The sequence below is a fragment of the Microcaecilia unicolor genome, chromosome 12 (assembly GCF_901765095.1).
Source record: "Microcaecilia unicolor chromosome 12, aMicUni1.1, whole genome shotgun sequence".
Classification (NCBI taxonomy): Eukaryota; Metazoa; Chordata; class Amphibia; order Gymnophiona; family Siphonopidae; genus Microcaecilia; species Microcaecilia unicolor.
The window spans coordinates 50,992,977-51,123,008 of record NC_044042.1 but is presented as its reverse complement, the minus strand read 5'-3'; the positions used below and the strand labels follow the sequence as shown (position 1 = coordinate 51,123,008).

Here is a 130,032-nt window from a genome sequence, read left to right as displayed (position 1 = left end):
CAGATCCCAAAATTTACTGTAGGAATATTTAAAGTAAATAGAAAATTAAATAATGAAAATTTATGACCTCTGCTCCAGTTGTTTCTTTAGAGCACAGGTCTAGCAATCTGTTAAATCAATGTGCACATTTGAAAAGTGGAACAATATAGTAAAAGCAAAGTGCATAAAGGTGACTTCACCTAAAAGGCAGAATAAACTTTCTGTGAACCAAGATGAAAATCCAAACCCAGGCAGTACAGAATGTGCCTAATAAATAATCCGCAAACTGCAAACAAGTTAGTGCTTGTCTCATTAATGGATACATTGTTCTGCTTCTAAAATGACAAATGTAAAGTGAGAAGTCTGTAAGGAAATATACTGACACCAAATACCTGCTGTAGTGAGTGGCCTAGTGGTTAGGGTGGTGGACTTTGGTCCTGAGGAACTGAGTTTGATTCCCACTTCAGGCACAGGTAGCTCCTTGTGACTCTGGGCAAGTCACTTAACCCTCCATTGCCCCATGTAAGCTGCATTGAGCCTGCCATGAGTGGGAAAGTGCAGCGTACAAATGTAACAAAAATAAAAAATATATATATTATATGATTGTCCTGTCCTGGGGACCCCACTTAAGGAAGAAGCGTTGTTAGTTGCTGTGGAGGTAAGAGGGCACCATAAAAGGGAGGATCTGTGTTAGGGGAAATCCCCCTGTTGATTTTTGATTTTAGAAGGGAACCATCTCCCCCCTCCCCTTTGCCTATGGGAACCTACAGCTTAAAACCATCCCTGCTCTTTGCCTATAAAATATAGTCCAGTCTAGGACTCAGGAGTTATTAGGCAGTGTTATGCACTGATGGTCCTGAGGGCCGCAAACTAGTCGGGTTTTCAGGATATCCCTTAAGAATATGCATTTTATTTATTTATTTATGTTAATTTATATACCGTGTCTTATTGCAACTGCAAAACAGAACGGTTTACATGTATAAAAACAATTAGTGTATACAAATAAACAAACATAGGAATTCCATTCATGACAGGAAAGCACAGCAAACCAGAATAAACTACATAATAAAATCGGTACAAATTAAAAATCTAATATACAGTTAAGCTACCCCTTTTTTTTCTTTTTCTTTTCGACCTTATCTCATTATGCTAAGTTCTGTTCTACATAGTTTATAAAGAAAAAGGTTTTCAAAAGTTTTCGGAAATGGAGATAAGATTTCTCTGCATGACATAGATCTGCATGCATACTACCTCCATTGTATGCAAATCAGTCTCATGTATATTCATTAATATAAATGAACCTCTGAGCTAAACACTCTCTTCTATTGCCATCAAATAAACAAACATACAATCTTCACAGTATATAATGACTAAATACTTTCAAATTTACTGCAAATTTTATTAGATATTAAATATAATAGAAATATATCTTAACACATATGAAATCCTCACCACAATACACATACTATTTAACAAACAAATATTCCCACAAATCATTTATCATGAACATGTACTCTGAAGGGTTACTCTGGTAGTTGATGAATGCCACATATCAATGTTCCTTCGACAAGCAATCATCGTTCAAATTTGCAAGCAGGAAAAGTCTCAAAAACAGGATATACATGTGTCCACACACAATAAAATTCCAAATGCAAATCGCTGTTGTCCTTGTTGTTAATAAGACCAATGACCCTGTTTACTAAGTCGCGTTATAGGTGCGTTAACATTTTTAATGAGCGTTAACCATGGACGTGCGTTAACTGTGTACGTGCCAACAATATCCCTATAGGCGTCTACATGGTTAGCGCGTGTGCTAATTGTAGGCACGTTAAAAATTATAACGCACCTTAGTAAACGGGGCCCCAAGTCTTGAATATCACTGGAGATTATCATTCCATACTCCCCTTGCAATCAGCTCTCCATTCAGAGATCCCTACTGAAAATCTTAACAAGTGTGCAGTCTTAATAGTGTATATTTATTTATTTAGTTATTTGTATCCCACATTTTCCTACCTATTTGTAGGCTCAATGTGGCTTACATAGTACCGGAGAGGTGTTTGCAGACTCCGGTGTTAACAAATACAAAGTGATGTTGTGGTAAGATAAAGTTCATGTGGCACAGCCACATTAGGGAATCGAACAGTGGAAGAGTTGTGTTATGTCCATTACGCACTTTAGTTTTGTTGTGTTGCCGAGATCAGGCATTTAAGTTGGATCGGTAGGGTATGCCTTTTTAAACAGGTTGGATTTTAGTGTTTTCTGGACGTTTAGGTGGTCGTACATTGTTTTCAAGGCTTTTCGTAATGCATTCCACAGTTGTGTGCTTATGTAGGAGAAACTGGATGCGTAGGTTGATTTGTATATGCAGTGACTACACGGTCTCTACAGGAGACCATGCTAAAATTAACAAAACATTTACATCACAATGCTGTTATTCATTCCATCATGCAAAATTCAAAAGCATACTGATCTAAAATAACACACAACTGGCTTACTTGCTGGAGACAGTGCACTTATTGAGATTCTCAGTTGGGATCTCTCGATAAACAGTTGATTGCAAGGAGAGTATTTTTTTTTTTGTTACATTTGTACCCCATGCTTTCCCACTCATGGCAGGCTCAATGCAGCTTACATGGGACAATGGAGGATTAAGTGACTTGCCCAGAGTCACAAGGAGCTGCCCGTGCCGGAAGTGGGAATCAAACTCAATTTCTCAGCTCCCCAGAACCAAAGTCCACCACCCTAACCACTAGGCCACATATGGAATGATGACCTACAGTGATATTCAAGACTGGTTAAAAACCAGCACATAACAAAACATAGTAGATGACAGCAGATAAAGACCTGTACGATCCATCCAGTCTGCAAACATGTTTGTGCTACCACATACTCATTTATCTTTGCCACTGAAGAAAAATAAACATGTATTTTCCCAGTGCAGTCATAGAATCCAGTTCCCCCTAGCCAGTTTGGCATTTGGGGAGGGACAAATACCACTGGGGGATTAAGGGGGCAACCTCCCCTAATCCCTCCAGTGGAATGCTGCTCAATAATAGCTGTTTAACAAATCCTAAACATGCTTGATAGTAGGTGTAACACTGATCTTTTAGGACACAAACATGTGGCACAGAATTTTAGCAAGGACGTCCAACTCAGAATATGGACATCCAAGTCAGAATGTCACAACTGAACATGCATCTCACAAATATTTTAGAACAGGATACAACCTGTTCTAAAATACATTTAAGATGGATGTCCATATGCTGGAAATGTCCAGCATGAACATCCGTTTTACAAACTGAAGCGTCCAAATTATGAACCGTGGGGGAGGGGGGCAGGGACATCTGTGTGGCAGCAGTGTTACACCTGCTATCAAGCGGATGCACCACGGAGTGTCTTTGTATCGCTCCATGGTGCGTCCACACCTTAAGTATTGCGTCCAGTTCTGGTCGCCATATCTCAAAAAACACACAGCAGAATTAGAAAAGGCTCAAAGAAGAGAGACCAAAATGATAAAGGGGATGGAACTCCTCTCGTATGAGGAAAGGCTAAAGAGGTTAGGGCTTTTCAGCTTGGAAAAGAGACAGATGAGGAAAGATATGATTGAGGTCTACAAAATCCTAAGTGGTGTAGAATGAGTAGAAGTAAATTGATTTCTTACCATTCCAAAAGTACAAAGACTAGGGGATACTCAAGGAAGTTAGATGGAAGTACTTTTAAAACAAATAGGAGGAAATAGTTTTTCACTCAACGAATAGTTAAGCTCTGGAATTCTTTGCCAGAGATGTAGTAACAGCGGTTAGTGTATCTGGGTTTAAAAAAAAAGGTTTGGACAAATTCCTGGAGGAAAAGTCCATAGTCTGCTATTGAGATAGACATAGGAAGCAACTGCTTGCCCTGGGATTGGTAGTATGGAGTGTTGCCATGATTTGGGTTTCTACCAGGTACTTGTGACCTGGCTCGGACACAGTTTGGAAAAAAGGTACTGGGCTAGATGGACCATTGGTCTGACCCAGTATGGCTACTCTTAAGTTCTTATAGTAACATCCATCTTATATAATGACCACACAGCAATCTATGCAGAGCAGAGGGCTAGTCTAATGGTTAGAGCAGTGGGCTGAGAATCAAGAGACCCAGGTTCAAATTCCACTTCTGCTGTTTGTGATTTTTATTTTTAACTGTGAGCCCTCCAGGAACAGAAAAATACCTGCTGTACCTGACTGTAGCCTTCAATAGCCTTGAGGCTTGCAGGTGACATATATACTGAGATATAGTAAGTATTTTTTTGTGCCTAGAAGGCTCACAATTAAAAATATTTTAACCTTGGACCCTTGGCTTTCAGTCCACTGTACTAACCAATAGGCTACTCCTCAGATCTGTAAACTGCTCTGTTAAGAATGTCCATAATACTTGAAGCTGTCATACAGCCTGGTATCCCTTGCCAGGTTCATATTCAGGGGACAGGAAGGGACACAGCAACCACTGGTGGATTAAAGTGGTGTTGTGCCTTAACCCCTCCAGTGGACAGCTGCTCAATCAGAGCACCTGTGTGTAAACTGGATATGACAAGCTATCAGGTCTAACTAACAACATCCATCTTTTTAGACATGGGCATTATTTCCCCTTCTGTAATCGGGGTTGGACAGCCATATTTTGGTTCTTCCCTAATCCCACCCACAACATACACAGACCATGCCCCCTTACCATATGGATGTACTGCAGTGTTGAATGTCCATATCCTGCCTTTCTAAAATTGGGATTTGGACATCCATGCAATATGGATGTCTAAATGCCAGTTTTCAGACACCAAAACAAGAATAGAACTTCTCAAATAACCACCTTAGTCTCCTGGCCATGCCCAAAACACATCCAGACCACACCCACTTGTCATTTGCACACCCTTAGGTTTGTTGCACATGTCCCAGATTTATGCATGGTAACTGTTTTAAGTGCCAGTTTATGCATATCTTAAATGCAAATAGGGCTTGTAAAATGAGGGCCATAGGATATATTTGAAGTGGGTAATAGTAATAGGTTTGTTCTACAGGATATGGGATCTGAGCATGGAGTTTTAAAAGCCAAATACAATAAATATCTCTGTTTTTTTTTATAGCAAACTTTTTTCAGATTTCCTTTTGATGGCATATGATAGAGTAAAATGTCAGGAGTTGTTTCCAATGTTTCCTATTGTTGTAGTAAAATGGGAGAAACTTTTCAAAGTAATTCCTGCATTGGGTACAGTGGAACACCCTTCTTGGCTAAACTAACCTTCACTCCTGCCCTCCAAACTCCTTAGTCATTGAAGTCATGCAGGGCAAGAAGTGCACCCAATTTAACTGCCTGTGGGAGCTACAGCTAGAAAACTGAGACAAAATATCTTAGAGCTATTCCAACTGGAGGCAGGCGTCAATAAACCATGTCTCAGGACTGTGGGAGAATAAGAGGCATCTATGTGTGTGAGTGAACAACCTTTTCTAAGTGGTGCAGTGGGTGTTCATAAGAGCATTTTTAGTGACTCTGCCCACATGGATTTATAGTCGTTTTACTTAAAGAAAGCAATAAGAGCTCCTCAACTACAAATCCATACAAGCAGTGAGGTAAAACCAGGACTGAATCAACTTGTTTGTCAAAATATAGAATCAGCTACCAAACCTATTTTAGGCATTGTTTCTTCTTGTAATCCCCCTGGGAAGGCCCTGAGTATGGGGGAAGGCACAGGCTGCGGTATGGGGTGGGTCACTAGAGGGATGGCCCTACTAATATTTTACGGAACACAACATCAGCAACTAGAGAGCTTAGGGGCAGGGCTGAAGATTGATTTGTTTGGTCCCTCCAACCAAAGAAATTTCCTACTGCTTCTAGGGGCTGGCTTATAAGGCAGACTGGGTAGCCACTGACAGTAGCAAAGAGCAGCTATTGACAAAGCAAAGCAATAGGTCCTTACAGCCACAGACATGCAAAGAAGAAATCAGTATATATTATAGTATATGTAAGTGTATATATATGTCATAATAGCACTCTGTAAGCCACATTGAGCCTGCAAATAGGTGGGATAATGTGGGGTACAAATGTAATTAAAAAAAAATATATATATATAGGTAAAAAATGCCCATTTCTGAAGGGTAGGAAACGGGCGCTAGCAAGGCCATCCCCCACCGTCCCTCGTGTTGCAGACTCTGCCCTCCCTCCGTTTTCACACCCCCCCCCCCCCCCCCCCGTCCTCCTCCGCCTAATGTATCTGGGACCGTGCCTCCCTCAGAGGTGGTCTGCTAGGCAGGCACGCACTGACGTCAGTGACAGCTGATTCCAAAGCAAGGGGAAGAGTAGGTCCACCTGCCTGGGAATCAGCTGTCAGTGCGCCGCTTCCTGCCACTTTGGAGCAAGTGGCAGAGAGCGGGGCAACACAGACCTCCCCTCGCCCCATCACCAACCCGCCCCCCACCCGACGAGCATGACCACCCCGTCTCCCCTCACGCACCTCCCACCCAGATCCACAATCCGCCGTCCCTCCGATTTCAACCCCCCCCCCGCGTTACGGCCCCCTGTACCCCCTTTCGCGACCCTGTCGACCCCCCTTCTCGGCGAAAACCGTTCCCCTGCCGCCGTGGAGTACCTGTGCTGACGGGGGACCCCAACCCCCGTCAGCCGAAGTCCTGTGCAAGACTTAACCGAAATCACAAATAAAATCACACACAGCCTCCAGACAATGAACTCATGGGCAGACGCATTCCAACTGAAGCTGAACACAGAAAAAACACAATGTCTCATCCTATCCTCACAATACAACACAAACAAACCCAACACCATAAACACCCCAGACTACAGCCTACCAGTCTCAGACAGCCTGAAGATTTTGGGAGTCACAATAGACCGAAACCTCACACTCGAAGACCATGTGAAAAACACAGCAAAGAAAATGTTTTACGCAACGTGGAAACTTAAAAGAATCAAACCTTTCTTCCCAAGGGAAGTATTCCGCAGCCTAGTACAATCAATGGTGTTAAGTCATCTACACTACTGTAATGCCATCTATGCCGGATGCAAAGAGCAAATCATTAAGAAGCTTCAAACAGCTCAAAACACAGCACCCAGACTCATATTTGGGAAAACGAAATACGAAAGCGCCAAACCCCTAAGAGAAAAACTGCACTGGCTCCCACTAAAAGAACAAATTGCTTTCAAGGTTTGCACCATGGTCCACAAAATCATTTACAAAGAAGCCCTGAACTATATGTCAGACCTCATAGACTTGCCCAGGAGAAACGCAAAGAGATCATCACGCACATACCTCAATCTCCACTATCCTAGCTGCAAAGGGCTGAAATATAAATCCACATACACGACCAGCTTCTCATACATCAGCACGCAGCTATGGAACGCACTACCGAAGGCCATAAAAACAACGCAAGACCTAACCATCTTCCGAAGACTAATGAAAACAGAGCTCTTCAAGAAGACATACCATAAACATCCATCTTAAATACCAAATAATAACACTACACATGAACCATACAAAACCGAACTCTTATCACATGACAGACACCACCACCCTAAACCTTATGCAAAACAAGATCTCTCTACAGTCGATGACCTAATGTAGATTATAATGCAATGTATCACCCTGAAACCTTCAGGCAATACCATATTTATTCTTCTCTACCATGTATGTACGCACATGGTATACATATATATCATGATCTATTCCATATAAGTTATGTTCCATGTATGTTATCATGTATGTAGGCACCATACACAATAACCTTTGCAATTCTACCCGAAATGGCATTCGCCATTACGGCAAATGTAAGCCACATTGAGCCTGCAAATTGGTGGGAAAATGTGAGATACAAATGCTACAAATAAATAAATAAGCCCAAAAACTATGGTGCTGTTGGTCACCTGTTTTAAATATTAAGTTTCAACAGCATCTCTGAGTAGAGAGATGTGGTAGCCGTGTTAGTCCACTTTTAAAGGTAATCAATAGAAATAGAACAAAATAAAACATGGAAAAGAAAATAAGATGATACCTTTTTTATTGGACATAACAATACATTTTTTGATTGGCTTTCGAAGGTAGCCCTTCTTCGTCAGATCGGAAATAAGCAAATGTTGGTAGATGACAGTATATATAAGTAAAACATCAAAGCATTTCAGTGACAGTCTAACAGGATGAGGGTGGGTTAAGTGAGAGACTGGGAGAGCCAGGTGGATGAGGGTCAGGGAGATATGCATGGAGATAAGAGGGTGACAAAGCAGTGCAAGTACAATTTTATGGTTTATAATGGGCTAGAAAACCCAGGTCTTTGTTAAGTTCTGTCTGGTGGGTGTCAAAATATTTAATCATTCTGACTTCAAAGGTTTTACGTTCCTGTATTGTTTTAACGTTCCCTTTCAGTATTCTTACCATAAAATCACTGGTACAGTGTTCTGGTTTTGTAAAGTGGTGCCCCACAGAGGTGACATGGTTGGTATTGGCATTTTTCATATGATGTCTAAGTAAATTAAATCTCTAGCATCTGACTTGTTTCTCCAATGTAGCTCCCTTCATTGCATTTTTTTACACTGAATGATATACACCACATTGAAAGATGAGCATGTAAAGGCTTCCTTAATGTTTAATATTTTTCCTTTGTGAATGACCATGGAGGTCCTGTGAAATGTTTTGGCATAGTTTGCAGCTGGATATATTGCAAGGATGCGTGTCACTCTCTTCTTTTTGAGTCTGTGTTGGGAGCTTACTTCTAAGCCACATTGAGCCTGCAAATAGGTGGGAAAATGTGGGATACAAGTGCAATCAATAATAATATATTATTATTATTATAATTAACATGTGTGTTAAGAAGGGTGGACAAACAGCATCTCTGGATCTCCTGCTGCAGGGTATATGCAGTAAGCTGAAAACCAAAACTAATAACGGGCATAACCTAACACATAAAAGCGACACCCAAGAAAAAACAAAACAAAAAACTATCCTTTCTGCTGTATCCGGAGACGCAAAAGCATTAACTCTTAAGCAGAAATAAACATCACAACACCAGCCATCATCCATCCTCCGTCCGAGCGCGGTATCCAAGGCAACCGCCGTAACCTCACCCTCCCGGCGTAGCCCCGCCTCTCCCGCCTAGTCGCGTACGGCTGCCCCCAGTCGCCGCCGCTGAGCATTGTGGGACACAAACAAAAAAAAAATTGGGGGAAAAAAATACACACAGCTTTATTAGTGGATTGGTGCGATCCGTATGTCCCGTATAAGGAGCGGGGAAGAAGGGAAGAGATACGATTAGTGACCTTTCGACCGGCTACCTTTCTTGGGGAAGAAACTCCGTCGCCATGTCCGAGCAGCTGCGGGGACGCGGTCCCCCGCTTTGAGGGCCTGTAGTCTTTCACCTCACAGAGTAGCCCGAGGTGTGGGGGAAGCGTGTGACAAGCGACTGGGGATAGCGCGAAACGAGCGGTTGCAGGCCTTCACTGCCATAGGAAGGCTGCGTGCTGGACTGCAGGCCCCAAGATACTGACGAGCAGGTAAAATTAAAAATATATACACAAGTACAAAAGAGTCTACGGTCTGTACTGTTCACGGCCTCGGCCTGCCGCTTGTTTGTTCATCTGCAACAGCAAAGAAGTTAGCTTTCCTGAGATTCATATTATTGTCCTTTAGCGTTCACTTGTGATTTTTGGCAATCGAGGATGCTGCATTTCTAAATTTGAAGGCAATTTTAGACCCTAGAATGTGCATAATTTTGTGTTGAAAGGTGATAGCTTTGGGAGGAAGATGGATGGTTCTCAGCTCATGCCTTCATTATTTTGAAAACTTTTTTCTTTCTTTTTTTAGTAAGCTACGTTGTACTTATGCTTTTAGTGTTTTGTTTCCCAATTAGTATCAGAATGGCATGTAGTTGACTACAGAAAGTATTTATTTATGGCATTGGTTTTGAGTTGTTCTAGTTGTGTGTGTTGGTAAATTTCCATTTTAATTTATAGAAAAGTTAACAAAAGTGGTATTTGATTTGTGGATGGGAGACATGTTCTCTTTATAATCTACAATGAACATTTCTATTAAAGCTGTATCCCAAAGAGTTTTATAGAGACACACACATGCACACGCCAGCGCAAAAAAGCTTTTATGTGATGATAGGTAAGTGCACTGCTTTTAGCATAAAGATAATGTTTTGTTCTGCAATGTGGTAAACTAGGCACATAGAACTTGTGCACTAATCAGGGCATGCATACAGGATGCATGCACAAGTTTCTGTGCCAAGACAGTATTCTGCCTATGTTTGAGCAAAAGGAAAGTGTATATGCTGGGATAGAAACATGGTGGCCGATTAAGGCCAAATGGCCCATTTCAGTCTGTCCATCCACAGCATCCTCTGTCTCGCCTCACAAAGAAATCCCATGTGCCTGTCCCACACTTTCTTGTATTCAGTCTTTGTCACCACCATCTCCACCAGGAGGCTGTTCTCCGCATTTACCACGCTTTCTGTAAAAAAGTATTTCCTTCAGGTTGCTACAGAGTCTATAACCTCTTAACTTCATCCTATGTCCTCTTATTCTGGAGTCTTCCTTCATTTGAAAAAGGCTCCCTTCATGTACCTTTTTCCATGGAGAAATGTAAATGTGTCTGCCATATCCCCTCTCTCCTACCTTTCTTCCAAATTATACATATTGATGACTATGAATGTGTCCCTATACACTTTATCCACCGTAAATCCCCACACCCAGCAACACAGCATAACCAATGATCATACTGGACAATATACAGTCATTCCCTCGACCCTCATGATGCCTGATACACACACACCTACCTCATTTGACCACAATATAACCTTGTATTTCTTATCAACCGATTTGGCGAACGCCATTACGGAACTATGTAAGCCACATTGAGCCTGCAAAAGGTGGGAAAATGTGGGGTACAAATGTAACAAATAAATAACAGAACCCACTGACAAGTTTTGTAGCTGCCCTTTGGACCATCTCCATCCTATTTATATCTTTTTGATATAAATAACAGTTTAGAATACTGTGTACAATTCTCCAGAATTGCACACAGTATTCTAAATGGGGCCTCACCACAGACTTATCCAAGGGCACTATCACCTCTTTTTTTCCTGTTCGCCATTCCTCTACCTATGCACCTGAGCATCCTGGCTTTGACCTTCGCCTTTTCTACCTGTTTGGCCACATTAAGATAATTGGATACAATTACCCCCCAAGTTCCCTCTTCGTATAGAATGTTATTCTGTGGATAAACACTGGGATCACAAAAATTTCTTGCACATAAAATTGGTGCAATGCTGATATTTACATGCAGAACAACATTCCAGTATCCATGCAAATACAGATTTTTCTGGGCAGACTTGTCACCTTCCGTTCTGCTTACAAAAAAAATGGCAAGTACTGTTATTCTTGCAGCAAAAAGAAGAAACGGGCATTAAATCCTTAGTTACTACTGCAGAAGAATGAACTAACCCTTCTGTGCTCTTCAGGCCTAGCATTCAAGTTCTTGCATTGTGCTCACCTTAGTTCTCCGTGTGTTTCTCTGCATTGAGGTGGAATAATTAATAGCCTTATTACTCTTCATTTTAATATATAGTATGCTGTTATCTGATACAAGGTTTTGTGCACCCAGAAATTTGCTTAAGTTTGTGCTAGCTTTCTGCATCAGCCACACAGTACACATATCTTTGCAGTAAAGTCAATGACATTTATTTTACATCTTTGATTTTGATTGTGGAATGGTGACAGTGATGGGATTTAAACTAGTGGTGTTGCTAGGTACTTGAACTGAATTGGCTACTGTTGAAAACATGAGCTGCTTGTGTTTGGGAAAATGTGGAAGAGGGGTTGGTGGTTGAGAGGCTAGGATAGGGGAGGGCAGACTTATACGGGGTCTGTGCCAGAGCCGGTGATGGGAGGCGGGACTGGTGGTTGGGAGGCGGGAAATACTGCTGGACAGACTTATACGGTCTGTGCCCTGAAAAAGACAGGTACAAATCAAGGTAAGGTATACACATATGAGTTGATCGTGGGCAGACTAGATGAACCGTGCAGGTCTTTTTCTGCCGTCATCTACTATGTTACTATGAGCCTGCTTGTGTTTGGGAAAATGTGGGATACAAATACTGCAAATAAATAAATACAGGGCTTTATAGACCTTCAGTCTGTCCCAGTATGGCAACTCTTATGTACGTCTATGTATGTTGACAGTACTTTATACATTGGATTCTGTTATTCTAACAGTTGTTATCAGGTTTAGATGGCTCTGATTTGAATCTGTTAAAAATCCTTAGCAAAAATAAATTTTAAAAAACCTTAAACCTTAAGATGTTTGCTAGGGACATATAGCAGGTAATTTTATAAAAGGGCATCTAGATTATTGGACAGGAAAGCACCTTTTTTTTTAGCAGACACATAGGTGCTCAAAGGCAGATGTAAATGTCCATGTGTATTTTATAAAATATGCACCTAAATCACAATTTCTCTCACTCTTTGACTCTTCACCTGTGCATGCTTACTGTACAAGTAAGTACATGCTATCTTGCACCATGCATATGTTTAGGCTTGCCCTAATTTAATAAGAACCCGTTTATATGTGGAAATGATTTAGAACATTAGTCTTTGAAGGGTCCATTTACTAAGTTGTGGTAAAAGTGGCCTTAGTGCACCCTTCTTCGGATGTTTCCCATGCGCTAAAGACATTTTTTACCTCGGCCAGAAAATGACCGATTTTTTTCCTATTTTTTAAAAAATGAATGGTCGTGCACTAATTTTGCCATTGGTGCACAGCTATTATCTTGCTTACAACTAGGCTGGTAACAAGGAACATACATAAAATAATCAACATAAAACAGTACAATAAATATCAAGCCAATTATCAAACCGCAAACCTCTCTAGCCATCTATCTTTAGATAACCTGTCCAGACACTCCCAGAAACATAAAATATTTTTTAGTGTGTGGTTTGCATTCGCAGATTCAAAACTTACAACAGGATGCCTGAGTGCGTCAAGTGGTAAGCACATGATACCGCAGCTTACTAAAAGGACCCCGAGTGGATTTTTTAAAAATTTGTCTTTGGTACTATAAATATCTAATAGAAAATAAACTGAGGAATCAAACAAGGAGTAAATATCATTTGCCAAAAAAACTACTTTGTATAAAATTACATTACTAAAAGCAACTCCTCTGTTGCTGATATATAAATGAATAAGGCAGAGAAAAAGGTCTCAATTCATATCACCTTTTTTGTGCAGCTACACTTTCTCTAGATCTAGACTTATTCCTTGGTCTTAATAATACTGCACCCAGTGAAAGTATATGAAGTCAATATATGAACTACAATCCTAATTGTAAAAAAAAGGTCAAGTCAATGATAAGCAATTATTTTGTATATCTTCAAAGTCCAATGTAATATACGTCCAAAAAATCCAGGCGGTACTTAATTTCCATTGACTTAATCAACAGTGGACAGGCTGCTTTAGGTAATGTAGGGTTTTTTTTTTCTTTTCCCCTGAATGTAGACATTTAGCTGTATTGGTCCTGGGGCCAACAAGGATTTGAAGATTTTACAGGCTTCTACAAATGAGAAGGTTCTTAGAAATCAGACTACTTCTTAAGATAATTTAAGGTTGCTAGAGGGAGGGGCGAATCAACTTGGGGGTAATGTCAGGAAGTACTTTTTCACTGAGAGGTTGATGCCTGTAGTGCCCTCCCATGGGAGGTGGTGGAAGCAAAAAATGGTAATGGAATTCAAGAATGTGTAGGATAAATTCAAAGGACTCCTATATGAACAGAAAATGGAATCAATAAAACTTAGTGGTGTTTAGATAGCAAATTCAGTAGTTGAAATTTAAGGCAGTGACATGTAGATTGCTATGGTCTGTGGCCTGAAAATGGCAAGGACAGTTCAAGAACAAGCATGCATATCTTAGACCACATCATATCATATGCTATAAATTATCTTATAGTTCTGGAACTCTTTGCCGGAGGATGTGGTAACAGTGGTTAGCGTATCTGGGTTTAAAAAAGGTTTTGACAAGTTCCTGGAGGAAAGGTCCGTAGTTTGCTATTGAGACAGACATGGGGAAGCATCTGCTTGCCAGGATTGGTAGCATGGGATGTTGTTACTAACTGGGTTTCTGCCAGGTACTTGTGACCTAGTTTGGCCACTGTTCGGAAATACAGGGTACTCTGCTAGATGGACCGTTGGTCTGACCCAGTATGTCTACTCTTGTGTTCTATTTTGTTGGCAGACTCAAAAGGACCATGTGGGACTTCTGTGCCATCATCTACTGTATTACTATGGTGATTATTTTAGAAGCTCTATTCATGTTTTAGACATCTGTATTGCATGGAGGTCCAAATCCCTATTTTATAAAGCCAGGCTATGGGCATCCAAAACTGTAGTACATCCATATGGCAAGGTGGTATGTTTTGGGCCAGACTAGATAGAGAAGGGCCAGATATGGACCATCCAACTTTGACTGTAAAAGGGAAAGGGACATCCCTGTCCAAAAAGATGGGTGCTTGTATTTTAGACCTGGAATTTTGCACATCCAGTTACAGGAAGGTTCTCTGATAGGTTGAGCAATTCTCCAGTAAATGGAGTAAGGAAAGTAACAGTAGGTAACTCTTGACCCTGGAGTTACTATATGGAGTGGCTACCCCCCCCCCCCCCCCCCAAAAAAAAAAAAACATTAAAAACTCTACAGTAGATTTTGAAGAGGCAACCTCTGGTTCTCTGCCCTGGAATTAATAGCATGGATGTTCCTTTGTTGCCACAAAGACGTTCACATCACTTGTTTTACCTTGTTCATAGTTTGGACATTTCAACTTATAAAATAGATGTTCATGCTGCACATAGTCAGTGCTTGGACGTCCATTTTTCATATATTTTAGTAGGCAATAGGTGGGCAGATCCATATGTGACGTATAGATTTTGGATGTCCATATTTTGAGTTGGATGTCCTTTCTAAAGTGCCCTTGCGTGTTACTACATTAAGATATAAACTCTGAAAAGCGTGAGAACTTCCTTTTTGGGGGGGGGGGGGGGGGGAGGTTGATCCGTTTATTTCAATTAGTATAGTACCTAAATTAAAACTTTGTTGTAGCCTGCGTAAAACAAATAGCATCCAAAGACTCAATTTTTTCATTTGAGATTCCTAAAATTAGCATTTCAGCAATGTTGTGTATAAATGGAGTGACTTACTGAAAAATTAGCTTTAAAAAACATTTGATCCCTCTGATTTCCCCTGTTAGCCTAAACTGGCCATTGTGTCCTTGGCTGAGCAGAATACTATACAGAGTGTACAATGTTTGAATTCCACGGTAGAAGATTGGGCAAAATCTATGGACCCTGTTTACTAAGCCACTTCATAGGCGTGTTAGCGTCTTTAATGCGCGTTATCCATGTTCATGCGTTCACCGTGTATTCGCCTGCAATATCCCTATATGCGCCTACATGGTTAGCGCACATGCTAATTGTAGGTGCGTTAAAAACGCTAACACGCATTAGTAAACAGGGCCCAGGGTTATGTTTTGGTGATCAAAAACAAGCCTTGATGGCTAATATAGTTTTAAACTCTGCAGTTACCTTTGAAAATAAATCAAGGGTTCTTGGAATTATTTTTGACTCCAATTTAACATTTGAGCATCAGATAAACTCTTTCTTTAGTCAAAAGATTCTTCTGTGTACCCCTGCAAGTGCATAATACGGCTTAGGGAGAAGAAATACGTATTTACAGAACCTGTACATGTATCAACACTTATAACCTCAGTAAAAAGCGAGAAGCACTAAATATAGGAACTTCTCCACTTAACAGAGTATAGAATCCTGTATGTTTTCCTTATTTCTCTCCCTTAGATTTACTGAAGTCTTGGATCTCAATTTATGGACTTGAGTGTCATTTATCCTTTTGAGAATGTAATTTTATTTTCTCCTTTTTCCTTTGATCATTGTATCAAATTTAGTTTGATGTTAACACTTTTCCAACACAAGAAGTTTCTTGTATATATTGTTTAATTAATAAATATAAAAAAAAAAATAAAAAAAAAAAAAAAAAAAAAAAAGATTCTTCTGTGTATTATGTTAACTTAGATTTTCTTTACATTCTATTAATTTTAGAATAATTGTATAGGTGGCTTTACTTCCTTATCTAGATTATTGTAATTCTTTGCATTCTCTTACTTTGAAGCATTCTCTTACATTAAAGCATAGAAAGGGCTTTAACTTCTTCAACACACGTTCAGTTGATCTTTGGTGTGGGAAAATATTTGGAAGTTGCCCCATTATTAAATGAGTTACATTGGTTAAAGATTGAATGTCAAATTTATTTTAAACTTGCCAGTTTGTTTTTTAAGAGTTTATGTGAGCTAATTCAGATAGCGTTAGTCAGCTCTTGATTATTTTAAGCAGTAGATCTTATTCAAGAAGCAGGAAATGATTAATGTTAGAGTTTCCATCTTTGAAGAAAGTTGATCGTAAACTTATTAGAGAACGCTCCATTGATTTCCAAAGCATTATGTTTTGGAACGGTATTCCAGCTAATCTGTGTCAGATTAATTTGCATATTTTATGTAGAAAGTTTTTGAAAACGTATTTCCTTTTCGCCAGCAGCAGATGAATCCAGGAACCGGTTGGTTATATCCGCCTGCCAGCAGGTGGAGATAGAGAACACTGAAGGACGTAGTGACTCTGGACATCCAGCTCCTTCTCTCTTCAGTATATCTCTATCTCCAGCAGGTGGTGGACGGATTTCTTCCAGCTCCTGGATTCTGTGCTTTGGGAGGCTTCTGGGCTTTGGCCAGTTGAGCAGGGGGTGTGAGACTGAAGGTGCCCGCTTTAAAGGCATACTTGTTTTCAGGTCCCTGCCTTACCCCATCTCTCCCCGTCTCCTAGTTGTCCTGAGGTGTGCTGTGCCTTGCCTCCTTTCCTCACAGAAAAAAAAATAGCTCTGCGGTTCTTTTTTTTGGAGGGGACACGGGAGATTAGACCCGAGCTTTGCCCGCCTGGGTGTGTGAATGTTTGACCTGCATCTGGAGTGACTCCTGGGAGTTCCCGCGGCTGACTCTGTTTTTAGGCAGGGATGAGTTGTCCGAGCGAACAGCAGCATTTCCTTTGCCCCTGCCCTTCCGGTATGTCGATGGAAGTGGTTAAGTGCTGCTCCCGCTGCGGCAAGAGGCGTTCAGCCTCAGGGCTGTGCAGTGCGAATTGTACAGAGAGAGTTCAGTTTTGGGGAGTTTGGCAGTGTTGGCCGATGCTGATTTTTTCCACTCGCTGAGTCTTAGTGCCGGCACCATTTAGGATTTTGCGGAGACCGCGGAGCTCTCGGCGCCACAGACCGGAAAACTCTGCAGGTCAGCAGGGACAGTTCCTGAAGGGGTGTGCTCGCTGAGGGACACTCGGGGGCCGGTTTCTGATAGTGTTTTGGGCTCTGACTGCCAGAGTAATCTTTTCTCCCCCGACTTCGTTCTCCTCTTGCACCGTGCCTTTTTGTTGAAAAGGTCTCTCCCGGCAGTGTGTGACCTGTCCTTGCCGGCTTCCATTCCCATGGCCAATGAGGTTTCAGTCCCTGCAAGAGAGCCCAGGCCATCTTTATGTAAGCTCCTGACCTTAAACGCAGGAGGCTGGCTTCTGTGTCCGATGTTGACTCTGTTGATCCTCATTCCCCTACCCAGTCAATTTGCGCGGGTTTGGCTGAGTCCTTTAAACCTTCGAGAATAGAAGACCTGGAAGAAGGGGATGTTCCCCAGGGAGAACAGGATGATCCGAAAACAGTTCGTATATTTCATCATGACGAGCTCCCTACGTTGATTTCTGATGCGCTTCAGTCTCTTAACATTCAAGACCTGGAGGAGACAGCTGCCTCTTCGGTTAAACTCAAAATGGCCAGTACTAGAAAGCCTACTCGAGCCTTTCCGGTGCATGAGGCCATACAGGAACTTATTACAGCTCAGTGGACTGATCCAGATGGGAGTCTAAAAGTGGCCCGAGCTATGGCTCACCTTTACCTGGTAGTGGAGTCTCATCTGGAGCTTTTTGCTCTTCTGAAGGTGGACGCTTTGGTCACAGCGGTGACCAAAAAGACCACTCTCCTGGTTGAAGGGGGAGTGACGTTGAAAGATATGCAAGACTGTCGGCTGGAAGCTGTTCTTAAGTTTTCCTTCAAAGTCTCGACCCTTACGCTGCAAGCCTCCATTTGTAGTTCATATGCTGCCAGAGCTTGTCTCTCTTGGCTTCAACAGGCTGTGGAGCATTCCGTCGAGGGTCCCTCTGCCCTGTCGGATCTGGCTCCTTGCATGGAGTTGGGTCTAGCCTATTTAGCTGATGCCCTTTATGATGGTCTTAGGGCATTGGCCAAGCAGATAGCTTTGTCGGTAACGGCTAAGCGGTTTCTGTGGCTTCACCATTGGTCAGCAGATATGGCCTCCAAACAGCACCCGACAAAGTTACCCTTCCAGGGAAGCTGCTGTTTGGGAAAGAACAGGAAAAGATTAACGATCTGGGAGATTCCAAATCGCAGCGTCTCCCGGAGGACAAGCAAAGGTCTTCGGCTAAGACCTCCTCCTCTAATCCTCAGTTTAGGGAGGCTCACTGGTATCGGCTGGGTCGAGTTTTGGGTTCCTTTCAGCGTTCCAAGTTTCAGCAGCAGTCTTCCTTTTGCTCGGACAAGCGTTCCGGGAGAACCATCCCAAAGACAAGGAACCCAGGGCTGTTCTGAGCAGTGATGGGCACCGGTCCACTCTTCCGTGCCCAGCATAGGGGGTCGTTTGTCCCTGTTTTACGAGGAGTGGACTAAAGTAATGTCAAACCAGTGAATTCTGGATTTAGTCAGAGACGGTTATCACTTAGAATTTGCTGCGCCCGTAGGAGACGCCTTTTTAGAGTCACGTTGTGCCACTGTTGTCAAGCAGGCGGCGATGAGCAACACATTGCAGGGGTTGCTGGATTTAGGGGCCGTGGTGCCCTTTCCGCAGGCCGAGCTGCATTTAGATTGGTATTTGATCTATTTCATCGTACCTTGGAAGAGAGGAACTTCAGACCAGTTCTCGATTTGCACAGAATGAACCAGTCGCTGAGAGTGCGGCAGTTCAGCCGGGGGAGTTCCTCATGTCACTAGATCTCAAGGAAGCGTATTTGCATATCTCAATTTGGCCTTCTCATCAGCATTTCTTACGCTTCGCAGTTCTGGGTCGGCATTTTCATTTCCGGGCCTTACCATTTGGCCTTGCCACAGCGCCTCGCACTTTCTCCAAGGTAATGGTGGTAGTGGCTGCTTTTTTGCAGAGAGAAAGAGTCAGTTCATCTGTATCTGGACGACTGGCTGATTCATGCGGATTCAGAGCAGGAGAGTCAGCGAGCCACGGCCCGGGTGATCGAAATTGTGCAGTCTCTGGGATGAGTCGTGAATTTTCCAAAAAGTCACCAGATCCCCTCGCAGTCTCTCAAATATTTTGGAGTTTGCTTCAACACGGCCTTGGGCTGCCTCTTCCCTCCCTACAGCAGACACCTCAAGCTTCAGAATCAGGTGCGTCTGTTGTTGCGCGTTCCTCGACCCCGAGCTTGGGATTATGTTCAAGTGCTGGGGTTGATGGCGGCCACCCTGTAGGTGGTGCCGTGGGTGAGGGCACTCATGCGACTGCTCCAACTGGCCTTACTGACTCGCTGGTCCCCGATGTCACTGGAATATCAACGCCAACTACCCTGGGTGTTGGTGGCGAGAAACAGTATGAGTTGGTGGTTGTCCGTCGACAACCTATGGTGTGGAATGTCCCTAGTGGCCCCTCGGCTCCTGGTCATCACGGATGTCAGTCTTTTGGGGTGGGGGGGCTCTGCCTCAGCCACTATGCTCAAGGCCAGTGGACAGTTGTGGAGGCAGGATGGCCCATCAATTGGCTGGAACTCAGGGCCATTCTCCAAGCATTCTTGGCCTTCCAGAAGATCCTGGGAGGGCGAGCGGTCCGAGTTCTATCCAACAATACAACAGTGGTGGCCTACATCAACTGCCAGGGCGGCACCCAGAGCAGAGCCCTGTTGGCAGAGGCGGCTACAATCCTCAGTTGGGCAGAGCAGCACCTCCTTTTATTGTCAGCAGCTCACATTTCAGGTCAAAACAACGTTCAGGACGATTTCCTAAGCAGACATTGCCTCAATTCGGAGGAGTGGGAGCTGGCGGCGGAGGTGTTTCGACAGTACAAACTCCAAGGTCCCACGCTTCTTCAGCAGAGGAAAGAACCCGGGTCCGAGGGCTTGGATGCACTGTCTCAACCTTGGCCCTCGTCGGCTCTCCTGTACGTATTCCCTCCATGGCCCTTGATAGGGTGGGTGCTTCAGCGAATTCACCTACATCAGAGTGTCATTGTTCTGATAACTCCAGATTGGCCGCGTCATCCGTGGTATGCGGATCTCATGAGGTTGCTGGTGGAAGCTTCGTTTCGGCTACCTCTGTTACCGTACCTTCTACATCAGGGTCCTGTGACTATGGTAGATCCATGCCACTTTGGTCTTACAGCTTGGCTCTTGAAAGGTCGAAGTTGAGGAAGAAGGGTTACTTGGACGAGGTCATTGCTACTTTGTTGAGGACTTGGAAATATTCCACCTCTTCAGTTTACGCTCGAGTTTAGCGTACCTTTGAGTCGTGGTGCTCTGTACAGGGTGCCTCGGTTTCGCAGATGTTGTCCTTCTTGCAGGAAGGATTGCAGAAAGGCTTGGCCTACAATTCACTTCAGGTCCAGATTGCGGCACCGGCTTGTTTTTGCGGGCGTGTGACCGGCTTTTCTCTGGCAGCTCGTCCGTCGTTATTTTTTTTGGGAGGGGCATTGCATCTGTGTCCTCCGTTGCATACGCTGCGCCCATCTTGGAGTTTGGGGATGGTGCTGAAGGCGTTACAGTCTGTGCGTTTTGAGCCACACCAGCAGGCTTCGGAGAAAATCTTACTCTCAAGGCTCTTTTTTTTGGTGGCAGTTGATTCGGCACGTGCTCTGTCTTGTCGAGATCCTTTCCTGCAGTTCCTGGAGTCAGCAGTGACAATCAGACCAGTTCCCTCTTTTCTCCCTAAGGTGGTTTCGGCTTTTCACATCAATCAGCTGCTTTTCTTGCCTTCCTTTCGAAAGGAGGACTTCCTGGATTCTTTCAGGATGCTCCGCTTGTTGGATGTCTGTGGAGTGCTACTGCAGTATTTGCAGGTGTCTAATAAGTTCCGGTACACTGATCATCTCTTCATTTTGTAGTCAGGACCGCGTCTGGGTTTTCCGGCGTCTAAGCCATGATCGCTCATTGGCTCAAGGAGTCGATTGCGTCGGCTTACATATTGGCTGGTAGGTTGCCGCTTGACCTGCTCAAAGCACATTCCACATAGGCGCTAGCAGCTTCGTGGGCGGAGTCCAGCATTTTTTCTATTCAAGAGATCTGTCGGACAGTTACTTGGGCGTCCCATCGCTTGTTTCTTCGGCACTATAGGTTGAACATGGCAGCGAGAGATGATGCACATTTTGGAGCAGCTGTTCTCTCTCGAGGGATGGCGGCTTCCCACCCGGTTTAGGGACTGCTTGGGTACTCTGCAAGGACAGCCAAAAGGAAAAACAGGGAGGGATCCTGGATTCATCTGCTGCTGGCGAAAAGGAAGGGAAAATTAGGACTTACTTGATAATTTTCTTTCCTTTAGTCGCAGCAGATGAATCCAGAATCCCTCCCTGTTTTTCCTTTTGGCTGTCCTTGCAGAGTTCTCATCGCTGTGTTGTGGAAGATATAAAGAAGCAATGATATTGCATAGCGGGTGTTTGAGGTTTCCCTCATTTGGTAATGTTGTTCACTCCGTTTGGGGGAGTACTTTTTTCCTGTGAGGAAAGTTGGGGTTAGGTTGCATATTGTTTCTGCTTTGGAATAAGACATAAACTGAAGAAGGAAGGAGCTGGATGTCCAGAGTCACTACCTTCTTCAGTGTTCTCTATCTCCACCTGCTGGTAGGCAGATATAACCCACCAGTTCCTGGATTCATCTGCTGCAGCTAAAGGAAAGAAAATTATCAGATGTCCTAATTTTCCCTTGTTTTGTAAACAGAATTTATAATTTTCTAGTTGAATAGAAGTTTTGTTTTTAATAGATTTTAACATTAATTATGTAAATTGTATTTAAATTCCTTCCAAATGTTAAAGTTTTCTTATTGTAATCTGCTTTGTAACGTGTCGGATGGTAGTACAGCCCTTCCAGTATACGCTTTCCCTTCACACATGGAATTTCTATTCTCGTCCTGGGTGTGAGCAGGAAAGGTTGGCACCAACCAGGACAACAGGTCCTGCTGTAGAGGGCGCATGTGTTCCCTCGCCCACGGCACCACCTCCAGAGTTGCTGCAAATAATCCCGGATCACACAACTGGCACCTCTGCTACCTAAGCTTCTGTCCCCGTTCCTTCAGAAGGAAAACTATCTCCAGGCTCATGTCAAAGCAGACTCCCAGGTACTTCAGAACCTGAGACAAAGTGAGGTGGCTCTTGGATCACGTCACAACCCAGCCCAGAAACTCATAGAGAGATGACCTGAGTGACTTGACTGGTCTCCACCACCGAATCCGCTTGAATCAGCCAGTCGTTCAGGTATGGGAGAACTCAAACTCCCTGGTGCCGAAGATGCGCAGCCACCACCACCATCATTTTGGAGAACGCGTACAGTGCAGTGGCCAGACCAGAAGGCAAGGCCCGAAATTGAAAATGCTGCCCCAGCATACAGAAACGCATATATCTCCTGTGATGAACCACAGTAGACATGGGGAGGTAAGCCTCTGTGAGATCCAGGGAAGTCAAAAACTCCCCTGGCTGCACCGACCCAATGATTGAGCACAGAACCTCCGTCCTAAGCAAGCGTTGACTCTTTTGAGGTCCAAGATGAGCCGGAAGGAGCCACCCTACTTCGGGACCATGAAATAGATGGAGTACTAGTCCAGGCCGTGCTTTACTGGCAGAACAGATTTCTCCACTTCCATATCACAAAGATACTGAAGGGTAATAACAAAATTCTAGCGCTTTAGAGCTGAGCTCAGGGAGAGGTCCAGGGTGGGGTTTGGGCTGAGCCATTACTTAGTTGGTTAGAGGCAATATTCAGTCCGCTAACCAGCTCAGTGTGCAGATAAAGGTAGGACAGCCAAAAGGTTATCTTAACTTTATGTACCAAATTTACCGAACACCAGTGGGAATATCAGCCAGTTCTAGGTTAATTTCTGGCTTGCCACACTAACCTAGATATTCAGTGTCAGAGGCTAGACCTGTCCTGACTTTGAATATCCAGGGTTAATTCGACCCATGACTGTGGGCTGCTTATTGCCAAGGGCTGAGTATGAGCACTTAACCTTTTAGGTTATAATTTCTGCAAGATGTTTAATATTAACCCAATATGATGCTTTAGACTGCATGTGTAACTTATGTCAACTTATATGAAGGGACCAACAAAAATCTGTAAGTAAACACAGCACGTCTCAAAATGTGAAGGAAAAAAAACTCATGAAATGAATGCCCCTTCTTACAGTAAACATAAGCTTATGAACTGATAGCTTTTTCTTAGATCTTAAATCAATTTATCCCAAAAATGTGTATGAGGACCTTCAAATGGCAAAACTATCACACAAGCAAAGCGCTGAACAAGTCACGCAAATATCATCATTGGTCTGTGATCCTTTCAAATCCATCTGTTAAGCCAACAAGGAAAAATATAGCATAAGAATAACTTAGAAACGTTTTGAAAGGGGAGCAAAAAGAGCACCAATGCGATCACATTTTGAGCACTAGCTCTGTTTCAGGGTGCAGCTTCAAAATAGTGCCTGACAATCATTTTTCTGTACCTTGAGAAACAGTTATAATAAAAAAAAATGATAAAGTATGTTCTTTTTTATCCATATTTTGTTACCCTGTTTATGTATAGATCATTGTTTGCAAACTTCTCTTTGTTTTGTCTGGCACTGCATTTTGATAGCAATAACTAGAACCTATTTACAAGAAAAAGTAACAACTTTTACCTTAGCAATCTGTTTCTTAAAGTGAAAACATGTTTTGCTGTTAGGTACAAATTCTGATAGACTCTGATGGATAAAAATATCAGGAAAAATTTCCCATGATGAATTTTATGTATTTGAGAATAAAATACACGGATAGCATGCCAATATCTTAAAAGAGCATTGTGCAAAGTAAAATAAATTTGTTTCTGATGCCAGAATTTCCAACTCAACGGATGTTGAAAAGAAATTATACTCAAGAGATTGAGAATGTCTGCTACCTCTGTTTGAGCACAAAATAACTGTCCAAAACTTTACCAAAATGAGACCGATTTTGGTGTGGTAGTAAAAACTGGTGAAAAGACCTATTGAGTTTGAAAATGTACGAAATTGGATCAGGGGTCCCAGATATGTAAACTCCCAAGAAATATGATCCAGTGCTTTTTCTATGGGAGAAGTATAGAAACTGATACACAGAAACATTGCAGTTAGGGAACTGCTACCCAAAGTGGTGAACTGGATTAGGAATTGGTTGACGGACAGGCGCCAGAGGGTGGTGGTGAATGGAGTTCGCTCGGAGGAGGGAAAGGTGAGTAGTGGAGTGCCTCAGGGATCGGTGCTGGGGCCGATTCTGTTCAATATATTTGTGAGTGACATTGCCGAAGGGTTAGAAGGTAAAGTTTGCCTATTTGCAGATGATACTAAGATTTGTAACACAGTGGACACCCCGGAGGGAGTGGAAAACATGAAAAAGGATCTGAAAAAGCTAGAAGAATGGTCTAAGGTTTGGCAATTAAAATTCAATGCGAAGAAATGCAAAGTGATGCACTTAGGGAGTAGAAATCCAAGAGAGGCGTATGTGTTAGGCGGTGAGAGTCTGCTAGGTACGGATGGGGAGAGGGCTCTTGGGGTGATAGTATCTGAGGATCTGAAGGCGATGAAACAGTGTGACAAGGCGGTGGCCGTAGCTAGAAGGTTACCAGGCTGTATAGGGAGAGGTGTGACCAGCAGAAGAAAAGAGGTGTTGATGCCCCTGTACAAGTCGTTGGTGAGGCCCCACCTGGAGTATTTGTGTTCAGTTTTGGAGGCCGTATCTTGCTAAGGATGTAAAAAGAATTGAAGCGGTGCAAAGAAAAGCTACGAGGATGGTATGGGATTTGCATTACAAGACGTATGAGGAGAGACTTGCGGACCTGAACATGTATACCCTGGAGGAAAGGAGGAACAGGGGTGATATGATACAGATGTTCAAATATTTGAAAGGTATTAATCCGCAAACGAACCTTTTCCGGAGATGGGAAGGCGGTAGAACGAGAGGGCATGAAATGAGATTGAAGGGGGGCAGACTCAAGAAGAATGTCAGGAAGTATTTTTTCACGGAGAGGGTGGTGGATGCATGGAACGCCCTCCCGCGGGAGGTGGTGGAGATGAAAACGGTAACGGAATTCAAACATGCGTGGGATAAACATAAAGGAATCCTGTGCAGAAGAAAGGGATCCTCAGGAGCTTAGCCTAGAATGGGTGGCAGAGCTGGTGGTTGGGAGGCGGGGCTAGTGTGGGCAGACATATACGGTCTGTGCTGGGGCTGGTGGTTGGGAGGCGGGACTAGTGCTGAGCAGACTTATACGGTCTGTGCCGGGGCTGGTGGTTGGGCAGCTTGGATAGTGCTGGGCAGACTTATACGGTCTGTGCCAGAGCCGGTGGTGGGTGGCAGGGATAGTGCTGGGCAGACTTATACGGTCTGTGCCAGAGCTGGTGGTTGGGAGGCGGGGTTGGTGGTTGGGAGGCGGGGCTAGTGCTGGGCAGACTTATACGGTTTGTGCCAGAGCCGGTGGTGGGTGGCAGGGATAGTGCTGGGCAGACTTATACGGTCTGTGCCAGAGCTGGTGGTTGGGAGGCGGGGATAGGGCTGGCCAGACTTATACGGTCTGTGCACTGAAGAGGACAGTACAAATAAAAAAAGTAGCACATATGAATTTATCTTCTTGGGCAGACTGGATGGACCGTGCAGGTCTTTTTTCTGCCGTCATCTACTATGTTGTTATGTATTTTTCAGACTGTCTTCCCCTTCTCTGTACTCCCAGTCACAGGCACATACAGTCTTAACGCATGTTCGCACACACACACGCACCCATTACTCCAGTATTAGCATACTCTTTATGTGTACCAGGCTAGCTCTTAGTAATTGAACCATTAAGTAATATGGTTCAGTAAACTAGGTTTCATACCAAAAAGTAATTTAGGGTGCCAGCCTGGTGGGGTCATGGAATAAATGGTGCAAAAAGTACGCAGAGCTTGCTTCATAGAGTTATTTCTAGTGTCTTTTGTATGTATCTTTGTTTAGATGTATCTGTGTTGGCTGTCTGTGTGTCTGTGATTGGGAAAGAAGGTGAGTGAGAGTGGAGAGTAGTTTGAAAAGTGCAGTTTCCTTAGCAAGCTAGCTGCATCATCCCGTCATGTTGGTTGTTATCCCCCTACCAGCAGATGGAGGTAAAGAAACTGACTTTTCCCAGTGATTACATCACTATAATAATTTGTGCTCTGTGGGGAGCTCTGGTATTTTCTCTGCCATCAGCAAATAGGTTTTCAGGCTGGTGTTCCTACTCCATGGCCTAGCTCCTAGCATTGCAGGCTATGGTCGCACCACTTGATTGATCCTAACGACCTTACTGCAGGCCAGTTGTATTCTCACAGTTGAGAATCCCTAGCTACCAGGCTTGAGAAGTTGAGGCCTTGAAGTCAATCACCCTGAAAACTATATACATTCTAGTTGTGGATGTTCAGCCTGGAACAAAACAAAAATGGGCCTAGGAGGGGTGATATTGGATTCTAGATACTGAACAAATTCTGTAGAACTGTCTGACTGAACCGGGTACTACTCAATTTAGTAATGAGACATGAATGTGTGGACAGAAAACCACATCATAGCTTTCCAGAACTCCTCTATGAAAGTTGACCTCTAGTGGGCTACCGATCTCGGCGTGGCTCTGACATTATGTGCCTTGACATGACCCTCTAGAGTCAGCCCAGCCTAGGCATAAGAAAAGGAGATGCAATCAGATAGCCGATCAGAAATTGTGAGTTTGCCAATGGCTACCCCCATCCAGTTTGGGTCAAAAGAAACAAAAAGCTGGATGGACTGTCTATGATCTTTAGTCCACTCCAGATAGAAGGCTAAGACTTACTTGCAGTCTAAGGTATGCAGTACACTTTTGCAAGGGACATGTGGTTTCAGGAAATATTTTGGTAGAATGATTGACTGAACTCAGAGAAAGTGAAGTTACTCACCTGTAGCAGGTGTTCTCCAAGGACAGCAGGCCAGCTATCTCACAAACCCTCATCTCCCCTTGAAGTTGAATTCTTTAACTGTATTATATGACTGAGAGACCCGTGCTTGCTCATCGGGCAGGAAGGCACTAGTGCATGTGCGGTGGGATGCTGCTAGAAACGTCTACAATCTTCTCATTAGCGTTTTCACTGAGCTCCATCAGATGACACCACTCAACTATCAGAATACCTGGCCTGCTGTCCTCGGAGAACAGCTGCTACAGGTGAGTAACTTTGCTTTAGCCCAGGAAAGACCAGCTTAAGGGCACGTTGAGGCCAAGTCTTACAGCAGCTTTGTTAAAGGAAGCTTTATAGTGCTACTGGACTTAATACAGCACTGTACAGTGCTGACAGGTATTTAGATACATTGTGCCCCTGCCCAAAAGAGCTTACAGTATAAATGGGTACCTGAAACTGGTGGAGAGGGGGTTGCTCATGGTTCCAAGGACTGTTGGTGACAGAAGCAGTTTTTGAGCACTGACTTCCTGGTTCTCGGCTCATCAGCCACTGGGGCACTTCCTCTCCTTTTGGTCCCTTTATGTAATAAACTTCTTTCCAAATTCTGTTGAGTTAGAAAAAATATGCTGTACATTTAGGTTTAATTAGTTTTACTGAAAGGTGGTGTATTAAAACTAATCAAAGCAATTTACAAATTCATATAAAAAAATTATATCATTTTTGTCTTATTTTGTTTCTTGAGTTAAGATAATTCAAAGGCCTCATGCCTCCAAAACTTCATTAGAAATTTGTAGTATTTATCATATTTACGTAATCCTTTGGTTTCTTATTGTTTGTATATAACATTTTCTTAATAAAATTAATTGAACATTTTATTTGCAGTCTATACATTAAGTTGCAAAATGATAATTAATTGCAAACAAATCTACATCGCTTATTCGTTTCTTTAAAATGTATGGTATAATGGTATCTGGATGTTGAGATTTGTAGAATTGCACTTCTAATGCTAACTATACAGTGTTTCCTTCAGTAATTTAATTGTTCCATTGTTAATTTATTGCCATAGTATATTCATGCATCACATCAAGAAGACACAGTTGTCCATTCTATTCCAACAAAGTGCAACATATTGGCTAAATAGCTATAAAGTTCCCCCACTTGCAGTGTCTAAAAATATCTCTGTCATTCTTAAATAGTTAAAAGCTGTCTCAGTTTTGTATACATTTTGAATCAGAAACATCAAATTCTTCCAGGACTCCTGAGACAAAATGTTCCTTGTGTGAGCCTTTAGCTAATGGTTTGCATTTTCTTATTCTTTTTTTTTTTTTTTTTTTTCTTTTTACTGGCATCAGTTTGTACAGCATGACAGTTGTCCATAAAGTTCTAAGCTAATAAGTTTTGCCTGTTGTTTAAATGGCCAGCAGTCAAACTTCTGTTACAGCTTTCTGGTAGAAGACAGTAGTTTTGGTCCATATAAGAAGACAAAGGCAGCAAGAGTCATTCGGGACAGTTAAGTTGTGTTTTTCATTTTGACATGCAAAGACTATATAGATCTTAGACAATAAATTATTGTATAGGAGTAGGCTAGTGTTTTAGCATCAGGCTGACAAGAAGGGAAGCCCGTTCAAATCCCACTGCTGTTCCTTGTGGTCTTAGGCAGTTTTCTCTGTTTCCTCAGGTACATGGCACTTAACGCACACTAATTTGTTAGCATGCACTAAAGCTGTTAGTACACCTTAGTAACAGGAGCGCTTAGATTGTAAGCCCTCCTTGGACACAATGTACCTAGTGTACCTGACTATAACTCGTCTTGAGCTGCTACTTAAAAGGTGTGAGCTAAATAAATATAAATATAGATTGAGCTAAGAAAGCATTCTATAATAAAAGAAAATAGCTAGAATAGAGATAAGAGAAATGCTACATTTACAAAGTACTTGAAGCTACCAGCAGAAAGGAAAATATCACAAAATGATTTGAGATATTTTAAGATCTCAATAAATAGTATACTAAGAATAGGTATTGTAATTATAGGGAATATGATACAATAGCAAAACACCCCAGGGTTTGAAGTGAAAAATCTTATAAACTTAATAGGATTTTCATCACACCTAGGGGTTTGTTTATGAATCAGCACTAGCGGCTGTACATGCACTGTCGGCTAGCTCATGGACAGCCGCTAGCGCTGCTTAGTAAACTGGAACGCTAAAGAAATAACTGCCAAGTTTGCTTTATGGTCATACATTTTAGTGAGTGATTTTTTTATTATGGTGCTAAGCCTTCAGGTTATATACAATGTGCTCTGTGTACAATTGAACATTTTTTTTTTTAGTTTTCTTTAGAACAGGGGTAACTAATCTGGGTCCTCAAGGGACACAATCCAGTCAGATGTTCAGGATTTCCCCAGTGAATATGCATGAGATCTGTTTGCATGCACTGCCTCCATTGTATGCAAATAAGCTTCATGGTATTTTAATTTGCTGTTCTCAAATTTACCTCTTTTATTGTGTTTGTTTATATTTGGCCATTTTTACTATTATGCTGTTAACAAAACTGTCAGTTTTATATTAAACTGTACCTCCTGTACACCACCTTGGGTGAATCTCTTCATAAAGGTGGTTAATATATACTAATAAATAAATTGGATGCATATTCATTGGGGAAATCCTGAAAATCCAACCTCATGAGGGCCAAGGTTGAGACACATCTACTTTAGAGCATCACCAATTGAGTACATGAATTGCTGAAATTCTCTGTTCAAGGACTTGGGGGCTGATGCACAGCAGCACCCATTAAATACGGGTGCTGTGGGAAAATTTAGTGGGTCTCAAACAGCACTGTCCTTTGTTCTACAGTTTCTGAAGTTAACGTCGAAGCCCCTGAAAGGCTACACTCCAGCCCATCCAAATCTATTCAGCCATGATCAGGGTACAGCCTGTAGAAGTCTGTCCAACACTGGCTTTGCTTCCCAATTATCGGTGTTGCCACCCAATTTCCACTAAGCTTCAGTAGATCCATTCCTTCTAAACAGGATTCCTTTGTGTTTATCTCACACATGTTTGAATTCCAGTACTGTTTTCAGAAATATGTCGTCAGCATATGACATAATATACCTAAAGAAGTTAACAGATCACCTAGCGGCCTCATATACATATTGAATAGAAGGGGGTGAGAGCGGTGACCCCTGAGGGACACCACAGCCTGGTTGCCCAGATGTTGAGATATACCCATTCTTCTGTACCTTATAAGATCTTTTTCTCAGAAATTCCTCAAATCATTTAAGCACTTTGCCCGTAATCCCCAACTCACTCAACTTATAAAGCATCAATGAGTGATCTATGGCATCAAAGGTTGCCGATATGTTGAACTGAAGGAGCATTGCCTGCCCACATCTATTCAAAATGTCTCTAATCTCTATCCATAAGCAATAATGGACAAATGTTGAGAAGGGTGTAGTGAGTCATTTGGAAAATATAAAATCTTGTAGCTATTGGTAAACTATAAACTCCATCAATTTTGCTAACCAAGGGATGCCTGCTACCGGTCTGTAGTTATCTGCTATTGTCAAATCCGCACCAAATAATTTAGGTATAGAGGTAAGAACTATTTCTGAAACTGAGTCAGGATAACATCCTTCCTCCAATAATAGCTTAATCAGTTCTGCCGACCATAGAACTATCGGTGCAGAGAATGTTCAGCCTTTGGCAGAACGGTGATTCATGGGGGTTTGTCTTCCCCTCCCAGTAAGATTCTGCTTAGGTACATCCCTCTTGTTCAGACTGGTGTGGCTTCAGCAATAAGGAAGGTGAAATTTAGGTATACCTGTTAGTTTCCTTTCCTTGAGTCCAGCCACTCCAATATGAGACTTGCCCTGGAAGATTGCAGCTTGGGGACTTTCCGGGCTCTCTGCTTCTCTCTCAGTGGTTGTATATAGTTCCTTGAATAGGTTTATTGATTAAGTTAATTTTCCTGCTTATTTTCGAAGGAGAAGGGTGGCCATCTTCCGACACAAATCGGGAGATGGCCAGCCTTCTCCTAAGGCCGGCCAAATCGGTATAATTGAAAGCCGATTTTGGCCGGCTTTAACTGCTTTCCGTCGCAGGGCCGCCCAAAGTTCAAGGGGACGTGTCGGTAGTGTACCGAAGGCGGGACGAGGGCGTGGTTAAGAGATGGCCGGCCTCAGCCAATAATGGAAAAAAAAGAAGGCCGGCTCTGATGAGCATTTGGCCAACTTTACTTGGTCCTTTTTTGTTCACAACCAAGCCTTGAAAAGGTGCTCGAACTGACCAGATGACCACCGGAGGGAATCGGGGATCGCCTCCCCTTACTCCCCCAGTATATTCTGTGTTTTGCAGATCCAGTTATGTCAAAATAGATTAGAAGCCAAAACAGAACATTTAATATCCTATATAATAATTCTCAACTCCAACGTTCTGAGGCTGCCTGGAACCGTGGTCTGCTAGCTAGGTGCTGTAGATCAAACTGACGTCATGAATCCCACTGATTGGCTGCGCCTCGGGTGAAGTCACAAAGCAAGCAAACCTATGAAATGCTGCAGGACGTTTAATAGACAGGAGTGGAAGTGAGCAAAGCAAGTCTATGGTAAGCAAGGAATCCCATTGGTTAATCTCTGTTTCCACTCCCCTACGCTGCCGTCATTAGTATACACTCAAAAACAAGCAAACCTAGGAGCTGCTGCTTCACATTGTCGTTTTTAAATTGTTGTTCCACCTGAAACAAGTCTAAAGCTGTTTCAACTGGATAGACAGTGCCTTAAAACGTGGAAGGCAAAAGGAGGGGGGAGACAGACAGACCCTGCAACTGAGAGAGAGGGAGGGCGACCGACCCTGCAACTGGGAAAAAGGGAGGGGGGGGGACCCCTTGCAACTGGGAGGGAGGGAGGGGCCCTGCAACTGGGAGACAGACCGGGGGGGGGACAACGGCCCTGGAACTGGGAGGGAGGGGGACCCTGACACATACTCTCATTCTCACACACACACTCGCACCCAGTCTCACTGTCTCTCTCTGTCACACACACTCGCACATTCACTCTCTCACACAGTCACTCTCACACACACTCTCTCAAACATACACACTCTGAGGAAAACCTTGCTAGCACCCGTTTCCTTTAAAACAGAAACGGGCCTTTTTTACTATTATAATAAAATGTAAACTTGTATCAGATCCAGTTAAAATACCTTATGGGTCGAATTCAAGCTCGGTTGAATTGCTGGACCTTTACATCTATTTACTACCAGAAGTAGAAAGAAATATAAGTAAATTAACATGAAGGAACCTGTGTACTAATCTGTGTTTTAAAATGGAAAAGTTATGACGCTAACCTGCTGGTTTTAATGCACATAGTAATGTGGGCTTTAGCATTCAATTTACAAAGATTTGTATGCAGAATACACCCAGGCTAAAGGGAGCAGAACCCTTGTTAATGTGGCTGCTCCCCTTGTATAATTACATTTACTAATTCCTGCCCTAAGATAAAAAAGCTGATTAGTGATTTCTCTGATGACAAGTAGGATGACAAGTTCTTCCAGTTGGGTGATGCCATTTGGATGGAGCCTGTGCATAGAGAGCTTTTCCCAGCTTCATAAGTTTCTGTGAAAACTCCCTGTGATAGACTTCTTTCGGTCCTTTATAAAATGTTTCTTGTAGCATCTAGCTACATTGCACAAGTGGATGTTATCCCTTCCTACCAGCAGGTGGCGGTAGAGAAAACTGAATTTTACCAGTGACATCACTTGTATAAGCTGGAGTGCTCCCTGGAACAAACCAGTATTTTTCTCTTTCTTTAGCAGGTTGTGCTGATTGGTGCTCTGGTCCCTGCCCTAGCTTCCCGCTCTGTCCACAGCCATGCAGCATGGTGGATCCTAACAGCTGCTCTGTTTTCCTGGTTCTTTGTCTTGTCCTGATTGAGCATGGAGTTTGGCCTTGCCTTTTCTGTAGGAGCCTCAAGTGTTCAGACCACTATTTGCAGCGCCTGTGGCTTAGGCTATGCTGCATTTGTTGCAGCAGCTCTCTGAGTTCTCAGAGGTCTCTCTCCTGGAGTCAGGGACAACCTTTTTGGCAGATGTCCTTTACAACCTGCTCCATCTTGCTTCCCATTCCGTGACAGTTATGGCCTCGCCACTGGGTTGCAGATGCGGCTTCTGAGTCAGTTGCCCTTTAGGGGGCATTTGCTGTTTGGTGAAGGCTTGGAGAAGTTAGTTAAGGATATGGGAGAGCCACAGCCTCTCCATCTCCCGGAGCTGAGGTGCTCAATGGCTTCTTCCTCAAGGTGTTCTGCCAGAGGGGTGGGCCACTTTAGGGCAGCTCGGTGCTCCCAGGCCCAGTCTTCAGGGCAGGGTAAATGTTCAAGGCGAGTTCCTCTCGTGGCTCCAAAAGGGACAGGACTTCAAGTGCTTTAAGTGGGACTTCAGCCACTAGGCCTGCCCAGTGAGGATGCGCCAGGCCTCTCAGTCCCAGTGGGAGGCAGGCTGTCTCTTCTGCCACAAGTGGGCCCGCATCACCTCAGATCATGGGTGCTGGAGGTGATCAAGAAGGGGTAGTCCCTAGAGTTTGCTTGGCCAGTTCCCGACTTCTTCATGGCTTCCTCATGTGGCTCTTCCCAAAAGCTTCTTTTTTTACTCTGTTTTTTTAGTAGGAAAGAGAGGTGTGATTGGTCTGAATGAATGTGCTTTTCTATTGTTTTATTGTAGTTCTTTTTCTTTTTCATATTATTATATTATAAAGCACTGAGATTTCACTGTAGCCAAGCAGTATAGAAAATCTAATTAACTATAACTGTCACTCTTAATCTACAGCACTTGTGCAATGTAGGGGAGGCAGAGCATGGGATGGGGTACTACTCCATTTATTTTGTGATCCCAAAGAAGGGCGACTCCTTTAGTCCAATTCTGAACCTCCAAAGGGGTAAATGCTTGTCTGCGAGTCCAACATTTCCGGATGGAAACTCTATACTCTGTGATTGCCTCGGTCTATCTGGGGGAATTCGTCACCTCAGACCTTATGGAGGCTTATCTGCACATTCCTATCACAGCCCATCACGAGATTTCTTCTCATTTGTGTGCTGGGGCAGCACTTCCAGTTTCAGGCCTTGCCCTTTGGCTTCCACTCTTTTTCCAAGGTGATGGTTGTTGTGCTGCATCTTGTGTCGCCAGGGCGTTCTGGTTCATCCTCACGTGGATGACTGGTTGGTTCAAGCCAACTTGGCTGCAGAGGCTAGTTTGGTCATGTTTCAGGTCGTTTCCCTTCTGGAGGCTCTGAGTTAGGTCATGAACTGGCTCAAGATCCATCTGAGTCCACTTTGATACTGCCCGCGAGATGGTATTCCTTCCAGAGAAGCTGCAGGCACAGAAGCGCAGTTGTGCAAGCTCCTTCAGCCCACAGTATGGGACTGCTTGCAGCTTGTGGGTTCCATGGCTGCGTCTTTGGAGGTGGTGCCTTGGGCAAGGGCGCACATGTGGCCCCTGCAACAGGTTCTGTCTCGACAGTCCCATCAGGAGGTATTGTCTGACGCCGAAAAGGAGTACTCATGGGATTCAGATGAGGATCCAAGGCACTTTTCCTTGGATGAATCCTATGGAATTCCCTCTGAACCTTCCCTCCACCTGAAAGGAGAAAGTCTCCTCCGGAGAGCCTTTCATTCCTTTCTTTTGTTAAGGAAATGGCTGATGCTATTTCTTTTCCTTTAGAAGTGGAGGACGAGCCCAGGGCCAAGATACTCGAGGTCCTGGACTACACGTCTCCACCTAGGACTGTCCCTCTCCAAGAGGTACTCCAGAAAGTCCTTGTTAGGAACTGGGAAGGCCCCTCTATCGGTCCTGGTCGTGCCCAAGAAGATCAACACCCAGTATCGGATCCACACTACACCTGGTTTTGATAAGCCTCAGTTGCCTCACAATTCCATGGTGGTGGAATCTGCTCTTAAAAGAGCCAGGAGCTCCAGGAGCTATGCCTTGGCGCCCCCAGATGGAGAAGCTAGAACCCTGGATTCTTTTGGCAGGAAGATGTACCAGGCTTCAATGCTCATCTCCCAAATACAATCATACCAGCTTTTCATAAGCATACACTTGTGAAACTCGATGTGTAAATTGTCGGACCTGGCTGAGATGTTGTCTCCGGAGCAGGTCAAGTCACTTTGCCAGTTGGTCAAGCAGCAGAATGCGTGTCAGAAGTTCTTGGCTAGGGGCACTTACGACACTTTTGATGTGGCATCCAGGATCTCAGCTCAGAATATAGCAATGTGCATACTGTTATGACTGCATGTTTCTGACCTGGAACATTCTGTTCAGCAGAGGTTGGCGGATGCACTATGCAGGGGGGATAACCTTTTTGGAGAGAAGGTTGAGGAGGTCGCTGACCAAATCAAAAAACATACGGATACCATCTCTTCTCTCTCTCGCCAGGCGCCTTCTGCGGCTACCTTCTCATCTAGGAGGACTTTTGGCAAACCAAGGAGGAGTGCCTATTATTCTCAGAGGCATAGGTACAACCCCCCCCCCCCCCCCCTCCTGGCTTGCCAGCCTGTTCAGACTCAGTCCCAGCATGCTCGTTCATGTCACTAGTGTTCTCCTAAGGCCCCTGCTACTCCCTAGTCAAAGCAAGGGATGAACTTTTAACCGGCTGCAGCAGAGCATCTCGAATATGCACTCTGTATCAAAAACCTCAAAATTACCCACCAAGAACCCATTCATTCAGCTCTCAGCACAGGCAGATACTTGCAGTGGAACTCTCAGCCCTTCTGAAAGTCCATGCAGTCGAGCCCGTTTCACCAGGGGAGGAAGGGCGAGGATTCTATTCCAGGTACTTGTGCAGGAAAAAATGGGGGATGTGTCCCATCCGAGAAAAGTTCAGGACTGTTTTCCTGGGCATCCTTCTCCCAATGATTCAAAAAACCGATTGACTATGCTATCTACTTTTGGATCCATATACTCACATACTTCCTGCCCACTGGAAGTATGTTCAATTTTGGCTGCAAACACATCACTTTCAGTACCGCCTGTTGCCTTTGTCCTTGTGTCAGCTCCCAAGGTCTTCACCAAATGTCTAGCGATAGTTGCAGCATTGCTACACAGACTGGAAGTCCAAGTGTTCCCATATCTTGACGATTGGCTGGTGAAAAGCACCTCTTTGGATGGAGCTCAGAAGTCCATTCAAATGACTATTCGGGTGCTCGAGCTACTAGGGTTAGTTTTAAACTACCCCAAGTCCCATCTTCGCCCTGTACAGCGATTAGAATTCATTGGAACCCTGCTTGATACACAGAAGGTTTGAGCCTACCTTCCGGAGATGTCACACTCGCTTTCAAGATTCGAGCCTCTCAGCGGGTCACAGCTCAGCAGATGTTGAGATTGTTGGGCCACATGGCTTCCAGTGTATGTTACACCCATAACACATTTTCACATGAGATCAGCTCAATGGACCCTGGCTTCTCAGTAGTATCAAACCACAGGGAACCTGGAAGATGTCATCTAAGTGTCCTCAGAGCTTGTATGCTCCCTTCAGTGGTGGACCATTCGATCCAGTTTGACTCAAATTACTCAGCCACAAAAAGTACTGATGAGAGATGCATCTCTCCTGGGATGTGGGGCTCATGGACATGGGCTTCCCACCCAAAGTGTTTGGTCTACCCTGGAAACGAGTCTTCAGATCAATCTCTTGGAGCTCTGGACAATCTAGAACGCTCTAAAGGCTTTCGGAGATCGACTGTCTCATCAAATTGTATTCATTCAAACAGACAATCAGGTTGCAATGTATTACAGCAGGGGGGCACCGGTTCACGCCCTCTGTGTCGGGAGGCTGTCCAGATATGGCATTGGGCTTGCCAACATGTCATGTTCTTTCGAGCCACATATCTGGAGGGCAAAAACAATATCCTGGCCGACAAACTGAGTAGGATAATGCAACCACACGAGTGGTCTCTCAATATAGGCATAGCCCGCAAGATCTGAGCATAGGGCTCCCCCTTGGTGGATCTTTTTGCCACTCAGATCAACCACAAAATCCCTTGGTTTTGTTCCAGTCTTCAGGCCCACGACAGACTAGCATCTGATGCTTCCTCCTCAGTTGCGGGACAGGTCTTCAGTATGCATATCCTCCCATACCTCTAGTAGGGAAAACTGTGTTGAAACGAGCAAAACCTTGGAACCATACTGGCCGCAGCAGATTTGGTTCCCTCTTCTGGAGTTAACCTCCAAGGAACTGTGGAGATTGGAGTGTTTTCTGACCCTCATCACGCAGAATGAAGGGTATCTTCTACATCCCAACCTCCAGTCTATGGATGTTGAGAGCCTAGATTTGCTTTCTTGGGACTTTTGAAGGGTGTTTCCCAAGTCTTGCTGGCTTCCAGGAAAGACTCCACTAAGAGGTGCTGTTTTTTCAAATGGAGGAGGTTTGCCATCTGGTGTGAGAGCAAGGCCCTAGATCCCCTTGCTTGCCCTACACAAATCCTGCTTGAATACTTTCTACACCTATCAGAGTCTGGTCTCAAGACCAACTCCGTAAGGGTTCTCCTTAGTGCAATTAGTGCTTATCATCAGCGTGTAGAAGGTAAGCCCATCTCTGGACAGCCTCTAGTTGTTTGCTTCATGAGAGGTTTGCTTTTCCCCTGTCAAATTACCACTTGTGTTACGGGATCTCAGCGTAGTTCTCACCCAGCTGACGAAAGCTCCTTTTGAGCCACTGAATTCGTGCCATCTGAAGTACTTGACCTGGAAGGTCTTTTTCTTGATGGCTGTTACTTCAGCTCATAGAGTCAGTGAACTTCAGGCCTTAGTGGTGGATGCACTGTATACTAATTTTCATGACAACAGAGTAGTCCTCCGCACTATGTTCCTGCCGAAGGTGGTGTCGGAGTTTTATCTGAACCAGTCGATTGTCTTGCCAACATTCTTTCCCTGACTTCATGCCCATCCTGGCGAAAGCAGCTTGCACACCTTGGATTGCAAGAGAGCATTGACCTACTGCATGGAGCGAACCAAGCCCCACAGACAGTCTGCCCAACTTTTTCTTTCTTTTGATTCCAACAAGATGGGGATCACCATCGGGAAACATATCATTTCTAATTGACTGGCAGATTGCATTTCCTTCACTTATGCCCAGACTGGGCTGGGCCTAGAGGGTCATGTCACGGCTCATGATATCAGAGCCATGGCTACGTCGATAGCCCACTTGTGGTCAGCCTTCATTGAAGAAATTTGCAAGGCTGTGATGTGGTCTTCAGTCCACATATTCACATCACACTACTCCTTTGAGCAGGATACCCGATGCGGCAGACAGTGTTGCAGAATCTGTTTGGTATCTAGAATCCAACTCCACCCTCCTAGAACCGTTTTATTCTGGTCCAGGTTGCGCTCTCATTCAGATTGTATATAGTTTCAGGGTAACCTGTGTTATGTCTGTGCTGTTGCGAGACCGTGTTGTCCAGTGTTTGTTGTTTACTGGATGCTAGAAATTCCCCACTTGCGAGAATAAATAAGCTGGCTTGTCCTCTGAGAAAGCTAAGGTACTTAACCTGTAGCAGGTGTTCTCCAAGGACACCAGGCTTTATATTCTCACAGTCCCTCCCACTTCCCCTTGGAGTTATCTCCTCTGTTATTTTTACTTTATTTTTGCTACAGTATTAAACTGAGGAGACCGCGTTCCCGCGGCTGGCAGGAAGGCACTCGCACAGGCGTGGTGGAGCATGTCTCGCGCTTCACAAATCTCTACTTGTTATAAGTCCTGGACTGGGCGACGTGGGTCGGTGTCACCCACTTGTGAGAATATAAAGCCTGCTGTCCTTGGAGAACACCTGCTACAGGTAAGTAGCTTAGCTTTGCATGCTAAGGCAGTTGTGAGTGTAAGTTATAGAATACTGCTGAGCATGCAGCTTGCATTTACACACATAACTAACAGTCAAACACATAAGTGCTAGTATTTTAGAATTTAACATTTGGAATTGATACCTAACTTTAGGTGATGTGTTATAGAATGAGGGGGATAATGACTTCTATGGCCAAAGGTTAAGCATTTGGGGGACTGTAAGGTTGCACTCCAATTTTGGCACCCCATTTACACACAGCACTAGTTCTATATAATAGGACCTTGATGTTGAGATTCATTATAGAATACGAGCTGAAGCCAGCATTGGTATGCCAAAAATGTAATGCACCATCAGTAACATCTGCCATAGACATGGTGTAACTGTTGGTGCATTTTTGCAGCATGGGTGTGTGTAACTTAACAGGATTCTGTATTTTACAGGTGTCAGTTTGTGGTACACCCCCTAGCACTTGCACACCAAACCAGTTACACACACTTTTATAAATTGGCGCGTAAAATACTTACAGGCATAACTGCCAATTTTCTCAGCATTGACACGTGTAATTGTAGTTGCCAATTGATAGAATTGCCTCCTTGATGACCTGGAGAAATTTAAAATCAGGTATCTAGTTATGTCTGCCACCAACATGCAGCTTTTGAATATTGACCTCAGAGATTTCTAGTGTATAAGTTTATAGAAATCATTTAGGCCTTCTGACATCCAGATTTTTGACTGATTTTCATGTTAATTAGTTTTATTTTTTATTTATTTTTGTTGTTGTTGTTTTGTTTTTTTACTGCATTTCTACAATCTTGGTTTAACTACAAGAGCTTGCAAAAGCCGTAAGCTTGTAGGCTATCTTATTTAAACAAAAACAGAAAGTAAGTTGTTTGTTATGTTTTTTTCAGGACACTTCTGACCGTTTCAGTTCAGAGGAAATAAACATCTAAGGAAAATGGGGCTAAAAACATTTACCCATAACTCTGCTGCCCACAGCCAGGAGATGCTGGGAAAATTAAATATGCTGCGAAATGATGGACACTTCTGTGATATCACAATCCGTGTCCAAGATAAGATTTTCAGAGCACACAAGGTGGTTCTTGCTGCTTGCAGTGAATTCTTCCGCACTAAACTTGTTGGACAGTCAGACGAGAACAGCCAGTGTGTTTTGGACTTGCATCACGTAACTGTCACAGGGTTCATTCCTCTGTTGGAATATGCATATACGGCAACCCTTTCTATTAACACAGAGAACATTATTGATGTGTTGGCTGCAGCCAGCTATATGCAAATGTTCAGCGTTGCCAGCACCTGCTCAGAGTTTATGAAATCCAGCATTTTATGGAACACTTCTAACAGCCAGCAAGAGAAGATGCTTGATGCAGGGCAAGAGATTAATGCAAACTGCAACTTTCGAGATGGCAGTTTGTCTCCGGTTTCTTCTGAATGTAGTGTGGTAGAAAGAACCATTCCTGTCTGCAGAGAGTCCCGGAGAAAACGTAAAAGTTATATAGTAATGTCTCCAGAAAGCCCAATGAAGTGTGGCACACAAACAAACTCCCCCCAGATATTAAACCCTTCAACATCCTATTCAGAGACACGGAATCAGCCCGTAGACTCTTCCTTAGCTTTCCCATGGACCTTTCCATTTGGAGTTGATCGACGGCTTCAAGGTGAGAAGGTCAAACAGGTGGAATCTAGGACTTTAGAATTGCCAGGTCCTTCTGAAGTAACCAGAAGGTTAACTGATTACGTAACTTGTGAGAGCACAAAGGTCAGTTCACCTTTGGTGATGGAAGATGATGTCAGGGTCAAAGTGGAAAGGTTAAGTGATGAAGAAGTACATGAGGAAGTGTCCCAGCCTGTCAGTGCATCCCAGAGTTCCTTAAGTGACCAGCAAACTGTCCCTGGAAGTGAACAAGTTCAAGAAGATCTTCTCATTAGTCCACAGTCTTCCTCAACAGGTAAATACATAGTTACTGAATAATGTGTCATGTTTCTTTTGCCAGAAGTCCTATGTATTGTTTCTTACATTTTACTTTAATGTGCATTTTTCTCTGATAGCTTGTGGAACCAAAATCCAGTTTCGTCTTTAGCTTGCACTGATGATTTGTAGTACTAAAATATTCATTTAATTTAAACTAACTAAATATTATTCATGAAGTAAAAGAGATTGAGAATTGCTTCAGTGATTATTAGGTAGGAAACTATGGCTGTTGGGATTGCTTCTTGTACTGTTATGTTCTGTTTAGTTCTCAGCTACTGTTTATGTAACTCACTAGATTACTTTACTTATATGTACTTCAATTTATCCATCTTATTTGACGAGGATGATAAATACATCATCTTGTAAATCCCATATGAAGTAACTATACAATGTGTATAAAGTATATTTGAAGTACTAGTTAAATCCCAGGGATTTATGCACCAAAAATTGGAAAAGTGCATATATGTGCTGGCACAAGATTAAAAAGGGAGGAAAGGATGTGTGTTGCACAGGACCAGAAGGATGCACACTTCTATAGTTCTATAAATAGCACCGAAAAAATAACGCACTAAACGCTAGTCTATAAATGGAGCTGAAAGTTAGGTGCCATTTATAGAATATACTTAGCGTCTAATTTTAGACACAAGGATTTACACTAAGTAAACCCTGCTGTAAATCCTCGCATCTAAAGTAGACACAGATCCCCCTTATTCTATAACAGTGCGCATAAATTTTAGGAACGTCCCTGATCCACCCATGACCCTCCCATGGCCATGTCCTCTTTTCACCGCTGCATGATTAAAATGCTTGTATAAATTTTGGTTCAGGCCAAATAGTGCCGATAATTGATAATTAGCAGCCAATTATACTTGTTAAAACTTTAGACTGCATTATTCAATTAAATTGTGGGTGCAGATTGGGTGCGTGCGCATGCATGTTTCACAGGTGAGGAGGGTAAATAGGGTTGTTAACAGGATTCGCCCAACAAGATTATCCAGTCCTGGTTTACCCCACATCATTTAAGGATTTGTAGTTCTGATTTCCAAATTATATCTACTGAGAAAAGAGAGACTACAAATTGCTTACAGCCATCGTTGCAGTGCATATATGTATATTTTGCAGGAATGAGTAGTGCATCGTGTAAGGATGTAACAGAACTTTCTGTATTTTCTCCCCCCTACTCACCCCTTCAGGACCTCCCTTGACCATCGGAAATACTTTTTCCCCTCCCCCATCAGGCATTTCTACCCTCTCTTTCCCTTTCAGGTTCCCTCTCCCCCTCATTTTCCATCAGTCTTCCCATTTCTCTTCTCCATGCTCTTCTCTCATCAGGTACCCTTTGCCCTCCCTCCCTATCTTTACCCATCAGGTTCCCATCCTCCCTTACAGTTCATCTCTCACCCTTCCCAATGAAATTCCCCCTCTGCAGCAGGCATTCCCAGTATCCCTCTTTCCCATTATATGCCCTTCTTCACTCCCCCCCCCCCCCCCCTTGTGGGATGTACTCTCGTGTTCTCCCTTCCCATCCACAGGGACTATAGCTCCTTCTCAGGGATATTTCTACACCCCCCTCTTCGGTGCTACTCTCCTTCTCCTTGACCCCTTTTCTCTGGACATAATTCTTCTGCTCACTCACCAATGAAAAAAGGGCTGGCTCTTTCAGATTGTGTTTTTCACACAGGCCACTGCGTTTTGTTGCCTGCTAACTTTGGGAAATATTCATACAAATGAGTACCCACAGTGAGGTTCTACACATATCTCTGCATCTCTTACAAGCTGTTGCTGGATTTCAACTGCCACTATGCAGTCAAGCTAGGAGAATAGCCTAGGCAGAAAATTCCTGTAGGGAATGCTCAGTACTGAAGAGGACATGAACTCTCAGTAAAAAAAACTCAGTATATAGGCTGCTTTCCCCTTTCTCAGGACACAGCACAGAAAAGCAGGCTTAGCAGCAGTTCCTTGGATGCTTCTTAAATACTTGGTCCTGCTGATTTCAGTACAGGCAGGAGTTGCATCAATCCTGTTGTCTCAGGCTGACAGCCATTCAGTTCTGCTTTTGCTTGCTGTGTTTAGTGGAGCAGTTTGCTTCCTCTCCATGCTCCAAAGATCCTGCAGTGTGAGCCATTACACTCAGGTAATTATGTGATTATGTGTATGCAAGTATACATGCTCTCAGTTTTTATGCAAACTTATGCGCATGCATAGTTGCATAATTCTGTGGTTGTATAGTCTAGCTATAAAACTTGATTTCTTTCTGGTAATAGAGCAGTTTTATGCAAATTATAGTTATTTTGTAACATCTAATGCTACATCAATATACTAAATGTTGAGCATGGGAGGAAAAAGGTTTTGGGTTTTTTTTTTTTGTTTGTTTAAATCATGGACCAAATGTTGCAATAGATTTTGTAAGATTTCAATTATAAGATAACAACTGTAAGATATCTCAAAGAAGATAGTGGGTATCTGGTAAGTGAATGGTATATTATATGAAAGGTAGCCACTTTAAAAGCATTCATGGGAGATCATCACATTGATGAAGACAAGCTTCGTTGTCTCTACTAAACCAGCCCACACCATTGGATTGTGTCCCTTTCTTGCCAGCAGATGGGAGGTAGAGATACTGAACTTTCCCAGTGACATAACCGGTATATGTGCTGGTGCCTCCTGGAATTGACCAATATTTCTCTACCTCCAGCAGATGTGAGTGGTTAAGCCTTAACCCATGCTAGAGCTGCTGTACTTTCTCCGAGGACAAGCAGGCTGCTTGTTCTCACGACTGGGTTGACGTCCGCGGCAGCCCCCACCAACCGGAAAAAGCTTCGCGGGACGGTCGGCACGCAGGGCACGCCCACCGCGCATGCGCGGCCGTCTTCCCGCCCGTGCGCGACCGCTCCCGCCAGTTACTTTTTTCCCGCGACTGAGAGAGTCGTGTTTTTGCAACTCTCTCGTTTCAGCCGCCGGAATTTCGACCGCGTTTACGCGGGTCGTCGCTCTTGGCCCTTTTGGCCTCTTCTTCTTTCAGTTTCGTTTGTTATCCAAAAAAAAAAAAAAAAAAAAAAGAATTTTGCGCGTGTGGAGCACGCGCTCCTCCTTTTTCCCTCGCTTTCTAGCGGGGACGCCTCGTTGCGGCCTAGTGGCCGCTCGGTCGGTTTCAATTTTCGTGGTGTGATTTTAGCCACCATTGCCGACTTTGACTTCGCCGACGCGATTTTTCCGTCGATGTCCTCGAAGGTCCCGAGTGGATTTAAAAAGTGTGGTCGCTGCGGCCGGCCGATCTCGCAGACCGACACCCACGCTTGGTGCCTCCAGTGCCTCGGGCCGGAGCACAATCTCAAGTCGTGTGCTTTGTGTCTCGGTCTCCGGAAACGGACTCAGGTTGCGAGGCAAGTTCTGCGGGACCGTCTTTTTGGAACTTGCGCCGGCCCCTCGACGTCGACCTCGACGGCATCGGTATCGAAGGCCGGTTCTTCGGTACCGGTATCGATGCCCGAGACATCGGCACCGATGGCAGCGACCCCAGGAGAACAGGTCCCGTCGGCCCGCCGGTCCGCCGGCGAGAGTGGGGTAGAGAGACCGCGTGGGCAGTCGGCCCCGGTCACTCCCTCAACTCGTGAGCCACGGGACCGAACCCTGTCGGACCCGGTACCTCGAGACCGAGGGGGATCGACCTCCTCCTCCTCCATGCCCTCCGGCACCGGTGACGTGCACCGGAAGAAGGACAAGAAGCGCCGTCACCGGGAGCCCTCGGTGCCTGAGGAGGTGTCGACGCCGAAGCGGCATCACAGAGAGGAGAGATCTCCGTCGGTGGTGGAGGTACCGACGCGTCGGGGTTCCGGCACCTCGGTGCCGTCTCCTGGCCCCCAGCAGCTTCTGGCACCGACACCCTTGCCGGCCCCACCGCCTTTCTCGGCAGCGGGCCTGGACGAGTGCCTCAGAGCCATCCTTCCGGGGCTCCTGGAAGGGCTGATGCGCCAGGCTGTGCCGGCGCCGGGGGTGCTTGCGCCCTCGGCGCCGATGACTGTGGCGCCGGCGAGCTCTAGCCCGGCGCCGGGGCAGTCGACACCGCCGCCGCTTGCGGTGCCGGTCTCGACAGCCACGCAGGTGGAGTCCCCGTCGACGTCGATGGAGGGAGCTCCGTCCCCGCCGGCGCGGGAGTCCACCGCTCGACGACACCGAGGCCTCGGTGCCTCGACGTCGAGCCGGGCCCGGTACCGGACTCAGCTACATGAGCTAATGTCCGATACCGAGGATGAGGACTCGTGGGGGGAAGAGGAGGACCCGAGATATTTCTCCTCAGAGGAGTCTACGGGCCTTCCCTCGGACCCCACGCCGTCACCGGAGAGGAAGCTCTCACCTCCTGAGAGTCTCTCCTTTGCCTCCTTTGTGCGGGATATGTCTATAAGCATTCCCTTTCCCGTGGTCTCTGTGGAAGAGCCGAGGGCCGAGATGCTCGAGGTCCTCGACTATCCATCACCACCTAGAGAGTCCTCCACGGTACCGCTGCACAATGTCCTGAAGGAGACGCTGCTCCGGAACTGGGTGCGACCATTAACTAATCCCACCATTCCCAAGAAAGCAGAGTCCCAGTACAGGATCCACTCTGACCCAGAGCTCATGCGGCCCCAGTTGCCCCATGACTCAGCGGTCGTGGATTCTGCTCTCAAGAGGGCACGGAGTTCGAGGGATACCGCCTCGGCGCCCCCGGGGCGGGAGTCTCGCACTCTGGACTCATTTGGGAGGAAGGCCTACCAGTCCTCCATGCTCGTGACCCGCATCCAATCGTACCTGCTCTATATGAGCATCCACATGCGGACCAATGTGCAACAGCTGGCGGACCTGGTCGATAAGCTCCCGCCGGAGCAGTCCAGGCCTTATCAGGAGGTGGTCAGGCAGCTGAAGGCGTGCAGAAAGTTCCTGTCCAGGGGGATTTTTGACACCTGTGACGTGGCATCTCGTGCTGCGGCCCAAGGTATAGTGATGCGCAGGCTCTCATGGCTGCGTGCCTCTGACCTGGACAACCGCACCCAGCAGAGACTGGCCGACGTCCCTTGCCGGGGGGATAACATTTTCGGTGAGAAGGTCGAGCAGATGGTGGACCAACTGCATCAGCGGGAAACCGCTCTCGACAAGCTCTCCCACCGGGCGCCTTCAGCACCCGCCCCCACGGGTGGGCGTTTTTCCCGGGCACGGCAGGCTGCACCCTATTCTTTTGCAAAGCGTAGGTACAACCAGCCGGCCCGAAGGCCTCGTCAGGCACAGGGACAGCCCCAGCGCGCTCGTTCTCGTCAACAGCGTGCGCCTAAGCAGCCCCCTGCGCCTCCACAGCAAAAGCCGGGGACGGGCTTTTGACTGGATCCACGGGAACATAGCCGCCCTACAAGTGTCCGTACCGGACGATCTGCCGGTCGGAGGGAGGTTAAATTTTTTTCACCAAAGGTGGCCTCTCATAACCTCCGACCAGTGGGTTCTCCAAATAGTGCGGTGCGGATACGCCCTGAATTTGGCCTCCCTGTCTCCAAATTGTCCTCCAGGAGCTCAGTCTTTCAGCTCCCATCACAAGCAGGTACTTGCAGAGGAACTCTCCGCCCTTCTCAGCGCCAATGCGGTCGAGCCCGTACCACCCGGGCAGGAAGGGCAGGGATTCTATTCCAGGTACTTCCTTGTGGAAAAGAAAACAGGGGGGATGCGTCCCATCCTAGACCTGAGAGGCCTGAACAAATTCCTGGTCAAAGAAAAGTTCAGGATGCTTTCCTTGGGCACCCTTCTGCCAATGATTCAGAAAAACGATTGGCTATGTTCCCTGGATTTAAAGGACGCATACACTCACATCCCGATACTGCCAGCTCACAGACAGTATCTCAGATTCCGCCTGGGCGCACGGCACTTTCAGTATTGTGTGCTGCCCTTTGGGCTCGCCTCTGCCCCACGAGTGTTTACAAAGTGCCTCGTGGTGGTAGCGGCCTACCTACGCAAGCTGGGAGTGCACGTGTTCCCATATCTCGACGATTGGCTGGTCAAGAACACCTCGGAGGCAGGAGCCCTCCGGTCCATGCAGTGCACTATTCAACTTCTGGAGCTGCTGGGGTTTGTGATAAATTACCCAAAGTCCCATCTCCAGCCAACTCAGTCTCTGGAATTCATAGGAGCGCTGCTGAATTCCCAGACGGCTCAGGCCTACCTTCCCGAAGCGAGGGCCACCAATCTCTTGGCCCTGGCTTCGCAGACCAGAGCGTCTCAGCAGATCACAGCTCGGCAGATGTTGAGACTTCTGGGTCATATGGCCTCCACAGTTCATGTGACTCCCATGGCTCGTCTTCACATGAGATCTGCTCAATGGACCCTAGCTTCCCAGTGGTTCCAAGCCACCGGGAATCTAGAAGATGTCATCCGCCTCTCCACCAGTTGTCGCACTTCACTGCTCTGGTGGACCATCCGGACCAATTTGACCCTGGGACGTCCATTCCAAGTTCCGCAGCCCACGAAAGTGCTGACGACGGATGCATCTCGCCTGGGGTGGGGAGCCCATGTCGATGGGCTCCACACTCAGGGTCTGTGGTCCCTCCAGGAAAAGGATCTGCAGATCAACCTCCTGGAGCTCCGAGCGATCTGGAACGCACTGAAGGCTTTCAGAGATCGGCTGTCCTGTCAAATTATCCAAATTCGGACAGACAATCAGGTTGCAATGTATTACGTCAACAAGCAGGGGGGCACCGGATCTCGCCCCCTGTGCCAGGAGGCCGTCGGGATGTGGCGTTGGGCGTGTCGGTTCGGCATGCTCCTCCAAGCCACATACCTGGCAGGCGTAAACAACAGTCTGGCCGACAGACTGAGCAGAGTCATGCAACCGCACGAGTGGTCGCTCCATGCCAGAGTGGTACGCAAGATCTTCCGAGCGTGGGGCACCCCCTCGGTGGACCTTTTCGCCTCTCAGACCAACCACAAGCTGCCTCTGTTCTGTTCCAGACTTCAGGCACACGGCAGGCTAGCGTCGGATGCCTTTCTCCTCCATTGGGGGACCGGCCTCCTGTATGCTTATCCTCCCATACCTTTGGTGGGGAAGACCTTACTGAAGCTCAAGCAAGACCGCGGCACCATGATTCTGATAGCGCCCTTTTGGCCCCGTCAGATCTGGTTCCCTCTTCTTCTGGAGTTGTCCTCCGAAGAACCGTGGAGATTGGAGTGTTTTCCGACTCTCATTTCGCAGAACGACGGAGCGTTGCTGCACCCCAACCTTCAGTCTCTGGCTCTCACGGCCTGGATGTTGAGGGCGTAGACTTCACTGCGTTGGGTCTGTCTGAGGGTGTCTCCCGGGTCTTGCTTGCCTCTAGGAAGGATTCCACTAAAAAGAGTTACTTTTTCAAGTGGAGGAGGTTTGTCGTGTGGTGTGAGAGCATGGCCCTAGAACCTCGTTCTTGCCCTGCACAGAACCTGCTTGAATACCTTCTGCACTTATCAGAGTCTGGCCTCAAGACCAACTCAGTAAGGAATCACCTTAGTGCGATTAGTGCTTACCATTATCGTGTGGAAGGTAAAGCCATCTCTGGAGAGCCTTTAGTCGTTCGATTCATGAGAGGCTTGCTTTTGTCAAAGCCCCCTATCAAGCCTCCTACTGTGTCATGGGATCTCAACGTCGTCCTCACCCAGCTGATGAAACCTCCTTTTGAGCCACTGAATACCTGCCATCTGAAGTACTTGACCTGGAAGGTCATTTTCCTGGTGGCAGTTACTTCCGCTCGTAGGGTCAGTGAGCTTCAAGCCCTAGTAGCTCATGCTCCATATACCAAATTTCATCACAACAGAGTAGTGCTCCGCACTCACCCAAAGTTCCTGCCGAAGGTGGTGTCGGAGTTCCATCTTAACCAGTCAATTGTCTTGCCAACATTCTTCCCCAGGCCGCATACCCGCCCTGCTGAACGTCAGTTGCACACATTGGACTGCAAGAGAGCATTGGCCTTCTACTTGGAGCGGACACAGCCCCACAGACAGTCCGCCCAATTGTTTATTTCTTTCGACCCTAACAGGCTAGGGGTCGCTGTCGGGAAACGCACCATCTCTAATTGGCTAGCAGATTGCATTTCCTTCACTTACGCCCAGGCTGGGCTGACTCTTGAGGGTCATGTCACGGCTCATAGTGTCAGAGCCATGGCAGCGTCGGTGGCCCACTTGAAGTCAGCCACTATTGAAGAGATCTGCAAGGCTGCGACGTGGTCATCTGTCCACACATTCACATCTCATTACTGCCTCCAGCAGGATACCCGACGCGACAGTCGGTTCGGGCAGTCGGTGCTGCAGAATCTGTTTGGGGTGTAAATCCAACTCCACCCTCCAGGACCCGAATTTATTCTGGTCAGGCTGCACTCTCAGTTAGTTGTTCTTCGTAGGTCAATTTCTGTTGTACCCTCGCCGTTGCGAGGTTCAATTGACCTGGGTTATTGTTTTGAGTGAGCCTGAGAGCTAGGGATACCCCAGTCGTGAGAACAAGCAGCCTGCTTGTCCTCGGAGAAAGGGTATGATACATACCTGTAGCAGTTGTTCTCCGAGGACAGCAGGCTGATTGTTCTCACCTTCCCTCCCTCCTCCCCTTTGGAGTTGTGTTTCATACTTTATTGCTTGTCATTCAACTGGCGGGAGCGGTCGCGCACGGGCGGGAAGACGGCCGCGCATGCGCGGTGGGCGTGCCCTGCGTGCCGACCGTCCCGCGAAGCTTTTTCCGGTTGGTGGGGGCTGCCGCGGACGTCAACCCAGTCGTGAGAACAATCAGCCTGCTGTCCTCGGAGAACAACTGCTACAGGTATGTATCATACCCTTTATCTCCCCATGGCCATCAAATGGAAGAATTCTGCACAAAGTAGCACGTTGCCCATGTTTGGTGCTTGTGATCACCTTGGACCTCAGTGGCACTATTATGCAGTCCTGGTTCGTCTAGTGTTTGAGCTTCTGCTCCCTCTTCCCAAGCCTAAACCCAAAACAGCTGTGTTTAGGCGGTATGCCTGCATCAAGGGTCAGGAACTCTCATTGTTTCAAAGTGGGATAAATCTGCAGTAGAGACTTGCAAGGGAATGATTCCCGTGGGGACGAAAACAGTTCTGCGGGGTTCCCTGTTAGGATGGAAACCATTCCTGCGGGGTTCCCGTGGGGATGGAAACAATTCCTGCGAGGTTCCTGTGAAAATGTATGCTGCACTTTTGCCAGCCTGTCACTTTCCGAGTACAAAGTTCTTTGAGTGTTGTCTCCTCCTCCTCCTTGCTTTAACAGCACATATGCAGAAAGTCTCCATTAAGGAGGTGGTAGAGGCACAAATGGTGATGGAATTCCAAAAGGCATGGGATGAACACAGAGGATCTACAGATAATAGAAGTTATAAAAAACCTAAACTTAAATGACTGCATGTGTGTGAATGTGTCAAGTGACGCTTAGATGGTGAGTCAGGCTGTGATGAATTAGGGCCGATACCGGGCAGACTTGGATGGTCTCTGTCTCATATATGGCAATCTGGTTTAGGACTTAGCCAGCAACTTTAGTGGCTAGAACATGAGGAGAGTGCTGGACAGACTTTTACGGTCTGTTTCCCGCAAATGAGAAGATAAATAGGCTGCAGTGGGCTTCTGGAAGATTGGAGGGTGGCCAATGTAATGCCAATTTTTGAAAAAGGTTCCAGAGGTGATCTGGGAAATTATAGACCGGTGAGCCTGGTGTCGTGCAAAATGGTAGACACTATTATAAAGAACAAAATTATTGAGCATATTCAAAAGCATGGATTAATGAGACAAAGCTTAATGGGACAAAGCCAACATGGATTTAGTGAAGAGAAATCTTGCCTCACCAATCTATTACCTTTCTTTGAAGGGGTGAACAAACATGTGGATAAAGATGTCAGTTGATATTGTGTATATGGATTTTCAAAAGGCATTTGACAAAGTACCTCATGAAAGACTACAGAGGAAATTGGAAAGTCATGGGATAGGAGGTAGTGTCCTATTGTGGAGAAAAATTGGTTAAAAGATAGAAAGCAGAGAGTAGGGTTAAATGGTCAGTATTCTCAGTGGAGAAAGGTAGATAGTGAGGTTCCTCAGGGGTCTGTGCTGAGACCGCTGCTTTTTAACATATTTATAAATGATCTAGAGATTGGAGTAAATAGTGAGGTAATTAAATTTGCTGATGACACAAAAATTGTTCAAAGTTAAATTGCAAGAGGATTGTGAAAAAATTACAAGAGGACCTTATGAGACTGGGAGACTGGGCATCTAAATTTCAGGTGATGTTTAATGTGAGCAAGTGCAAAGTGATGCATGTGGGAAAGAGGAACCCAAATTATAGTTATGTAAATCAAGGTTCCACATTAGGAGTCACCGACTGGGAAAGAGATCTAGGTGTCATCGTTGATGATAGGTTGAAACCCTCTGCTCAGTGTGCAGCAGCCACTAAGAAAGCAAATAGAATATTAGGTATTATTAGGAAAGGAATGGAAAACAAAAATGAGGACATTATAATGCCTTTGTATCACTCCATGGTTCGACTGCACCTCGAATATTGTGTTCGATTTTGGTCGCCGCATCTAAAAAAAATATATAGTGGAATTAGAAAAGGTACAGAGAAGAACGACGAAAATGACCTCTACAGAAATGGGGGGAAAGGGCAATAACTGAAAAACTGTGTATACTAATGCCCCTAGTATGGGAAACAAATTTCTGGATCTAGAGGCTGGCTTGGATTTAGTGATGGTCGCAAAGACTTGGTTCACTGAGCACCATGACTGGGATATAGGTAGTGATTGGGAGGGAAAAAAGAAACCCCCAGATTGTCATCTAAATTTGCTGTCTAATAGTGTAATTTCAGCAAATGAGTGTAGTTTTGTTCAAAAATAAATATCAAGCAACACTTTGCATAATTGATGCCAGAGCTCACTCACTTTTTCTGCCATTCAAAAGTGTCATCAGTGTGATGTGATATTGTATACACTAACTAGGTTTGGTAGTTGTATTGCTGTGGTTTTTTCCTGCTTATTGAGTGAGAAAGCTAAGTTGCTTACCTATAAAGGTGAATATTTGTAGACAATAAGATAATGGAGGAGTGGCCTAGTGGTTAGGGTGGTGGACTTTGGTCCTGGGGAACTGAGGAACTGAGTTCAATTCCCACTTCAGGCACAGGCAGCTCCTTGTGACTCTGGGCAAGTCACTTAACCCTCCATTGCCCCATGTAAGCCTTATTGAGCCTGCCATGAGTGGGAAAGCGCGGGGTACAAATATAAATAAATAATAAGCAGCCACTCTTTCCTACCTGTCTACCCTTTTGGAAGTTAGATGTTCCTGTTGTTGTCCTATGCTGACAAGGTTTATATAGTGGCAGTTGCATGGAAAGACTCGTGTATACTTACAGAATCCTTGGTTTTTGGAGCTTCTGTTAAACAAGTCCTTATCGACAGATGATGCTATCCGCTTGTATTGCTGATTTATTCTTCTTTTTGGAAATCTTCCATTACAGGTAAGCAACTTTGCTTTTCTCTTTTTATACTTTCACTAGAGTTTATATCTTTGATATCCTTACTATTTTGTTATAGTCATGTAATGTGTCTCTGGTTTTATATTCATAAAGACCTGGCATGTTAGTCCTGGCTTTCCGTGCCCTTTTTCAGAGCTTTTTATGTTAAGGAACTCCTAAAATGGTTTAACTCGGAGCCTTAAAAAATAGAATAGCAGGACAGTCTCTTCTGTTCTTTAGTACTTCAGTTGGCTGTTTCTGTTCCATGTATAGCCTCTTCCCCCTTTTGGTGTTTTAAAATGTTGTGCTTGATACAACTTGAACACCACAGGATGAGTAGTGTTCATAATTTATTGATGTCTTTAATAGGAACTGACAAAACCACTTTAAGAGATACGAGAGATGTTCAGTTGCATGGTTGCAAGCATATTTACTTGAATGATGCTTAGAAAATATGTGGTCCTGTCTGTCTTCTTTTTCCCTCCCCCCCCCTTCCTTGATGCAGGCTCAATAGATGAAGGGGTCACTGAGGGTTTACCTACGCTGCAAAGCACTTCAAGCACAACTGTTCATGCAGACGACGATGATCGGTATGTACCAGTGTAGTGTGCAAACTGTCCCTCAACAAGTACCATACTATAATTAACTCTCAGTTAATCATAGTATGGCACTTCTACAGTTTAAAATGTGTAGCCTTCATCAGCAACATATTCCTAGTCTGAAAGCAAAAATGAAAATTTAGGATCTGACAGTTGATTTAAGTCTGAAATGTTGAATTAGCTTGCATCTTATATCTCCTCAGTTTACATATATGCACTTCACATTTCACATTCGATTCTTGCTGTTCAGTAACTGCTTAAAATAGGCTTGTTCGTGGTATTGAACATTTGTACTTCACTGACTTTTGGATACCGTATAGATTTTTTTTTTTTTAAACAGTCTTAACTCCTCTCACTACTGTGGCTTAGTATCCATGTACAATGAAAAAACATTGTCACCTTTTAAAAATCCATGCTGTGGCTTGGGAAGGCTCTCTTGTTCATCTTGACTGATATAAATGCTTTTGATGTACATGCCCAGAATTACAATAAGTTTGAATAGAACAGAATTCCTTTTGGGTATTGTTGGATGTTTTACAGTATTGAGCAGATTTACGGAAGTCCATAAAGATAGGACCCTTGACACAGGCATCCAGCCGAAACATAGGCTATGTTGGGTCCTATCAATAAATTTTTGCTTCCTCCACTCCAGAGCTCCCATCTCTGTTCCCGTCTGGGCCCACTTCACTGCATCTGCTGTGGGATTTAAACCTGTGTCCCTTTGTTTACAGTCCAGTGCACTAAACAATAGGCTACTCCTCTGTTCCGCAAGGATGTCTGTGTGGCAGTTTTCATAAGAATGCTGTCAGATAGATGTCCCTGTGCCTTGTTTTTTCCCTGTTTATAATTTAAAAGTTTCAGTTTGTAAAATGGTTGTTCAGGATGGACGTCTCCAACGTAAGGGTATCCTTCTCGCATATTTTTGAACAGGAAATCTGGATATCTTTCTGGTTCAAAAATTGTTGTGAGATGGACGCTTTTTATGGACATTATGAGCAGGACGTCCCAATTCTGACTTGGATGTTCTTTCAAAAATGCCCCTTCATGTCTAAAAAGTATACACATAGTTTTCTCTGTTGAGGCTATTACCGCATTTTCAAAAATAATGTGTACATGCACTTAACATTTGTACCTGCCCATTAGTACACACACTTTTTACAGTTCAAATTTACAAAAATATGTGCTCAAGTGAAAACTCCCTAATCCCATTTCCAGAAGCGCCTCCGTTCAGTCCAAGTAAATTTATATGTATGCAGTTTTACCTGTACATAAGGTAGACCGTTTTATAAAGCCTGTTTTTCTTATGTTAAGCACAGTTTTTCACTTTTAAAAATTACTCTTTGTATTCTTTCAGCAGCTTTGCAAAATGTGGACATATGCAGAACTTGTTCAGTTTTTCTAGTAAAATTATTATTATTTTTTTTTTTTTTATTTTAGGCAGTGATTTTGTTTGAATTCCTTGCATTTATGTAGCATGTGTTTTTTTTTTCACACATGGGTAGCACAATCAGACTGTGTTAATCTGCATGTTTGATTATAAATAGATCTTCTGATTTTCATTATAACCAGAGTAGAGAGATGTGGTGGCCGTGTTAGTCCTTTTTTTAAAGGTAATCAATAGAAACAGAATAAAATAAAACATGGAAAAGAAAGTAAAATGATACCTTTTTTATTGGACTAATTTAATACATTTTTTGATTAGCTTTCGAAGGTAGCCCTTTGATCAGAAATAAGCAAATGTTGAAAGATGGCAGTATATATAAGTGAAATGCTTTGATGTTTCACTTACATTTATTTATTTATTGCATTTGTATCCCACATTTTCCCACTGTATGGCAGGTTCAATGTGGCATACATATTGCTAAAAAGGCGGTTACAAAATTTAGATTTGTAGAAGTCTAGTACATAATATAGAAGTACAGTAAACGATTAGGTTGATATATTAGCATATTGCGAGAGAGGTTAATATTATTGTTTTCCATTTCTGAACTTTTCGTGATGTATGGTGGTGTGGGATTAGGCAGATTCAGGGGGCAAAGACTTCTTGAAAAGATGTTTTCAGGTTTTTTCTGAATTGTAGGTAGTTTTCTGTGAGTTTCAGGTCTTTGGGTAGTGAGTTCCAAAGTTATATATACTGTCATCTATCAACATTTGCTTATTTCTGATATAACGAAGAAGGGCTACTACCTTCGAAAGCTAATCAAAAAATGTATTGTTAGTCCAATAAAAAAGGTATCATATTTTTCATGTTTTATTTTCTATTTCTACTGATTACCATTATAACCAGAAAACTCCAATAAAACACCCCATTGTATAATTTTGCTTTTTATAGTTACCATTGAAGACCCCTGAAAACTACTTTTCTCACAAGATTTGAGATGATGGGCTAGCACAGGAGTTCTGCCCCATGTATGCTTACTAAGAGCAGCACAATGAAAATTGAAATATGCAAATATATTTCCTCATGCAGTACAGTGATGGAGATAAGTTCTTCATGTCACAGGATAATGCAGACACACTTGGGTAGCCTTCTCTGCAGGTTGTCTACCCGGACGCGCTCTCTCTCTCTCTCTCTCTCTTGCTTGTTTGATCAACTACAGCAGCCAGTAGGGCATAGAGATCACCTTCCTGCTCAGAGACACACAATTCTGCACTTCAGTTCTTATTTTTCTGCGTCACGCAACAGATGTTGTTCTCAACCAGGAAAGAAAAGCTGAATCCATTTCTTCTTCTTAAAAATGGAGCAGAGCTGTACCAAAGGGCCAAATCCTCCTCTCTGGCAAAACCTATGGGGCCTCCTGGGATTACCAGAGGCTTCTGGGACCGAGCCGTCCCCTCAGGGGACTCCTTCATGGGCTCTAACTCACAGCACGAGTATGTCAAAAGCAGAACACTTCCTCAGACACCAAAAACAGCCGCTTTTCACTTCACCTTCAGCTGTGAAGACGGCACAGGCAGGACTTAAATCGCCAAATGCCAGTACACCATCTAAGTGGTCTTGGATCTCCACCACTAATGGTACAGGCTTCCTGCATTTCTCAGCCACCAGCAACAAAGGCAAAGAAAGTAAGTAAATCAAGCCATTGCTCTAGATATTTTATATCTAGTCCTTAATGGAATGCAGGGCATGGTACAAGAGGTAACAGTGTTGGACCTGCTGGGAAACAGTGATCATAACATGATCAAATTTGAGCTGATAAGAAAATCTATTGTGGCAGCATTTCATTTTCGAAAGGGTGACTATGACAAAATAAGTTAATGTTTAAAAAGAAGCTAAAAGGATTGGCCACAAAGGTTAGGACGATCAAGCATGGGCATTGTTTGAAAATACCATTGAGGAAGCCCAGACCAGATATATTCCACGTATTAACAAAAGTGGAAAGAAGAGCAAACAGCCAGCATGGTTAAAAGGTGAACTGAAAGAGGCTATTAGAGCTAAAAGAACATCCTTCAAAAAGTGGAAAAAGGATCTGAATAAAGACAAGAAGCAATATAAGCACTGTCAAGCTAGATGCAAAGCATTGATAAAGCTAAAAAGAATATGGAGAAAAACTTGCCAAGTAGACAGAAACTCATAGTAACACCTTTTGCAGGTATCTCAGAAGCAGAAAGCCTGTGAGGGAATCCATGGGACCGTTAGATCATGAAGGAGCAAAAAGGCCACTCGGAGGACAAGTCTATAGCAGAGAGAGTAAATGAATTCTTTGCTTTGGGTCTTTACTGAAGAAGATGCAAGAGATCTTCCTGTAGCAGAAATGGTTTTCAAGGATGAAGATGTAGAGGATCTGAAAGAAATCTCAGCAAGCCTGGAAGATGTACTGAGCCAAATCAACAAGTTAGAGTGATAAATCATCTGGACCAGATGGCATACACCCCAGGGTACTGAAATAATTGAAGCATGAAATTGCTGACCTGCTGTTAAAATTGTCCGTAGTACCGGAAAATTGGAGGGTGGCCAATGTAATGCCGATTTTTTTTTTTTTTTTAAAGAAGAGTTCCAGGAGTGGAGGAGTGGCCTAGTGGTTAGGGTGGTGGACTTTGGTCCTGGGGAACTGAATTTGATTCCCACTTTAAGCGCAGGCAGCTCCTTGTGACTCTGGGCAAGTCACTTAACCCTCTATTGCCCCATGTAAGCCGCATTGAGCCTGCCATGAGTGGGAAAGCGCGGGGTACAAATGTAACAAAACAAAAAAAAAAAATCTGGGAAATTACAGACCAGTAAGCCTGACTTCAGTGCCTGGGAAAATAGTGGAAACTATTATAAGGAATAAAATTACTGAACACCTAGACAAACATAGTTTAATGGGACAGAGTCAGTGTGAGTTCAGCCAAGGGAAGTCTTGCCTCACCAATTTGCTTCATTTCTTTGAATAAACGTGGATAAAGGTGAGCCGGTTGATGTAGTTTATCTAGATTTTCAGAAAGCTTATGACAAAGTTCCTCATGGTAGACTCCTAAGAAAATTAAAAAGTCATGGGATAGGAAGCAATGACCCTTCTGTGGATTAGGAATTGGTAATTGGACAGAAAACAGAGAATAGGGTTAAATGACCATTTTTCTCAATGAAGGAAGGTGACTAGTGCAGTGCCGCAGGGGTCTGTATTGGGACCATTGCTATTTAACATATTTATAAATGATCTGGAAATCAGAACGACGAGTGAGGTGATTAAATTTGCAGATTACACAAAACTATTCAGAGTTGTCAAAACACATGCGATTGTGAAAAATTGCAGGAAGGCCTTAGGAAACTGGAAGACTGGGCATCTGAATGACAAATTTAATTTAATGTGGAGTAATGCAACGTGATGCACATTGGAAAGAATAATCCAAATCAAAGTTACCTGATGCTGGGGTCCACCTTAGGAGTCAGCACTCAGGAACAAGATCTAGTTGTCATTGTAGACAGTACATTATAATCTTCTTCCCAGTATGTGGTGGCGGCGGCCAAAAAAGCAAAGAGGGTGCTAGGAATTATTAGGAAAGGGATGCAAAATAAGACCAAGAATATTATAATACTTCTATATCACTCCATGGTGCGACCTCACCTTGAGTATTGCATTCAATTCTGGTCACCATAGCTCAAGAAAGATATAGCAGAATAAGAAAAGGTTCAAAGAAGAGCGACCAAAATGATAAAGGGGATGGAACTCCTCCCATTTGAGTGTAGGCTAAAAAGGTTAGGGCTCTTCAGCTTGCAAAAGAGATGGCTGAGGGGGGTTATGATTGAGGTCTATAAAATCCTGAGTGGTGTAGAACAGGTAAAAATTAATTTTTCACTCTTTCAAAAAGTACAAAGACTAGGGGACACCAAATAGAAAAAAAATATTTTTTCACTCAAAGAATAGTTAAGCTCTGGAACTCGCTTCCAGAGGATGTGGTAACAGCGTTTAGCATATCTGGTTTTAAAAAAGGTTTGCACAAGTTTGGAGGAAAAGCCCATAGTGTGTTGAGATGGACATGGAGAAGCCACTGCTTGCCTCGGGGTTGCTAGCATGAAATGTTGTTACTAATTGGGTTTCTGCCATGTACTTGTGACCTGGATTGGCCACTGTTGGAAGCAGGATACTGGGCTAGATGGACCATTGGTCTGACCCATTATAGCTGTTCTTATGTTCTTATGAGGTTTCTGCTTCATTGACTTCAACTCCAAGGCCACAGCTCCCCCCTCAGGAAACTCCTATTATGCCTATAGTCAGCTCCGGTCTACTCAGGATGCTGCTTCCATTCTACTACAACTTTTTCAGAAAGTTTTACATCAACCATCTCCAACTTTGTTTTTGGCTCAACCTAATTTTCATTCTGTACCTTTTCCGGTGCCTCATACTCCCTTGCCAGCACTTTAAAACTAAGAAGACCCTCACCAACAGCACAGCAATGGCCACACTCTTTGCTAGTGCCTATTGAAGAGTTTTCTTCACAGGAAGAACCCTCTGCACACCCTTTCCAGACTCACTTTCTACTTCATCTAACAAACCACAGGAAACAGACACAGTAGAATTGGATACCTCTCCAGAGAATCTTATTTACGATAAATTTATACAAGAATTGTTAAAGAAGTTGGTATTAGTAACAGAAGCAACAGCCATGAATAAAAAAGAATTTCAGAGCTTACGAAAAGCAGTAGACTCTCCCTCAGGACCAATTGCCGCTCCTATTCACTCCATCTTGCAGGGTCTGCAGGCAAAAATCTGGTAGAATCCCTAGTCTCAACAACCTGTCTCCGAACATCTTGATAAGTACATAAGCATAAGTACATAAGCACTGCCACGCTGGGAAAAGACCAAAGGTCCATCAAGTCCAGCACTCCGTCTCTGACAGCGGCCAATCCAGGCCCCAAGAACCTGGCAAAACCCCAAAATTTAATAACGATCAATGGACTTTTCCTTCAGGAATCTGTCCAGACCCCCTTTAAACTCAGCAAGGCCAGCTGCTATCACCACCTTCTCTGGCAATGAGTTCCAGAGTCTAATCACGCGCTGAGTAAAGAAAAATTTCTCCAATTTGTTTTAAACCTACCACATTCTAATTTCATCTTGTGTCCCCTGGTTCTATTATTGTTAGAAAGCGTAAACAAACGCTTCACATCTGTCCTCTGTACCCCACTCATTATTTTGTACACCTCTATCATATCACCCCTCAGCCGCCTTTTCTCCAGGCTAAAGAGTCCTAGCCTTCTTAACTTCTCCTCATAAGGTAGTCATCCCATCCCTTTTATCATTTTTGTCGCCTTTCTCTGCACCTTCTCCAATTCCTGTATATCTTTTTTGAGATGAGGCGACCAGAACTGAACACAATACTCCAGGTGCAGTCGCACCATGGAGCGATATAACGGCATTATAAAATCCTCATGCTTGTTTTCCATCCCTTTTCTAATAATTCTCAACATTCTGTTCGCCTTCTTAGCCGCCGCAGCACATTGAGCAGAAGATTTCAACGTCCTATCCATGATGACTCCCAGATCCCTTTCTCGGTCCGTAACTCCTAAAGCGGAACCTTGCATGACATTGCCGTAATTCGGGTTCCTCCTTCCCTCGTGCATCACTTTGCCAAATACAAGGTTCAGCCCACACCAGGACATGAGAAGACTCAGTTCTCTCATCATTCCATGGTGTTTGAGGCTGTAATAAATCTAAATCTTTAAAGTTTCATCCTCTCTACCCCCATGGAAGGAACCCAAGACTCTGGATGCAGTAGGTAGGAAAGTTTATTCAGCTGCCATGCAATCCTCAAGAATAACAGCTGACCAGCTACAATATTGCAATATCAACATTCTAAACTTTATACTGCATTGCAAGCCATCTCTGCACCTCTCCCAGAACTACTCACCAGCTTCTTAAATGTAATGGAAGAAATCACTTCATTTAATCAAATACTTATGACCTTTATGACACAACTTCATGCCTAGGGGCGGTAGCCATTGCTGCAAGAGTATAGCCTGGTTACGAGGTTCAAGACTCAGAAATGACCTCCATGATCGACTAGCAAATGCCCCATGTTTGGGCAACAATCTCTTCGGTTATAAGGTGAAAGATGCAGTAACACAGATTAAGGAAGATCGCTCCACATTTAGAGTTCTCTAACTCTCCCTTCATCTTACAAAAGGTGGTCTTCAACATCTTTTAGAAAAGCTTGTTCGTATCAACCTTCTTACAGGAAAAGGTTTCAACCTTATTCACGCCAACAGGAATCCAGACCTTCGCGACAGACTTTTATATCAAAGACCAAGAGAAAGGAAAACTCCATCTTCCTCCAACACTTTGTCTACAAAGTCCACTCTGAATTTTTGGCACTTTACCCATACTGGGCCACATTCATTTCTTTGTCCAAAGCTGGCAGAACATTACCACAGACCAATGGGTTATCACTCTAATAAAATATGGATACAAGATAAATTTTATCAAAACTCCTTCTCCATCCCTCCCTGTAGTCAGTGAACCTACAACCCATCATTCTGCCATACTATTAGTGGAAATTCAGTCTCTTCTATCAGCCCAAGCAATAGAATTTATGAATCCTTCCACCATTTCCCAAGGATTTTACTCCCTTTATTTCCTAATTCTGAAGAAATTGGGAGGTCTAAAACCCATTCTTGACCTAAGGTCACTGAACACATTTGTCAAAAAATAAAAATTCAGAGTGCAGTCTCTACAGACAATTCTGCCTCTCATTTCTCAAAATTATTGGTTAACAACACTAGATCTGAAGGATGCCTATGCTCACATTCCCATTCACCCATCACATTTGAAGTATCTTCGCTTCACATTCCAAAATCTACATTTTCAATACAGATTCTTCCATTTGGCTAAAAAAGGCTCGACACCTCAAATCTGATCAATGGAGCACTGTTCACTCCACCTGCTATGGATCTCATTCTCACAAAAGATGTCTTGCCACAGGGTTATGGATCTCATCTGCAACAGTTCTGGACCCAGGACCTGTGGTACTCAGCAGAAGCGTCTTGGCATATCAGACTCGTCAAGCTTTGAGCCATGTACTATGTGATACTAACCACCTCTTATCTCATCAGGGGAAAAATCATTCTCTTACAGACAATCGGGTCACAATGTTCTGTCTGATCAGACTGGGAGATATGGGCTCTCTGAGTCTGTCAGAAGCCCACCAAATTTGAACAACACTCCTGTTCCTTCAGGCATTTCTACAAGCTTCATAAATTCCAGGACTTTCAACCAATTTGCAGACAGACTCAGCAGAGTATTAACACCGCATGAGCGGTCTCTTTCACCTCGAGCTGCTCAAAGAATTTCCCATCACTGGGTCATTCCAATAATTGACCTCTTCACCATGGAACTCAACTGCAAATGCAGGAAATTTGCTCTAGTCTCCTCTCAACAGATACCTTTTCTCTCACTTGTCTAAAGGCCTGTATTATGCCTTCTCTCTGATTCTCTTGCTCTCAAAAGTAATATGGCAAAGATTCAAGATGCAACAGATGTGGTATTCATAGCTCCCAGGTAGCCACAACAACCATGGTACCCCTGACTTCTGAAACTCTCCATAAACCATCCCATTCCCCTGGGTTCACACCCACAGTTATTTACTGAACAGGTTTGTCACCTACTTCTCCCCAACCTTTAGCTTCTGTACCTCTACAAGATTCTACAAGGCACAGTGGTGATGAATGTACTCTGTTTCAGATGATGGCATTTTTTGTTCTCCTGTGCACTAGGTAAGCTCTATCCTGTTTATCTTCTTAAGTGCTGAAGTGCAGGACTACTGCTTATACTTAAAGGTTAAAATAGTGTAGTTGGCATGTTAGTCCACTTGAATGTGCAGAAGTAAAAGTCAGTAAACAAATAAAACATGAGAGGTTACCTGTAAAAAGACTGATCTGATTTGAAAAAGGTTCAGATCAGATTTAGGGTTCCAGAGAAATGAGCCCCTCAATAAATGGCCCAGTACATTTCTATGGGAAAAGGAATTCCAGCTTATGTAGCATAGAAACTTGATATACAGTAAAACATAGCAGGAAATTCATTTTTCAAACTTTTTGCCCCATTCTGTACTCTCCCACAGCCCAAAACCTTTCTGCAACTACCGCACAAACCAAAAACTACCCCCTTCAACTACCCCACCACCCAGCAAACTATCCCCTGCAACTGCTGTACCACCCAACATACTTTGCCTATGCCCACAACCTAACCCCTGCAGAGAATACACCACCCTGCATATGGCTTCCACAGAATACCCTCTAAAACTGCCCTGCCACAAAACTGGAGGAGTAGCCTAATGGTTAGTGCAGTAGCCTGAAAACCAGGTTCACTTTCCACTGCAGCTCCTTGTGACTCTAGGCAAGTCACTTAATCATCCGTTGCCCCAGGTGCAAAATAAGTACCTGTGTATAATATGTAAACCTGCATTGATTGTAACCACAGGTGGTATATCAAATCCCTTTCCCCAACTCCTGTAAACTGCCCAACTCCAAAAAAAAAAAAAAAAATCCACACACAACCCCACTCTGCAACTACCCCACAAACTACTACTACTACTATTTAGCATTACTCCCTACAACTGCCTCACAACCAAAACTACCCCATATAGACTTCCCCTACCCCCAAAAAATATCCCCTATGACCCACCACTCCGCCCCCAAAACTACCCCCTGTAACTGCCACACAATCCCTTGTAACTGCATGGACTCCTAAAAACTGCCTCCTACACACATGTACACAGAGAAAAATAATTCCATGAGCTAGTGCTCCCCGCACTGCATGATTTTTTCCACCTGTTATTGGACTGAATGCATTTCCTGACTTAGCTTTCGGAAGTCACACTTCCTTGATGTTGGCTCCACTGTTCTGCACAAATGGGTGCTATCCCTTCCTACCAGCAAGTGGAGGTAGAGAAAACTGAATTCTGCCAGTGACATCACTGAACATAAGCTGTGGTGCTCCCTGGAAGAATCCAGTATTTTTCTCTACCTTCAGCAGGTGGTAAGTCATACTGATGGTGTGCCTGTGATTGTGTCTTTCGGCTGCTCTCGGGATTGTACCTGTTTGAGCTTGGAGCTTGGCTCTGTAGCCCCCAGGCGCACTTCTTAGTGCCAGTGTGTGAAGCTTTGGATCAGTCCTGCAGGGCTTTGCCCGAGGGTTGCAAGTCCCCATTTTCCTACCCCTCTTGCTGGTTCACCCTGTTTGAGTTTATTTCCCATAGGCTCCCCATGCAGCTCTCAGGCTTTCCAAAAGTGCTCACTTCAGCAGCCCATATATTTCAAAAAAATAAAATAAAATAAAACTAATTCAATTGGCCTGGCTACTTTTATCCCCTTTGTCAGGAGCTAATGCTATTGTAAAGAACTAAGGAGAGAATTTCCCTAAAGGCACAACCAGAGAGCAGGGGACGGCGGAGACACCAGAGCCCTGGGCTGAGTTAGGCCCAGGCAGGCCTGCATGCAACTGCCACGTGGGCATTCAGGGCATTCGCTGTGTGGTCTGCAAGAGCCAGCAGCAGAGCAGGGATAGTGGATTATTTTTATAATGTGAAAATGTGGCTCATTCAGTCTCTGTTTTTTCTCTCAGTGAACATTTTACATGTGCTGCCTCCCCCCACCCACCCCCAGTTCAAATGAATACATTCTTCTCTCAGTATTCTTGCCAAGCAATTGGCAGAATCCTCCTTTCTCTCTCAATTCACTCACAAACAGATGATCAAAAGCCCCGCGCTGTTCCAAATAGCGCTGGAACAGCGTGGGGCATTTAGACCTATGATCAGAGATAATTGCATCCAAATTTAAGCATGCAATTATCTCTGATCATGGGGTAGAAGTGCGGGAGAATTGTGCCTGAGCATGTGCTCAGCACAATCCTCCCACACTTGTTTGACAGGTCTGGGCTGTCAAAAGCCCAAACCTGTCAAACACAGGGGCTGGAGGGACCACCAGGCCCAAACAGCCCCTGCTCCGAGCAAGGCAAAACGGGGACTGGAGGTCCGGTGGACCTCCGGTCCCCCTGACAATCCCCCCTCCCCCCAGATTCAGGGAGGACTGGAGATCCAGTGGGTCTCCAGCCCCCCCCCCCCCCCTAAACTCCCCTCAACATTTCCAAAAAAAAGTCCCTGGTGGCCCAGTGGGCCTGTCCTGTTTGTCTGTCCTAATTAGATTGTAAGCTCTGTTGAGCAGGGACTGTCTCTTCATGTTCAAGTACCACCACCCTCCCCCCTCCCCCCCAGGTTGGAGAGCTGGAGATCCGGTGGGTCTCCAACCCTCCCTAACCCCCCAGCAAAGGGTCCCTGGTGGTCCAATGTCAATCCACCCCCCTCCCTACCTACCCTTCTACCCCGGGTTGGAAGAGGGAAGTAGCCTGCCTCCCTCCTCTTCCTTCGACACCGCAAAATGGTGGCGCCCAGCCCTGCCCAGTGTATCCTGGGATGCGCTAGGCAGGGCTTTACACCATATAAGAAACTCCCTTATATGGTGTGAAGCCCCACCCAGCACTCCCCAGGATACACTGGGCAGGGCTGGACGCTGCCATTTTGCGGCGGCGAAGGAAGAGGAATGAGGCAGGCTACCTCCGTCCTCCAACCCAAGGTAGAGGGGTAGGTAGGGAGGGGGGCGGACTGACACCGATCCACCAGGGACCCTTTGCTGGGGGGTTAGGGAGGGCTGGAGACCCACCGGATCTTCAGCCCTCCCTGAACCTGGTGGGGGGGATGGTCAGGGGGGACTGGCGGTCCATTAGACCTGCAAGCCCCCCTGTCGCTTGGGTGGGAGTGGGTTTGGTCGCCCACTGGGCCACCAGGAACTTTTTTTGGAAATGTTGAGGAGTTAGGGGGGGCTGGAGACCCACCGGATCTCCAGCCCTCCCTGAACCTGGGGTGGTTGGATCATCGGGGGGGACCGGAGGTCCGTCGATCCTCCAGCCCCCTGTCGCTGGGGGGTCTTCGGGTTTGCTTTGTTGGGGGGAATGGGGGCCTGCTAGCATGCAAATACATGCTGTTCAGGGCTCACCATTCCTCCCCATTGGTCTGCAAACCCTAACGCCAGCTCGGAAGTGGGGTAGGGTTTGCCGCAGCCAGCGACCCAATCTTTGGCGCACTGGTCGCTGATCATTGAGGATGAATATGTTTAGCCCTGTTTTGCATGCATTTGCATGCTAGTTACGTTCAGAGCCCTCAAGCGCGTTGTTTCACGTGCTCGGGGACTGATCATGGGGTGGTAGCAAATGCCGGCGCTAGTATGGTGCTAACAGCCTCTAGCGCCGGCGTTTGCTTCTGATCATCCCCCTGTCAGATAGGGAGAATAAATCCCTAGTCATGTGATAGGCTTTTTCACTTCTGCCCACCCCACGTCCATCTATAGTGGGGCCCTAGTAGTTTTTGGCTCCAGAGCTTGACCCAAATGATTTAGCAGGCCCTGCACAGGTCCCCTCCTGGGACCTAAACCTCATCCTCTTGGTGGGAGGCCCTGAGGGGATCAGCAAGATCTCTGTTTGGGGTCTAAGCACTGTAGAATGTGGTCATTCCAGAGGTCCAGATTCTTCGGAGGGAGCAGAGGAGGACTCGGATCCTTGTGGACTCCAGTTCCAAGGACCCACCCTGTTGAGAGGCTTTGAAAGAACGGCCCTATGGGTTTTGGCTGTTTGGCCACGAGGAGCTATCTCATCTTGGCTTAAGCCTCCCACAGCAGGCCCCTCAGGGCCCTAAAGCAGTTTCCTCTCCATAAGGCCCTCATGATGATGGTGGAGTGGGAATCCCCAGATGTTCCCCTTGGGGAGCCCAAGGCTCATGATCATCTCTATGCCTTTGCTGGTGAGATTTAGAACTGTTGAATCTTCCTGAAGGTGGACACCCTGGTTATGGTGGTCACGAAGGTGATCGCTGTGCCTATCCAAGGGGGCTCGGCCCCTAGAGGGAGCTCCATGAAAAGAATGCGGAGCAGCAGCTTGGCCTGGCTTTTTCAGTAGGTTCCCAGCATTCAGGCTGACATTTGTGGTGGTCATGTAGCTCCATGCTGTGTTATTTGCAGCAGTTGCTGGAGTCCCCAGAGGTTTCTCACCTGGAGTCTGGTACAGCCTTTGGGCAGACGTCCTCTACGATTTTGTCCATCTGACTTCCCTCTCAGTGGCGGCATTGGAGATTGCCGTTGGTTGTGTCTTTGCCGCGGAGTGCAGATGCACCTTCTAAGATGCTTTTGAGTCGGGTGCCTTTTAGGGGGTGTTTGCTCTTTGGTGATGGCTTCATGAAGGATATGGGAGAGGCATGGCTCTTCATCTCCCTGAACTGCGGCAAAGGGTGCGCAGTGATTCTCAGCCTCAAGGGCAGCGGGTCGCTTCAGGTCTTTTCAGCGTCCTTTGGCCCAGGCGGGGGAGGGCAGAGGAGGTCCTTGAAGCAGTGGTCCTTTCAGTGCTCCAAACGAGCCGTACCCTCAGGAGGGACTGCAGCCATTTGGCCTTCCCAATGAGAGTGTACCAAGCCCCCTTGTTTCCAGTGGGAGGCAGGCTGTCTCCCTTTCCCAGCAAGTGGGTCTGCTTCACTTCAGATCAGTGCATTCTGCAGGTGGTTGAGAGTGGGTACTCCCTGCATTTGGTTCCAGTTGCCTTCATGACCGCTCCCTGCGGCTCGGCTCTAAAGCACCAGGCTGTCACTCTTACTCTTCAGTATAACTGCAATCTAGGAGCAGTGGAACCTGCTTTGCTGATAGAGTTTGGCCTTGAGAGGTACTCTGTCTATTTTATGATCCAAAAGAAGGACTGTTCACCCCATTCTTGATCTCAAGGGGGTGGATAGTTGTCTGTCAGTTCAGCACTTCTGGGTGGAATCACTTCACTCGGTCATCGTCTCTGTGCAACTAGGGGAGTTCTGGACTTCCCTGGACCTCATGGAGGCCTACCTCCACTTCCCCATTGCACATCCATCACAAAAGGTATTTGTGCTTCTGTGTGTTGGGGCAGCTCTTTCAATTTTGGACCTTGCCCTTTGGCCTGGCTGTGGTGCCCTGCACGTTTTCCAAGCTGATGGGGGTGGTGGCTGCGCACCTTCAGCATCAGGATATTCAGGTTCATGTCCACCTAGACAACTGGCTGATTCAGGCTAACTTGGCTTCAGAGGCCAGTTTGGCTATCTTGCAGTCATTTCCCTCCTGGAATCCCTGGGCTGGGTAGTGAACTGGCCCAAGAGCCATCTGGCCCTGTCTCAATCCCTGGAGTATTTCAGGATCCACTTTGGCACTTTGAGAGGGATGTTCTTTTTTCTTTGGAGAAGCAGGCGGAGAAGCTCCAGGTACAGTTGCGCCAGTTGTGCAATCTCCCAGAGCCCATGATTTGGGATTACTTGCAACTCTTGGGCTACGTGGGAGGTGGTGCCTTGGGTAAGGACTTCATAAGAACATAAGTATCACCATACTGGGACAGACCAAAGGTCCATCAAGCCCAGCATCCTGTTTCCAACAGTGGACAATACGAGTTGCAAGTACTTGGCAAGATCCCAAAGCAGTACAATACATTTTATGCTGCTTATCCTAGAAATAAGCAGTGGATTTTCCCCAAGTTCATTTTAATAATGGCTTATGGACCTTTCTTTTAGAAAACTATCCAAACTTTTTTGTTAAACCCCACTAAGCTAACTGCTTTTACTACATTCTCTGGCAACAAATTTCAGAGTTTAATTACACGTTGAGTGAAGAAATATTTTCTCCGATTCCTTTTAAATGTACTACTTTGTAGCTTCATTGCGTGCCCACTAGTCCTAGTATTTTTGGAAAGAGTAAACAATTGAGTCATGTCTACCTGTTCAACTCCACTCATCATTTTATAGGCCTCTATCATATCTCCCCTCAGCTGTCTTGTCTCCAAGCTGAAGAGCCCTAGCCACTTTAGCCTTTCCTCGTAGGGAAGTCGTCCCATCCCCTTCATCATTTTCATCACCCTTCGCTGTACCCTTTCTAATTCCTGTATATCTTTTTTGAGATGCTGTGACCAGAATTACACAATATAGTCGAGGTATGGTCGCACCATGGAGTAATACATACAAAGGCATTATGACGTGCTCATTTTTGTTTTCCATTCCTTTCCTAATAATACCTAACATTCTATTTGCTTTTCTTAGCTGCCGCTGTACACTGAACAGAGGGTTTCAATGTATCATCAACGATGAAACCTAGATCCCTTTTCTGGTCGGTGACTCCTAATGTGGAACCTTGCATTACATAGCTATAGTTCGGGTTCCTCTTTCCCACATGCATCACTTGGCACTTGCTTGCATTAAACATCATCTGCCATTTGGATGCCCAGTCTCCCAGTCTGATAAGGTCCTCTTGTAATTTTTCACAATCCTCTTGCGATTTAACAACTTTGAATAACTTTGTTTCATCAGCAAATTTAATTACCTCACTAGTTACTTCTATCTCTAGGTCATTTATAAATATGTTAAAAAGCAGCGGTCCCAGCACAGACCCCTGAGGAATCCCACTATCAACCGTTCTCTATTGAAAATACTGACCATTTAACCCTACTCTCCGTTTTCTTTTAACCAGTTTTTAATCCACAATAGAACACTTCCTCCTATCCCTTGACTCTCCAATTTTCTCTGGAGACTTTCATGAGGTACTTTGTCAAATGCCTTTCGAAAATACATAATATCGACTGACTCACCTTTATCCACACGCTTGTTTACCCCTTCAAAGAAATGTAATAGATTGATGTGGCAAGATTTCCCTTCACTAAATCCATGTTGGGTTTGTCTCTAATCCATGCTTTTGAATATGCTCTGTAATTTTGTTCTTTATAATAGTCTTTACCATTTTGCCCTGCACCGATATCAGGCTCACAGGTCTATAATTTCCCGGATCAAGTTGGAACCTTTTTAAAAATCAGCGTTACATTGACCACCCTCCAATCTGTGCTTGATTTTAAAGATAAATTACATATTACTAACTAGTTCTGCAAGTTCATTTTTCAATTTTATCAGTACTCTGAGATGAATACCATCCGGTCTAGGCTATTTGCTACTCTTCAGTTTGTCAGATTGCGCCATTACATCTTCAAGGTTTATAGAGATTTTATTCAGTTGCTCTGACTTGTCAGCTTTGAATACCATTTCTGACACCAGTATCTCTCTGAAATCTTCCTCAGTGAAGACCAAAGCAAAGAATTCATTTAATCTCCCCACTATGGCTTTGTCTTCCCTGAGTGCCCCTGTTACCCCTCAGTCATCTAGCAGTCCAACTGATTCTTTTGCTGGCTTCTTGCTTTTAATGTACCTAAAAAAACTTTTTACTATGTGTTTTTGCCTCCAAAGCAATCTTTGCCTTCCTTATCAACGCTTTGCATTTGACTTGCCATTCCTTATGTTGTTTCTTATTATTTTCAGTCGGATCCTTCTTCCTTTTTCTGAAGGATTTTCTTTTAGCTGAAATAGCTTCCTTCACCTCACTTTTTAACCATGCCAGCTATTGTTTGGTCTTCCTTCCTCCTTTTTTTAATACACGGAAAATATTTGTCCTGCGCTTCCAGGATAGTATTTTTGAACAATTTCTCCTCTTTTTTTCCACCATTCTTCTCATTTTATCATAGTCTACATTTTGAAAGTTAAATTATAATGTATTGGATTTCCTTTGTGTACTTACTCGAAAGCCGATATCAAATCTTATCATATTATGATAACTGTTATCAAGAGGCCCTAGCACCATTACCTCCTGCACCAGATCATGCGCTCCACTAAGGACTAGATCTGGAATTTTTCCTCCTCTTGTGGGCTCCTGTACCAGCTGCTCCATAAAGCAGTCCTTGATTTCATCAAGGAATTTTACCTCCCTTAGCATGCCTAATGTTAAATTTACCCAGTCAATATCGGGATTATTGAAATCACCCATTTTTATTGTGTTCCCCACTTTAACCTCCCTAGTTTCTGATAACATTTCTACATCTGTCTGTTCATCCTGACCAGGTGAACGGTAGTACACTCCTATCACTGTCCTTTTCCCTCTATTTGATTCAAGGCCCTCCTTAACATACAGTGCTACCCCTCCACCAGTTCGATCCACCCTTTCACTATGATATAATTTGTACCCTGGTATGACAGTGTCCCACTGGTTATCCTCCTTCCACCTCAGAGATGCCTAGTATAGCTAGTTTTTCATTTAGTGCAATATATTCTAACTCTCCCATCTTATTTCTTAGGCTTCTGGCATTTGCATGTAGACATTTCAAGCTATGATTGTTCCTATTTACATCTCGCTCAGCAGTTGACAGTGTTAATTTGCAATCTTTTGTCTGCTTTTTATTGAAAGACATCTGGTCTACTATGGTCTCTCATGCAGCCTCGCTATTGGGATACCCTGTCTTCCCTGTTTTGGTGATATCTTTGAAAGATACCTTGTTCCGAACCATGCACTTTTGAATGAATGTCTGCCTTCCCCTTCCATTGCCCTCTGCCACCCAAGGTGAGGCTCAGTCTAGCCTGGTTTTACAGTTCAGCTCACCTGCTGGGAGGGGTTCCTCTGGATCCCCTGCAGTGGATTCTGGTCTCCATGGATGCAAGTCAGTTTGGTTAGGAGCTCATGTTCTGGGCCATGTGGCACAGGGCACCTGGTGAAGTCAGGAGGTGTCCTGGTCCATCAGTTGCCTGGAGTCCTGGGCGATCTACCTAGTTCTGCATGAGTTTCGGCAACGCCTTGAGGGAAAAGTGGTCAGAGTGATGTCTGGCACTGCCAAAGTGGTGGTGTACATAAACAAGCATGACAGCCCCAGGAGTCAGGCAGTGGCGCTGGAGGCAGCATGTCTCTGTCAGTGTATAGAGACCCATCTGCAGACCCTTTCAGCGGTCCATATTGTGGACAAGGACAAGGTACAGGCAGACTTTGTTATTCGCTCCCTCGTGGATCCAGGAAGGTGGAAACTGGGTTAACAGATCTTTCAGCTCATTCTGGATTGCTGAGGCCCTCCACAGTTTGACCGGATGGCGTCCAGGATCAGTTCAAAGGTGGAGTACTTCTTCATTTCATTTATTGTAATTTATATTCCACTCTTATTCAGGGTGGAGTACAATCAAACATACATACATAATAAAAACATATTTTAAAAAATCATACAATAACCAACTATAGGAACCATATAGACCTATAATAACAACTATAGGAACCATATAGACAAACAAAAAAAGGCAATCTCATATCAGTCTCCACTTTTAATCAAGCCAGAGATCTTCAGTCGGCAGAGGGAGCTGCCCTGGTTTGCTGGAGATGTTCCTCTGTCTTCCTTCTGTAGCCTCTGATAGTCAGTCTCTTGCGCAGGATCGCAGATCATCCTCATCTGTTCATGCTAGTAGTGCCGGAAGCCTCACAGGCTATGGTATGCAGTTCTCCAGCGCCTCCTGGTGGAGGATCCTCTTCCACTGTCCAGGGGTCACAGTCTGCTCTAGCAAGGGCCAGTAGACATAGAAGATCTGGATTCCTTCTAGCTTATGGTTTGGTCATTGGGAGAAGACAGAGAAGTGTGGGTTCTCCCCCCATGATGATTTCTACGCAGCTCCTTTCTAGGAAGGCTCAAGGTCCCTGGCTTATGTCAGGGTCTGGCAAGTTCTTGAATCCTGGTACGGGAAGAAGTCCTCATCTCCCTGGGCTCAGATTCCTGATATTTAGGGGGGAGGGATTGAGCTAGGATTGGATCAGGGGCTGTCTCTGAGTTCCCTGAGGGTTCAGGTGACTTCAGTGGGAAGATGAAGGGTATCTCTCTGGCTTTGCATAGATAGATGTCTCTTCCTGAAGGGGGTGGCTCATCTGCGCCCACTGCTGCAGCCTTCCTTCCCTTCATGGGACCTCAGTCTGGTGCTCCGGTCACTGTTAGAGGTCCCATTAGAGCCTCAGCACTCAGTTTCCACCAAGGACCTTACTATCAGGGCAGTGTTTCTGATAGCTATCACCTCTGCTCATAGAATCTCAGAGCTGCAGGCACTGTTTTTCCAAGACCTATATCTGTCCTTCATGGAGGACTCAAGGTCCCTGTGTATGGTCCTCTCCTTTCTGCTGAAAGTGGTGTCTCTGTTCCATGTTAATCAGGAGGTCTGTTCATCCTCCTTTGTGGCTGAAAGTTTGACTCTTGGGGATCAGAAGCTTTACAAGCTAAATATCAGTAGATTGCTGCTCCAGTATGTAAGGGAGACAAATGAATATTATATGTAAGGGAGACAAATTAATGTTCTCTGTCCACCATGGCACCTGGAAGGACCAGGCAGCCTCATGGCCTCCATTGCATGGTGGATCAAGGTAAAGACCTCAGCCCGGGGTTCTGAGTGCGCTTTGTGCTTTCTTTTCAGTGCTTCAAAAATAATTTTCATTTTGTAATTGGCAGCCATATGGGGTTCCTGTGATAAGGCTATATCCTGGTATATGCAGGATAGTGAGTGTTACTCCATGGTGTTTTGCTCGCTTGATTATCGTTGCAGCTTCAGTGGTTGATGGAGCATGGGTACATTACAAAGGGACCTTCTGCTGTTTAGACGGCATTCTGGATTGTTCCAGGGAGCACCACAGCTTATGCCAGTGATGTCACTGGCAGAATTCAGTTGTCTCTACCTCCATTATGGTACTGCGGCCGCTTGATAACAGTGATCATAATATGATCAGTTTTGATATCAACCTTGAAGTAACTATACACAGCAAGTCAAATACATTAGCGTTTAACTTTAAAAGAGGAGACTATGATAAAATGAGAAGAACAGTTAAAAAAAACGTAGGGGGGCAACTGAGAGGGTAAAAACTGTACAACAGGCATTGAAGCTGTTCAAAAATACCATCCTGGAGGCCCAGGCCAAACATATTCCGCGAATTAGAAAAGAAAGACGGAAGTCCAAAAGACAGCGGGCTTGGTTGAAAAGTGAGGTGAAGGAAGCTATTAGGGCTAAAAGAAACGCCTTCAGAAAATGGAAGAAGGAACTCTCTGAAAATAACAAGAAGCAGCATAAGGAGTGTCAAAGCAAACGCAAAGCGCAGATAAAGAAGGCCAAGAGGGATTACGAAAAAAAGATAGCATTAGAGGCAAAAAAACATAGCAAAATTTTTTTTCGGTATATTAAAAGCAGGAAGCTGGCAAAAGAATCGCTTGGGCTACTGGATGACAGAGGGGTAAAAGGGGCAATCAAGGAAGGTAAAGACGTATCGGAGAGATTGAATGAATTCTTTGCTTCGGTCTTCACTGAGGAAGATTTGGTGGGATACCGGTGTTGGAAATGGTATTTCAAGCGGACGAGTCGGAGAAACTTACTGACTTCACGGTAAACCTGGAGGACATAATGGGGCAGTTCAGCAAACTGAAGAGTAGCAAATCTGGACCAGATGGTATTCATCCTAGAGTACTGCTAGAACTGAAAAATGGACTTGCGGAGCTACTGTTAGTGATATACAATTTATCCTTAAAATCGAGCATGGTACCAGAAGATTGGAGGGTGGCCAATGTAACGCCGATTTTTAAAAAAGGTTCCAGGGGAGATCCGGGAAATTATAGACCGGTGAGTCTGACGTCGGTGCCGGGGAAGATGGTAGAGGCTATTATCAAAAACAAAATTACAGAGCACATCCGAGGACATGGATTCCTGAGACCAAGTCAGCACGGCTTTTGTGTGGGGAAATCTTGCCTGACCAATTTACTTCAGTTCTTTGAAGGAGTAAACAAACATGTGGACAAAGAGGAGCCAGTTGATATCGTGTATCTGGATTTTCAAAAGGCGTTTGACAAGGTACCTCATGAAAGGCTACAGAGGAAATTGGAGGGTCATGGGATAGGAGGAAATGTCCTATTGTGGATTAAAAACTGGTTGAAGGATAGGAAACAGAGAGTGGGGTTAAATGGACAGTATTCACAATGGAGAAGGGTTCCTCAGGGGTCTGTGCTAGGACAGCTGCTTTTTAATATATTTATAAATGATTTAAAGATGGGAGTAACTAGTGAGGTAATTAAATTTGATGATGACACAAAGTTATTTAAAGTCGTTAACTCGCGACAGGATTGTAAAAAATTACAGAAGGACCTTACAAGACTGGGAGACTGGGCGGCTAAATGGCAGATTACGTTTAATGTGAGCAAGTGGAAGGTGATGTGATGCATGTGGGGAAAAAAGAACCCGTCGTCGATAATACACTGAAACCTTTTGCTCAGTGTGCTGCTACGGCTAGGAAAGCGAATAGAATGTTGGGTATTATTAGGAAAGGTATGGAAAACAGGTGTGAGGATGTTATAATGCCGTTGTATCGCTCCATGGTGCAACCGCACCTTGAGTATTGTGTTCAATTCTGGTCGCCACATCTCAAGAAAGATATAGTAGAATTGGAAAAGGTGCAGCGAAGGGCGACTAAAATGAAAGCGGGGATGGGACAACTTCCCTATAAAGAAAGACTAAGGAGGCTATGGCTTTTCAGCTTGGAGAAGAGATGGCTGAGGGGAGACATGATAGAGGTATATAAAATAATGAGTGGAGTGGAACAGGTGGATGTGAAGCGTCTGTTCACGCTTTCCAAAAATACTAGGACTAGGGGGCATGCAATGAAACTACAGTGTAGTAAATTTAAAACAAATCGGAGAAAATGTTTCTTCACCCAACGCATAATTAAACTGTGGAATTCGTTGCCGGAGAACGTGGTGAAGGCGGTTAGCTTAGCAGAGTTTAAAAAGGGTTTAGACGGTTTCCTAAAGAACAAGTCCATAAACCGCTATTAAATGGATTTGGGAAAAATCCACAATTCCAGGAATAACATGTATAGAACATTTGAACGTTTGGGAAGCTCGCCAGGTGCCCTTGGCCTGGATTGGCCGCTGTCGTGGACAGGATGCTGGGCTCGATGGACCCTTGGTCTTTTCCCAGTGTGGCATTACATCTGCTGGTAGGAAGGAATAACACCCATTTGTGCAGAACGGCGTCACCGACTAAAAAAAAGAAAATTATCCAGTAAGACACAATTTCTCCTCCTTTCATCAGGTCAAAGCAAAAGATAGTAATGTCATAAATATTGAGTCAGATTACATTAAAGTGGTGTTGGGAAGGGGGAAAATGAGGGGTGAAGGATGAATTGTTAGCAGAATGATTAGGAAGTTACAAGAGGAAGCAGAATAATGAGTTTGAAAACCTAAGCTTCTTAAGTCTGTTAGTTTTGAAGTGTTTGATCATTTTAACTTCAAATATCTTACCTTCCTGATTAAAATTCTTATAAGTCCAAGTGAAAATAATGATAATACGTTTTAACTTCTAGGTAGCAAAACTGTGAGTTGCTTTTCTCTTACAGACTGGAGCATGCCCAGTACCCATATCAACTCTACATTACACCCTCAACTAGCAGCACAGAACGCCCTAGCCCAAACGGTCCCGACAGACCTTTTCAGTGCCCAACCTGTGGTGTTCGCTTCACTCGCATCCAGAACTTAAAGCAGCACATGCTCATCCATTCGGGTAAGGAAAACTTTAGTGCTGTTCCATGTAAATTATTACTAGTCGGGTCCCATGATCTGCTGCATCTAGAGCGCAAGCACATATCCTTCTAACTTTAAATGTGATTTTTTTAATTTCTCTGTAAATTGAGTAAATAGGAAATTCTGGCAGTGAGAGCAGTAATCACAGTCTAAGTTAATACTTTCCCTACACACCTAAACATGCCTACTGGCCATTACCGCTTTTCCCCTACAGCTGAAGCATTCTTTATTAAATAGATTTTTAAAGTATAATGGTGTCTTTGCTTTAGCCAAGCAATTTTTCAGGATTAGTCTGAGTCAAGTAAATTCATTTTCAGCTCAAGCTACCTTTGCAACCTAAATCTGAGATAAGAGCAGTGTGCAAGCAGCAGTATTAGACTGTACGCTGTAGTATTTTTTTTGAATTATATTATGTATTTATTTTCTTTCAGGCATTAAACCATTTCAGTGCGACCGCTGTGGGAAAAAGTTCACGCGGGCTTACTCCCTAAAGATGCATCGCCTGAAACACGAAGGTAAACGCTGTTTCCGGTGCCAGATATGTAGTGCCACATTCACTTCCTTCGGGGAATATAAACACCACATGCGGGTTTCTCGGCACATTATCCGCAAGCCTCGGATTTACGAGTGCAAAACATGTGGCGCCATGTTCACCAACTCTGGAAATTTAATCGTGCATCTGAGGAGCCTGAATCATGAAGCGTCAGAGCTAGCAAACTACTTCCAGAGCAGGTGAGGTGCACAACAACATCCAGAAAACAAACAAACAAACAATCCTAGTTGAGGAAACTGCTTTACTAAAACCATCTCTTCCTGCTTTCTGGGTTAACCTATGGTTCCTAACAGGTTATTACAATAACCGGTGTTCATTTGTGTCTAAATTGCTAGATTTAATCTTTCGATTTACTTTTTAGGTATTTTGATTAGGTTATACTTTTGTGAATGTAGTGCTAATTGAAACTGAGGCACTTCTGTTTCCAGAGCAGATGCAGATAAATACGCCATAGTGGTGCACAATGAGCATTCGAAAGGAGCAAGGCAAAAGTCTTCCACAGAAAAGTCCAAGAGTACAAAACAACTGGAGGAAGGATGTTCCAGGAGAATCGGACATGAGTAAAGTCTGTACTTCTAAAAATCCTTTATTCTCCAACAAAGTCTCAAAATACAGCAGTATACCAACAACATGAAATCTGAGTCCATCAGAGATATAGATGCATAAAGACCCTAAACAGGCCATGTTTCAGCGTAAAGCCTTCTTCAGGAGTCTCTAATTAATGACAAATCATGATCTAAAGAAGTAAATCATAATTTAAAAGAATATTAAAAAAAATATATATAGAGAGAGAGAGAGAAGGGAAAAATGGAAAGAATAGAAGAGACAGGATATGTGTGAAAGGGTGTGGACACCATGAAATAAACAAAGAGGGAAAATAGTATTACTAAAAGTGAGACATAAGAAATGCTATAATTAACCATACAATAGGAAAGCCAGAGAAGAATATAGTGTAGGGTCTTTGTACATCTACATCTCTGGTGGACTCAGATTTCATGTTCCTAGTATATTGCTGTATTTTGAGACTTTGTTGGAGAATAAAGAATTTTTTAGAAGCTTGGACTTCATTCTGGAACATCCTTCCTCCACTTGTTTTGCAATGAGCATGAGCAGTGCCGGCTTCGTGCCCATTATCTTGGCAGCATTTCTCAACCCTTGCTGTGGAGGGCTAATGAAATGGCTGATTTCTTGTCCTAGCTAATCTTCAGTATCTTTGCTAAAATTGCTGAATGGTTTTATAAGGTTTTATAATTTTCAAAAGTTACGGTGGCTTCTTAATGCCCATGATTTCTTGAACATAGTTAATTCTCGACAATTACATTTCAGGAAACATTGATAATTGATTTTGTATAATAAAGCTTCAGCTTGTATGAGACGAGTAACATCACCATAAAAATGATACTTCATATTGCCTGCTACTGTACTAAACTTAAAGTAGCAAAATTGATTTGTAATTTGTCTTTTAGCTTTTTTCCTTTATGGGTATGGGTCATGCATTTGATACACTGCTGTTCTGTGGTACAACCAAAGCAGTTTACATATTATATGCAAGTCCATTGGAAATTCCCTTCATCTAATTACTAAAATAATTCCTATGCTGCTGTATAAGCTGCCCTTTTCTTTTCTCCTTTTTTGTTTTTTTTTTTGTTAATATCAGAGACTCCCAAGATCTGGTCTTAAAATGTAGGATTCTGGGTTTACTGCTTGTGTTCCACCACTGCATTTCTTCTAAACAGGTTGTTTAATTTTCCAGAAATCTAAACAAAAAGGTAATTGTAATAGTAATGCTGTGTTCTGAGAGCAGTAGAATGTGAGAAATATATTCCAGCTGGTTGGTTCCAAATATTTTATTAAGAAAAAGTGTGTGATCTTAGAATACCTACCCTCCCGGAAAGCACTACCATGATAACAACATTGACCCAGACTTCATCCGTGTTGAACCTGCTTTGAGTGGGAAAGCACGGGATACAAATGTAATAATAAATAAATATTATAGATTGCTATCAGGCTACACCTAAACTTATAGCTTGTGTTGGCTCCTTCATCCCTACCTTGATTGCACAAGGGAATTTGGTTCATAGGATAATATACAGTAGCAAAAGTAGTTATCCTTAAAAATCTGTTATAATGGTCAGCAAGAAAAGTGGAACCGTAATCAAACCTCGATTGTTGTTTAGTTTATTTAGATTTTTTAGCAGGCTTATTTGTAGAGCTTATGTATGATTTAGATTAGAAAAGTGGTTAGAATTAAAATAATACTTTACCATAACTGATGCAGGTGCAGTTATACTGAAGTACCTGCCCTAAGAGAACAGAAGTTGGAACTAATTCCCTAACTGTAGAACTGCACACCCTTTCTGGGGGAGAAACAACTCCAAATTAACATCCTCCATAACTCTGGGAAAGCTCCAGTTGCTGTAATCTTAACCACCATCTTGATTTTTGTTACAGTCTACCAGAGAAGATCTCAGGAAGTCTAGGTTCCACTGAGCCAATTCCTGCATTTCAGACCAAATTTTATTTTTTGTTACATACAACAAGACGTGGTACTAGCTCTTTCTCAATTATAAATTTTACTGCTGAGTTACTATGTTTGAAATTCTCCTATACCTTTAGGGACAGTCATTATCAGAATAGTATCACAAGGTAGCTCAGATTGCATGGCTTCCAGTTGGTTTATGTAGTCTGTGATTTCACTTGTGACATACCCAGTATCAGCTAATTTGCTTATGTTAGTGTAAAGCAGCTCATGTATTTTGCAAAAATGTCTGAGGCTTGGAATAGAAAGTAAATTACAGGACCAGCATTTGAAGAATTGCTAAAATAGAAATAGTGATTTTTAGTAAAATAAGAATTACAGCATGTAAATGCCTTTCAAACACTTTTTAACGTGAGTACAGACACTTTTGCCATGGAGGTACAATAACATTCCACTAAAGCTACATTGGCTAGAAACTTGGTTGGCAGAGGAAAGATTCGCCATGATCCTACCAATTGCCCTATCAAAAATGACTAAAACATAATGGAGCCGAGTATTTTGATGAAGCTGAATACTAGAAAATCTGTTCATATGCGTGGTTTCACTTCCTTTCCTATTTAAGGCTTTCACAGCAGTGCGAGCAGAATCCTTTTGTCTAATTGTCTGGTTTGGCTGCCTCTTACACAGAAGCCCTCACTATAAGGATTAAATGTTGGCTTGAACTGAGCCCCAGCTGAAGTTGGAGGCTGTCTATTGAACCTTAGCTTTTTATTATTAATAGAAATATAGAATATTATAGCAAATAAAGACCAAATGGCCTATCTGTCCATCCATAATGTACTATCCCTTCCTCTCCCTTAGAGATCCTGTGTGCTTGTCCCATACTTTCTTGAATTCAGATAGTCTTTGTCCCCACCAGGAGGCTGTTCATGCATCCACCACCCTTTCTGTAAAGAAGTATTTCCTTAGATTACTCCAGAGCCTGTCCCCTTTTACCTTCATCTTATGCTCCCTCATTCCAGAAGTGCATACTTGCTGATTTTGGAATGTATAAAGAGGGGCATCACACATAGAGGGAAATAATATTGCCTCTGTACAAGTCTCTAAAGTACAATCTACCAAAGGGCATGATACAGCAGAGACGGTATAAAGGTATGCTACCAGCATGGTACATTATGGCCTGCATTTAAGCCATATATAGAAGGATTGAATGAGCTAAAAGTATATTCTGCAGAAGAAAGAAGATGAAAGGGAGAGTTGTGGTAGAAACTTACAAATATCAAGCAAGATTTAATAGGATTCTGGAAGGGACGCATATTTCATAGTGAATGAAGTTCAGGTATAAGGAAGAGAGGCTCAAAAAGAATATGAGAAAACACTTTTTCACCAATACAGTCATGGACAGTTGAAACATAGTTCTGCCAGAGTTGAAAAGAGTCAAAAGTAATGACAGAATTCAAGCATATTTAAGACAGACATAAAGGGAACTTAAGCAGCAGAGGAAGGGAAAAAGACTATAAATCTAATATGACCTTTGACAGAAAAGTCACAAACATTATGAATTTGGCTTCTGACCTTGCTGTGCTCATAAAATCCCTAGAGTGATATCAGAAACTGAGTTCCCTGTACTAAAATATTTTGGTAAGATATGTTTTCAAAAGAAAATTCTCTCCCAGAAAGATTCTTTACAAAATTGATCTCTGCTGCTGCTGGTAGGGTTAATTTACAGCCAGTATTTATTCAAAATGCTTGGTATGGGATTTGGGGTTTTTATTAGTTTTCTTTTTGAAACTCTAGCTCAAAGCAAGTTATATTTCAGGCACAGTAGATATTTCCCTATCTTGGAGAGCTTAAATCTTAAGGTCTATTTATTAGGTATTTTTCTCAGACACAAAATGGGATAAAACTTTTAGTAAATAGGTTCCTGAGCTTGGCTTGTACTTGAAGCAGTGAGGGGTGAATTGACTTGCTGAAGTGGCTTTAGTGGGAAAAGCAGGATTTGAACTCGGGTTTTCATGCTTCTTATTCTACTGCTCTCATCACTAGGTACTCACTCCTCTATTCATGTTGAGTGTCTAGAAACAGAGAACCTCAACCATTACTGTCTAGCTCCATGTGATTGTAAATTTGCTGAATATTGGTGGTGATTCCTAATACCTTTATTACTGTATTGAATTATAATCTCTATCTCTCCCTCTCCCCATCCTTTACCCTTTTTCTTCCTAGTGATTTCCTAGTGCCGGATTACTTAAACCAGGAACAGGAGGAGGCCCTTGGGCACTATGAGCTAGCAGAGCACAGTTTTGAGAGCAATGCCTCTGTCCAAATGCCCGTCATTTCTCAAGTCTCCTCAACACAGAACTGTGAAAACACTTTCCCCTTGGTGTCTCTGGGAGGGCTGGTAGAAAAGGAAGAAGAAGAAGAATTGCCAGAGCAGCCAAAACCTAGTGCCATTTCGGAGAACCCTAAAGATGACACCCCAAAAACGGAGCTATCTATTGCTCTTGAATAATGGCAGTTTGGTTGTTTTTAATTTTTTTTTTTTTTTGGCTCTTTGGAAAGTGCCTGTGTTTGGTCCTGTACATTTTAATTTAATTTTTATAAATGAGGAAGGAAAGAAAAAGGAAATGTTGACTTTTTTTTTTTTTTAAGAAAATGTTTTGAAGCTATGTATCGAACAGAAAACTTTAACATTAATTTTTTTCAAAGATTTAGATTTTTGGGAGGATAAACCTTTGAAGACCAGAATGCACAACAATCTCCCCTAGACAAATCATTGAAGCTGTGACAGACTTGTTCCTCATAAGAAACTCCAGACTAAAAACCAAGAATCGTTTCTCGTTTTTTACCATACCAGTGAATATTTTAAATAATCTATATTGCATCGCAGCAGGCTCTGAGAGGGAGAGAAGAAATCATAATTTTATCCATGCATTTCAAAGAACACGTGTAGGAGAAAGTGCCCAGAAGTATGACACTGGAAGGCTTTCCGAGTAGATGTTGATCATTGGTCTACAAGGAATGCCATGTCACAGGTTAAGTATAGTGCAGACAGTTCTAAGTCAACAAAAAGGGCTCTCTGTGAGATGAAAACAGACTTGTCTCAAAAAGATGGTACAACTCAGATGAGAAATAAGCTTTTTTTTTTTTTTTTTTTTTTCAATCACTGGTTCTCATACTGTGATTGGAGACCTGTTAAAAGTCTTAAAGTAATCTTATAATTTGGTGGGCAGGGAAACAGCGGTAGTAGGAAAAAACCACAGTGTTGTCTATTACAAGTTTAAAAAAACAACTATTGGTTTTAACCTTACTTGGCCTAAAATTTTGAAACTGTTTAGTTTTATATCCTTAAAGCATGAAAAACCTCTTTAAAAGTGTTGATTTAGGACAAGCTTATTTTGTGGATACTGAGTTGGCTTTTAAATGGGCTACAGCAGGAAGGAGCTAAAGAGCCTTTCCTAATCTGCTTTAATATTTATGGTTGCAGTTACACTATCCAACACCAGTACCAGCGCCATAGCCATGTAACCATTCTATCGAGCTCTCTTGAAAAGAATCTTTGTGTAGAATGTTCTGGCCTGTGACTGTGGATTTTTTTCCCTCTCTTTTTTTGGTTTAGAGTTGCATGCTTTCATTCCCTTCTTCCATTTTTACATAGTGTTATTCCTATTAATCAGAAACATTGTAGAAATCTGAAACATCAGCAATACAATACATTGCTAATGAAACATTTTCAGAAGCAGAATCCATTGTATAACAATCTCTTTTTTGCATAATGCACAGGTTGAGCCATTGGCAGCTATTACTGTAGTGTGCTTTGAATAGAAGGAAATAGAAATTATTTTGTAAAAGCCAATTTTCCAATGAAATGGTTTACTAAAATGGCGCTACAACCAATATGTCCCTCTTCTGAAATATTTAAAAGCACTGCCAGACCAATGCACTGATGTCCTTAGAGTTGTGGCTAGTGTGTGCAATTCAAGTAAGCAATTTGCTGAAAACTTGTATAGTTTTAAGTTCTTTCCATTATGATTTAGAAATGCTGTAAACTGATGGTATAAATTCACTAAGCACTAGTTTGAAACTTGTTACAAATACTGGACCTACTCAAAAAGATACTTACTGTGTTCTTAATAAGGTTCATTATTTAATAATTTGGTTTAGTAACTCTGTTGCCTGATTATAGGGGAAAGGGAAAGCTATTTGTCTACATATATAATGTAGCTGGGGAAATGAAAGGGTAGAGCAATGTGCAAAATTCAAAAGAGTGAAGGAAGCCATGGAAAATGGGGAAAAAATATAACAACAATAAAGGGTATTGATAACCACAAAAAACAGACCTAACAATATGGCCATGTTTAAGCATATTTTTTGTGTGTCAGGAGTCATAGGATATTCATAAAGAATCTTATTCACCCAGCTACAAAAGCAAGGTAAGCCTTGTTTAATAAATGCTACTGCAAGCCACAATTAACCACAACTGAAAGAACACCTCTAAATATTAGGCGTGCTGGTTTTACTCAAGATGCTCAGAGCGTGTTAGTGTTTAGAGGTATTGCTTTGTATTTGCCAGCAGCTTGCAGCTACTTGTGTAGCATTAAAAAAAATGCCAAAGTATGGCCATGTTGAGTCTGTTTTAATTTTTGCTTTATGTGGTGATTGTCCGTATCCATAATTCACTTTTTCCCATTTTCCCTAGTAGACCCTCCTTTCTTTTGTTGTTCTATCAGTCTGCCCAGTACGTTGTGGATAAATATAGTAGGTGTTGGTTGTTTAAAGGCAGACTTTGGTCACAGTATTAGTTAAAACAGAACTCTGCTATCACATCATAATATACTGTACCTTTGCAGTTGTATACCTGTGGTATTTTCAGAAGTAGCCATGGTAAAATTATCTCAGAAATGAACATTCTTACTGTAATTACTGTCCATCTTGTCATGTCCACTATGACAATTCCCTAAAACCCAATATAAAATAGAAAGTCAAGAGAAAAATTTTCCATAAGGTGGTGGAAATTAGGTTGATGCTGAAGTTGATAATCAAAGAGCTCTGATGATATGATGTCTGTGTAGCAGTTTTTATTGCTTCCATAAACTTAAAATATCTAAATAGACTAGGTTTGATCTGATGTAAAATGACAGTTTTGAACACTTTTTTTTTAAATTGCTTTGGCTTTTTCAAAGCTTAATATTTTGTTACCATGTAGGATTTTTTTTTCCCTAAACTGATATCGGTATGAATTTTCGCAATAATTTTGTTCCCAATCAGTGAAGCTGAAATTATTTCAATTGGATCCAAAGGTATTTTTGAGAAAAGGGGAAAAGGGGATGGCTGTTAAGTTTTCATTAAGGTCCTTGGAAGAAGCTCCTTTCTCTAGAAATATTATAAATAAATGCACTGTCTGCCAGTTAAGGTTATCTGTTCTTTTGTCTGTGAGAAATCCAGTGTAATATTACTTTATGTAGCACCAACCAATAATGTAAATGAAAATACAAATTAATCGGTCATCCTTTGTTTTTGAAAGCAAGGTTATTTAGGGGCCCCAGGGATTGTAAAAAGGACCATGAGGCCCATATAGACTGCTTAGCTTGCTTCCTTTTGCAATGCAGACCTCAGAGTATCTGTGACTTTCTAGTCTCTTTATAACTGTATGTTCTGTAGTTTCTTAAATTCTGCTTTTATTGTTGCCTCCATCATCTCCATTGGGAGGTCATGCCATTCATTTTCCACCCATTCAGTATTTTTTAGTGCTTGAGTCTACCACCCTCTTTTTAAGTCTCTTATTCTAGAACTTCTTTTCCTCTGCAGAGTGCTTCCTCCTTGTACATTATTTATACTTTTGAACTGCTGAAGAGCACCTTTTAAGAACAAAAAGATTGTAGATCCTCACATATGAATTGGTATCACCAGTATTTATAATCAGCTTTGCCAAGTCCTGTCTCCACCTACCACTCCAGCTGGAATTTATTAGGATTGTGCTAGGCAGGATTAGAGTGAATATCCATTTCCCCATCCAAAGAGCCTAGAATCATATGAACTAGAACAGATGACAAGCACAGTATAAGTTAATCTCACAACACTTCTTTACATGAGGCAAACCCAAAGGATATTGACATTGCAGCAAGCCACCAGGGGCTGCAGGGCTACTTTCAAGACATTCACACATGTTATTTGTCTTCCTGGCATAGAAACTCTTCCATTCTAGTCTGTCACACTTGAGTTAACATGCAGACCTTATTAAAGTTAAAACAGTTATATGAACCTTTATGGAGATGTTTCTTTAAGGAATTCATAATAGCACTCAAGATGTCTAGAAATAGTGTTATGCTACATAGTAACATAAATGCAAAACTGTCAGGTTACCCAGTTCCAGCAGGGGAGATATGCCAATCCTGGATTTCTGGCACCCCCATTCTGATGGCTGCAAATACCACACTGTAAGTTCAAAACCAGGAATGACTGAAAAAGTCTCCTTTCTGGAACAGGGCAACTTGTGAACTCTAATACATGATGGTAGGAAAAAAGGCCATCTAATCAGGTTGTCTTACGTGGTAAAATGAGCCATGCTGTGTCGGGAAGCATCAGAATGATGAATTAAGCAATCCTTATTTACCCCAGTTGCTGTCTACCTAGCAGGAAACGAAAATATTATACTAGATAAACTGTGATGGGATATGGTGATTTCCCCCTTCAGGTAATCCCTGGATCAGGAAAGCAGGCTATCGTGTTCTCACAGCTAGCTGGGTGATGTCATCCGACAGAGCCTGGTGCAGGCACTGACTAGCAAGATTAAGAACTTTCTAGTAGCGTCCCACCGCACATGCATTGGTGCCTTGTTGCACAAACGTGGGTCCTTCAGTCTTGATTTTTCTGCAAAGCAGGAAGGATGCCTCATTGTGCTTTCTGATAGTGCCTTCCCATGCAGAGGTTTTTTTGTTGGGTTTTTTTTTTCATTCAGATAGTTTTTCCTTTATTTTTCCTTTTTCTTCAGTTTCTCTTTAATTTTGCCCTTAAAATTTATTTTATTTTTCACGTATTGTTGAACCTGTTTAGGCCGGAGGTCCATCCTCAGTTTGAACGTTGCCCTTTTTTTTGGTTCAAAATTGAGGAGTTTAATTTGGAGACAATTCTTTTCTTGATGTCCAAGAAGACCTCCCCCCCCCCCCCCCCCCCCCCCCCCCCCAGTGGCTTCAGAAGGTGTACCCAATGTAATCGGGTGATTTCCCTGACAGACCCATATAACTGTTGCATCAGGTGCCTTGGACCTAACAGTTGAGGACACGTAGCGTGCAACAGAAGAAGCATTTTGGCTCCTTGAAGGGTGATACATCGACGTTGGCACTGGAAGCATTGACCAAGGAGGTCTCCACCTCTCTCAACATTGGATGCTGAGAGTAGGGCCTGGGACCAGTCGGCATCAGACCTGACACCAAGGACACGTATGGGTTCGACATCTTCCTCGTCAGCGCCAAAGGACCTGACGAGAGAATCCCAAGAAATATAAGTATCAGTCCTCCTCGATGCATGTTGTCAGGAGCATCGTGGCATTGTTATTGCTGGTACACAATTAGCGCCGCCACCAGGAGGAGTGCTCTCCCTCATTGAAAGAGGTGCTAGTGCACATGTCTCTCAGAAGCCAGGTCCCCGCTACTGGTCCGACACTTCCTCAGGCTGTCTCTCTTCCAGCCCCCCACCTCCCACACACACACACCCCTTTGCTGATGTCTTCCTCCAATGAGCAGTTGTGAGCCAAGCTCAAGGAGGAGCTGGCATAGATGCTGCAGTTGCAAACCAGTCAGGCATTGATGGCACTTGCGCCAACTGCGAATCAGCCCCAGATTCTTCCTGAGGCTTCTTCCATGCCAATTCAGAGATCCTCAAAGGATGTCAACCTTGAAGCATACAATACCACTCTCGACATTGGGGGAGGAAACTTTCCTAGAGTCAGAGAGTAGGGCTACACCTTAGTTCTATTTGGGATTTGGACATAGATCCACTGAGTCAAGGAAGGCACAGACTCATTCAGTACAGTCTGAGTACAGTGAAAATTCTGAATGGGACTGCTCATGGGATTCAGAGGAAGACCCATACTAATTCACAGAGGAATACCTCTTGATCCCTCCTCACCTGAGTGTCTCTCTTTCACTGGTTTTATCAGGGAGATGGCTTCTGCCATCCCATTTAAGTTAGAAACGAAGAGCCCAGGGTAGAGATGTTGCTTGTCCTGGACTACGAGTCTCCTCCTGAGGAAGGGGTCACTGCACCATTGCACCCTGTCCTTAAAGATGCACCGATGAAGAACTGGGAATCTACCCTCTCAGTTCAGATTGCACCTAAGAAGTGGTTACACAGGCTCTGGCTTTTCCACAAGTGAGAGCAGAGACCTTATCAACGCTTATCCCTACTACTACTTAACATTTCTAGAGCGCTACTAGGGTTACACAGCGCTGTACAAATTAACAAAGAAGGATGGTCCCTGCTCAAAGGAGCTTACAATCTAAAGGACGAAATGTCAAGTTGGGGTAGTCTAGATTTCCTGAGTAGAGGTGTAGTGGTTTTTGTGCGGAAGGCGACATTGAAGAGGTGGGCTTTGAGCAATGATTTGAAGATGGGCAGGGAGGAGGCCTGGCGTATGGGCTCAGGGAGTTCGTTCCAAGCATGGGGTGAGTCGAGGCAGAAAGGGCAGAGCCTGGAGTTGGCGGCGGTGGTGGAGAAGGGTACTAAAAGGAGGGATTTGTCTTGAGAATGGAGGTTACGGGTAGGGACGGGAGATGAGGGTAGAGAGAGGTAAGGAGGGGCTGCAGATTGAGTGCATTTGTAGGTTAGGAGAAGCTTGAACTGTATGCGGTATCTGATCAGAAGCCAGTGAAGTGACTTGAGGAGAGGGTTGATATGAGTATATCAACGCTTACCTCACAAGTCAGAAGCAGTAAGCAGTTCACAGCTCGGCAAATGTTATGATTGATGGGCCACATGGCCTCAACAGTGCATGTCACTCCCATGGAACATTTCCACTTGAGAGAAGCCCAATGGACCCTACCTTCCCAGTGTTCTCAAGCGGCTGGGAACCTAGTGGATGTCATCCAGAGCCCTTTTCTGGTGGATGATTAGTAAGAATTTGACACTGAGGCTACTATTCCAAATTCCACCTTAGAAGGTGCTCACAACGTATGCATCCAACCTAGGAAGAGGAGCTCATGTAGATAGGCTTCACAACCAAAGGACTTGGTCTGCTAAGGAAACAGATCTCCATATCAATCTTCTGAAGCTCAGGGCCATTTGGAATGCTCTAAATGCTTTCAGAGGTCGGCTGCAAAACCAAATTCTCATCAAAACGGACAACCAGGTTGCATTTTTTATGTAAATAAACAGGGGGTACAGGATCCTACCCCTTTGTCAAGAAGCAGTGGGATGTAGAAGTGGACTCTTCTTCACAGGATGGACCTTCGAGCTACATGGTGGACAAACTGAGCAGGGTTTTGCAACCACATGAGTGGTCTCTCAATATGGGCATAGCCCACAAGATCTTCTGAGAGTAGGGCATCCCTTTGGTGGATCTTTGTGCCACTCATCTGAACAACAAGGTCCCTCAGTTCTGCTCCAGGCTTAGATCGCACAGCAGACTAACATCAGGTGCCTTTCTCTTACATTGGGGGAAGGGTCTTCTATATCTTTATCCTCCAGTACTTCTCTTAGAGAAGAATTTGCTGAAACTCAAGCAAGACCATGGAACTATGATCCTAATTGCACCTTACTAGCTGAGGCAGATCTGGTTCCCTCTTCTTCTGGACTTCTCCGACGAAGATCCATGGACTGTTTTCCAACCCTCATCACGCAGGGTGAGATATCTCTTCTATTTCCCAATCTCCAATCCCTGGCTATCACACCTTTGATGTTGGGAGCATAGAATTTGAAACCTTAGATTTGCTGGAGGGTATCTCCCATATCTTGATCTTGCTGGCTTCCAGGAAAGACCCTTATCAGTGTTACTCATTTAAGTGGAGATGATTTGCTGTCTGGTTTGAGAGCAAGGACTTAGATCCCTTCATTTGTCCTACACAAAAACTGCTTGAATGCCTCAGGCACCTCTTCTGAGTATGGTTTGAAAACCAACTCTCATCTCAGTCCAATTAGTGCTCATCATCACTTTATTATTATGATGATTATTATTATTATCATTAACTGCCCAAGCTGACTTGCAGAGCAGGGCAATTTACAATCTAAAATAACATCAAAATAAGAAAGTTGAAAAGGTACTACAATGTGTGGATAAGACAGAAGTCTAACATCCAACAATAGGACAACAACCCAGTAAAAACAAGAAGGCAAAGGGGTATTCTGGGAGGATATGGAAAGCTGGGAGTTTGCATGGGGAAAAGGGAAACAAATAGTGGCGATGATAAAACACACTCATAACCCTTTAATTACTAAGTTAACTTGAATGCTTGCTCGAATAACCAGGTTTTTAGGGCTTTTTTAAACTTTTGGAAAGATGATTCCAAGCGGATAAAGAGTGGAAGGGAATTCCAGCAAAAAGGTGCCTGAAAATAGAAAGCAAGATGTAAGGTAGATTCTAACTGAGCTTGTTTTGGATTCGGAAGAACTAAACGATGATCATTAATGGAACGTAACAATCACACAGGGGAATATGAAATGGTAAGAGTGGATAAATAATCAGGTAAACCAATCCTGTGTGCTTTGAATGTAAGTGTAAGTAGTTTGAAAAGAATGTGTTTTTCCACAGGAAGCCAATGAAGATCTTGAAACAGAGGGGAAACATGGTCAAATTTATATGTGTGATGAATATGTTTACTAGCTGTGTTTTGCATCAATTGTAGGCTTTTTACATTTGTACGGGAACAACCCAAGTAAATTATGTTACAGTAGTCGAGCCGCAAAATTAAAAAAGACAGGACAAGGGAATAGAAAGTTTTCTTGTTTGAAGTATCTTCGGACAGACCATAGTTGACAAAGAAAGAAAAAACTGGTTTTGTAGAGGGCAGAGATTTGTGGGGAAAATGTTAGTTGGGAATCCAGGATAACACCAATATATCTAAAAGATTCAACCAGGCAGATTGGGGTGTCAAAAAGGCTGAAGGAGATAGTTGGAACAGATGGACCTCCAGGAAACCAACACACCACTGTTTTTTCTTTATTTAGTACTAATTTATGAGAGACTAGCAAATTTGTGCAAGATAGGTCTGTGTGCGAGTTAAGGCCACCTTTGTACAGCCTCTAGTTGTTCGAGTCATATGAGGTTTGTTATTGACAAAATCCCCAATCAGACTTCCAGCTGTGTCATGGGATCAAGTTTCACCACAATAGAGTATTTCTCTGCATACACCCTGTTCCTTCCTAAGATAGTGTCAGAGTTCCATCTTAATCAGTCAGTCGTTCTACCAACATTTTTTTCTCAAAACCACGTGCCTGTCCTTGCAAAAGTGTACTGCATACCTTGGATTGCAAGCAAGCCTTAGCCTTCTATCTGGAGTGGACTAAAGCCCATAGATAGTCCACCCAGCTTTTTGTTTCTTTTGACCCAAACAGGATGGGGGAGCCATTGGCAAATGCACAATTTTCAATTAGTTTGCAGATTGCAGCTCCTTTTCTTATGCCCAGGCTGGACTGACTCGAGGGGCATATCAAGGCTCATTTTGTCAGAGCCATGGCTACATTGGTAGCCCACTTGAGTTCAGCCTCCAGAGAGGAGATTTGCAAGCTGTTGTTCATCAGTCCACACATTGATATTTCATTATTGCCTTGAGCAGGCTACCCAATGAGACAGCCGGTTCAGACAAGAAGTCCTTCAGAATTTGTTTGGTGTCTAGAATCCAACTCCACCCCCTAGACCCAGTTTTCTTCTGTTCCAAGCTGCACTTCCACAACCAGTACACAAATTGTTTCAGGTTGGTTAAATAACAGGTCTTAACGTTTCAAGTCCCTGTTTGTATTAGCATTGTTGTTTTCAGTAAGCCTGGTAGCTGGGAATTCCCAGTTGTGAGTACGACGGCCTGCTTGTCCTCGGAGAAAGCAAAGTTACCCATCTGTAGTGGGTTCTCTCCAAGGACAGCAGACCAAATATTCACACATACCCGCTCACCTCCCCTTGGAGTTGTCTTCTCTAGCTAATCAGTGGGACTGAAGGACCTGTGCTCGTGCGTTGGTTGACAAGGCACCAGTGCATGCATGGTGGGATGCTACTGGAAAATTCTTCATTTTGCTAGTTAGCGTCTACACCGGGTTCCATCGTATGACATCACCCGCAAATTGTGAGAATACTTGGCCTGCTGTCCTGGTGAGTAACTTTGCTTTCTCAAGAGGCACTTATTTGACCTGGATTTGTTTATGACGGGAAATAACAGGAAAGTATCAGTTTTCTGCTTCAGGAAATAAATAGAAATAAAACAAAAAAGGTAAAATTATACCTTTTTATTGGGCTAACAATACATTTTTTGACTAGCTTTCAAAAACCATGCTACTTTCTTCAGGTCAGAAATATGCAAAAGATAGCATCAGAATATGTAAGTGGAACATAAAAGCATTCTAATGACAGTCTCATAGGGAAAGGTGGGATAGGGAGTTAAGAAACAGAAAAAGATCACAAGGCAATCTAGCAATAGGTAGCTTCTCCCTTCCTTGAGGAAAAGCACTGCTATGTCCATTTATTTCTTTGCCTCTCATAGCTAAGATTTGGTTAATACTCAGAAGATATGGAAAGTCTGTGATCCTTAAATTGTATATTTGCCGTGACGGAGGTAACTTCCTCTTATGTGGGAGAAATCCAATTTAGAAACTGTCAGGATAAGATCTCTGTAAAATATAGTTGTTCAGAATCAAGAGACATTATTTTGTGGTTTTGTCCAGGAAACTTTGAGAGATCTTCTCTATGGGTAAATATCTATTTACTCATAGAGAATGCCTTTGAGGATTACCCACATTCCCCACAAGGGAAACTCTGCATTACTTAGCATAGATTTTCCACAGGCAAAAGAGATTAGACCAGGGCAGGATAGCAAATGTAGATACAAGGATTTCATTTTGCAGTTTCTGCACCCTGGCTTATCCCACTACATACTTTGCACATTCAAAGTATGCAGGTAAGAGATCCTGTGGCACTAGTCAGCTATCTGACTTTTAAAAGAAAAGTCTGTGGAGAGTTTCCTTTTAAAATGACGTTTCATACCCAACTGTTTTGAGGAGGACAATTGTTAGACACTACAATTTCATTGCAGAGTTTAAAAAATTATTGTTCATGTGTACTTGAGCTGGTGATTTTGATCCTTTTTTTTTTTTCTAGAGAAGACTCTCTCCAGTAGGCATAGGGGCTTAAATGTAGGAGTTCTGGCATCAGGTGTGAGGAAAATATTTTCCTTATTCCATACGAATTGTTGAATTCCTTATACACCTCTCAATCAAGTCTGTTTAAAAAAAAAAAAAAAGCATATTCAGTCCCAATATTCAACTGGTGCTGATCAGAAACTTTTAAGGCGCTGACCACCATGGGCTGAATGTCGAGCCTATTCCAAGCACCATCATTGAACATCCTGGTCTTTCCCAGCCACTGGAAGTTATTTGCATGCCCGATTATTCAGTGCTAGCACCCAGATAACTAGAACACCTATTTCTATGGTCCTAATTGCCTGTATAGTTAACCAGGCACTGGCATAGACAGTTGGCAGTGCCTGAATAACTTCAGGTCCACCTCCAGACCAACCTGCCACTAACCAGAGAATACCATGGCAGTCATAGCAGATATTCAGCTGGGCTCTAGGGCTGGTTAAATAGTTTTCAGTATCTGGTCCAGTTTCTTCAGTGTTCACTGAGTGTAGTAGTGCTTATCACCAGTTTGTGAAAGGGAACCAGATTTTTATTCAGCCTTTATTAGTCAGGTTTATACAGGTTTTCTTCATGTACTTTAAGCTTTTCAACTCTTATGAGCTAAGAGGTAGATACTGAGTTCCATGTGTGTAAATATGGAGCTGCTGTTATTTTAAAATAAATAATTACAGGTAAGTAATTTCAGTTTCTCTGAGGACAAGTAGGCCATAATTCTCACAACTGGGTAACGCAATGATGAGCTTTACAAGAGCTTTGAGCGCGAGACACACTCCACTTCGCATGCACGAGTGCCTTCCCACCCACCGTGAGAGCGCATAATACCTCAGTTCTTTTTCTACTGCGGTGAAGATAGGCTGCTTTTCTTCCATTTCTTCGTGCTCCAGTATGTAAGAGATTTTCATGCCTTTCAGCATCTTTTTTTTTGTGTGTGTTTTTTTTCACTGTTCCCATGTTCAGGTCCCCTTTTTCCTCTTCCCACGAGAAAATTGACACAATGTACTGGATCCACAGCACACCTGAATTTGATAAACCCCAGTTGCCTCATCATTCCATGGTGGTGAAGTCCGCCCTCAAAAGAGCCAGGAGTTCTAGAAACTGTGCTTCAGTGTCCCCAGTCAGAGAAGCTAGGACCTTAGACCCTTTTGGTAGGAAGATGTTCCAGTCTGCTATTCTCATGTCCCGTATATAGTCTTACCAGCTTCTCACAAGTGTGTACTTGCAGGACTCGGTGTGCAAGCTGCTGGACTTGGCTGACTCTCTTCCACCATAGCAGGTCGAGTCGGTACACTAATTGTGTAAGCAGCAAAAGGCATGTTGTAAGTTCTTGGCCAGAGCGCCTGTGACACTTTTGACATGGCATCCAGGTCTCTTCCCAGAGTATAGCAATGCACATACTCTCATGGCTACATGTTTCTAACTTGGAGCAGGCAGTTCAACAGAGTTTGGCGGATGCCCCATTCCGGGGGGATAACCTTTTTGTAGAGAAGGAGGCTTTCAGGAAAGATTCCACTAAGAGGCGTTACTCTTTTAAATGGAGGAGGTTTGCCGTCTGTTGTCAGGACAAGGCCTTAGATCCTGTTTCCTGCCCTACACAGACCCTGCTTCAATACCTTCTACACCTATCCGAGGCTGGTCTCAAGACCAACTCTATAAGGGTTCACCTCAGTAAAATTACTGCTTATCAACGTGTAGAGGGTAAGCCCATCTCTGGACAGCCTATAGTTCGCATCATGAGAGGTTTGCCTTGTCAAAGCCCCCTTGTCACAGTCTCCACCTGTGTCATGGGACCTCAACGTCATTCTCACAAAGCTAATGAGAACTCCTTTCGAGCCACTGAATTCCTGCCATCTGAATTACTTGACCTGGAAGGTCATATTTTCGGTGGCTGTTACTTCAGCTCGTAGAGCCAGTGAGTTTCAGGCCCTAGTGGTGGATGCGCATTATACGAAGTTTCATCACAACAGAGTAGTCCTCCACATGCACCCTAAGTTCCTGCGAAAGGTTGTGTTGGGAGTTCCATCAGAACCAGTCAGTTGTCTTGCCAACATTCTTTCCCCAACCTCATGCCCATCCTGGCGAAAGCAGCTTGCACACATAGGACTGCAAGTGATTATTGGCCTATTACGTGGAGAAGACTAGGCCCAACAGACCGCCCAACTTTTTATTTCTTTTGATCCCATAGGATGGGGGTGCCATCAGGAAACGCACAATCTCTAATTAGCTGGCAGATTGCATTTCTTTCAGTTACGCCCATGCTGGGCTGACTAGAGGGTCATGTCAAGGATCACAATGTCAGAGCCATGGCTGCGTCGGTAGCCCACTTGCGGTCAGCCTCCATTAAAGAAATTTGCAAGGCTCAGACATGGTCTTCAGTCTGCACATTCACATCTCATTACTGCCTTGAGCAGGATACCCGACACAACAGTCGGTTCGGGCAGATAGTGTTGCAAAATCTTTTGGGGGTTTAGAATCCAATTCCACCCCCCCCCCCCAGTCCCATTTTAATCTGTTTCAAGCTACACTCTCACTCAGTTTGTATATAGTTTCAGGTTAATCTCAGTTCTGTCCTCACCATTGCGAGGCCCAGTTAACTAATGTTTGTTGTTTTCGGTGATCCTGGATGCTAAGTATACACCAATTCTGAGCATTATGGCCTGCTTGTTCTCAGAGAAAATGAAGATACTTACCTGTAGCAGGTATTCTTCGAGGACAGCAGGCCTTATCTTCTCACAAACTCTCCCACCTCCCCTTGGAGTTGTCTCCTATTTTTTCTTTTTTAAGCTATAGTATTTAACTGTGGTAACTGCACTCGTACGGCAGGCGGGAAGGCACTCATGCATGCGTGCTTCCTTTGAGATGATTTTGATATTTTTAGGGGCACTGAAGCAATTTTTTAATGATTACAAAAGAAGTTTGCTTATTCATTTACCTCTTGTATATAATTACAGCTTGTGAATATGTGGAATATGTAGAAGTCATTGAGAAGACAGTCCAATGTAGTAAAACATGCATTATGTGACTGCCCTCTGCTAAATGGATAAATTATTCTAAAACTTTCTGAAAAGATATAAATACTTTCCATTGCTTATGCATGATCATTTTTGAGCTACCACGACCCCATGACTTTCTCAGTGTGTCCTGAGCACCAGGACCATCAGATGTGTGTTTCCCTTCTTTGGCCCCTTAGAGCTGAAAATGTGGGATTTTGTTCCCTCTTCAGGCTTTTTGCCAGCAGTGAAATTAAGATTTTTTAGCACAACTTTCTCATTCTGCTGACATGACCTATGTTGGGGGGGGGGGGGGGTTCTCCTTTACAATGGCTGCACCAGCAACCACTTGGTCAGAAGTTTTCTTCTCTTCGGACTTCTTTTGTGAAAAAGAACATTCTTCATTTGATTTCATTTCATTGACTTATCATCATCACTAAGAATCAGGCAAGCAATGTCAAATTCTGCTCCATTTTCAAAAAGAGGTATATTTTGTGATGTTCATAGTTTGTTATAAGTATTTGGGACAAGGTCATGATGCCTCCATGACGTCTGCATGAAGATGTCACTCAAAGCGGTCCATGATTTGCTTACCAGCTGCTTGAACTGATCCCTGGTGACTAGGCTGTGCTGGAAGAGTCCTCTACATCTTCAACCCCCAGTCCAAGAATAAGACTAGGAATCTAGAGAAATCTATTACCTTTGTTTACATTTGTTTGAGTCAAGTTGTAGGAGTATTTACCTGCTATCTCACTGGCCTGGATTGCTTGAATGAAGAGCCTCAAGCAGAGATTTCAATCTTTGGCATGTTGCTTTAATTCATGACTTCAATAGCAGGGAGGTATGGCCCCATCCAAAATATTTGCATCTGGAGGTAAACTTTGCCATCCTTTAGTGGTCCATTCTGGAGCATTCAAATAACATCTGTATTAGGGATTCAAGCTCATGCCTTTCCCAGTAGCTCAAGGTGAGTTGCATTCAGATATAATAGATATTTTCCTGTTTATGGAAGGCTTAAAGCAATGGAGGGTTGGGTGACTTGCCCAAGATCACAAGGAGTGGCATTGAATCTGTCTTTGCTAGTTCTTAGCCCAATACTCTAACCTTTCTGCTCCTTTATGAAGTTTATGCTGGTGTTTTTATTCATATTCTTAAAGGCAGACTTGGACAGGGGTATTGTCAGTGTTTGTCTTGCATGCCAATTGTATCAAGGTCCTATCACTGAGCATTTCATCACCAACACAGAGAGATTGCTGAGTGAGTATTTCTGTCACAGAGGAGTTCAGACTCCCTGTCCCTCTTAGCTCTCCAATTCCACTTTTACCTAGTATGTACCCTTCCAAATCCCTTTATACCAAATGTTCTGAACTGTAGATAGCTGTAATCTGGGTTGAAGAATTCACCTACAAAGATTGCACTCCCAGGGCCTTGGACCCTCGAGTCCAAACAGGTGGCCAGCTAGTAGTATTCTGATGGAACAGAGAATAAAAACATAAGCATTTCCATACTCGGACAGACCAAAGGTCCATCAAGCCCAGTATCCTGTTTCCAGCAGTTTCCAATCCAGGTCATAAGTACCTGGCACAATCCCACAACAGTAAAACAGATTTTATTCTGCTTATCCTAGAAATAAGCAGTGGATTTTCCCAATTCCATCTTAATATTGGCTTATGGACTTTTAGGAAATCATCCAAACCTTTTTTAAACCCTGCTAAGCTAACTGTTTTTACCACATTCTCTGGCAGCAAATTCCGGGGTTTAATTACACATTGCGTGAAGAAATATTTTCTCCAATTTGTTTTAAATTTACTACTTAATAACTTCATTGCATGTCCTCTAGGCCTAGTATTTTTGGAAAGTGTAAACAAGAAATTCACATTTACCTGTTCCACTCCACTCCGAATTTTATAGACCTTTATTATATCTCCCCTCAGCCATCTCTTCTTCAGGCTGAAGAGCCCTAGCTGCTTTAGCCTTTTCATAGAGTCATCCCATCCCCTTTATCATTTTTGTCGCCCTTCTCTGTGTCTTTTTTTTTTTTTTTTTGAGATGCTGTGACCAGAATTTTACACAGTATTTGAGGTGCGGTTGCACCATGGTGCAATACAAAGGCGTTATAACTTTCTCATTTTTGTTTTCTATTCCTCTCCTAATAATACCTGATATTCTGTTTGCTTTATTAGCCGCTGCTGCACACTGAGCAGAAGGTTTCAACATATCAACAGTGACACCTAGATCCTTTTCATGGGTGTTGACTCCTAATGTGAAACTTGCATCATGTTGCTATAGTTTGGGTTCCTCTTTCCCATATGCATCACTTTGCACTTGCTCACATTAAACATAATCTGCCATTTGGATGCCCAGTCTCCCAATCTTGTCCTCTTGCAATTTTTCACAATCCTCTTAACAACTTTGATTAATTTTGTGGCATCAGCAAACTTAATTACCTGACTAGTTATTCCTATCTCTAGATCATTTATAAATATGTTTAAAACTAGCTGTCTCTGCACAGACTCCTGGGAATCCCACTATCTACCCTTCTCAATTGAGAATACTGACCACTTAACCCTACTCTCTGTATTCTGTCTTTAAACCAGGTTTTAATCCACAATAGAACGTTACCTCCTATCCCTTGACTCTAATTTCTTCATGAGGTACTTTGTCAAATGCCTTTTGAAGATCCAGATACTCAATATCAACTGTCTCACCTTTATCTACATGTTTATTCACCCCTTCAAAGAAGTGTAGTAGATTGGTGAGGTAAGATTTCCCTTGACTAAATACATGTTGACTTTGTCTCATTAATCCATGCTTATGCTCTGTAATTTTGTTCTTCATGATAATCCCTACCATTTTGCCCAGCACCAACATCAGGCTCACTAGTCTATAATTTCCCAGATCACCTCTGGAACCCTTTTTGGAGGGTTGCCAATGTAATGCCAATTTTTAATTTTCTGGTATCATGCTTGATTTTAAAGATAAATTACATATTAGATTGTGGAGTGAAGGAGTGGCCTAGTGGTTAGGGTGTTGGACTTTGGTTATGAGGAACTGAGTTCGATTCCCAGCACAGGCAGCTCCTTGTGACTCTGGGCAAGTCACTTAACCTTCCATTGCCTACCGCATTGAGCCTGCCATGAGTGGGAAAATGCGGGGTACAAATGTAATAAAAATAAAAAAAATAAAAGTAAGCTCTTTGAGCAGGGACTGTCTTCTATGTTTGTGCAGCACTGCGTACACCTTGTAGCGCTATAGAAATGCTAAATAGTAGTAGTAGTAGTAGTAATATTGCTAACAATAGCTCTGCAAGTTCATTTTTCAATTCTGCCAGTACTCTGGGATGGATACCATCTGGTCCAGGTGATTTCCTACTCTTTTAATTTGTCGAATTGCCCCATTACATATTCCAGGCTTACAGAGAGATTTATTTCAGTTTATCATTGAATACAATTTCTGGTATTGGTAAATCTCCTATAATCAGATCACGGAGCCATAGAGGATACAGGTACTCCTAAAGCATATCAATTACAAATATCCTTTTCCACACCTGAATTCTCTAAAGTGATTATACTACCGCGCATAAACTGTTGCAGATCATACAATAGTGAAACAGTTGCACGGACCACGGACCCTGAAGAAGGATTTCAAACCTTGGCCATTGTCGGCCGTGGGAAGGAAGAGAGACTGTTCCACTGCAAAGGTTTCTGTATTGTGCAATAATTAAAAGTTAAAAGATTAAATATTTAAAAGACTGTAAAGACCTATGGAGGTTTTTGTGCCGATGCTGACAGCAAGTGCTCCATACAGTTGAAGGCCTTTGAGCCTAAGACAGAGAAGTCTGTTGAGGCTTTTCCTCCATTTGATCTGCAACAATTTATGAGCGGTAGTATAATCACTTTAGAGAATTCAGACTTGGAAGAGGATATTTATAATTGATATGCTTTATTGATATATCTCCCACATCTTTGTTGGTGAAGACCGAAGCAAAGAATTCATTTAATCTTTCTGCTATGGCCTTGTGTTCCCTGAGTGCCACTTTTACCCCTCAGTCATCTAGCGGTCCAACAGATTTTTTTGCTGGCTTTATCCTTCTTTGTTGAGAGACCATAAAGTTGTAGAACTGGTACATATTTTATGAGATGGCACTAAGAACCACATACCCATCAGGAACAGATAATATCATGAAATTGCACTCCATCAACATCTAGACCCACTGAAAGTGATGCTTGGCTCAGGATATGTCCTAGAGAATCTGAATCGGACATACTTGAAACAGCACAGGATAGGTGCAAATCTTCTGCACTAGGAAGAGATCAGAAGGCAGGCTAGTAGTGAATTGTGTCTCCCTTTACTGGGAAGCACGTCTTCTGTATATATATTATCCCGTACTTCTGATAGCCAAAACTTTAGCATAACATAGGTGTGAGCAATGAACTATGATATCCATCACAGCTTTCTGACCATGGCGGGTTTAATTGACTCTGAGAAAGCCAGTCAAGTTGGAAACTTACCCAGCTGTAGTCACACAGATCCAGAAACTGTTGCTCCACCCCATTATTTAATGTCTGGCATTTATGTGCTGGATGTAAAAACATAATGCAATTCTCATTTTCTCCAAAAGGAGTCTAAAATCCTTCTCTCTTTTAGAAAGAAATATTCCATGAAGTCTGATATTTAAATGAAGGACGTTTATCATCTAGTATGGGGTACAATCTAGCTCTCTTCTCTTAACCCCACACAAACTGCTTGAATATCTTCTACATGTGTCAAAGCCTGGACTAAAAACTAATTGTACTAAGGCTTACAAAAGTGTAGTTGGTGCTCAAGATCATACAGGAAGGAGACCCCCTTTCTAAACTCATGAAGCTTTTTTGTAGTGATTCTCATACAGGTGATGGAATCCCAGTTTGAGCCTCAAACTTCATTGAGCTCAAGAACCTTAGTTGGAAAATTGCAGTGTAAGTTCCAGGTCCTAGTCACTTATCAACCTTAGATTTCATCACAATAGGGTAATACTTTGTGCACATCTCAAGTTCCTGACTATGGTGGTGTCATATATCCTTAGTCAGTTCTCCACCCAATATTAATCATTAAGCCATATCTCCACAAGGATGAAAAGACTCAATTTTTTGAATTGCAAGACAGCCGTCACCTTTTACCTGGAACAGACAACAAGATCATAGAAAGTCCACCTAGTCTTTTTATTATTATTATTCTTTTGACCCTAATAACGGAGTATAATGACAATATGTACCATTTCTGATTTGATAGGAAATTGCATCATCCTAGAGAAGATGTTAGGGCTCATATGATGATAGGACCACATTGATGTCAGTTTCCCACTTAAGAACTACCTCCCTTAAGGAGATGTATAAGTTTATTTATTCACATCCTATTGCTATCCAGACATAGCCTCCGCAAAGGCTATCCAAAGATTTGGGCTATCTGTTCTCCCTATCCCTTGAAGGAAACAACAAGAACAATGTTAATGGATTTTAACGAGATTTTTCAATTTTTGTTCTGTGGTTGATCAGTGTTGAGTTCTTGCACTAAAAATGAGGCTTAAAAAAAAGTAAGAAATCACAAAATAAGAAAAGGATTTTTAACAACAAAAATCCTATCTATTAGTGGTGTTTCTGGTTCCCTGTTTTGTTTGATATCCCTTAGCTAGGATGTCCCATGTATGTGATTTAATGAAGGTGTCTTCAGAGAAACCAAAGTGGCTTACAGGTGATTTCTGAAGAATGCTGTTCACTGGTCACACAAAACATCTCCCCTCTTCCTTGGAATTGTTCTGCTACCATTCAAAGATAAATAATAGAACTGAGGGGAGCTATGGCAACACAGGAATTACCAAGTAGACAAGTAGAGAGGTGTGGTAGCCATGTTAGTCCACTCTTAAAGGTAATCAATAGAAATCAAACAAAATTAAAACATGGAAAAGAAAACAAGATGATACCTTTTTTATTGGACATAACTTAATACATTTCTTGATTAGCTGACAAAGAAGGGCAACCTTCGAAAGCTAATCAAGAAATGTATTAAGTTATGTCCAATAAAAAAAGGTATCATCTTATTTTCTTTTCCATGTTTTAATTTTGTTTGATTTCTATCAAGTAGACAAGGAAAGACTTTTTACACTTTTCCAGAAAATCTGAAGAAATCTGTTGCCAAGTATAGTTGCATGATCCCAATGGCATAGCCAAGACTGATTTGATTTTTTTGTGGTGGAGGGGCCCTTAGGTTAATATGGGTGGACCCAGGCATTGTGAACATTGATATTACCACCAGTTCGCCTCTTACTGGCCTATGCTGCTGTTCCTGACAGGATAAGCCTGTCTCCAAAATTGGTTGTGGGGGAGGGCAAGATAGGGGTGTGGCCCACCCATGTTATGCTGTTTTATAACCCAAATGTGAGCAGTAAACTGCTATGTTCACAGAACACCTATTACTCATAAGCAGTGTTTTAGGGTGATAGCAACATCTTTGTATGAGACTAAAGGTAGGTGTGGTTCTCTGAGGATGTATATTATAAATAAGTAGTTAAAAAAATCTTATAAACTTATAATTTTTTTTTTTTTTTTTTTTTACAAACTCTTAATGGTAGTACAATAAAATAGCACTGTACACCCTCAGAAAAGCACTTGAGTTGGCTATGAAGTTCCAGTACTAAATCATTCATTATTTCATAGGAAGAAGTATGATTTAAAACCCAACCTCTGTATTTCACCTAACAGGTTCTTATGTGCATAAGAAACAGCAGGGAAACATCATTAATCAACCAGAGCAAACCTTTTTCCAATGTTTGAAGCACCAGTAAACTATATTAGAACTCAGGAAAAAAGCGAGTGATAAGTGATGCTATACTATACACTGTGCATGGCATACATTAACAAAGGAGTGTTTTAAATCGGGGCTTCCCGAACTGTGGGTTGTGACCCCAGAAGGGGTTGCAAAACCATGTTTAGGGTTGTGACCTTGCTGGGCTTTCCGTGAACACATCATTGGCCTGCACCTCCAGGGGGTTGCGCTCTTTCTGTGGCCAGCCAAATGAGTTGGCAACCACATAAAGATTGACAAGCATTGTTTTAAATCAAGGCAGAAACCTTGCTCAAAAATCAGGGGCTCATTATGACTACTGTCACCATGTGAACTGGAAGAGTTACCTTGGCACCAATTTCTTCATACTCTTGAACTCAAATAGTGTCATAATATGTTTCACTCGCGTTTCTAGTTAATACATTCTAGTATAGTATGTAGTCTACAGTGTTTCTACTAGTCTGTACCATTAGGGGTGCACTTCCATCTGCTCGGATATCAGACTAGTTTTTGGGGGGGAAATGTGAGTACTCAGCTTCTAGTAAGCCCTTATCTGAAGAGGAAATTCAGAAGCACAAGAGTTCTGCACGCCCTACAAGATGTCTGTTCTGTGAAATAAGATGTACATAATTGTTTCCACAAGCAAGCTGACAGGAGGAGCACATTTCATTCTAGAGAAATTACAAGGTTAAAAGAAAAGAGAAGGGATTATCAGAAATAAATAAGACCTCGTTTTTTTTAAAGGGAAAAGAGTTTTTTGGTGGGAAACCTTTTAATATTGTAGGTTTTATAATGTTGATCGTTGACTAATGACTTTGCATGGTTGAGAAAAGAGGAAGGGCTGAACATCAAGTTTCTTGCTTTAGAATCTTTCCCCCAGTGACACGTTAATTTTAAACAGCACAATCAACATGTCAGTTCACTTATCAACATTAATTTTTCTCCATGCTGTCTTGTCTACACTGTAATCAGGTTAGCCAAGAAACTCAGCAGTCTGTAAATATATATTCTCCTGCGGCCTTAATTTTTAAGGCCTGATCCAGAAATGGCCTTAAGTGATGATAAATCTTGTATTAACTGTTGGCATTGCCAAATTCATGTATTGTGTGTCACTGGGGCCTTCTAGACTTGCTTGTAATTCTGGTTGGATTCATCTCAAAAATGTGTATTGGTATTTCCACAGATTTAGATGCCCATTTCTACCCTGCTAGGTAACAGTAAAAGTCATTAAAAAATAGCAGATGATACATTTGAATGAAAAGAAGACTGAGGTAAATCCAAGGAGGATAACAAGGAAGTCTTTATTGAAGATACTAAAAAATGACCCGACACGGCCGTGTTTCGGCTCGAAGGCCTGCCTCAGGGGTCTTGGTGAATTTGTGGAGGTAGAGAGGCTTGTAAAAGACCTCGCACTCTTGTACGCTGTTCACATTCTGCAGTCTTCAAGCTTGTCTTCCAAGTCAACAACGGCAACAATTCACACAAGACCCCTGAGGCAGGCGTTTGGGCCAAAACACGGCCGTGTCGGGTCGTATTTTAGTATCTTCAGTAAAGACTTCCTTGTTATTCTCCTTGGATTTGCCTCACTGTCTTTTTATTTCTCATGGCTTCGTGAGGTTGTTTTTCCTCCTTTGTGGTTGTTTTGTTCTGTTTTTCGGAGGACCCATCATGGCCTTTGAACAGATGATACATTTGTCCATAAAGAAGGATGTATAGTCCTCAAAAAAACTAGTCACAAGACAGTAAAATAAAGGTCCTGTCTGTAGCAGTTTCTAATATTTATTGATGCACATTTAAGTGGAGTAACACAGCAAACACAACTTTATTTAATCATTTTAGATGAGGGATTGAAAATGTTTACCTGTTTCTCCATAAAACGGCTGTTTTGGTATAATTCCAAATGCCTGAGCAAGTCTAGGTGACGGAAAAAATGCTAGCAGCTGCTTTACAAAAGTTGCTCCATTATTGCCTGAATATTGCAAAATTCAAAACTGCAAAAGAACTTGCACACCAGTTTGAGCCAACTATTTCCTACTTGGGCCTAAATCTCTGTTTTCAATTGTTATTGGTGCTTGCTTTACTTCTATAACAACACTTCATAAAACCAGCAGAGTAGCAAATAAAGTGAGCAATTTTAATTAATGTTCAGGTGTTATACTACAGATTAATTTACAGAGTTGTCATGTGTTGATCCAGCTCCTATAAAGAAAAATGAAATCTGCTGTAGTGCCAGACAAAGCAGTAACAAAATCCTAGCCAGTTTACTTACCGTAAGGCTTTCAACCATTCCTGCCTCTTTCAAAAAAAAAAAAAAAAAAAAAATTTCTTATGAAGTAGTGATAGGTTAATTAGCAGCCATAATCTTTACTTGAATACTGTAAATTAGAGCATTGTCCCTTTTGATGCTCCTCAGGGTATTTCTTTCCACTGATTTATGCCAACACACCCAACTACTGATTAGAGAGTGTAAAGAGGAGGGCAGAAAGGAATCCAGTTTCATACAGTCATTTTTTTTAAATACCATCCCTTTGTAAGTCCTTAAGCTGAGCTCGCTATCTTAGTCCAGCAGTTTCATCTCTTTTCAGCAGTGGCAACTGCTTGAATATTCAGCATGTTCCTGGACTTTCTTTTAAATGTATACAAAATTTTAAATACAGTTAACATTTTATATTCTAGTATCTGGCTATTAGTATTTACAAGAGCCCATTGTTCTTGGTGGCTATCTATTTTTGTGACCATTTTTTGGGATAAAAAAGTGCCGTTCCGATGTTACAATCATTTTACGAGTTATTGTAATCAATGTGAATATCATGTTTTTTCCAAACTCCGTTCTGAGCCTTGTAATGTTTGCTTTTTGTGATCATATGTGTCATGTATATATTCTGTATAGTTACACTGTATTGAAATAATAGCTTGTTTGATATAAGAGAAGTATGCATTGGGTACCTTTTGCTAGCCTAGTTGTTTAATCTTAAAAAATACAACTTGTTTTAAAATCTAAAAAAAAAAAAAATACCTATTGGTCTCATCATAGGTCAAAATTAAGGAAAAATGTTAGTTTTGAGTGTGTTTGGATAAAGACATGAAGCTACAATTTTTCATTAAAATATATTATTATTAATGTTGTATGGAGTAAGCTGTATTTTTTTTGCATTTTAAAGTCAGTTTCTGACTAATGAAAATCATAAATTAATGACAATGAGAACACCAAACATTTAGGCCACACAAGCACAATTACTGTCACCACAGTGGCATGACTTGGGTGTGCTAATTCTCACGTTAACTGTATGCTCTGTGAGGGGACAGAAACTGCACACTGCAGTTATAACATAGTACTTACCATGCACTGTCACTTCTGCAATTGGCATGGGTGCACTCAATGCCTCCCCCAGAGGAGGCACTAAGTGCATGCTTGCTAATCACAAACGTTCTTAATTCGCAATTTAAAAAAAAATACACAAGGTAACTGTAGAGGACATGCAGAGCAAACCCCCAGCACTTATTGCACAGCCTTTTCACTTACTGCACATTTACTTTGTTAAAGCAAGTTAAGTGCAAAAATTTAACATCCTTTAGTAAAAGGTCCCCTTATTCCTGCTTTTACAAAGTTGCACAGTAATGCTGACACAGCCCATTTTTGAATGGGTTGTGTCGGCATTACTGCACTCTAGCGCGGCTTTGCAAAAGGCGGGGATTAGTGTTCTACATAGATTTTAATGAGCATGCAGGGTGATCAACACTCTTCCAATTAAGGCAATAGAAGTAAGTGTGTGTTTTTTTTAAATAAAAGCCTCATGTATTATGAAGTGTTTGTAACAAGTGAGAAGAAAGAAAAGAGTATAATCCTGTCAAAGCCTGCTTTTTTTCCATGACTAATCAACGTTACCTGGACACTGTACATATCTTTTTGTATGTTTATATAAGATCACATTTTATACAACTTTTTTTTTTAATTTCACTTTCCTTTTTATCAATCTTGACCAATCCAGATCAATGAGCTGAGTCCCCCTACCAGCAGATGAGGTACAGATAATGAACTATATCAGTTACATCACTGCTGTAAAGGCTATTGCAGTCTGAAATTCTCCAGTATTTCTGTGTGTCCAGCAGATGATGTAGGGTGTTCTTGTCTAGAGCAGCAGGTCCTAGGCCTGACTCCCTGGGATGCAGTCCAGAGCCTGTAACCCCTTATGGTTGAGTCCTTGGGTCTTTTGCTCCTGGGATTCAGACCATAGCCCTTACCCCAGTTAAACTTGAAGGTGCTATGTAACAGGCTCCAGCTTGATTTGCCTAGCATCAGTCACCTCGGAGCCTTGTCAGCAGAGAGGCTTGTCATATCTCATCACCTTACCACCACCACAGGGCTCCACTGCAGCAAAAAGGGTTTGTTTTTAATCAGTTTGGTTTTACTTTATTTCCCTGCACTTTTCAAGGAAATAAACTTACTTTAAAAAAAATCTCAAAGTAAAGTGGCTAGAGAATCTGTACACCATTCAGAGCCTCGTAGGACAGCAGGTTAACCCAGGGTGTCCCCACCAGAGCAACAGAACTTCAGTAGCCATCGGGGGGGGGGGGGGGGGAGAAGGTAAGGCTGCTGAATTGGCCTATGTGGTGGGCATGCCCGAAGGTTTAGCCCTGCCACCAGTTCCCTGTGTCCTTTGCCAGATTTGGCCCCAGTGGGCTTGGAGAGATTGCCAGATGGACACAATCCACTCGTGGATTGTTTGCATGTATCGGAAATTCAGCATACCCAATCTGTAGTAAATGATCTGCAAACCCTAATGCCAGGTCGGAGCTGGAATAGGGTTTGTCGCGGCCAGTGACCCAATCTTTGGCGTGCTGATTAGCATGCATTGCATGCTACTTGCGCTAAGAGCCCTTGAGCGCGTTTCACACGCTCGAGGGCTCAAATCATGGGGCGGTAGCAAACGCCGGAGCTAGTATAGCACTAACAGCTTCTAGCACCAGCGTTTGCTTTTGATCATCTGCTGGAGCCTAAATTTGGCTTCCAGACCCTCCCTCCCTCCCTCCCATATCATTGATACCCACATGTACTGTGACAACTGGCAACTCCCCAGTACTGTCTAAAATCCTATCTAGATGATATTTGAGGTCCACCGTTATCACATTCATATGTTTTTAAGTTTTTCAGAGACTCGACAGTATAGTTATCTCTATGCTATGTAGAGTCTGTGGTTTTATAGCTATAGAAATTTTTGGTTCACCACAGCTCCCAATGGGCCAAATTTTTATGTTCACTTTTATGTTCAGCTTCACTTATTTCATTTTCTTTGATTTGTGTTTTTAACCCTCTTACTTTTTATTATATTATTATTTAGATTTTGCTCACACCTTTTTCAGTAGTAGTTCAAGGTGAGTTACATTCAGGTACACTGGATGTTTCTCTGTCCCAGGAGGGCTCACAATCTGTTTGTACCTGAGGCAATGGAGAGTTAAGTGAGTTGCTGAAGATCACAAGGAGCAGTAGTGAGATTTGAACCGGCCACTTCTGGATTGCAAGACCAGTGCTCCAACCAGTAGGCCCTTTCCACTCCACTATTTGTTTGCCTAGGTTTCTTTTGTGTAGCTGCTTGCTTTATTCAGCACTCTTTTTTTTTTTTGTTATTTTATTTATTTTCAAACCTGGTATGTAATACATTTCTTTGTGGCACCTCTGTCACATTCACAATATATATACATACTTCTCTTTGTCACTTCCTCTTAGTTATACTTCATATTAATTAAACACAATACACTTAGAGAATCCATCATTTTTTTGTTTTCCTTCTTTATAGTTATATTCAAGACACAAAAGTACCACGAGCCTTCAAAAATGGGACAAGTCCTTTTATTCCACAGCGTAGATCAATCTTGTATATCGACCCGACACAGGCCATGTTTCAGCGCACAATGCCTGCATCAGAGACCTTATAACATCAAGAGTCCAGTATGAACATGTCCAGCGTCTCAGCTGCAGGCAAAAAATAAGAACCATGTCCTAACACTATTGTAAGAGCATGCCTGGGCATAAGACGCTGGGCATGTTCATATTGGACTCTTCGTGTTACACGACCCCTGACGCAAGTGCAGTGCACTGAAACACAGCCCATGGGTCACTGATGTACAAGATTGAGTTAGTGATAAACAAGATTGATCTATGCTGTGGAATAAAAGGGCTTGTCCCATTTTTGAAGGCTCTTGGTACTTTTTGGTCTTGGATTTGTGGTCTGTGCTTTGAACCCTATCAAAGCTCAGTTTATAGTGTGATGTCTCTAGGTTCTTCTACTTCAGAATCATCTAGAAAAAACTCAACATCCTTTACCCACTTGGATCGCTTTCTAGGAGGCATCTTTTGTTTTGGAAGTGGCCTTGTGATCGTGGCAAGAAAATATTTTAAAATTCTGCATTTCTGAAGCCTGTAAAAATCTAAATAAAAACAGAAAATAAATTTTCCAGTGGCACACTGTTTAACTACAATCATTGGTGCACACTTGGAAGCCTAAGGAAGATGTACCAACGTAGGGTATTGTAGCCTTATCTGGCTGATGTTTTGAAAATGCAATATTCATTTTACAGCAAGTACCACACTTTCATGCAGGGTTTTTTTTTTGTATAATATTTATAGTATTTAAAAACTTCAACACACCTTGCAGATCAACAATACAAGAAGCATACTGGATTTTAAAATGCATGTGTATTTGAAAATGTTTCACATATAGCAGTTTGGTTTAAAACAACTTAAACCCAATGCAGATACTGCAAATCTACAGGTTCTATATTTGTTTATGTTTATTTAAAATTTGATATACCACCTTTTCTAGTAAAAGGTCAAAGGGTTTACAAATATAATTATTTAACAAACATTAAAATCAAGAATGAAAATTCATATGCTTAAGTGAGTAACATATATAGATATTAATGTAAAGTACTGACTGTAATTTTATGGAACCTGGAAAAGTTTGTGTTGCAGAAACACTATGGTGCTTATTTTAGAAGCTCTATTTGTGTTTTGGACATCTGAAAACCAGCATGAAGACATCCATATTGCATGGGACATCCAGATACTGATTTTATAAAGCTAAAATATGGATGCCTAATCCTGCTGTATGTCGATACGGCAAGGGAGAGTGATTTGGGCATGTTTGGGTTGGACTAGAGAGAGGCCACAGGATGGATGTCCAGCTCCAACTGCACAAAGGAAAGGGACATCCATGTTCAAATAAATGGATGTCTGTATGTAGACCAGATACTTGGTACATCCATAGGTTACAGAAAGGTGCTCCAATTGAGCAGTTCACTGAATTGAGTAAGAGAAATCACAGTTAGATTTATTTACAGCCTGCCAAAGACATCAACGTAGTTCATAGCGGGTTACACTTCAAGATACTCAGGAAATCTAGGATTTTACATAGTAAATCTGAACTAACATTACCTTTACCCCAAAATTAAGAGGATTATCAATAGAGACCACAATAGTCACTTCATATTATATGCTGCACTAACAATGAACTATTCAATATAATTATTTCCCTAAAACAGGTTTGCAGAATAACATTGTCTTTAATCTCTTTTTAAAAGTAACAATACTAGAACTATGCTGGCTGCTTGATAAGCAAACAGACTGTTTGCAAGAGGGCTCAGAATTATATATATATAACATTTGGATCTCTGTTCTGGTTCTCAGTAGATCACGCTCCATTAGGCTACTTCTTCACATGGATGGCAGTGTGGCCATTTTATAATATGGATGTTCCTCTGCTGCCACACAAACATCTGTGTCCATTCTTTTGCCCCATTCATAGTTTTGACCTTTCACTTTGTAAAATGGAGGTTCGTGTTGGACACAGCCAGAACTTGGATGTCCATTTTCGTGTATTTTAGAACAGACTGTATTTTAGCAGATCCTGGTCTAAAATACATGAGACATAAATGTCTATGTATGATATACAGACTTGGATAGTCTGTATTCTGAATGGACATCCTTTCTAAAATTCCACTTATTAGCTGTAAATGGGTTAATATATGCATTAATTCTGAGTAGGGCTGACTTTAGAAATGCTTTAAATAATGGTCTTAAAGCTGTCCTTGGGGGGCCCTTTTACTAAAAGGTTGGTGCGTGGCAATGGGCTTGCCACACACTAATCCTGAGCTACTGCAGGAGCCCAGTGGTACTTCCCATCCCCAGCACGAGCCATATCTGGCACTACAAAAATATTTTCTATTTTGTAGTGCCAGTTCATACCCAGCGGTAATCAGTGCTGCCCGGTTACCGATGGGTTAGCACAGGAGCCCTTACCGTCACCTGAATGGGTGAAGGTAAGTGCTTCACCCCACCCAACCCATCCCATGAAATGGTCGTGCAGTAAGTGATGCACAGCCACTTCTTTAAAAAAAAAAAAAAAAAAAAAGCCTTTTACCCGCTGCAGTAAAAGGGGCCTCAGCATGTGTCAAAAACACGCACTGACGCTAATGCAGGCCCCCTTTTACCGCAGCTTAGTTCAGTTACTGTGTAATGCTAAAATGTTTAGCTGTGTCTCTCCTTGATTTGAAGAATAGCATTGGTTCCTGGTTATTTTTCAATTGAAATTTCAAATTGTTTATACTAATTTACAAAGTTCTATCTACTGGACCCCAATGTTTCTACCAGATAGGATAATATGGTATATGCTTTCTTGATCCCTTCTAGTCTTCCAAGGCAACTTGCTGATCCTTCCTCTGTTATATTTAAAAACTAGTAATGAAGGCCCGTTTCTGGCACAAATGAAACGGGCGCTAGCAAGGTCCTCCGCTCCCCGACATAGGCCCCACACATCCCCGGTACGTGCACGTCGGCCCCCCCTCCAAAATCGGCAACCCCCCTCTACTACCCTCCCCTCCTCTTACCGGAGTCCCAGCCGCAGAAGTGAAGGGCAAGGTATTTCGGAGATTCTGGTGCCTTAATCCGTTCTGTTCGCTATGAGCTCTGTGCCCTGATTGTCTGGTCCCGCCCTCATTTCCTGTTTCTGCAAGGGCGGGACCAGACAATCAGGGCACAGAGCTCATAGCGAACAGAACGGAAGGCAGCAGAATCTCCGAACTACCTTGCCCTTCACTTTTGCGGCTGAGACTCCAGTAAGAGGAGGGGAGGGTAGTAGAGGGGGGGTTGCCGATTTTGGAGGGGGGGCCGACATGCATGTACCGGGGATGGGCGGGGCCTATGTCGGGGAGCAGAGGACCGTTGCGCGGGTGGAGGCATATGTGAGAGAGAGATGGGAGTAGTTTGGCGTTTTTGGAGGGGGGGTGACCTGCACAGGCATCTGTGAGAGAGGGGGGGTTGGATTTGTGGGGGGGCAACGCATGCTTGGTTTACAGTGTATGGGAATGACGGGTGCATTGGGGAGTGAAAAGAGAGATCAAGCAATGGGCTTCCTAGCTTAGTGTAGTTGTGGTCATTATGACCCACCCTCGACGTCATAACGTTTTGACGTGAGGGCGGGGCAGAGTTAGATGGTTTGTAAAAGTGGTTACAGAGCTTCGAACTTACGAACCCTGAAGCCACAAAGCTTACAACGTTGAGGTTGCTTTTTATGTGCAGATGGGGCGTGGCTGAGGGCGGGTCTATGAGTGAGGGTGAGTGGTCCTCATAGCCTAGCCTACAAAGAGTACAGGAGTTCAGTGCTTCACTGCCACGCAGTGAGCTTCAGAACGTTTGAGGGGGGATTTTATTTATATAGATTACTCAGTATTCTTCCTTTTGTTACCTGGCACCCTTTCTATGAAATGCTCTTCGTTTTGGACTTACTGTTGGAAATTTCTTACCTTAAATTCAAGACAAGACTGAAATCCTGGATAAAAGCATTTCCCTAATACAACAGGGGCTTTTGAAGAATGGATGGTGAATATTTTTTTTCCAATTCTAGTAGGGATAGGGTTTTAAAAAAAAATCAAATAATATGTAGGCTAATGGGCTGAGAGATTGGGTTTGAAAGATCAGGTGGTGAGCAGTTATCGAGTGATGCTGTGGCGCATTCATAATAGGTGTTTTTATGGAATGGTTTCATGTGATGTGGTGTTATGGATTGTGTTTAAACTTATTTCACTGTTATTAATTTTTATTTTGCATGCCACTTTGTTATTGATCATCAAAAGGTGGGTTATCAATCTGTAGTTAAACTTAGGCACTGCTGCAAATGTAGTTAAACCCTGACCTGTTGTATTCTCTCAGCCCATGGCATTGTTGCTCATGTATTGCGATATAAAACAGATTCCATTAGGAGTAACAGCAAAATCATTACAATCATATCTGGCACCCACAAGCCTCAGTTTTGTATCTAGCCATGCATTATTATTTTTCTTACAGCGTTTAGAATTCAGTTCAGAGGCCATACCCATGCACGTGGAAGGATGGTTTTATTCAAAAAGGGCTGTTAAACTAGCTCTTCTGTTCCACCTTCAAGAAGTATCAGCCCATCTGTAACTACCCAAACAGCACATGGCTTATTCGTACTGCCAAGGAACTCCACGAGTTGTGAGCAAGAGCTGTCCATGGATCCAAGACAATAGCTGATGCACGTGAAAAATACACGTGCCAGCTCCAAGCAGCAATGTGCTCTCTTCATACTTGGCAAATCCCCAACTGAATTTCCCTGTGAATCTTGCCTTTTATAGTCTTTGGATAATGCTTTGCATAAACAAAAAAAAAATGCCACTTGACATGCATGTATATACAGTCAGCATTATATTATTACATTTTTCATCAGCCTGTTCACTAATGGCTTCATCTGGATCAAGAGTTACATGGGGCTGTGCTAAAAGTGCAGACACAGCAGCCCTAGGATGGGTCATAGGAGGAGTGGAAAACAGCTGGCAGAGAGTAATCAAACGCAGAGCAAGGCATAATGCTTGCAGTGTTGAGAAACACTGTCTGACAGGGAAAGGGGTGAAGAGATTTATTTTAAAAAAAAAATTGAGGCTGGTATTAGGGGCTGCTGCCAACTTGAAAAACTTTGCACCTGGTTCTGGTATGCAGTTTGTACAGACTTACTGATGAAGTTTCTTTTTATTACAATTATTTACTTTTTTTTTCTCACTATTCCCATTATACCGCACAAGGCATGCTTTAACCTTATACTAGAGCTCTTCAACTAGTACTCCTCTCTCTTGTACACACAGGTGGAGCCCTACTATATCCATGTATGGGGACTCAAAGCAACCTAGTTAAACTTTTCAGGGGTTTTCGCCAAGTCTCCTATTGGAGCCAGAAAGAATGCAATACCTCTCCCATCTATTATATATAAGTGTAGAGCAGGGTTTCCTAAACCTGTCCTGTGGACCTCACTGCCAGTCAGATTTTCAGGATGTTCACATACATTGGACACCTAGCATATGGAAATATATTTCATGCATATTCATCGTGGATATCATGAAAACCCAACTGACGGTGGGGCACGCTGGTGAAGGAGCTCCTTGGTACAGCCTGCTGATGACAATACAGTGCATTGAGCATAAATGTTAGCTTCATGTTATTATCCTCCTCCAATCTATTTGCTTTCTTTAAATAATTTTATCCCATTCATACCTTGCCTTTGAGAAACTTGGTCACTGCAGCCAAAGGCATGGCTACCATTGAGCGAGTCTGGAAAAATGCCCAGGGCTGCCCAATGGTAGGGGCCACTTCCTCTCAACCTGCTGCACTCCAGCCCTGTTGTCCAGTATATCTCTCTCCCTTCCTGTCCCCCCTCCTCATGTAAGTCTGGCATCTATGTCTGCCCCCATGGTCCTCCAAACTCACAGCAGCAGCAATAAAAGCAGGTAGCTAGGGGTCAAGTTGCTCTGATACAGCAGCTTGACCCCCCCAGGCATAGGCGTATCACAAAAGTTGTGATAGGGAAGAAGCTGGAAACTACAGGCCGGTAAGCCTCACTTTGGTTATTGGAAAAGTAATGGAAGCGATGCTGAAGGAAAGGATAGTGAATTTCCTGGAAGCCAATAAGTTGCAAGATCCGAGACAACATGGTTTTACCAAAGGGAAATCGTGCCAAACGAATCTCATTGAGTTCTTTGATTGGGTGACAGGAGAATTGAATCAAGGACGAGCTATGGACGTAATCTACTTAGATTTCAGCAAAGCTTTTGACATGGTTCCCCACAGGAGGCTCTTAAATAAACTGGATGGGCTGAAGATAGGACCCGAAGTGGTGAACTGGATTAGGAACTGGTTGACGGACAGACGCCAGAGGGTGGTGGTGAATGGAATTCGCTCGGAGGAGGGAAAGGTGAGTAGTGGAGTGCCTCAGGGATCGGTGCTGGGGCCGATTCTGTTCAATACTAGCCGTTGAGCCCGTTAAAACGGGCTAGTGGGTCGCCACTGCCACCTCCCCCTCCCCCCCGAGTTTGCCGCTGCCAGTACCCCCCCCCCCGAGTCGCCGTCGCCACCCCTCCACCCGGCCCATCTCTTCACTTACATCTCCGCAGCAGGCAGATCAGCTGAGCTCCCGTCGGCCTTCCTTCTCTGCCTGTGTCCCACCCTCGTGTGACATAACGTCGGCGAGGGCGGGACACAGGCAGGGAAGGAAGGTCAATGGCAGCTCAGCTGATCTGCCTGCTGCGGAGATGTAAGTTGAATAACGAAGAGACGGGCCGGATGGAGGGGTGACGGCAGTGGCGACTCCGGGGAGGGCACCAGTAGCGGCAACCTCAGGGAGGGGGAGCGGTGGTGACCTCAGCGGTTCCCTCCCCTTCGCGCAGTTTCCCTCTCTGTCCCGCCCCCCGTCATCACGTATTGACGCAGGGGCGGGACAGAGAGGGAAGTCTCTACTGTGCATTTGCGAGTGAGTACGGTCACTCGCCGTTTATATGTTTGATATTTTTGAGTGACATTGCCGAAGAGTTAGAAGGTAAAGTTTGCCTATTTGCGGATGATACTAAGATCTGTAACAGAGTGGACACCCGGGAGGGAGTGGAAAACATGAAAAAGGATCTGAGGAAGCTAGAAGAATGGTCTAAGGTTTGGCAATTAAAATTCAATGCGAAGAAATGCAAAGTGATGCACTTAGGGAATAGGCGAGGAGAGTCTGATAGGTACGGATGGAGAGAGGAATCTTGGGCTGATAGTATCTGAGGATCTGAAGGCGACGAAACAGTGCAACAAGGCGGTGGCCGTAGCTAGAAGGTTGTTAGGCTGTATAGAGAGAGGTGTGACCAGCAGAAGAAAGGGGGTGTTGATGCCCCTTTATAAGTCATTGGTGAGGCCCCACCTGGAGTATTGTGTTCAGTTTTGGAGGCCGTATCTTGTTAAGGATGTAAAAAGAATTGAAGCGGTGCAAAGAAAAGCTACAAGAATGGTATGGGATTTGCGTTACAAGACCTATGAGGAGAGACTTGCTGAACTAAACATGTATACTCTGGAGGAAAGGAGAAACAGGGGTGATATGATACAGTCGTTCAAATATTTGAAAGGTATTAATCCGCAAATGAACCTTTTCCGGAGATGGGAAGGTGGTAGAACGAGAGGACTTGAAATGAGATTGAAGGGGGGCAGACTCAAAAATGTTAAGAAGTATTTTTTCACGGAGAGAGTAGTGGATGCTTGGAATGCTCTCCCGCGGGAGGTGGTGGAAATGAAAACGGTAATGGAATTCAAACATGCGTGGGATAAGCATAAAGGAATCCTGTGCAGAAGGAATGGATCCTCAGGAGCTTAGTCAAGATCGGGAGGCGGGGCTGGTGGTTGGGAGGCGGGGATAGTGCTGGGCAGACTTACATGGCCTGTGCCAGAGCTGGTGGTGGGAGGCGGGGCTGGTGGTTGGGAGGTGGGGATAGTGCTGGGCAGACTTATACGGTCTGTGCCCTGAAGAACACAGGTACAAATCAAAGTAGGGTATACACAAAAAGTAGCACATATGAGATATCTTGTTGGGCAGACTGGATGGACCTTGCAGGTCTTTTTCTGCCGTCATCTACTATGTTACTATGTAGTAGCATGAGACTGCTGCTAGGAGTCGTTGATGCCATTTTGACCCCAGCAGGGGCAGAAGTGTCTGAGGATTACTCCTGCCCCAGTGCCCTATAGACACCAGGGATTAGGAAAGGTAGCCCAGGGGGCCTATGGGAGGGTTTGTGTTGTGAGGGAGACAGGGTCGTCATATGGAGAGGAAGTAGACTGTCCGATACCTTTAGGATACCACCTTTGAGCAGCAGGCCATGAGTTAGCAGACCAATGCTCCCAGGCAGGAAAAATATGGTAATTTTTCCTGGAATAAAGAAGATGTATTCAATTTATATAATAATGAGGTGTTTTGCATGCTTTGCATCTCATCATTATGTATCCCACAGTAACCTAAACTAATGTGCATTACATAATTTAACTCATGGTATTTTGCCATTTATTGCAGGTTAAGGGCAAATAACATGTCTTACTGCCTGAACCTACTTTCGCATCTACACTTCTATTAGTACCTTCATCCTATTTACCATTCTTAGGTCTTTCCCCCTACCATAAACAGTTGACATCCAGCTCTTCATGTCATAGCTTTATCAAAAGATAAGTGGTGCAAACATATATAATAGCACCAGTCAGGGGTCTTAGAACTTTGTAGCATATTCTAAATGCTAAGAAATATCTGGTTTCACAAAACAAACACAGTGTTATTTATGAAGGGAAAAGACAGTTCAAACTCACCACAAGAAGCAATATTCTGGATAAATGAAAATTTACTGGCAAACCTTTCTTGATCCTCGGGAACATAATTATTTCATGTCTTTTGTGACCTCAGAGCCAGTATGAATTTGTGACTTTTTTTTTGCTATAATGGCTGCTCCAAGGTGCACACATAAACTGTTGAGAAGCTGTGTTAAGAATTCAAATTAAAACTGTAATTGCAAAATTATTGATACTGAGTCAAGCATTAGATCTTAACAATGAAGGAGTTTACAATACATATAGAAGAGAGTTTCCTCTTAAAATATCCCCAACAACAATTTTTGTTAAAGAGAGAAAATAAACATTGCTGCACTTTCCTGTTAAGCTCTCTAACCTCTGAACACTGGTATGTTTGAGAACTTGAAGCCACTCTGGTTAAAGTACATTGGTTGATCTGTTTTCACTAGAGGCAAGTGCTGTCAGGTAGTTAATACCGATCTGAAGCATGAACTTGTCCAGGCACAGTGAAAACATCTGCTTTCCACTCATGGTGTCTGTACTGAATCTCCTGTCCTTTCGCCTGCTGGAACCAGGAACTACAATTCAGGGGATGTTTTGATGAGGGCTACTGCTATCAGTTCTAGCTAATCTTCACAGTTCCAGTTTGAGAGCTTAACTTGCATCATGCTGAATGTCTTTCAGCAGGCTCTGTACTGCTTACCAAATCTTCTAATAGCAGGTTGAATTTACAGGTCTTGGTGCCCATCTGTAACTTTTTATAAATTCCTCTTTGGATCCTGTTTCCTGCTAGTTGCAGTCTCTGATTAACAACGCAACAATGATTTTGCTACTGAGAGAAAAACATGTGATTTATACTAAACTGAACCGCCGATTCCAAATATGAACTCCGAATTTGCCTGACATGTCTAGATTTTAAGTTATACATGCAAAGCCTATTCACTTATAATATTAATGCATTATATATTGGAAATATTCCAACGGATTGCCCGGACCTGTCTGGACACGCTCAGACAGGTCTATTGGCTGATGTCAGCAGTAAGTATATAAGGCAAGATGGATAGATGCAAATGTGTTAACGATCCAGACAATTTCTGCTACATATGTTGCAAATACTCTGATCGGCGCAAGAATCGGACAAAGCGAGTGCGCCTTGCTTACAAGTATTACTTTGTCAAATTGGAGATCAAGATAAAAGCTGGGCACCTCATATTTGTTGCAGTGTGTGTTACTCTGGACTAACGCAGTGGTTGAATGGTAAAGGAAAGGAATGGCTTTTGTAGTGCCGATGGTTTGGCGTGAGCAGAAAAATCACCATTCAGATTGTTATTTTTGCATGACTAAAATAGACGGATATTCAAAGAGAAACAAGTCACAAATTGTGTATCCTGACTGTGAGTCTGCTCCTAAACCAGTACCACACGATGTTGAGAATCCAGTGTCTGCCCCTCCTGCAGCAGGAATTTTGAACAGCCTACAAAGAATGAATACAGGCCTCAGACAGGCCCAAATACATAATATTGCAGTAATCTAGCCCCATCAGCACAATAGCATATACCACCATCCGGAAATCATCTACTGAAAGCAGAGATTTATTTACTCAATAATTGAGGTTTAAAATAAGAATTTCTAACTACTCTCCTTATATGTTGCTTAAACATCAAGAAAGAGTCTAAAATCACCCCTAAACTACGCACTTGACCAGAAACCTCCATCACATCTCCTGAAAGCACAATTTGCACTGGCATGTCAAAATGTGCATCACAGCTTACTAATAATAATTCAGTCTGAAATACTTTAACAAGTTTGTTATTCCTCATCCAACCTGAAATAACATCAATCTCTGCAATTGTCCAATAGAGGTAGAAACATAAGAGTCCAAAGGAAAAATGAAATGAATATCATCTGCATATATTTAATATTTAAATGTATGCAACAATTGAAAAAGTGATTGTAAATACAGGTCGAAAAAAAAAAACAGTCGACGGATACCAACCCTGTAGTATACCAGTTTTCAAAGGTCTAGAATTAGATAACTGAGTCCCAATGCAAACCTCCTGCCTACAGCCCACCAGGAAAACTGGAACCACTGTAAAACGGTTCCAACAATTCCAAGATCACTCAATCGACTGACCAAAATAAAATGATCAGCCATATAAAATGGTGCATGCACTAAGGTCAAACAATACCAAAAAGAAGCTCTTTCCTTGATCCAGTCCATACTTTAACCTGTCAGCTGTAGATAAGAAAAAGGATTCTGTGTTATGGGCCTTATGAAATCCATAGTGATACAAATCTAAGGCTCCTTGTCTCATCCAAAAAAACCTCAAGCTGTTTCAAAACTACTCATACAATTAGTTACACCAGCACGGGCGAAAACTAGCAGGAGCACATGGGTCTAGGACTGGACCCTTCATCAAAGAACTAAGAGGCCTTTTTACTAAGCTGCGGTAAAAGGGGCCCCGTACCGTTTTTGCCACACATCAAAGCCCCTTTTACCACAGCGGGTGAAAATAGCCAAAAATGAAATGTCCACGTGGTAAGTTTGCAATTGCCGTGCGGCCATTTCAAGGGAAGCACTGCCACCCATTGAGGTAGTGGTAGGGGCTCCCATGCTAACTTGGCGGTAACTGGGCAGCATGTGATACTGCACGATTACTGCCAGGTAACCACCTGTGGAAATATTACCACCGGCACTCACATTGGGCCAACAATAGTTATGGGTTCCCGCACGGCAAGCCTTTAGTAAAAGGGCCCCTAACTGCCGTAAGCTTTAAAGCAACCAGGAGGAAACCCTTTGCCAAAGAAGCATTAACAATAGCTGTAAAAGGAGGTACTACAATGTCAGGGATAAGAGAGAGAAGTTTAGGTGAACAGCTGTCTAAAGAGGAACCTATAGGTCTAAGAGACTTCAAGATAGAACCACTGTTCCCTCTAAGTTGAGTGGGAATCCTCCACTTACAGGCCTGCCAGTGAGGGGTGCTGTTTTACTATATATTTTCAATAGTGAGGGACAGGCAAGTTCTGAAGGACTCTAGAGAACCTGCCTGTCTCTAGCAATTGAAAATACAATATTAAAGCACCATTCCCTACTGGTAGCAATGCAATTGAAAGACTCCCACTCAGCTTAAAGAGAATAGTAGGTAGAACAAACTTGTCCCTCCCACACTGGCTGGCAAACCAGCTGCTGCATTGCAACAAAAGATGTAGTCTCAAATTTACCAACCAATTTTTCAATCTTAGCCTAACCCCCTCCCTCCCCCCCCCCCCCCCACCAAAAAAAAATGACGTGACCAATTCAAGGGGACAATACTAGTGAGTCAAAAACCTCACAATCTGAAATTTTTCTTTAGGTTTATTCACTGCAACTTGAATGCTTTTTTGGGTAAAATATCCCCCCACCCTTTATAATCCTCTAATTTAGTTACATAAGAATCCTTCAACTCATCATCCCTACTCTTGCGTCATTGACGTTCTAACTCCCTGAATTACTGTGCTGGAATCCTAGGTTAAAACCATTGAATTTGAGATGATGTGAAAGAGATGGAGAATATTCATTTCATTTTAATTTGATGTTAGTTCTACTTTGTTTTTTTTCAGCATCCAACCTGTTTTATTGCAATTCCAACATTATATTGGTTCAAAGTATCATCTGTGCAATGTTTTGGTCTGTAGTATTTTTTTTTTCAGCGGGTTCGTTTGTACATGGTAGTTGGCGCTTTTTTTGAGCAGCTGGTTTTTATTTCACTGTCTTATTTGAACGGTTAATTATCTGATGGGTCTTTTATTTTTATTTCATTGTTACATATATTCTATTGTTCTGGTACCTCGTTTTTGTTTTTTTATTAGCATGGCTCTATACATTTTAACACACGTGTTTACTCCTTTTAGTTTTCCCTGTGCATCATGTGAAAATGCAGCCTCAGCACTTTAACACATTGTTTTGTAATAAGGTATGTCCTCCTTTTCTTTACATTATGCATACCGCATTCGTTTTAATAGTTTTAAGTTAAAAGTCCACTTACATTTCAGTCCATTGTTTCTTTTAAGGTTCTTTTATTATTTTGTTTTTTATTATGTCTTGATTTTAGTCCTCATGTATTGGTTACATGCTACTTTTACCTTTAGTTTTAAGGTGGTCGTACTAAGATATTTTTTTATGTATGACACAGTTTTTTTAGAAAGTTATTGTGATCCCTGAGGCAGGCGGTTTGTACCGCTGAAACACGGATCGTGTCAGATCCTCCCTTTCAAGCAGCGAATAAAGCAGTTTTAAGCACCATTTCCTGTCTTGGATCATCCTTTAGCCAGCCTCTACTCTCTTCTGCTGGTGCTGTTTTGTCTTAGAGGTTCTTCCTGTTTGCTGTGCCTGTAGAAGGTATATTTTGATCTTAAGGTGGCCAAACAGGTAGAAAAAGTGTTGGTGAAAATTAGAAGGATGCTTGGGTGCATAGACAGAGGAATGCACAGTAGGAAAAAGGAGTTGATGATGCCTCTGTATAAGATGCAATGCCCTGGTGAGACCTCATTTAGAATATTATATACAATTGTGGAGAAAGCACCTTCAAAAAGATATAAAGAGGATGGAGTCGGTCCAGAGGGTGGGCAGCTACAAAAATGGTCAGTGGACTTCGTCATAAAGCATATGGGGACAGACTTAAAGATCTCAATATGTATATTTTGGAAGGAAGACAGGAGAGAGGAGACATGATATAGACATTTAAATGCCTAAGCAGCATAAATGCACAGGAGGTGAGTCTCCTTCAAATGAAAGGAGGAGTGGCCTAGTGGTTAGGGTGGTGGACTTTGGTCCTGAGGAACTGAGTTCAATTCCCACTTCAGGCACAGGCAGCTCCTTGTGACTCTGGGCAAGTCACTTAACCCTCTATTGCCCCATGTAAGCCGCATTGAGCCTGCCATGAGTGGGAAAGCGCGGGGCACAAATGTAACAAAAAAAAATGAGGGGGCATAGGATGAAGGTGAAAGGGGATAGACTAAGAAGTAACCTGAGGAAGTACTTCTTCATAGGAAGGGTGGTGAATTCATGGAACGGCCTCCCGGTCGAAGTGGTAGAGAAGAAAACAGTATCTGAATTCAAGAGAGATTGGGACAAGTTCATAGGATCTCTAAGGGAATGATAGGGAGAATACATGGCATGGATAGGCAGACTGGATCGGCCATATGGTCTTTATCTGCCTATATTTTTCTTTATTTCTATTTATTTATAGCCCGCCTATTAACTGGGTGGGTAACAAAATACATACATAAAATAGAACACTATTACAAAAAATAATAATAATAAAAATCTCATCACCTAATTTAAAATCATATATACAAACACGATTTTAAAAAATGGAATGGAATGGAAACGGAGTGCAAAGTGCATCGGTTATATTTAATATTACAGGTTTCAATAAAGCCTCTGAAACCAACTGCAGTGAAAAACAACTCCTAACTGGAGAAAAAAAAACACTGCCGCAAAAAAAGAGGAAAATCATAAACAATCATGTACCAGGTTAATGCCAAAGCTACTGAAAAAGATAATAAATAAACAGCATGTGCACAGAGAAAACATATCACTTAGCTTCTCCACCCAGGTGGTTACCAAACATTCAGCCAGGATAAGCTCCGATTATATCTGCTGCAAAATCATGCAATTTCCTTGACAAGGGGTCCCCTTTGTTTTGTTACTGCCTCAAGAGGAGTTCACCAAAAATGAAGAGTATCCTTCAGTTTCATATCTTGGCAATAAAAATGGCGACGCGCTAGATAAACGCTTTCACAAGGACCACCTCTTTCATGATGTCACACCCAAAACCAATCAATACAGAGTCCATAAAATGTGGAACCAGCCAAATGCCAGTACTGTTGTTTCAATAAAATGCTTCCCATTCCAATGGGCCATTCAAACCTCTTCAGAACATAGTTTGTAATTTAAATTTTTGCTGCAGTGGGTTTTTTTCTCCATTTAGGAGTTGGTTTTCACTGCAGTTAGTTTCAGAGGCTTTCTTTCTCTATAATATTAACAAAATTCACCCTTTCCTCTCCGAGGACGCTACCAAAACCCTTACCCACACCCTTATCACCTCTCGCCTAGACTACTGCAATTTGCTTCTCGCTGGTCTCCCGCTCAGCATCTATCTCCTCTTCAATCTGTCCAAAACTCTGCTACGCGTCTTATATTCCGCCAGAGTTGCTATACTCACGTTAGCCCTCTCCTCAAGTCGCTTCACTGGCTCCCTATCCGCGTCCGCATACGGTTCAAACTTCTCCTTTTGACCTACAAGTGCATCCACTCCGCAGCTCCTCAGTACCTTTCCGCTCTCATCTCTCCCTACACTCCTCCCCGTGAACTCCGTTTGCTGGGTAAATGTCTCCTGTCATCCCCCTTCTCCCCCACTGCTAACTCCCGGCTCCGTTCCTTCTATCTCGCTGCTCCCTATGCCTGGAATAGACTCCCTGAGCCAGTACGTCAGGCTCAGTCTCTGGCTGTCTTCAAGTCTAGGCTTAAAGCCCACCTCTTTGCTACTGCTTTCGACTCCTAACCATGACTCTCTTACTCAACACCCTCACTTATCACCCCTACCACTGCAATTTCCCCACCCCTAGCTGTCTGTTCGCTGTCCAATTTAGATTGTAAGCTCTGTTGAGCAGGGACTGTCTTTTCATGTTAATTTGTACAGCGCTGCGTAAGTCTAGTAGCGCTATAGAAATGTTTAATAGTAGTAGTAGTAGTTATTGAAACCTGTGATGTGAGCCTATTAGAGGGGAAGACCATCTCTGTAGGCACCCCAGGCTTTTGAGGTTTCCTTTATTTAAAATTAAATTGTACATATGATGTCCTGGGTTAAAGCCATAGGTTAAAGCATTTTGTTTAGTGATTAATTTCTGGTTTATTTTTGCACTTCAGCATATATTTTTGAGTTTTATATTTAATATTGCAATGTCTGTGCAAAATATACTGGGCTTTGTAGCATGAAAAGTGGTGTGTGCTTTTCCTAACAGCGGAGCCAAGGTCGTACATGCCTGCAGCATAAGAAGCACTCTTATTTGACATGTAGATTTCACCTCTGCCTACAACAAATCATTTTTTTTCTGCACAGGGAAACCATATTCCATTTGTGGAAGAAACTTCTATGGCGATCAGAAAATGTTGAGCCATAGCCACCCTTTTTAATACCTTACCAAGTGCTTGGCATGCCTATGTTAAGATGTACATGCTGAAACTAGATCTGAACAGAATTTAATTTCTGGGGGACTAGCTTGGAACGTAGTTCTTTCACTTCTTTTCAGACTCCAGAGCTATAGCAGCAGGGACTGTCCTGTTTTTGCGGTGCATCTCTCCCAAGCACTCTGCAGGGAAGAGGAGAAAAGGGGGTGAGCATGGAGTAACCAGATGCAGTTCCCTTTATCTAAGTCACTGGATTTAAAACAGTAAAAGTATAGAATGTGAAGAAGGATGAGATAGTGCCATTCTTCTCTACCTCTTACCATGCTGAGGAAGGTGGCAGAGGACTGTGGAATAGGCAGTATCCTGTCTTCCTGCTGCACAGGTCCCTCCTACTTGAGAGAAAAAGAAAAATCTCCTTCCTCCAACTGTACGTACAGACTGGTACAGGCAGCAAAATGTTTGCCCCTCATTTGGTAGAGTAGGACATGCTGCTACTGAGAACAGTGAGAGAAAATCCAGATGGCCCTTTTGCCAGCATGCCTTGGATGGCAAAATTATTGGAATTTAGTTAATGAACAACTGCAGAATTTTCTACCACCGTCCTGACGTTCCTTCCCTCCTATTCTCCACCTTAGTGGGTGTCCAGCTAGGAGTTGTTTTTCACAGCAGTTGGTTTCAGAGGCTTTATTGAAACCTGTAATATTAAAATATAACCGATGCAAATTGCACTCCATTTCCATTCCATTTTTAAAAATCATGTTTGTACATATAATTTTAAAATTAGGTGATGAGATTTCTATTATTATTATTTTTTGTAATAGTGTTCTATTTTATGTATGTATTTTGTTACCCACCTAGTTAATAGACGGGCTATAAAGAAATCCATGAAAAAGGTCCACTATCCAGTGATGGACGTGCAGGATCATCCTCCGTTACATCACTTCAAGCATGCACACCACAATCCTAGTCTCCACACACATACACAATACAGATATATGGAAAGATTGGAAATAATTCCACGAGGCATACTTCACATGTTTTCCCCACCCACACCCTGCTTCACTATTACGAAATCTAGGCAGTCACCTAGGGTGGCAGCTTCTGGGCAGCAGCAAAGAGTAGCTGTAATGAAAGCAAAACATACAGTAGATATTGACAATCAACATGAACTCAAAGAACCATCAACCTGTACTTCTACCCACAGGGAGAGCAGGTAGTGTTCAAGTAGTCCTTATACCTGCATGAATGGCTTTTGGAAATTTCCCTCTTTTATATATGTGTGTGTGTGTGTATGTACTATTAATATATATTAATATTTACATATACACATATATATGTTATTACAGGATTGTTCTAGGAGGGTGGTGTTGGAATGATCATGACTATTGAGTTTAGTTATCAAAATCTCAGGTGGAGGAGCATACTAGGGGGCCTGAAAGTTAAATGAGGGAGGTACAAGACTGAAGGTTTGCCTAGGGCACCTAATACCCTTGTAGTTTCAAGTTTAAAAATTTCCTACCCCGCCTGTTAGTAGTATGAGCTAGAGGCTATTCATAAAAGGTAGAAAAGAAGGAAAGACAGGAAGCAAGAGGGAGAAGGGGGAGAACTACAATATCACGATAGGAAAGAGGGGGTTATAGGGACAGACACTAGGGAGGGAGATATGCTCAGGGCAGAGCTGAACCTAAGTTTTCAGCTCTGTTTTGAATCGGTCAAGGGGTAATCGGGTTCTCAGAAGGTTGGGTAGCTAGTTCCAGAGCTTGGGACCCTGGACTGAAAAAATGCTGTGCCTTATTACAGCATGAGAGACAAACTTACCCACCATGCCCATAGTGAAGCGCGCACTCATAGTGCACCACAGTGGCAGATTTCTTTTATGCTGAGAAATACTGATGTCACTTTCAGTGAGATATGGGGGCAGGGTCCACTATTGCAAGGGACCACCAAATGATTTTTTGGTGTCTCTTTCGGTGAGTTACATGGTATAAGGATTATGATGTCTACAGAGAAATGGATCTTGCAGTGATGTGGCTACCAATATTAGCAGCCTTCATGTACCAGCCTTGTCCCCACATACACATCCAAGTGCAGCCACGCCCCTATCCCTTGTTGGGGTGGCTCATAGTGATTCACCTCTTTGCTTCAAGTTCTAATGTCTGAACTGTGTATTCTGCTGCAGGTTGATATGTGTACTGCCAACTAGTGATGGATAAGCATAGTATTATTACCTGTTATCATGGGGCAGTGGCAACCTGTAGCTAAATTGTAAAACCCATCTCTTGAGATTTGTTTGTCAGTGACATCTAATGGTTTTTGCCATATTATCACGCTTGATTTCATTTTATTATTATTCCTTTTGAACCAATAAAATATTTCAGAATTCCCCTCTGCTTTTCCCTCCAGGTTATAGACACACATGGTCACTCATAGAAGGATTGGGTATACTTTCTCTAGGAAAAAAAAGGGTGCAAAAAGGGTAATTCATATTCCTGCATACTATACACCAGATTAAAATGGTCATTCCAGCATTCAGTGTCAGAAATTAATGATGTATTCTAATATCACCGTTCCAGACACTCTATAAAATTGATAGGTGCAAACTTAATGATGGAGTTCACTTCTTAAATGTTACATATCAAATATCATCCATATGTCATCGTATCAGAACTTTTCTTAATGTCATACTAAATACACTTAGATATTTTAAATTTTTGTAAAGGGGATCATCAGAATATCTTGTAGCTCACACTGTTAGAAATATCACTTTCACACTCAAAAAACGTGTTGATGTGTAAAAATGTCTTTAAATAAAGCTATTAGAATATGCATAGTGTATCACTTAGCTGGCAGCAACTTTCACCAGAAGAGAACCTCCGACAACATGGCCAGGTTTCGGATTCTTCTTCAGGGCAGAGGTTCTGGTATTCTTAACGTACATGATCTCCTGCAGAGAAAAAAATGGCCAAGTCAAGTAAATAGAAAACAAAACAAAAGAAAAAAAAATCTGTGGATCAATGACAATTTGCACCACACTGCTGTTGAAAAGAAACAAAGATTTCTAACAGTGTGAGTGTTATAGAGTGTCTTTTTAGCACAAAACTACTACTACTACTACTACTACTTAGCATTTCAATAGCGCTGCCAGGGTTACGCAGCGCTGTACAAGTTTAAACATGGGGAAGAACACACAAACACTTGTATCACTTACATTAGCTGGCAACACGGCTAATGTTCTCCAGCGTTCTCGCAAAATAGAGGATTCATTAAGACCCCTTGAGGCACGCCTTCGGGCCGAAACATGGCCGTGTCGTATTTTAGTTATTCCCAATAAAGACTTCTTTGTTATCCTCCCTGGATTCACCTCACTGTTTTTTTTTCCCCACATGCTCTTTTTAGAACACTGAAAATTCTTCCCTGGATTCTGCATCACCAATAAGAAACCCGTTTGCTTTCCCTGTTAAGCAAAATATAGAAGATCCCAGATAGAACAGTAAATGCAGGGAAGGGGTAACAAGAGTGTTAAATGTTAGGACAGCCCTCCAAGATCATGCTAACGTATTTTTGCGCTGCTTGTCACAAAGAATTACACATTTTCACAGAAAACATAGCATCATTTTTTTTAACTGTTGTTAACAAGCTAGACTATTGGATTGTAATCAGTAACAGAATTTTATCTTTTAGTTGGACACTTTTACTGCCATCGAGCTCCTGTCTACCTTATTAGTCTTACACCCAACTAAGAGAATGTGGGGAATGCAGAAGTTACTGAAAAGATACAAAAGAGATTTGTTTCCCTCCCTACAGCACATATTAAAAGAATCTGCCTCCCTCTGACTTCCCTCACACAAGTATTCCAATTAAATGCAGTTAGCTTGAAACCTAAGAATTGAAAATGCTCAATAAAAATTACTGTTTGCATCTTGTTGACTGCAAAAATATTTTAGCCCTAGCTGTGTTGAGCATTTTTCCACTAGTTCTGTCCAGCCTCCCCCGCCATGGAAAGGTCTATGTAGGAAAAAGTGAGCCAGCCATCCTCCACATGTGGTTCTTCCTTCCCCCATCCCCACCAGATGAACAACTGTGTGACAAACTGTGAAATTCTTCTCTTCTCAGAAACACTGGGAGCACGTTTTGCAAGGGAGAAGGATTCCAAATGATCAGAACCTTAGCACTGACATGCCTTCTACTGAGAACCAACGGGGTTCATGAAGGCGGCCAATATTGGTAGCCACATCAGCCATCTGATTTGCTGATCCCCGCTGACCACTGCAAGATCCATTCCTCTGCAGACATTATAACCCTTATATCATGAAACTCACCGAAAGTAACACCAGAAGCCATTTGGTGGTCCCTTGCAATAGTGGACCCTGCCCCCATATCTCACAGAAAGTGGCAGCAGTATTTCTCAGCATAAAAGAAAGCTGTTACTGTGGTGCATGCCTAAGGAGTGCAATCAAGCAGCAGGTTGTGCTCCCTATTGTGCTACTTCATGCGTGCATGAGTACCAGGGGCGTATCTGCGTGGGGCCTCAGGGGCCTGGGCCCCCACAGATTTCGCCCTGGACCCCCCTACCGCTGCCAACCCTCCCCCTCCGTTGCTCGCCTACCTTCACTGGCGGGGGACCCCAACCCCCGCCAGCCGAGGTCCGCGTCCTCCTGCCGCTGCCAGCTGCCTTTAAAAGAATTCCGTCAGCTGGCGGGGGACCCCCAACCCCCGCCAGCCAAGCCGAGGTCCTTTCATTTCTTCCACTAAAGCTGGCGCCGAAAGTTTCTTTTGAGTCTGACGTCGCTGCATGTTGTACGTGCAGGACGTCAGACTCAGAAACAGAATGAAGCGGCAGGAGGACGCGGACCTCGGCTGGCGGGGGTTGGGGTCCCCCGCCAGCGAAGGTAGGCGACAGCAACGGCGAGGGGAGATTGGCAATGGCAGCAGCTGGGGGGAGGGGGATCGGCAATGGCGGCGGCGGCAGCGGCGGGGGGGGGGGCTATAATGTGCCCCCTCACTCTGGCCCTGGCCCCCCCTACCGCCGCAGTTCAGATACGCCCCTGATGAGTACGTGCTTCACTATGAGCATGGTAGGTAAGTTTGTCTCTCTGGGTCCAGCCTGCTGCTCCTTAGTTCTAGTTCTGCCCTCTATAATTCTTTGTATGTTGTCCTCTGTGTCCTTCTCTCTCAGCCTGCCCATATTTTCAGACCTCTCAGCTTATAGCTATTTCGTGTGGACCAGCCCATAAGGCTGCTCCCCAGGAGACTCTGTCCCTCCATCTGGGTTTCCTGAATGTCCAATCCCTGTGAGTTAAGTCTATGTTCTTAAAGGATTTAATCACTAGTCACTCCTTCAGTGTATTTTGTCTTGCAGAAACCTGGCTCCATGACAGTGATATCTCTTACCTTTCACAATCTCTGCCCCCGGGATGTTCATACCTCCACTCTGCCCGACCGGGTAAGAGAGGTGGTGTTTTGGCAGTTCTTTACTCCGCCAACCATCTAATTCAAGTAAATCCCATTCCTTACCTTCTGTCTCCACTTGAGGCCCTATCATTCTGAGTCCACATGAATCCCCCCCCCCCCCCATTGCATTTCCTCCTGGTATATCTCCCCCTCCTCCCTCCTGGTCACAGCTCCAGTTTTTCAATCACTGCAGGATTTCTTAACTCAATTTGTCCTCCAGTTCCCTCATGCTTTATTTCTGGGAGACTTTAACTTTCACTTAGATAACCCAACTGCTCCTCTCACCAGAGATTTCTTTGACCTTCTCCAGGACCTGTCCCAAACACGACATGTTTCTGCTCCCATGTACCGGGTGGTCGTCTTCTTGACCTTTATCTGACTCCCTTGACTTCTCCCAGCTTAGTATCTTCAGCTGTTCCTGTTGCTGTTCCATGGTCTGACCACTTCCTGCTTCAATTTTTCCTTACCTATAACACTTCTGTTGTTCCTCAACCTTGCATTATACTCTCACGTATACATCTCCCTTGCAATCATGTGGTCACAAGAAGTATGCACACCACTGAATCTAA

General features: G+C 43.2%; 1 protein-coding gene across 2 annotated transcripts; it reads left to right on the top strand.

Annotated features, from left to right (window-relative positions):
* Nucleotides 1-9,221: 9,221 nt before the first annotated feature.
* On the top strand, nt 9,222-81,648 carry ZBTB44 (zinc finger and BTB domain containing 44). 2 transcript variants are annotated; one of them, XM_030221285.1, is made up of 6 exons: nt 9,222-9,498; nt 39,965-41,020; nt 53,027-53,111; nt 75,844-76,007; nt 76,459-76,759; nt 81,286-81,648. In XM_030221285.1, the coding sequence occupies exons 2-6, from the start codon at nt 40,012-40,014 to the stop codon at nt 81,569-81,571; spliced, it is 1,845 nt and encodes a 614-aa protein (XP_030077145.1). In that variant the 5' UTR covers nt 9,222-9,498; nt 39,965-40,011; the 3' UTR covers nt 81,572-81,648. The 2 variants fall into 2 exon arrangements, with proteins under 2 accessions (XP_030077145.1, XP_030077147.1); XM_030221287.1 differs by having other exon boundaries at nt 76,459-76,542; nt 81,286-81,353.
* Nucleotides 81,649-130,032: the final 48,384 nt, after the last annotated feature.

Excerpts from the sequence above, each read along its gene's own strand:
- ZBTB44 (XM_030221285.1), top strand. The coding sequence starts at position 40,012 with ATGGGGCTAAAAACATTTACCCATAACTCTGCTGCCCACAGCCAGGAG. Across the intron at positions 41,021-53,026 it reads TCCACAGTCTTCCTCAACAG|GCTCAATAGATGAAGGGGTC; the intron begins GTAAATACATAG and ends TCCTTGATGCAG. Across the intron at positions 76,008-76,458 it reads GCACATGCTCATCCATTCGG|GCATTAAACCATTTCAGTGC; the intron begins GTAAGGAAAACT and ends ATTTTCTTTCAG.